General features: G+C 39.8%; 3 protein-coding genes, 1 long non-coding RNA gene and 1 other non-coding gene across 7 annotated transcripts; 2 read left to right on the forward strand and 3 right to left on the reverse strand.

Moving 5' to 3' along the window:
• Positions 1 to 1,644: 1,644 nt before the first annotated feature.
• On the reverse strand, positions 1,645 to 22,611 carry LOC113895484. 2 transcript variants are annotated; one of them, XR_003511848.1, is made up of 3 exons: positions 22,545 to 22,611; positions 3,778 to 3,880; positions 1,645 to 2,073 (listed from the first exon to the last, which is right to left on the reverse strand). It is a non-coding gene; the product is annotated as an uncharacterized LOC113895484 (long non-coding RNA). The 2 variants fall into 2 exon arrangements; XR_003511849.1 differs by lacking the exon at positions 22,545 to 22,611 and adding an exon at positions 20,383 to 20,662.
• Positions 22,612 to 29,105: 6,494 nt separating this feature from the next.
• On the forward strand, positions 29,106 to 30,655 carry LOC113896610 (olfactory receptor 2B11; the record flags this gene model as incomplete). The annotated part of the gene is made up of 2 exons (XM_027548841.1): positions 29,106 to 30,033; positions 30,639 to 30,655. Coding segments are annotated over exons 1-2 (945 nt in total), but the record flags the coding sequence as incomplete, so codon positions are not given.
• A 13,172-nt stretch (positions 30,656 to 43,827) lies between these two features.
• LOC113896308 (olfactory receptor 2H2-like) lies at positions 43,828 to 63,125 on the forward strand. Its single transcript, XM_027548544.1, has 2 exons — positions 43,828 to 43,841; positions 62,165 to 63,125. Exons 1-2 carry the CDS (start codon positions 43,828 to 43,830, stop codon positions 63,123 to 63,125), a joined length of 975 nt encoding a protein of 324 aa, XP_027404345.1.
• An 8,531-nt stretch (positions 63,126 to 71,656) lies between these two features.
• Positions 71,657 to 120,843, reverse strand: NLRP3 (NLR family pyrin domain containing 3). Of its 2 annotated transcripts, XM_027546755.1 has the most exons (11): positions 120,774 to 120,842; positions 118,743 to 118,804; positions 118,255 to 118,557; positions 113,789 to 113,893; positions 111,526 to 113,281; positions 105,748 to 105,915; positions 98,124 to 98,294; positions 96,923 to 97,093; positions 76,273 to 76,443; positions 75,645 to 75,815; positions 71,657 to 72,434 (listed from the first exon to the last, which is right to left on the reverse strand). In XM_027546755.1, exons 3-11 carry the CDS (start codon positions 118,535 to 118,537, stop codon positions 72,335 to 72,337), a joined length of 3,096 nt encoding a protein of 1,031 aa, XP_027402556.1. In that variant the 5' UTR covers positions 118,538 to 118,557; positions 118,743 to 118,804; positions 120,774 to 120,842; the 3' UTR covers positions 71,657 to 72,334. The 2 variants fall into 2 exon arrangements, with proteins under 2 accessions (XP_027402556.1, XP_027402557.1); XM_027546756.1 differs by lacking the exon at positions 96,923 to 97,093 and having other exon boundaries at positions 118,255 to 118,804; positions 120,774 to 120,843.
• A 4,307-nt stretch (positions 120,844 to 125,150) lies between these two features.
• On the reverse strand, positions 125,151 to 125,257 carry LOC113896768. Its single transcript, XR_003512126.1, has one exon. It is a non-coding gene; the product is annotated as a U6 spliceosomal RNA (small nuclear RNA).
• Positions 125,258 to 144,179: the final 18,922 nt, after the last annotated feature.

Consider the following 144,179-nt stretch of genomic DNA (forward strand, 5'->3'; position numbering starts at 1 on the left):
TCATAAATCCTTCAAATGATCAAAGGTACAGAAAAAGATTCATTGCTACAGCAAAGCACATATCAAAATCTTCACTGTTGTTCCTCCCAGAAAGTAGAAGACCTAACAGTCTGTTAGCCCTCCTTACTTTGATTCCAGAGAGTTTTCTCAGGGATAAGGCAGCTAATTCTGGTCCCTTTTAGTTTCTGGATCTTCTGAAGGAAGGAAACTCCAACAAAAACTGATGGGGGATTGAGGACAAAAATAATTTATGCCCCATTAATGCCTTAAAATGAAACTTTAAGTATCACAGCTTGAAAAAGAAATAGTTAACTGTGGGCAAAAGTTATCAGGAATGGCCACAGATAGCATCTCTTCTTAGCTAAATGGATGAGGTGGCGTGGTGCCACATTTCAAATCTGTATGTTTTATCTTACTCCTATATAAACAGGCACCCTAGGATTAAGGAGATAGTAGATGTTCCCCAGGGATGAAGGGAAGCATGCATCACTAAGAGCTTTAATACATATGATGATATTTCACTTGTGCATAATAAGGGGATGGGAGGACAACTTCAATATCATGTCACCTTGGGGATTTGAAATAATCTAGGGGCCTGAAGATAGATATCAGTTTGTTTACAGAGTTAAGACCTTAGGGACTGATGCTCTCATCTAGAGATCAGCTCAGGTCCCCATACATGAAGGCAAAACTCACAAGGGAGGTATCAAGGGAAATTCCCAAGTATGGAAGTCAGATTTTCTTGAAGAGAGGATGATTACTGAGTTTTACATAAAATTTAAGTTAGATCAATTTATTTTGATCCTGGACTCACAAAATTAAAACCATGTAATTGTGGGGAGCCAAGCAACTCCAAAGAGCTGAATCCACACCTTCTAACATGGGAAAAATGGGGTAAGGGAGACCAGATATTATAGAGAGTGGTTTGGTCTCCTGACATATTGAGAAGTCAAGAGAAAAGTCACTTCTTCCTTCTATTCCACCCAATGTGTCTTCATCTTGTATGGATAGTGCCAGAACTTGAGGCTGGTGTTCAGCCAGTCCAATCTAGTTCAAGTGACTAGATAGTGTCTCTGCCCCTCTGCTTTCCACATTTACTGTTCATATGACTTTCCAGGGCCCAAGGCTGCTTTGTCTTGCCTCTTGCAGACCCACCAAACACAAATATGGGATGGGAATATCAGTATTCCACATACTAGTAAAAATAATTTGATTACAATGTTTTATTTTATTTTTTCTTAGGCTTCAAAATCTCTGCAGATGGTGACTGAAGCTATGAGATTAAAAGGCATTTGATCCTTGGAAGTAAAGCTATGACAAACTTAGACATCATATTAAAAAGCAGAGACATTACTTGGCCAACAAAGGTCTATATAGTCAAAGCTATGGCTTTCCATTCTTCATATATGGATGTGATAGCTGAACCATAAAGAAGGCTGAGCGCTAAAAAGTTGATGCTTTTGAAATCTGGTGTTGGAGAAGACTCTTGAGAGTTCCTTGGACTGCAAGGAGATCCAATCAGTCCATCCTAAAGGAAATCAGTCCTGAATATTCTTTGCAAGGACTGATGCTAAAGCTTGTTGGGGATTTTCTCCCCGGGACTCGGAAGCAATGAACCTGAAAGAAGGACACTCGGACAGTCTCTTGCAAGGACTGACAAGTTTATTTCTGCAGTCAAGCCTTTTTTATAGAAGTAGGAACGAAGAGCTTAGAGTATACAGCCAGCAGAGTGCATATGGGGTTAACACCTAGTCAGTAAAAATATTTCAAGGACAGTGCGCTCTAAGTGACCCATGTGCTTATCCCATAACCCGTTTTCTCAAGCAACATCCTTAATATTTATTATTAAATCTTGGCACCAGGCATAACCAAAGGCAGGAGATGTTTTTCTGCCCAAGCACACCAAGCTGGGGTATTTCTGGCCCTTCGCCATTTTCCCAAGGATTTCCTCCAACCGGCTATTTTGTACTGGGCTTCCCAACTATCCTCCTTTTGTTTTTAATTTAAACATGGCAGCTGCTAGTTGGACTCCATCGTGGGAGGCACCGAGTCTTGAGTAGAGACCTCTGAATCCTATAAGCAATGACAGAAAAAGCAGGGTGATTAATACATATATAAAAATGTTGCTTCCTGAAAACCAAGCTCTAGGGTCTAGAGATGACAGGGTTTTGGTTAAAGTATCATAAAATTAAGTGCTGTACAATTCCTTAGGTACCTTAACTTGAAAATTAGCAACTTGTTGTTTCAACAAATTGATGTCTAAACTTGAGTTATCTGTGAGATCCTGCAAATGTGCTTTAACTTTATCCCAAGGATATTCAGTGCTATTATAGGGCATGTTAGTCAGACAAAAAGAAGTAAAATTCCAGTGACAATGTATACGTGTTTGGAAAGTCAGTTGCTGCACTTGATCTCCTAAGTGGATAACCACAGTTTGTAAGTCATTAATTCATGTTTGTAATTGCTGATCTATTTGAGCTTGTCGAGTCCAAAGATCATGAGAGTCTTTGTGCCAAGCAGTGATAAAATCATGATTTTGTATAGAATTATGTAAAGCCATACTGGACAAAGTTCTTACAGTCACAATAAAGATAAGGCTTAAGATGCCTGCAATAATCCACCCAATGATTCACTTAGATCACCTAAGTCCAATTTTCAACAATACAGAAAGAAATACAGAACCAGTCCAAGGCTTAGTTAAGTTTACTGGAAGCCATAACTCAGATCTTTGTTTAACTAGTGCAATGCTAGCATTGTGATATGAAATGGTGTGATTAAGGCAGGTATACAATGCACATGCAGTACAATCGACAATCTTGGCGGATAAGTCAATATCAAAATGCCCTACAATAAACAAGTACGGAAGGTGAACACACGATTGAATATAGCCAGTACTATTGTATAGGAAGGTATAATTAGAAGGACGAAACACACCCACAGTCCCATAAACACTAGCGAAGTGCTGTAAGGCTGCTGGAATTTTCCAAATGTGCCATTGAAGTAATTGTCGAGGATTTTGAATTATCTTTGCTATTTGAAAAAAATCATATGGCATCCAAAGGTCAGCCCATCCTCTGAGAAATTCTATACAGTAAGGAGAATTAGGTCCATATAGAGTGAATGCTTTCTTAAAGCTAGACAACATGCCAAAATCTAGATTAGCCCAAGTATTTTGGTCTTGGTCAGGTTGGTTAAATTGCATTGGGAAAACGAAAGCGCAAGCAGGCATCTCCTGAGGAGGAGCGAAATGATTAGTATGAACAAAGTTAGCAATTGCTGTTACAGGTGGAGCAGAAGGAAAAACCTCAGATTTGGGCTGTCCATTGAATGAAATGACCTCCGTTCTAAGCGGCTTCAGTTTTGACACATCCTGTATATAGGTCTCTAAGTTGTTTTTCTAAGGATTGTGTCTGATTGAGCATAACATCCTTATATTTCAAAGCATCTTGCATATCTTGTTCCTTATGCTCATATTCATGTAAAGCTTGAATAGTTTTTCACTTCCAAATTAACGTTATGCCCTTCAATTTGTTCTATGATAGCCCATATGAGTGACCATGTAACCCTTGCCGATATGCTTGCAAAACATTATTTTTAACCCTTTTCTATATGTCTAGATTGAGTGTCCCCTCTTCTGGGAACCATGAATTGTTCCAATAGTATATGATAGCAGTCATTCAACTGATCTCTGGAAACATTAACACCGTTTTGTTTCAAAAAATGATGCATTATAGAAATGAAAGGAATTTTACTGCTATGTTGTCCCATCCTGCTTACCTCTTTCTGCAGGGCTCGTCGCTTTGTTCAGCCTTCCTTTCAAGCCCCTGTTCGTGGTGCCACTTGTTAAGGATTTTCTCTCCGGGACTTGGAAGCGACGAACCTGAAAGAAGGACACTCGGACAGTCTCTTGCAAGGACTGACAAGTTTATTTCTGCAGTCAAGCCTTTTTTATAGAAGTAGGAACGAAGAGCTTAGAGTATACAGCCAGCAGAGTGCGTAGGGGGTTAACACCTAGTCAGTAAAAATATTTCAAGGACAGCGCGCTCTAAGTGACCCATGTACTTATCCCATAACCCGTTTTCTCAAGCAACATCCTTAATATTTATTATTAAATCTTGGCACCAGGCATAACCAAAGGCAGGAGATGTTTTTCTGCCCGAGCACACCAAGCTGGGGTACTTCTGGCCCTTCGCCATTTTCCCAAGGACTTCCTCCAACTGGCTATTTTGTACTGGGCTTCCCAACAAAGCTGAAACTCTAATACTTTGGCCACCTTATGCAAAGAGCTGACCAATTATAAAAGACCCTGATTCTGGGAAAGATTGAAGGCAGGAGGAAAAGGGGACAATAGAAGACAAAATAATTGGATGGCATCACTGACTCAATGGACATGAGTTTAAGCAAGCTCCAGGAGATGGTCAAGGACAGGGAAGCCTGGTGTGCTGCAGTCCATGGGGTTGCAAAGAATAGAACATGACTCAGTGACTGAACAACAACAACAGCAAAACAGTGTTTTATTTAGCTCTTTAAATTGGTGTTGGCACTACCTCTTGCAATAAGACAAGAATTTCTTTGAGAAGTTGTAGAAAACAGAATATATATGATTTTCTTGGAGCCCAGCTGGTCACACTTCATTAATTTAAAGAATACAATCCTACGTACAGTTTAAATTATTCTAACTTTATATATAAAGAAATTAATTTCCAGACACGTTGTGAACTCAAAGTCAGGTCACTAATGGCCAGTGACTACCAAATAGGACAAGCTCTCAGACCTTCTTAACACACAATATTTCCATGAAATCAGATAAAATGCAATGCTACTCATTGAAGTAAGAGATAATTAGTAATAAGATTCAAACTATGCTGTTAAGGCTACAAGTTTAAGCTCTTGTTTTTGTAGAATAAAAATATGTGCTCACTGCACAGGATTCTGTCTTTTCTTGGACTTTGAAAATAGGAAGGCTTATGGAAAATTGGAGAGAATTTTTATATTTGGGCCTAAATCTAATACCTTTTCTCTTCTGTAGTATGCAGCAAGACATTGAGGATCACTTATCACCTAATACCTGTCAGAATGGCTATCATCAAAAGACCACAAATAAGGACTTCTTTGGTCATATGGTAGTTAAGAATCCTCCTTGAAATGTAGGGGACATACATTTAATTCCTAAGTTGGGGAACTAAAATCCCACATTCCATGGAGCAACTAAGCCCATGCACCACAACTGAGCTCTCATGCTCCAGAGTCTGTGCATTACAACTAGAGAGCCCGCATGCCACAACTAAATAGTCGGTATGCCACGATGAAAGATCCTGCATGACACAATGAAGATCCTACATGACATAATGAAGACCCAATTCAGTCAAAGAAATAAATAATTCTTTAAAAAGAATGCCTTGAAAAAAATACCACAAATGATAAATGTCTGTCAGAATGTGTGGAGAAAAGTGACCCCTTGTACACCATTAGTGGAAAAGTAAATTTGCACAGTCACTGTGGAAAACAGTATGGAGGTTTTTCAAAAACTAAAACTGGTACTGCCATGCTGCTGCTGCTGCTGCTGCTGCTAAATCATTTCCATCATGTCCAACTCTGTGCAGCCCCATAGACAGCAGCCCACCAGGCTCTGCCGTCCCTGGGATTCTCCAGGCAAGAACACTGGGGTGGGTTGCCATTTCCTTCTCCAATGCAGGAAAGTGAAAAGTGAAAGTGAAGTTGCTCAGTCATGCCCAGCTCTTAGTGACCCCATGGACTGCAGCCTACCAGGCTCCTCTGTCCATGGGATTTTCCAGGCAAGATTACTGGAGTGGGTTGCCATTACCTTCTCTGGGTACTGCCATATGACCCAACAATTCCTGGGATTCCTTAAAAAACTGGTAATAGAACTGCCATATGACCTAACAGTCCCACTGCTGGGCATATACCCCTAGGAAAACAGAATTAAAAGAGACACACGCACCCCAATGTTCATTGCAGTACTATTTACAATAGCTAGGACATGGAAGCCACCTAGATGTCTGTTGGCAGATGAATAGATAAGAATGTTGTGGTACATATATACAATGGAATATTATTCAGCTATAAAAGGTAATGCATTTGAGTCAGTTCTAATGAGATGGATGAACCTGGAGCCTATTATACAGAGTGAAGTAAGTCAGAAAAAGAAACACAAATACTGTATATTAACACATATATAGGAATTTAGAAAGATGGTACCGATGATCCCACATGCACGGCAGCAAAGGAGACACAGATGTATAGAACAGACTTTTGAGCTCAGTGGGAAAAGGCAAGGATGGGATGATTTGAAAGAAAAACATTGACACATGTACATTACCATATGTAAAATAGATGACCAGTGCAAGTTTGATGCATGAAGCAAGGCATCTAAAGCTGATGTTCTGGAACAGCCCAGAGGGATAGGGTGGAGAAGGAGGTGGGAGGGGGCTCAGGATGGGGGGACATGTGTATACATGAAGCAAATTCATGTTGATATATGACAAAAACCATCACAAAATTGTAAAGCAATTACCCTCCAATTAAAATAAATTAATTAATTTTTTAAAAATTCCACTCCTGGATATTTATCCAAAAAATATCAAAACACTAATCCAAAAAGATACAATGCACCCCAATGCTATGTTCATAGAAATATTATTTACAGTTGACAAGATATGAAAGCTACCTAAGTGTCCACCAACAGATAAATGGATAAAGAAAAAGAGATGTGTTGTGGGGGGACCTCCAAGATGACAGAGGAGTAAGACATGGTGATTACCTTCCACCCCCACAAATACATCAAAAATATTTGAAACAACTACATAACATCAACTGAAAACTGGCAGAAGACCACAGACTTCCAAAAAGGTCAGTTAATTTCCCCATAATGGAGTAGGACAAAAGAAGTAAGGAAAAAGAAAGAAAGAGAGAAAGGAATCATGATGGGACCTGTGCCTCTGGGAAGAAGCTGTGAAGGAGGAAAATTTTCCATACATTCAGACACCCCCTCACTTGTGGAGACAGTAGGGAGCTTCAGAGCCTCAGAGAAGAGTGCAGCAGCAGGGGTGCAGAGGGAAAAGTATAGAGAATTCCACACAGGGATTGGTACCAACCAGCACCCCCCAACCTGAGATGTTTGTCTGCATGCCTGCTGAGGCAGCTGGAGACTGGGTACTGAGGCTTAGGCTTTGGAGGTCTGACCCCAGGGAGAGGACTGGGGTTGACTGCCATGAAGACAGTCTGTGGGGGCTAATATGACATAGCCAAGGGAATCCAGGGAAAAGCTTCTGCTAGCCAGAGAGGCAAGAGATGCCTGTCATGGGGTATACAAGGAGAAGGGCAGGCCTCCCAAAGACCCTCTAACTCCATAAATCACGGATGGACGGATGGCAGAGCACCAACATCATGAGTTCCAGAGGCAATGCAAGCTGTGGCTTCTATCTCTGACCCCAGATGTGGCCACAACAGCCACCATTGATGCCACTAAGCTGTGAGCAAGTACAGGTCACTGCCCACACCATCCCAGAAGATTGTGCAGCCTGGCAATGCCAAGGGACCCAGAGCCAACTCCCCAAGGAGAATGCATGGCCCCCCTCAGGCTGTAGCAACACCCTCAAGGTCTCTACCACCACAGGTGCATTTCAATTGTAACTGCTGGATTCCTCACTCTGGCCAAACTGAGCAAGTGAAGTTGAACCAAAGTGAAGTCGCTCAGTCGTGTCCAACTCTTTGCGACCCCATAGACTGTAGCGTACCAGGCTCCTCTGTCCATGGGATTTTCCAGGCAATAGTACTGGAGTGGATTGCCATTTCCTTCTCCAGGGGATCTTCCCAACCCAGGGCTCAAACCCGGATCTCCCGCATTGTAGACAGACGCTTTACCATCTGAGCCACCAGGGAAGTCAGACTGAGCAAGTGAGCCCTAATTAACCACTGCTTTTGCCCCCCTTCTGTCTGGGCAGGGAACTGGAGAGAAGCATATAAGCAGAGGTGGGGCCAAAACTAAAACTAAGCACAGTGGCTGTGTGATTAAAGAAGAGGACAACTGTGGACACTGGAAGCAAGTACAAGCTGGAGTAAAGCCAGATTAGAATCTGAACTGGCCCCACAGTGCTCATAGCAGGTCCAAACACCTTCCTAGAAATATTGAATGACTTCCTGAGTAGGCAGATTGGCTGGAGCTCACTGTGGGGAGCATGAACACTGACAGTTGAGGCCACAGGAAAATAGTCTTCTTCCTACTACTCTTTCTATATTTAATTTTCTTCTGTTCTTTTCTGTTTTGTTCTATTGTTATTTTTATTGTTCTTTAATTTTTTATTTTTTACTTACTTTTTAATGCTTTCACTTTTAAATAAATTTATTTTATTTCCTATTTCTACTGCACTCTTTTGTTATATTGCATTTTTCTGGACTTAGAAAAGATCTACCAGAGATCAAATTGCCAACATTCATTGGATCATAGTAAAAGTAAGAGAATTCAAAAAAAAAAACATCTACTTCTGTTTCATTGACTATGCTAAAAACTTTGACTCTGTGGATCACAACAAACTGGAAAATTCTTCAAGAGATGGGAATACCAGATCACCTTACCTGTCTCCTGAAAAATCTATATGCAGGTCAAGAAGCAACAGTTAGAACCGGACATGGAACAAAAAACTGATTTAAAATTGGGAAAGGAGTACTTCAAGACAAAGGTGTCCACTCTCATAATTATCATTCAATAATAAGATTTGGAAGTCCTAGTCACAGCAGTCAGAGAACATAAGGAAATAAAAGGAGTCTAGATTGGAAAAGAAGTAAAACATTCACTGTTTGCAGAAGACATGATGCTATACATCTAAAGAAAACCCTAAAGATGCCACTAGAAAATTACTAGAGCTAGTAAATAAATTTAGTAAAGTCACAGGATATGAAATTAATACACAGAAATCCCTTCCTTTCCTATACACTAGCAAGGAAAAATCAGAAATAGAAATTAAGGAAACAATCCCATTCACCTTTGCAACAAAAAATTAAAATATCTAGGAATAAACCCACCTAGAGAGACAAAAGACCTGTATGTACAAAACTATAAGATACTGATAAAAGCACTCAAAGACAATACAAACAGATGGAGAGATATATCATGTTCTTAGATTGGAAGAATCAGTAGTGTGAAAACTACTATACTACCCAAAGCAATCTATAGATTCAGTGCAATCCCTATCAAATTACCAATGGCATTTTTCACAGAACTAGAACAAAAAATTTCACATTTTGTACAAAAACATAAAAGAGCCCAAATAGCAAAACAAACTTGACAAAGAAAAACTGAGCTGGAGGAATCAACCTGCCTGACTTCAGACTATACTGCAAAGCTACAGTCAACAAGGCAGTACGGTACTGGCACAAAAACAGAAATATAGACCAATGGAACAAGATAGAAAGCCCAAAAATAAACCTATGCACCTATGAGCACTTTACCTTTAACAAAGGAGGCAAGAATATATGATGGAGAAGAGACAGCCTCTTCAATAAGTGCTGCTGGAAAACTGGACAGCTATGTGTAAAAGAATGAAATTAGAACACTTCCTAACACAATACACAAAGATAAACTCAAAATGGATTAAAGACCTAAATGTAAGACCAGAAACTATAAAACTCTTAGAGGAAAACATAGGCAGAACACTCAGTGACATAAATCAGAGCAAGGTCTTCAATGACCCACCTCCTAGAGTAACAGAAATAAAAGCAAAAGTAAACAAGTGGTACCTAATTAAACTTAAAAGTTTTGCACAGCAAAGAAAACTATAAACAAGGTGAAAAGACAGCCCTCAGAATGGGAGAAAATAATAGCAAATGAAACAACTGACAAAGGGTTAAGTCCCAAAATACACAAGTAGCTCATACAACTCAATACCAAAAAAAAACAAACAACCCAGTCAAAAAGTGAAAAAAGACCTAAGCAGACAGTTTTCCAAAGAAGACATACTTAATGGCTACCAAATACAGGAAAAGATGCTCAACATCACTCATTATTAGAGAAATGCAAATCAAAACTACAATGAGATATCACCTCACACTGGTCAGAATGGCCATCATCAAAAAGTCTAAAACAATAAATGCTGGAGAGGATGTGAAGAAAAGGAAACCTCTTGTACTGTTGGTGGGAATGCAAATTGATACAGCCACTAAGAAGTATGGAGTTTCCTTTTAAAAGTAGGAATAAAACCACCATATGACCTACCAATCACACTCCTAGGCATATACACTGAGGAAACCAAAACTGAAAAAGACACATGTACCCCAATGTTCATTGCAGCACTATTGACAATAGCTAGAACATGGAAGCAACTTAGATATCTATTGACAAATGCATGGATAAAGAAGTTTTGGTACATACACACAGTGAAATATTACTCAGCCATAAAAAGGAACACATTTGAGTCAGTTCTAATGAGGTGGATGAACCTAGAATCTGTTATACAGAGTGAAGTAAGTTTGAAAGAGAAAGATAAATATCGTATACTAATGCATATATATGGAATCTAGAAGGATGGTACTGAAGAATTTATTGGCAGGGCAGCAATGGAGAAGGCAATGGCACCCCACTCCAGTACTTTTACCTGGAAAATCCCATGGATGGAGGAGCCTAGTAGGCTGCAGTCCATGGGGTCGCTACGAGTCGGACACGACTGAGCGACTTCACTTTCACTTTTCACTTTCATGTATTGGAGAAGGAAATGGCAACCCACTCCAGTGTTCTTGCCTGGAGAATCCCAGGGACAGGGGATCCAGGTGGGCTGCCGTCTATGGGGTCACACAGAGTCGGACAAGACTGAAGCGACTTAGCAGCAGCAGCAGCAATGGAGAAGTATGGAGACATAGAGAACAGACTTATGGACACAGGGAGAAAGGAGGAGAGGGTGAGATGTATGGCGAGAGTAACATGGAAGCTTATATTACCATATGTAAAATAAATAGCCAACGGGAATTTGCTGTATGTCTCAGGAAACTCAAACAGGGGCTCTGTAACAATCTAGATAGGTGGGATAGGAAGGGACGTGGGAGGGAAGTTCAAGAGGGAGGGCACACATGTATACCTATGGCTGATTTATGTTGAGGTTTGGCAGAAAACAACAAAATTCTATAAAGCAATTATCCTTCAAGAACAAAACCAAGAGCATTAAAAGAAGTAACCAAGAAGGAATCTAGCTTCTCTATTCAGCTTTAAGTAAAGTCACATTTATGACTTCCTTTAAAAAGTCATATAGGACTCTTCTTTCAGGAGAAAAAAGAGTAGTCATCATAATTGTATGTTTGAAAAATTGAAAGATCACTTATTAAATAAAGACCATTTATTTTAAAAAAGAATGAAATTAGAACCCTTCTTAATGCCATACACAAAAATAAATTTTAAATGGATTAAAGACTAAATATAAGGCCAGAAAGTAGAAAACTCTAAGGGGAAAACATAGACAAGAATACACTTTGACCTAAATTGCAGCAAGATTCTCTTCACACTGCCTAGAGTAATGGAAATAAAAGCAAAAATAAACAAATGTGACCTAATTAAACTTAAAAGCTTTTTCACAGCAAAGGAAACTATAACATGATGAAAAGACAATCCTCAGAATAGGAAAAAATATTTGCCAATGAAGCAACTGACAAAGAATTAATTTCCAAAATATGGGCAGAACATGGGAGGGGATATGTGTACACCTACAGCTGATTCATGTTGAGGTTTGACAGAAAATAGCAAAATTCTGTAAAGCAATTATCCTTCAATAAAAAATAAATTAATTTTTTTTAATTTACAAACAATAAATGCCAGAGAGGATGTGGAGCAAAGGGAACCCTTTTGCACTGTTGGTGGGAATGTAAATTGATATGGCCACTATAGAGAACAACGTGGAGATTCCTTAAAAAACTAAAAATAAAACTACCATATGACTCAGCATTACCACTTCTGAGCATATAACCTGAGAAAACTATATTTTAAAAAGATACATGTACCCCAGTGTTCATTTCAGCACTATTTACAATAGGACAACAGTCTATAAAATACTTTTGCTTATACACTGGGGAAAGTAAGTACTTGTCTGCACATTTTCAGCCAACTATTTTTCATTAAACAGTTGCAAGGGAGTATGCTATGGTGCATTATTTACCATCTGCTTGACTTAAACATGTTAATCACACGTTGGATTTGTAGGTTTAGTTTATTAACTCTTTGAAAACGTCTCCCATCTACCTCCATGACCCAGTTGTCAATTTCTAATGAACAAGTCTATTAGATTTATTATTCATCTGAAAAATCTGAAAATAATAAAACTATTTTTATTAAATGTGTCTTTAAAAATACATCCCTGTGACATTGTTGTCAAGTCTGCATTTTAACCTAGAAATAGACATTAATATGGAGATGAGAAACAGAGAAAAAGTAAATTGGCAGAGATAGATCAATTTAGTTAGATGAGAGGGAGAAGGCATGGGACTCATCATATTCATCATCGTGGGAAATGAGGCAATCCTGCCTTCAACATTTCCTACCTAACCTCTCTTGGGCTCTCTGCTATAAGTGATACTCCTTTAAAAGTGATACTTTAAAAAAAAAAAAATCATCCCTTTGTTTTAATTAGCCCCTTGTTTGCAATATAGAGTCATCTACTCAGAAATATTTGGGATGAGTGAAAGAAATACCTGTTCTGCTATATGTGTGTGTGTATGCATGCTAAGTCACTTCAGTCACAAAGTGTCTGACTCTTTGCAACCCTATGGACTGTAGCCCACTAGGCCCCTCTGTCCAAGGGATTCTCTAGGCAAGAATACTGCAGTGGGTTGCCAAACTCTCCTCTAGAGGATCTTCCTGACTCAGGGATCAAACCCACGTCTCTTTACATCTCCTGCATTGGCAGGCAGGCTCTTTATCACTAGTGCCATCTGGGAAGGCCATATGTGGGCTATATGTGGGAGGAGATTAACTGTGTAAAGGAAGATGGGGAAGAAAAACTAGCAGTCAGCTTCTGGATTTTCAGAAAAGCATTTTGGGAGAAAGAACACGTGAAAGTTGAAGCGTACCTCCCATAGTATCTATCAAACATCGTCTTTCAGTTTCTTTGTAATACCTCTCATGAAGCCTTTGTGAATTTCAGAAATTATTTAATTTTATAATGAAAGATTGTACAGGTCAGAAGCTGTTTGGCTCCTCATCCTAGAAATTGTGAAAACAATGTTATCTGGAAGATGAATCTGTACTGAGAAAATCTTCCCGGTGCTGTGTCCTAAATATCTGAAATATTCCCCGAAGCAGAACAAGGAAGAACAAGAAGCTACAGAGGTGTGGCATCACACGGGGACCTCAACATTCAGACTCAGAACTGGAATGGTAGTCTAAACAGAGCCTTAACTAAAACCAGATTACAAGAAGTTACATCATAAGGGTTTGCTGGTAGCTCATTTCTGTGCTATACAGCGGGTCCTTGTTGGTTATCTATTTTAAATATAGAAGTGTGTACACTTTGTCGTACACCTGAAACCAACACAACATTGTTAATCAACTCTACTCCAATATAAAATAAAAAGTTAAAACATAGAAAGGTAGACAATTATATAGGTATGTTTTATACAATGTACATAATTATGTGATTTATATTATATAGTATCAATATAAATATAATATAAATGAGCATGTATTTTAATATGTATATGCTGAGAATTCTGTGGATGCAGACACCTATATTGAAGAACACATCAGCACATTCATGTTGTCAGGGCAATGAAAGACAAAATGTTCTGGAAAGAAAAAGAGTGATGAGCAGAGAGAATGGAAGATAAGTCTGGAAATCTGGATAGCCCCTGATTTTGCTCAGAGCTCTTCCTGCTCCTACTTTTGCCACTGACAGCATCTCTCATTCATTTCCTGCCTCTCGTATCTTGTCAAAGCCACAGCAAGTACATCATAAAAATAAGGTTTCTTATTTTTCTCACCCATCTGGACAATGTTCCTTATTTTAATTTAATTATCCTATTTAATTTGAGTCTAAGCAAGAAACATGGCAGACAGTATGGTCCAGTGGTAATGCATCCTAAAGCTGGTCTGAAAATAATTACCTGTATTTTTCTTCTCCTGGTCTCCCATGAAGCATGTAACTATCTCTGCATAGCCTGTTAGCGGTGCACTCTGATGTATCAGTTGAATAATTACAGCAACTATCTGGAAGCACTTATAAATTAACTATTCCAGAAAAACCTCTAGTAGTCATAAGGCATTAGCAAACATTAAGTTTTAATTCAGGGTTATACTCTCAAATGTCCTGGAAATGATTTTAATAGTATAGTGTTTCAAAAATATAAATTAAAACCTGTCATGTTGTCTGTAACACTGTCTCTCACAAACGGTGCTATTTAATCATTGTTGTTCCTTCTTTATCAGTCTTTCTATTCTCTTTTTTCTCCTAAAAAAATCTTAGTTTTTTTTTTTAATTTTCTTAATTTTATTTGTTTATTTTTCCCAAATATTATAAGTCTTTATTTTTTCCCATTTGGTTTTTCTTATTTGGTTAATCTGAAAATACAGTCCTTATAAACCAAATTTAATTTTTAAACATTTTTCCCACAGAAGCAGTCCTTCATTTTTCTTTCATTAATGGTGGTGGTGGTGGTTTAGTCTCTAAGTCGTGTCTGACTCTTGCGACCCCACGGACTGTAGCCTGCCAGGCTCCTCTGTCCATGGGATTCTCTAAGCAAGAATACTGGAATGGGTTGCCATTTCCTTCTCCAGTGGATCTTCCCAACCCAGGGATCAAACCCAGGTGTCCTGCATTGCAGGCAGATTCTTTACCAGCTGAGTCGTGATTCATACCCACATGACTGAGATAAAGTTGTCTGAAATGGGTTATTAATTTATGTACAACATATGATGACTTTAGTATGCTTAACATAATTTTTATTGTGACACAAATAAAATTTGATGATCTGAAAGGAAATCTTGCTTTTCTTTCTTTTTTTTTTTTTTTTCATTTTAATTGGTTGGAATAGATGCCAAAGAGACCAAATCATGGATGTTAATAAATAATGATCTTATCATCTTCTATTTATTTCTGAGCATGGGTCTTATTCCATATAACTAGTAAAGGTCTTAGCATACCAATCAGTGAGCCATTTGACATGGATACTATGGATGTTGCCTACGGGGGTCCAGCACCGGTGGATCCAGGGAATTCGAAGTGGGGACAGCGTGGACGAGGATCAGGAAACAATTGCTTAATTAAACGTTAATTAAGGATATACAGAGTGGTTAAATAAGGATAGCTCAGTGAGGAAATTCAGTGGAGAAAAGAGGCTGAATAATTCAGCCAGAAGGTGAGAGAAAGAATGACATGGGGAGACCAAGCTTCGGTGAACAAGGCCCGCACTTTATTTTCCAAAGGAGTTTTTATACCTTAAGTTATGCATAGAGGATAATGGAGGAAGGGGTAGAGTCATGCAGTAAGCCAGGCTTTCTTCCTGCAAACTTATCATATGCAAAAGTTTAGGTGATTTGCATCATCTTCTGGCCCAGAGGCCTGTTAACGTTTTAAGACCCTTTCTTCAGAAAACTTATTTTTCTCTAAAGGTGCTTAGTCAGGCACCACCCTCCAAAAGCATTAGATTAAGTTGCATTCCTACAGGGCAAAGGTGTGGTGGGCTATAACAAGAAAAAGAATTAACTTCAAGGGTCCAAGGTTACAAACATTAAAGCTACTACTTACATTTCTATACACCAATCATATCAATCAATACACTGCCAGGGACACAGTAGGTAAGGGATATGGAGACTTAGCAGCAAACATCGGCCCAACAAGTGAAAAACCCTTCACCAATACAATTTCTAATCAATCTTTTAACTGCTCAAAGGAATCTGTATTTAGACAGTTTAGAACATCTCATGCCTCTCACAGTTGGGAGGCTTTGAACAATCACATGTGGCCGGAAAAACCTATTCAGGCGGGCTAGAGGACTTCCAAAGGAGTTTGTAGGTTGAAACACTATCACATCCAGGAACTTTATTAACTGTAGCTGTAAGTTAACTCTTTTTTCAGAGAGAGGTAGTGGGGGACAGTCCCCCATAAAGTCAGAGGTGTAGGTGAGAGCACAAAGCAGTAAAGTAGGCAGACTCTGGTTTTGGGGGTAGATGCTCGAGAATTTCCAGGGGGACTCCTGAGGCTCCATCCCGCCTTTGCGTATGCCAAGCCTCCTTCATCATGACCTTTGCCATGGGTGGAGTTCCTCACGCTGGCTCCCAGCAGTTGCCATTCATTAGGGTAGGTCAAAGGTACTGAAGTACAATAATTACCCATGACTGCATCACATAGATTGCATGTTCTGCTCAGAGACAGATCAATTCCAACATCTTTATGGGTTTAAGACAGATATAACTCAGAAGTGTGATTATGTGTCATCTCAGTCAGTGCTTGCCAATGAACATCCCTGAAGGTCGAAAACCCAGGTCTCCTGAATTGCAGGCAGATTCTTTACAGTCTAAGCCACCAGGGAAACCCAAGAATACTGGAATGGGTAGCCTATCCCTTCTCCAGGGGATCTTCCTGACCCAGGAATTGAACTGGGGTCTCCTGCATGGTAGGCGGATTCTTTACCAGCTGATCTACCAGGGAAGCCCAAGTATAAACTACTATTTATTAAATTATATACCATGAATGCTAAGAAATTTGCATCTGTTATTTCAGTTTTCCTCATAACAACCCAGGGCTCAGATAGTACTATTTCTATTTTACAGATAAATAGACTGGGCCTCAGAAAACTTTTGCAACTCATTCAAGGTCCAATAGTGAATACATGGGTGCTGGGATGAGAATTCAGTTCATTTGATTACAAAAGTCTATTTTTCACCACCAATTTTTACTGATTTCATGTTCAATAAATATTGGTCTGGAGATGTTTCTTGTGGTTATCAGGTACAAATATTTTTCTCCTTTAATTTTAACCATACCTGAAATAACATGAAATTCCAGAAATATAGGCAATCTGTATTATACCCTCCCCCTCCACAAGAGAACCTTCCAGTTCATTCCAAGGAGAAGAAGCATCTCTCTTCTCCACTAACTATAGCCACATTAAGTATTTTTATCACATTTGATCATTAAACTGATCATTCATTTGTTCACTATTAATTCAATTATTAATCTATTTAATCCATATCAAGACAGACTGCTTCAGGTTATATTCTCCCAAAGTTTGGAGGTTGTTGGAAATACTGATATCAATACCTTTTTTATAGCCTATAATATAATAATTTTAAGAAAGAAATTTCAGAAAATCTTGAAACATCTGTCATAATTAGGTTCAGCTTTCTAAAGCATAAAACCAAATTGGTGCTAAAAACAAAGTGGAAGACTCTCTCTCATATCACAGATGCTAGAGGTCAACAGCTCATGGCACTTCCATGATCATCAGGGACCCTGGCTTGTGTGAATGCTCCATCATTCATAGTGTGCAGCTTTCATCTTCAAGTTTGCCTCAAGGAGAAATATGGCTGCTAGAATTCCAGCCATCAAGTCTAAACTGGACCAAAAAAATGGAGAAAAGAGGACTGACAAATATTTCTATGAGATTTCCCAGCATCTCATTCATCTCATTACAGTCTTCTATCAAAGAAAGTGAAAAATATAACTCCTTCACAAGGTTCCTTACAGTCTGGAGTAAAAAGGACTGCCAAAAATAAGAGTGGCACAACAGATATTTGAAGTGTGGAAGTTGATCATTAGTATAAAGAGACTCTGTCTCAGTCCTGACAGTTTCTATGTATACCAGCATTTCCTTATCACCAAACTCTAAATTTCATCTATTTTTTTCCACCTTCACATATATTTAAGCCTCTATACCTTTGGAAATCATCCCATCTGAACATGAAGACGATTCCCAAGAATTCCTACATCCCACATCTGGCTCATCATGAAAGAAAGCACATGTGAAATAAATTGGAATCAGGGAATTGCCCCTCCTTATCAGTGTCAAAGAACGTTCAATCTACTGTATGCTGCTGCTAAGTCGCTTCAGTCGTGTCCAACTCTGTGCGACCCCATAGACAGGAAGCCCATGAGGCTCCCCTGTCCCTGGGATTCTCCACGCAAGAACACTGGAGTGGGTTGCCATTTCCTTCTCACTGTATAGTCATGCTCACTTCACAGGCTAGCAAGGTTATACTCAAAATCCCTCAAGCTAGGCTTCCATAGTACTTGAGCCAAGAACTTCCAGATATAAAATCTGGGTTTTGAAGAGGCAGATCATATAGCCAACATTCACTGGATCATGGAGAAAAGCAAGGAAGTTCCAGAAAAATATCTACTTTGGCTTCATTAACTACACTGAAGCCTTTGACTGTGTGAATCACAGCAAATTGTGGGAAATTGTTAAGGGGATGAGAGTACCAGACCACCTTACTTGTCTCCTGAGAAACCTGTATGCAGGTCAAGAAGCAACAGTTAAAACCAGGCATGGAACAATGGACTGGTTCAAACTTGGGAAAGGAGTACGACAAGGCTATATATTATCACCCTGCTTATTTAACTTATACGAAGAAGACATCATGTGAAACGCCAGTTTGGGTGGAATTACAAGTTGGAATCAAGATTGCAGGGGTAATGTAGGAACTCTTGGGAACTGTCTTATTGTTCAGATGGGATGATTTCCGTTGCTGGGGGAAATGTCAACAACCCCAGATATGCAAATGATATCTCTCTAATGGCAGAAAGTGAAGAGGAACTAAAGAGCCTCTTGATGACTATGAAAGAGGAAAGTGAAAAAGCTAGCTTGAAACTCAACATTCCAAAAACTAAGATCATGTTATCCACTCTCATAACTTCATAGCAAATCAGATCAGATCAGATCAGTCGCTCAGTCGTGTCCAACTCTTTGCGACCCCATGAATCGCAGCATGCCAGGCCTCCCTGTCCATCACAAACTCCCGGAGTTCACTGAGACTCACGTCCATCGAGTCAGTGATGCCATCCAGCCATCTCATCCTCTGTCGTCCCCTTCTCCTCCTGCCCCCAATCCCTCCCAGCATCAGAGTCTTTTACAATGAGTCAACTCTTCGCATGAGGTGGCCAAAGTACTGGAGTTTCAGCTTTAGCATCATTCCTTCCAAAGAAATCCCAGGGCTGATCTCCTTCAGAATGGACTAGATTGGGAAAAAGTAAAAACAGTGACAGATTTACTTTTCTTGGACTCCAAAATCAGTGCAGACAGTGACTGCAGCCATAAAATTAGAAGACACTTGCTTCTTGGAAGAAAAGCTATGACAAAACTAGACAGTGAATTAAAAATGCAGAGACATCACTTTGCCAACAAAGGTCCACATAGTCAAAGTTATAGTTTTTCCAGTAGTCATGTACAGATGTGAGAGTTCAACCATAAAATAGGCTGAGCACCAAAGAATTGATGCTTTTGAATTGTGGTGTGGGAGAGGACTCTTGAGAGTCCCTTGGATTGCAAGGAGATCAAACCAATCAATTGTAAGGGAAATCAGTCTGAATATTCATCAGCAGGACTGATGCTGAAGCTGAAGCTCCAATACTTTGACCACTGGATGCAAAGAGCCGATTCCCTGGAAAAGACCCTGATGCTGGGGAAGACTGAGGTCAGATGGAGAGGAGGGAAACAGAGGATGAGATGGTCAGATGACATCACTGACTCAATGAACAGGAAGTTGAGCTAACTCTGGGAGGTAGCAGAGGATAGAGGAGCCAGGCATGCTGCAGTCCATGGGATCGAAGAGTTGAACATGACTTAGTGGCTGAACAACAAAAACCCACCTCATCACCCAGGCACAATTCACCATCTTTTTTGCAGGCAAGCTTTCTATCCTCATTCTAATCCTAGACAAAACGCTTCCTAAAACCCCAGAGGATAAAAAGAAACCACTGCCATAAACTGATATCATGCCAAATCAAGACATCTAGAACTATAGGCAAAAATAATTAAGTTGAAACATACAGAGTAAAAATAACTCTCCCCAAATGTCACTATCCATCGTGTTTTATGGTACACACTAACTTTTATTTCAGAGAAGGCAATGGCAAGCCACTCCAGTACTCTTGCCTAGAAAATCCCATGGACGGAGGAGCCTGGTAGGCTTCAGTTCATGGGGTCGCCAAGAGTCAGGCACGACTGAGCGACTTCACTTTCACTTTTCACTTTCATGCATTGGAGAAGGAAATGGCAACCCACTCCAGTGTTCTTGCCTGGAGAATCCCAAGGATGGGGTAGCCTGGTGGGCTGCTGTCTACGGGGTCGCACAGAGTCGGACACAACTGAAGCGACTTAGCAGCAGCAGCAGCAGCAGCAGCTTTTATTTACATGAATTAAAACTTGTACCACTTCACACTGGCTGCCTACCAAAAGATGTTTTTATCCATCCTTTCCATGTGACAAATAGAACAGGCAGTTGAAACCATGTGTAGTAGTCTGAAAAAAAAAAAAAAATCCAAAGCTATTACTCTGTGCCAGTCACTGTTCTGAGTGCTTTATGCTTTATAAAAATCAACTCATTTTGCACTTATAATAGACTGAATGATGACATGAGGGTTTCCTGTAGTTTTCTGATCATGAGTGAGGCACACAGAAATTAGGTAACTTGCTCAAAAATACACAGACGGTGACTAGCTGAGTTTGGTGCTGAAGGCTGTTCAATGTCCACTTTCAGGTTGAATTATGTGCTAGACAGATTAATTTTTCACTCTGGTTTTAAAGCATTCTTGAGCTACCCGAAAAAGTTAAAAATACAGAGTTCTCATTCCTCATTATTGGTCCATTTCCTCTGGTCTTCTGGTCTTCTAGGATTTACCATTAATTGCAAGTACTCCAAACTCTCAGACTACATCAATTATCAGATAACCCCTCAGACACTAATTAAACAAAACATCAGGGATAACTTACAAGCCAGAGGAGAACAAGGTTTTTCTCTCAATGTCTGGGAAGAAAGAACAGAGCCATTTTAGAAATAAATGTAGACAAGGAGATCAAATTTCATCTGAGGGATAATTTTGAAGTGAGCATGGAGCATGACATAGGAAGGTTTGTCATCTTAGAGTCTTATCCTCAGAGGTAACCTCCACTACATAAGCACATAAGCTTGCTCCACCAAATCAAAATGTCTGCAGGGACTCTGGAGACCAAGACTATAGCAGATCCATGGAGCTCACCCAGAAGGCACTTAGTCTCCGCACCAGTCGTGTTGTGACGGAAGGCAGTCTTTTCTTCTAGACTAAGAATAACCTCTCCACATGTACTCAGAGGACAAGCTTCAGGTAAGGGTGAAGTCCTAGCAACTTCATGAGAGAAAGCATGTTGTATCTTTCTAGAATATGTTTCCAGTGGCTTCATCCCTAAATGTCTCTGCCCAACAAAAAGCACCACATGCTGCTAATAAAGCCTCCATTCCTTAACCAAGCTCTCTGTATAAGTTAAGAAGTTAGCCCTTAACTCCAGACAAACTAAAGCCGGCACCATGCAGTAGAGGTGGTCAGTCTGTGGTATGAGGAACACTGGACTGCAATGGAGAGCAAGATGATATGGGACAGAGGACAGGCAGATCAATGAAGAGTGGCCAAGCATTAAACAGCTTATACAATACTGTGCACCATAGAAGCTAGAAAAGACATCCAGGAACAGAACGGGCTGCCCCTGCCTCTAGGTAGATGAGCTATTCAATATTCACTGGAAGAGTGGATGTTGCTCCAAGTAAATGAGACTCCAATCTCATTTATGCTGCCTCTGAATATTTTTGACAATGTTGAGTCATAGTCACAAAAACAATATTAAACCTTGCATTGTCATGAAAAAAGATAAACAGAGCAAGTAAAGCCAAATAGTCCCAGAAACAGCAACTTTCCAGATGCATTTTAGCAGGGAAATGAAATATAAAGAGAACATCAAAAGGCAATGGAAATGGGTGGGGGACCAGCTTTATGCAGGAGAGGCCATCCTGTCTCAGTGACATGTGTCTGCTTGCAGAAGCTGGTGCCCCTGCTGTGAGGGTTTGTGTCCCTTCTTTCTGGTCCCAGAGACCCATCACTACTGAGTTCCAGCTCCTTCTTCTTCCTTCCTCCCCACCCCAACCCCACCACCACAAGGAAGACTAACCCATGCAGCTCAGCACTCTACATACCATCTGGAATAAGGAGTTATTCGAAGAATGAGACCTTTGGATTTGTGAACATAATCAGTAATCACTTCATAAATTAATTGCATTACTCATGCTAAGTGCTTTGAATGGCACAATGTGTAAGATTCTCATTTTTAGAGAAATTACAATCTTCCAAAATTAAAAATTAACATATTGGAAATTATTAACAAAAAACAACACTTATAAGATTTTCCTTTACACAAGGTCTTGAATATTTTTCAGAATATTTAACTAAGATTTGTGAATATAAAAGGGAATTGTTCATACTCTGGAGGCAATGATGTCCTGGCTCAGCAGTTATGACATCTGGGGGCTTATGAGGAGGTAACTTACCCTCTGGATGAACCAATATCAATGGACTTAAATATCTTACCCCATGGAGTCATACTGCAGCTTCAGCCTGAATGAGGAAGATGTTCTTAAGCTTTGTGAACTTCTGTTTTCCCAGAGTTATTGAAGTAGGAACTGAAACAGTCCATATATAGTGTCTGGTACACAGACTAAGTAATGACACTCATTCAGTGCTGATTTACTTCCTATCCTTTCTCATGGTTTGCTAGAAAATGTTTGTTTGTCTGTTTTATAATCTCTATAAGTAAAACACCTTGAAAAATCATACCTCAGTCTTCTTGTGAGGATATGGTTACCTATGCTCTTCAAACCTCTCTGTCTATGGGATTTTACTGGGGATGACCCACAGTGAGGATCAGTGAGGATGCTTGATGAAAGAAGTAGAGGTTGAGCTATAATGAAATCAAGCATATGATGTAAAGTAAAACAGCCCAGATTTGCAGTTGAGGTGTGTGTGTGTGTGTGTGTGTGTGTGTGTATGCGCGTGCGCACGCATGGTCATCCAGAAATGCCTGATACACTGAACTGGAAATTACAAAAAAATCTCTTCTCAATTCCCTTACCACTCTCCCTCCTCTGACATTACTTTTCTCTTTCTGGCATTCTTTTCTGTCTTAGTCATTTGCACAAATGCTGTTGCTCTCCCAGTCACTAACTGCTTTTACAAAAGCAAAGTTCTAGAAGAAAAAACAGCAAAAGCAAAACTAAACAAGAGGGATTACATCAAACTAAATTTCTGCATGGCATAGGAAATTACCAGAAAAATGAAAAGGCAACTTACTAAATAAGAGAAAATATTTGTAAATTATAATAACTGATAAGGGGTTAATATCCAAAATATATATATAAATTCATACAACTTAATAATAAAAAACAATCAATTCAATTCCAATGTGCAGAGGGCCTGAGTAGACATTTTATCCAAAGGAAACATTATAAACAGCCAGCAAGAAAAGGTGTTCAACATCACTAATCATCAGAGAAATGCAAGTCCAAACCACAATGAAGTATCACCTCACACCTGTCAGAATGGCTGTCACCAAAAACTCAGCAATTGTTGGTGAGGATATGGAGAAAAAGCCACCCTCATTCACTGTTGGTGGGAATGTAAATTGGTGCAGCCACTATGGTAAGTGGTATGGAAAAAAATAAAAGTGGGACAATTAAATATGATTCAGAAATTCCACTTTTGGGTGTTCATCTGAAGAAACCAAAAACAATCCTGGCATAACTCAGAGATATTGTGGGTTCTGTTTCAGACCACAACAATAAAGCAAATATCGATAAAACAAATGACACATTTTTTTTTTGGTTTCCCAGTGCATATAAAAGTTACTGTATTGTAGTCTATTAAAAGTGTAACAGAAGTATGTTTTTAAAAATGTACATACCCTAATTTTAAAATGCTCTATTGCTGAAAAAAGAAAAAGGCTAACCATTATCTGAGCCTTCAGGGAGTTATAATTGTTTTGCAACAGTAATATCAAAGATCACACCATAGGGAATTCCCTGGAGGTCCAGTGGTTAGGACTCTGCTCTTGCACTGCTGAGGCCCTGAGTTCAGTCCCTGGTCAGGGAACGAAGATCCCACAAGCCATGTGGTGCAGCCAAAAACAAAAAGAGGACAGGATCACTGATCATGAATCACCATAATAAATAAAATAATCATTTAAAAGTTTGCAATATTGTGAAAAGTACTAAAATGTGACACTGAGATGTGAAGTGAGCAGATGCTATTGAAAAAATAATGCCAATAGACTTTTCAGTGCAGGGTTGCCACAAACTTTCAACTTGTAAAAAATATAATAAATGAAAAGGCCAATAAAGTGGCCTCAATAAAACAAGGTATACACATAATTGAAAAAGATATATATACTGAAGCATTATTTGCAATAGTCAAGATATGGAACCAAGCTAAATGACCCATCACCCATCAATGAATGAGTGGATAAAGAAAATGTGGTATATATACACATGAAATACTACAGGACCATAAAAAAATAAAATCTTGCTATTTGTGACAACATTGATGGGCTTTGAGGGCATTATGCTAAGTGAACTAAGTTAGAGAAACAAAAATACCGTATGATTGATTGTACTTATATGTGAACTACTAGGGGAAAAAAAAGCTCATAGACACAGAAAATAGACTGGCAATTGGCAGAGGTGGGAAGATGGACAAAATGGACTAACAGGGTCAAAAGGTATGAACTTTCACTTAGAAATTAAATAGGTAATGGAGATGTAATATACATCATGGTAACTATAATTAATAATACTGCTGCTAAGTCACTTCAGTCATGTCTGACTCTGTGCGACTCCATAGATGGCAGCCCACAAGACTCTCCCATCCCTGGGATTCTCCACGAAAGAACACTGGAGTGGGTTGCCATTTCCTTCTCCAACTCATGAAAGTGAAAATTGAAAGTGAAGTCACTCAGTTGTGTCCGACTCTTAGTGACCCCATGGACTACAGCCCACCAGGCCCTCTGTCTATGGGATTTTCCAGGCAAGAGTACTGGAGTGGGGTGCCATTGCCTTCTAGTATTGCCTTCTATTATTGCCTTAATAATAGTGTATTGTATATTTGAAAGTTGCTAAGGAAGTAAATTGTAAATGTTCTCATAACAAGAAAAAATTGTAACTATATGGAAACAGAATGTCAAATAGAATTACTATGGTAATAATTTTCCAATATATATGAATAGAGAATCATTATATTGTACACCTGAAACTAATATAGTGTTACATGTCGATTAGACCTTAATTTAAAAAATTAAAAAGCAAAGTGCTAGAGAGAATAATGATTAAGATCATAGCTTTCAGTATTGATTATCTCTTGCTGCTACATAAATAATCTAAGGTAAACGAGTTATCTTCCCCAAGTCAGTCTGCTTAGCAGTAAAACAGGAGTGAAAACATCTGCCTTATTGGATTGTTAAAGCCCTAAAGCCACCTCATGCGAAGAGTTGACTCATTGTAAAAGACTCTGATGCTGGGAGGGATTGGGGGCAGGAGGAGAAGGGGACGACAGAGGATGAGATGGCTGGATGGCATCACTGACTCAATGGACGTGAGTCTGAGTGAACTCTGGGAGTTGGTGATGGACAGGGAGGCCTGGCGTGCTGCGATTCATGGAGGTCGCAAAGAATCGGACACGACTGAGCGACTGAACTGAACTGAACTGAACTGAAGATAATCATGTAAAAGTGAAAGCGAAAGGAAAGTGAAGTTGTTCAGTCGTGTCCGACTCTGCAACCCCATGGGCTGTAGCCTACCACGCTTCTGCGTCCATGGGATTTTTCCAGGCAAGACTACTGGAGTGGGTTGCCATTTCCTTCTCCAGGGGATCTTCCCAGCCCAGGGATCGGACCTGGGTCTCCCGAATTGTAGGCAGACGCTTTACCATCTGAGCCACCACGGAAGTCAATCATGTAAAGCTGTTATTAAAGAATCTCACTCACACTGAGTGCTTAATCAAATAAGATAAAAAATAAAGCCAAGCCAAATCTGAAAAAAGAATAATTTGTATTTATTATTACAATAGCCTGTATCTATTTTTCTTTCTTCCTCCATACCTTTAGGATTCCTTGGTGGCTCAGACAGTAAAGAGTCTGCCTGCAATGTGGGAGACCCAGGTTTGATCCCTGAGTCAGAAAGTTCTCATGGAGAAGGAAATGGCAACCCACCCAGTAATCTTGCCTGAAATATCACATGGATGGAGGAGCCTGATGGGTTACAGTCCATAGGGTTGCAAAGAGTCAGACACGACTGAGTGACTTCACTACCCCCATACTTTTATCTTTTTTCAATATCCCTGCAACAGTTCCCTTTCTTGTATATTTTAGGTTCTGAGAGGAAACCTTAGAATCAGAAATTAGGAAAGGAAAGCGACACGATCACTTTTCATTTTAAAAAGGGAGCAAACCCTACTTTGCCCTGCTGCAACTCATGAATCAAAATCTGAGTGCTGATTTCCCATTAGAGATAAAATAATGAAATTCGGTAAGAACTATCCTAGAAGTACTTTTGATAGAATGGGTGGGGGGAGGGGGAGAGAGATGCAGCAACTGGATGTTCCACAAGAATATAGGAAATATTATAATATAGCTTTGAAAAAGCAGAGGAAGAAAGGTAATTTGCATTTATTTATCCATTTCAACCCCAGAGTTTGAATTCTTTTCAAATGTATTAGAGTTCTTTAGAATGTAAGACTGTGGGGGTGGGAGGAAATATGCTTATTACCTCATCTAGACTGAAGAGCAATGGCACCCCACTCCAGTACTCTTGCCTGGAAAATCCCATGGACAGAGGTGCCTGGTGGGCTGCAGTTCATTGGGTCACTGAGAGTCAGACATGACTGAGCAACTTCACTTTCACTTTTCATTTTCATGCATTGGAGAAGGAAATGGCAACCCACTCCAGTGTTCTTGCCTGGAGAATCCCAGGGATGGAGCCTGGTGGGCTGCCATCTACGGGGTCGCACAGAGTTGGACACAACTGAGGTGACTTAGCAGCAGCAGCAGACTGAAGAGATCTCTATGAATTTTAGATTTTATGTATAAAACCAAACATGCAGAGGTAGAGAATGAACATGGGGTTGGGGGGAAGGGAGGGTGGGATAAATTGGAAGAATAGGATTGACACATATATATATATATATATATTACAGTACCATGTGTAAAATAAATAGCTAGAGAGAAGCTGCTGTATACACAGGGAGCTCAACTTGGTGCTCTGTAATGACCTAGAGGGATGGTGGGGAGTGGGGAGGGAAGCTCAAGAGGGAGAGGATATATGTATACATATAGTTTATCCACTTTGTTGTACAACAGAAATTAAAACAACATCTTAAAGCAATTATACTCCAATTAAAAATACAATATAATTGTATTTTAATGCCAGTTGTATAATTGGCATTAAAAATACCAATTTTTAATAAAATTGGAGAAGGGGCAACAGAGGATGAGATGGTTGGATGACATCGCCGACTCAATGGACACGGGTTTGGGTGGATTCCAGGAGTTGGTGATGGACAGGGAGGCCTGGCATGCTGCAGTTCATGGGATCGCAAAGAGTCGGACATGACTGAGCAACCAAACTGAATTTGGTATAAATAATTTTAAAATGAATACTTCATAGGTTACCTGCACACAGGACTCAATTCCCTTTCAATAGTTTCATGGATTATATCATCTCCACCAAGAACTTGAGGGTGTACAGTCCTGTGGAAGGAGTTTGGAAATTGATGCAGTTCAGTAGTAAGACCCCTTGAATCAGCAAATAGCAACCCAGTTGCTTTCTGACAGCAATGGCATCAGTTGTGTCTTTCAACTCCGAGAGGAAACAGCTACTTGGCAAAGAACTTGTAGAGGGAATTCAAATGTCATTCAAACTGTCTGTTTTCTCTAGAGGCAATTGGATCTTTCAGTAGAAAACTTGAGGTGCTATGTTTCTTCCACTGACCAACACTTTTCTCCGTTTGCTCAGAATTCTACGTTCTGGGGTCTCATTTGTTGACATGACTGAGTCAAAGGTGGGCGCGACTTAACTCCTCCACTCAGAAGATGTTGGACTGTGCTTTCTATTTACTGACAAATTGAATAATCGTGCTGCACATGTATGAACTGTCATGGGGGGAGAGACCAGCATGGTACAGAGGGTCAGGGAGGCAATATAAGCCTTAGGAGGTAAGTAGGATGTGTTCTTATCAAGAAACCCCTTATCTGTTTACAAAGCCCTTATTCTTATTTTATACCACCTTTAAGCTCCCTCCCACTACCACCTTCAAAAGGCAAAGCAAGAATGCCTGAGAAAATGACCAATGCCTTATTAATGACTATGTAGAGAGAATTCAAACCTTCTGATAGTGATGGGAGCTATGGCAGACTTCGACCAAACTGGAAGAAAATTGCTTTCACAAACCTAATGTCCCTTTATCATCCTCAAGACTCTGTAGTTGAAGCAGGTACTTTCTCCACACATTACAGATGCAGAAATTAAGTTTCAGAAAAATTAAATGGCATAGTCAAGGTCAAAGACTAGGAAGGAGAGCAAGACATATATGTAACTCTTCTAATTCATGGTTCTGATTTCCCCAATATTTCAGTGTCCCTACAGAGATAAGGCTTCCCTGGTTGCTCAGCTTGTAAAGAATCCTCCTGCAATGCAGGTGACCCCAGTTTGATTCCTGGGTCAAGAAGATCCGCTGGAGAAGGAATAGGCTACTTATTCCAGTGTTCTTGGGTTTCCCTGATAGCTCAGCTGGTAAAGAATCTGCCTGCAATGCGGGAGACCTGGGTTTGATCCCTGGGTTGAGAAGATCCCCTGGAGAAGGGAATGACTACCCACTCAAATATTCTTGCCTGGAAATTTTCATGGACTACATTCCATGGGTCCCGAAGAGTTGGATATGACTGAGTGACTTTCATTTTCACTTTCAAAGAGGTAAGGAAAATCAGATAGGTGGAACTTGTGAAAGCAAGAGCAAGCACAGGAATGAGAAAGACATTTTTCATTTATTTATTTATTTATTTTATGCCAACTTTCTCAATTCATCCCAGGTGCTGGAAAGTGCCTCAGCATGAGAAGTGACAACCAAAGCATTTGGGGGGATCCCCCTAAGGACTTCATCCTTCTGGGTGTTTCTGACAGGCCATGGCTGGAACTCCCTCTCTTTGTGGTCCTCCTAGTGTCCTATGTGCTGGCCATGTTGGGGAACATTTCCATCATCTTGGTGTCCCGCCTGGATCCCCAGCTCCACAGCCCCATGTACATCTTCCTTAGCCACCTCTCCTTCCTGGACCTCTGCTATACCACCACCACTGTTCCTCAGATGCTGGTCAACATGGGCAGCTCCAGCAAGACCATCAGCTACAGTGGATGCACAGTACAGTATGCAATTTTCCACTGGTTGGGATGCACTGAGTGCATCATTTTGGCAGCCATGGCCCTGGACCGCTACGTGGCCATTTGCGAGCCCCTCCGATATACCATTATCATGCACCGCCCTTTATGCCAGCAGCTAGTGGCTGTGGCCTGGCTCAGTGGCTTTGGCAACTCCCTCGTTCAAGTGGTCCTGACAGTGCAGTTGCCTTTCTGTGGGCGACAGGTGCTAAATAACTTCTTCTGTGAAGTGCCAGCCATGATCAAGCTATCATGTACTGACACAGCTGTGAATGACACCACACTGGCGGTGCTGGTGGCCTTCTTTGTGCTGGTCCCCCTGGCTCTCATCCTTCTCTCCTATGGCTTCATTGTCCGTGCAGTGTTCAGAATTCAGTCCTCCAAGGGTCGGCACAAAGCCTTTGGGACCTGTTCTTCCCACCTGGTGGTGGTCTCCCTCTTCTACCTACCTGCCATCTACATGTACCTGCAATCTCCTTCCAGCTACTCCCAAGAGCAGGGCAAATTTATCTCCCTCTTCTATTCCATTATCACCCCCACCCTCAATCCCTTCATCTATACCCTAAGGAACAAGGATGTGAAGGGTGCTTTGAGAAGGCTTCTGGCAAGGATCTGGAGGTTCTGCATAAGGTACAGACCTGAGATGTGGTAGTTTCCATTAGTTAGAGAAAACTAGGCAGGTGTATTGTGTGCTTAGAGTACTTTTCATTAAGGAGTCAATAATGAAACAGTGTACTTGTTTTTGAGAGAGCCCAAAATTCGCTACCCAAAGTATCTCACTTCCTGTGTTCTCACAGTATCTAAAGTCCCACCTTTCCCAGGGATCTTTAATTCTAAGAGGCCATAATTAGGAACCGTTTAAACAGAATTGATGAAAAGATGCTTGCTCCTTGGAATAAAAGCTATGACCAACTAAGACAGCATATTAAAAAGCAGAGACATTACTTTGCCAAGGTCTGTCTAGTCAAGGCTATTGTTTTTCCAGTAGTCATGTATGGATGTGAGAGTTGGACTATAAAGAAAGCTGAGTGCTGAAGAATTGATGCTTTTGAACTGTGGTGTTGGAGAAGACTTGAGAGTCCCAGGGTCTGCAAGGAGATCCAACCAGTCCATCCTAAAGGAAATCAGTCCTGAATATTCACTGGAAGGGCTGATGTTGAATCTAAAATTCCTATATTTTGGCCATCTGATGCGAAGAACTGACTCATTTGAAAAGACCCTGATGCTGGAAAAGATTGAATGCAGGAGGAGAAGGGGGCGACAGATGATGAGATGGTTGGATGGCATCACTGACTCAGCAGACATTAATTTGAATAAACTCCAAGAGGTGGTGATGGACAGGGAGGCCTGACATGCTTCGTCCATGGGGTCACAAAGAGTCGGACACGACTGAGCGACTAAAGTGAACTGAACTGAATTGATGTCCAGTAAGTGTCAAATTATTTAGCTTCTAATTTCCTGATCTTTTCCCCTTTTCATGTTCCTGTTTTTCTTCTGCTTCTCCCATTTGTCTCTTTCTAAACTTTCTTCCTTTTCGCATTACTTCTAAGCATAAATAAGGTGAAACTAAGCAATCTTATACTACTTATAAGAAATTTATGCTCTTCTTCATATATTTAAATCTTCATAAATTATATGTGCTTTTGAAAAAATTCCAAAACTGAAGTAGATTACTTTCTTATTCCTGTCTTAGGTGGTGCTTTTTTCAAGTTAAAGTTTTTTTCTATAGAAAGTTTTTTCCACCATTTACTGAGAACTAGTACAAGCATATGTATTGTGAGTATATAAAACTCTATATTGGTTCTATGAGTACAAAAACAAACAAAAAAAATGGCATAATCTCTTTTCCAAAAAAGGGAATGCATTCTAATTGAGAACACAGGATATAAATACAATCCTAATTAATGACAATAAAAACTTTAAATAACAAGTTCAAGTTTATTGCAATAGCTAGTATTTGTAGCAGACTTCCAAATTGTAAGTACTACATTAAGTGCGTTTACACAGACCATCTTGTTTAATCTGCAGATAACTTTATAGTATAATCACTGTTATGATTCTTCATTGTCATAAAATAAATTAATTATTAGAGAGGTTGCAATAGCTTGGCCAAGGTCCTTCCAGTAAATGAAAGAACTGAGGCCAGAACTAAACCAGAACCGTGTGGGCCACTTCTCTTAGTAGTAAAACAGATGATAATGTTAGAACCTTATATTTGTATTTTGTTTTTTCCTGTTCTAGATTTCTTTAAATTTAATTCATTCATTTTTATCCCCCTGCCATGCATATGCCACATATGCAAGCATAAGAAATAGTGTATAATAATAGTAATATAAATAATGTATAAAAATTAAGAAAAAGCAAAATTGAAGAAGTCCTTCTACAGTAAGGACAAAAAAAGGAATATGAATCAGAAAGCTAAAGCATTTGATTTAAGAGGAGTGAAAAAGTGAAAAAATCATGACTATTCCTGGTACCAAGACGACGAAGGACTTTTCCCCCCTGGGCGACCATATAGCAGCCACTGGGTAGTAGCAAACATACATAATGATGCATGAGAGCTTACTCCTCTCGTTTTTCCTGATGACACAGATCCAATTCAACAAAGCAGTGTGACCTGGAAGAAAGTCAATCCACACATATAGCTATGAAATGAACTGACCTAATTCTAGAACACATGGAGAGTATTAAGTTTCTCAAAAGACATGCTAGATTAAAGATGATCTCAAGGTCTTTTCTATCTTGCAATGAGAAGTGGAGACTAATTTTCTTTTTAAGTGAGGACTGACCTTAGTGACTTGATTGACCATTTGAATGAACTTATGGTTGCTGGGGGAAAGGTAGGGAGGAAGGATAATTAGGGAATTTGGGATGGACACGTACACACTGCTATATTTAAAATGGATAACCAATAAAGACATAATGTATAGCACAGGGAACTCTGTTCAGTGTTATGTGACAGCCTGGATGGGAGGCGAGTTTGGGGCAGAATGGATACATGTATATATTTGGCTGAGTCCCTTTCTTGTTCAGGCCTGAAACTATGGCAACATTGTTAACTGACTATACACAATACAAAATAAAGATTTTTTAAAAATAAATAAATAAAGATATGGTTGTAAGAAAAACCTGGCAGCTTCCAGATAATAATATTCCTTCTGGGTCCCTAAAATCCCTAGGTAAGAAGTCCAGCTATCCTAAGACATCCTTGTTAGGGAAACTGCAGGTAAATTCTACTATACAAAACGAACGAGGCTTCCAGCCAGCTGTGCCATACCTGAGTGGAACCATCCTAGACCTCCCCACTAGTTGAAGACCTTCTAGTGACCTTGGTAGACATAACATGGAGCAGATGAGTCTCCCTCCCAGCTGAGCTCTGCTCAAATTCCTAACCCACAAAATGGTGAGACAGAGAAGCCTGGGGGGCTACAGTCCATAGGATTGCAAAGAATTGGACACAACAGAAGTGACTTAGCAATAAAATAGTTGTCACTCTAGTAATAATAGTTGGAGAAGGCAATGGCAACCCACTCCAGTACTCTTGCCTGGAGAATCCCAGGGATGGTGGAGCCTGGTGGGCTGCCATCTATGGGGTTGCACAGAGTTGGGCACGACTGAAGCAACTTAGCAGCAGCAGCAGTTGTTACTCTAAGCCACTAAATTTCACTCTGGGTGGGACAGCAGAGGGCAGTGGCAGGCAGCCATAGATAACTAGAATACTAGGAACCCCTGGACTATTCAATATTAGTTATATAAAGCCACAGGTAAACATGGTGAATTTTCCAGAAGCATCAATGTTATGCAACATTTTAGGGGAAAATATTTAAATAACTCAACTAATAAATAAATTAAAACATGTTTATATTACAATCAACTGACATGATAGATATAAAAATATAGGTAAATTTTTATAATGAAACACAAGACTCCAAATATTTTATATGCTCTTGGTGCTCTGCTTTGTTTTACAGTAAACTTCTTGAAATTCACTTTCCTCTGCCTTTGTAACTACTTTGTAGAAAAATGAGAAAAACTTATGAAAAGGAAATAATAGAATGTGTGTGTTCTTCATGTACTCTTTCAAAAATATCATTTTTCCCAAGAAAGATTTGGAAATATATTGGTTTGTACTGTGAATATAGAGAGACTCTTTGAGAGGTTCTTGGAAGTAGTTATATGTTGCCAATTAAGAGCAAAGCCATGGTCTTCAATGGTCACATCTTGGATACTTTACTCAAAATGACTCAATGCCTAACTTGGTGTCTCAAGGTGTCTACCCTGAGTAGACACCCTCTTGAAGTGAACATGAAAGTCAGCAGAATATCAAAACCTTCCTCAAGAAAGCTTGGCAATATATATTCTAAAATTTCACTGCCACCTATAGAGGGTCAGCCTTTGATCGATAAAGGTTTTTCACACACTAAATATGGGGTTTGCAAAATATTCAGGTAGTTGTTAGCCATATCACCTTGTGGCAGAATCATTAATTATTGAGATTTGTATAGAAAAAAAGAATGATATTAACTCTAGGGTTTCCATGGCACTTATTTCTTTTTTATTTTTGTTTATTTTTATTGGATTATAGTTGATTTACAATGTCGTGTTAGTTTCTGCTGCACAGTTCAGTGAATCATTTTTAGACTGTTTTCCCATCTAGGCCACTACATAGTTTCGAGTAGTTTCCTGCACTACCCAGTAGGTATATCTATTTTATATGTAATAGTCTGTATATGACAATCCCGATCTGCCCATTTATTCCTTCCTCCCTTACCCTCTGGTAACCATAAAATTATTTTCTGCATCTGTAACTCTCTGTTTTGTAAATAAGTTCATTTGTATCATTTTTTAGATTCCAGATATAAGTGATATCATACGCTATTTCTCCTTCTCTGTCTGATTTACTTCACTCACTATGACAACCTCTAGGTCCATCCATGGTGCTACAAACAGCATTGCTTCATATTTTCTTATGGCTGAGTGATATCCCATTGTATTATATATAGGTACCACATCTCAGTTTATCCATCCCTTGGTCAATGAACCTTTAGGTTACTTCCATGTCCTGGCTATCGTAAATAGTGCTCCGGTGAAGACTGGAGTACATGTATCTTTTTGAATTATGGTTTTGTTGTTGTTTTTCAGTTGCTAAGTTGTGTCTGACTCTGTGATCCCATGAACTGCAGCATGCCAGACTTCACTGTCCTTCACTGTCTCCCGGAGTTTGTTCAAACTCATATCCATTCAGTCTGTGATGCCATCCAATCATCTCATCCTCTGTCACCCTCTTCTCCTCCTGCCCTCAATCTTTGCCAGCATCAGAGTCTTTACCAATGAGTTGGTTCTTCACATTAGTTGGCCAAAGTATTGGAGCTTCAGCTTCAGCATCAGTTCTTCCAATCGGATATTCAGGGTTGATTGCCTTTAGGATTAATTAGTTTTATCTCCTTGCAGTGCAAGAGGCTCTCAAGAGTCTTCTCCAGCACCACAATTAGAAGGCATCAATTCTTTGGTACTCAGCCTTCTTTATGGTCCAGCTCTCACATCCTACTGGATGACTGTAAAAACTATAGCTTTGACTATATGAATCTTTGTTGGCAAAGTGATGTCTCTACTTTTTAATATGCTATCTAGGTTTGTCATAGCTTTTCTTCCAAGGAGCAAGCATCATTTAATTTCATGGCTGCAGTTGCTTTCTGTAGTGATTTTGGGGCCCAAGAAAACAAAATCTGCCACTGTTTCCATTGTTTCCTCATATATTTACCATGAAGTAATGGGACCAGATGCCTTAATCTTAGTTTTTTAATGTTGAGTTTTAAGCCAGCGTATGCATGTCACTTATTTCTGACATTAATCATTTAGCAGACCCAAAGTCTAATCAGGTCACTCTTAGTCCATGAAGATAAAATAAATAAAATAAATGTTTTAATTCTTTATTTCTCTAAAGAATTACTACAATCTTCCATGTTTCCCCCATTAGCAATTATCAGATGTTTTAAAAATCATGTAAGTTAAGCACACAAATTTGACCTTTTTCAAGTGCTTTCACTTTTTTAATGCCTTTGGAACTCATTATATTTCAAGAAAAACCCAAATTTCTAAATAAAACATATGCTTATCCTTGTCCTTTCTCTTAGTTTCATCTCCTATGATGGCTGTCCATCCACCAGGCATTAGTTCTTCCTCTGCTCATCCTTGTCTCCTATATCCATATTGCAGTTGTAAAGACTGATTCAAGGCATAAGGTTCTAATGCAGCATCCTTTTTTCAGTTGATTTTGAAAACTACATTTTCATTCTACATAAATTCCAGCCAAATTCTCCAGCATAAGGATAACCATTTTATGTTATATCACATAAACATGTAAGTCTTGTGCAGTTCAATTCAGTCATTCACTTGTGTCTGACTCTTCACAACCCCATGGACCACAGCATGCCAGGCCTCCCTGCTTCCAGAGTTTACTCAAACTAATCTCCATTGAGTTGGTGATGCCATGCAACCATCTCAACCTCTGTTGTCCCCTTATCCTCCTGCCTTCAATCTTTCCCAGCATCAGGATCTTTTCAAATGAGTCAGCTCTTCACATCAGGTGGCCAAAGTATTGGAGTTTCAGCTTCAACATCAGTCCTTCCAATGAACACCCAGGACTGATCTCCTTTAGGATGGACTGGTTGGATCTCCTTGCAGTCCAAGGGACTCTCAAGAGTCTTCTCCAGCACCACAGTTCAAAAGCATCAATTCTTCGGTGCTCAGCTTTCTTTATAGACCAACTCTCACATCCATACATGACTACTGGAAAAACCATAGCCTTGATGAGATGGACCTTTGTTGGCAAAGTAATGTCTCTGCTTTTTAATATGCTGTTTAGGTTGATCATAACTTGTTACTCTCATTTTATTCTGGGGGTGGAGGTGCAGTTAAGTCATCACAGTGTTTCTCTAAGTGCTTATTTTACTGAAAATGACAGGCCTGGCATTTTATAATACAATTATGGTGCATGGTTTATATTAATATTTTCAAATTCATCACATTTGGCCATCTCTAGAACATAGTAACAACCAATGACCTTGAGAGATGTTGAAAATAGATATTACTGCTGGCACATCTTGACAATTTCTTTTTTCATCCCCTTTTATCCCAAGGATATCTGTTCACTATGTTGCTGAACTCAGGTTTGGCTGCTCGCTTCTCAAAAGTCATGAAAGAGGCCAGGTTGGTGGAAATGAAAACTTGCTTTGTTTCAGAGCCTGGCAACCGGTGGGAGGTGGAGGGAGTGGATGCCTGTCCAAAGGCCAACTCCCCTTGACAGAAACAGCACAGTCAGCTCTGGCAGTCATCTTGAAATTGGTCATTGGTAGTCCAACAAGCATCATCTTAATTCTTTTTGTTTGTTTGTTTGCTTTAACTTTTTATTTTATATTGGGATATAGCTGATTAACAAACAATGCTGTGACAGTCTCAGGTGAACAGTGAAGAACTCAGCCATACATACGCATGTATCCATTCTTCCACAAACTCCCCTCCCTTCCAAGCTGCCACATAACATTGAGCAGAGTTCCATGTACTATACAGTAGGTCCTTGTTGGTTATCCATTTTAAATATAGAAGTGTGTACATGTCTATCTCAAACTCCTTAACTGTCCCTTTCCCCCTTACCTTGATTATTTTAAGTACAGTTGATCTTCGGTTCCAGGGTCAGTTTGTTCCCATTTCCTTGAGGCCAGTTATCAGAATTCTGGCAGGTTATGTCACCACTACAGTCTGGTCATCATGTAATTAACTTGTCCACAGGGTAGATGTTTCAGTATCTATAAGACAGCTCACAGGACATGATTCAGAATATTATCTATAGCCTCTGAGAAGGAAGCAAAGGTCCTTGACTATGCTTAATGACTAAACTATTATTATTTAGTCTCCTTTGTCTGCTTTCCTTTGTTTCTGTATGTTCTCATTTCTCTGATGAAACTTATTATTTGCCTAATGTTTTTCCACAGAGAAAGGCAAGCTGAGAACATGTGGAGGTGGGGCCAAGGACCCTAGGGTCTTGCTGTTTCAACTATATAATGTGTGAAACACACATCATGAAAATTAGAATCATGATCTTACCCCAAGTATATTGAGATTTATCATTTTCTTCCTTTGAACCTCAATATCATCTATTTTATGAAATCTTCCTTGCTGAACTAAAAGAGGCACACCAAAACTTCCCCTAGTCCCATCTCCTCACCCCCAACTCCTGAAACCTCCCTTGGTCATCTCTTGGCACACATACTCAATTCTCATGTTCACTTATTTTTATTCACACTCCATACTAAATAGTACTGTGCTGGCTCTAAAGTTATTGCCTCTCAATGTCAAGTTGACTCCTTTGCATTCCTCTTTGCAGAACTGGGACTCTGAGTAAAAGGCTTCTTACTGGGTGGCTGCTTCCTATAAATTCTTCCATTTAGAAGCATGGTACTCAGGCTAAAAAAGACAGAATTACTATTTCATCCTGCTTTCTTATATGTCTCAAATTCATCTCAGCAACACTGCTTTCCCTCAGCTGCAGCAGCTTATTCCAGAGGCAGTAGCTGCTCCAGTATGCAACACTTGAAGAACCAGACCTTCATATCCCTCTGGAACACCAACATCAACCCAGCAGCTCTCCTTTCTCAGAGGCTGAGATTCAACCCCATGGGACCCTCTTCCAAAGATCCAATAAATCCAACTCACCTGCTAACTGAAGTTGCTTCCCCCATGAAACTTTTGTTTTTCTCTCTCTTGTCAAGTGGACAATCACTAATCTAATCACCTGGTTTCTATCATGACTGTACTCAAAGGGGGCAAAGACAATACAAAGAGTGCATAGGGTCAGTGTAGAAAAAAGTGAAACCAATGTTAGTGGAGTGTAGACTTCATAATATGTCAAGGTTGGACATAGAAGCAAGTCAGTGGAGTAAAAATGAATCCTTGTTAATGCATTTCAGATCATTGCCCGAATGTCCATGAATATAATTCATTGTCATCCTCGTCCATACTCAGTGTCAGCCATGCCACGGGGGAATGTCATCCCCCCACTGTGTCCACCAGGAAAGGCAGTAGTTTGAAGCAGTCTCTCCACCTGGAAAAATATTGCAGTCAACAGTTTACTGCATAACATCCATTTTTTTAAGGATAAAAATCTAAGCTTTAAAAAATCCTCTATAGTGAGAGAAAATGTCAAAGGACTAAATCTTCAGGAAAAACATGTAGCAAAATAACCCTCTGAGATATACTTTTATGTTTAAAGCCAATGGTTTTATTGAGATGTTACTTCATATCACACAATTCATTCATTTATAATGTACAATTCAATATGACACCTAAAGCACAAGCTACAAAATTTTAAAAATAAACAAGTGAAACTGAAAATGTTCTGCACAGCAAAAGAAACCACCAGAGAAATGAAAAGACAACCTAAGGAATAGGAAAAAATATTTGCAAACAATATATCTAATACAGGGTTGATATTCAAAACATATAGAGAACTTGTACAACTTAATAAAAAAAAACCCAATTAAAAATTGGCAAGAACTTGAGTAGAATATATGAAAGGCTAAAATGTACATGGAAAGATATTCGACATCACTAGTCATTAGGGAAATGCAAATCAAAGTTACGGGAAGCTATCACTTCACACCTGTTACAATAGCCATCATCAAAAAGCCAAGGGCTAAACACTGGCATGAATGTGGAGAAAAGGGAAGATTTGTGAACTATTGGTGGGATAGTAAATTTTTTCAGCCACTACTGAGGTTCTTCAAAAACATAAAAATAAAACTACCATATGATCCAGAAACTCCACTTCTGGGATAGGAATGTATCCAAGAAATGAAAACACTAACTCAAAAACATATTTGCAGTTATGTTTATAGCAGCATTAATTACAATAGCTATGACTTCGAAACAGTCTAAGGGTCTATCAATGGAAGAATGGATAAAGAAGTTGTGACATAGATATAAGTATAGATAGAGATAATGAAATATTATTCAGCCATAAATAATGAAAAAGTCCTGCCAATTGTGATCTGAATGGACCTTGAAGGCATTATGCTAAGTGAAATAAATCAGACCAAAAAAGACAAACATTATATAATCTTAGTTTATGTGTAGAATCTAAATAAAAATAAAACCTCATAGAAAAAAGAGGTAAGACGTGTCTGGTGAGGAAGAAGGAGGTGAGAGAGGGAACTGGAGAAAGGAGGCCAAAAGACACAAAGCTCCAGTTATAAGATAAATAAGTAATAAGAATGCAATGTACAGTGGGATGATTTGAGAGAATAGCATTGAAACATGTATATTACCATATGTGAAATAGATCGCCAGTCCAGGTTCAATGCATGGGACAGGGAGCTCCAGGCTGGTGCATTGGGAAGACCCTGAGGGATGGGATGGGGAGGGAAGTAGGAGGGGTTTCAGGATGGGGAACACATGTACACCCATGGCTGATTCATGTCAATGTATGGCAAAACAACACTACAATATTATAATTAGCCTCCAATTTAAATAAATTTTTTTAAAAAAGAATGCAAGGTAGAACATGAAGACTACAGCTAACATAGCTGTATGCTATATAGGAAAGTTGCTAATAAAGTAGACCTTAGAGTTTTCAACACAATGATTTTTTTCCTTCTTATTCCTTCTTTTTTATTGTTTCTATATGAGAAGATGGATATTATTGAATCTATTGTGGTAATCATTTCATACATATATAAATCAAACTATAAAGCTGTACACCTTGAACTTGTATAGTGAAGTATGTCAACTATTTTCAATAAAACTGGAAAAATGGAAAATTCAATGGCTTTTAGTATATCTACAGATTTGTAAACTCAGCACAATTTTGGATTTCTTTTCTTCAGAGAATGCTCACTCTCCTTAGTCATCACACCGCTAAAAGTTCATTCCACCACACCCCTAGTCCTAGGCAACCATCTATTGTCTGTCTCTATAGATTTGCCTATTTAAGACATTCCTCTGAAATATTTGAGGTGCATTTTTTATTCCCAGTGATTACTGGTACCCTAGAGTTTCCCCACTGAGGCTGAAGCATCTGCTGTTTCAGTAGTGTAAAGAAACCATTCTTAACTTTGACATTTATCTTTAAAAACCTAAAGGAAAACAACCCTGAAAATTCATTGGAAGGACTGATGATGAAGCTGAAGCTCCAATACTTTGGCCACCTGATGCAAAGAGCTGACTCACTGGAAAAGACCCTGATGCTGGCCAAGATAGAGGCAAAATGAGAAGAGGGTGGCAGAGGATGAGATAGTTAGATAGCATCACCGACTCAATGGACATGAATTTGAGCAAACTGTGGGAGATAGTGAAAGACAGGGAAGCTTGGAATGCTGCAGGCCATGGGGTCACAAAAAGTCAGACACAACTTAGTGACTGAACAGCAAAATTCAGTTTCTCAACAAAATTTCCTGGAAATTGTTCTAGCCTTTCCATATGGAATAGTTTTGGTACTCTTGTCAAAAATAACTTGACCCTATATGTGTGGTTTTATTTCTACATTCAATATTTTATTTCATTGTTTTATATAACATAATTTCTATATATATGGAATAATTACTTGATAATTATGATCAAAACTTTAAGAACCATAGAGTCTATGTAAAAGAAAAAAAAAAACTAAGTGGAAAATGTGGCCATGATTATTTGAGGGTCAGGAATTTAGGCAGGACTCTACTGAATGGTTCTTCACTGACATCTGCATGGTCCCAAAGAATCAGAGTCAGGAGCTCTGGCTTGGTGTGGTGTTCCATAAGAGCTAATAGGAAAAGGATACACATTCAAACTTTTCAAACTTAAGACTACAGAAGCAGGGACTTCCTGATTATCCAGTGGCTAAGACTCCATGCTCCCAATGCAGGGGAATTACTAAGTTATTAAGATCAAACCTGGGTTTGATCCCTGGTCAAGGAATTAGATACCACATGCTGCAACTAAAGATTCTGCACACCACAGTGAAGATTAAAGATCCCCATGCAGTCAAATAAATTAATTAATTAAAGTAATATATACTTTTTTAAAAAAGGACTACAGAAGCAGAAGTCAAAACTCAACAAGAAATGACCATTTTCCACCTTTTCCCCCCACATATAGTCATGCACTCCCTCATTCTCTTCATTACCTGCAAGGTATTTGTCTTTGTCCTTCTTACTTTCTTCTCAGTCTCCCCATGTAGTTTCCCAACTAAACAACTTCAACCTGAGAAGAGAATGCAACATAACCAAGCACTTTGGTGGCTGTGTTCTAGGATGTTGGTCTCTCTGCTGGTCAAGGTAAAGCTCACCCCCAGCCTTCCTCTCTAATCTACCTCCTAACCCACCCTGTGGCAGGTGGCCTGACAATTTGGTGCATGAGAAGAGTTTTCCCTAGTACTCCAGACCTACATATTTTTACAGAACCAAAGGAAGGAGATGAAAATGGGTAGGCAGCAACCAGAAACAGCTTTGTTGATAACTTCTCAGTTCTTCCAATAGATATATAAACCCTGGTTTCACAATGGTACCAAAATATGCATTCACTATTCAGAGATGTTTTTATTTCAGGCATTGGCATCTGCATTATGTAAGTCATTGTTATTAGTAGTTACTTGATAGTGTAGCCATAACAAAATCTAAGTGGCAAAGGGAAGGTGCAGGCATCCTCTAGTCCAAGGCCACGGTATAAAGGAAGAGGAAATGGAGTGCCCAAAAATAAGGTAATATTCACAGGCTTCTAAATGATAACTAAGTGATAACTGATCTGAGATGGAAACTTAGGAAATATGTTTGTGCTTTTTAGAAACACGGCACTTCCCCTCTAGCATATTGTGGATTTTGGCTTTTGTAAAATTTTTTGTACTTTGTGCCATGAAGTAAGAGAAAGAGAAAACCTACAGATAGATCTTTCCCCCTTGATGTTTTTCAGCCTATCATTTTGTCTCTACCATAGGGAAAAAAGAAGCTTCTCTTCTGTGTAGCTCAGTCGGTAAAGCATCTACCTGCAATGCAGGAAACCTGGGTTCAATTCCTGATCCCCTGGAGAAGGAAATGGCAACCCACTCCAGTATTCTTGCCTGGAGAATCCCATGGACAGAGGAGCCTGGCAGGTTACAGTCAATGGGATCACAAGAGTTGGACACAACTTAGCGCTATCTTTCTTTCTTAGGAAAAAAATATGTATATAGTTGGCTTTGCATTTGTCCTTATGTACATACATAAAACTATGATGGTGACTACTGCAGGAAAACAGAATGGAGTTAGAATGAGAAAGTTTAATGCTTCTTTTTACATAAACTCAGTATACATGAGGGGGCTTCCCAGGTGGCACTATCGGTAAAGAACCCTCCTGCCAATGCAAATGATGTGGGTTCAGTCCCTGGGTCGGGAAGATCCCCTTCTCCCCCTGGGAGAAGGACATGGTAACCCACTCCCATATTCTTGCCTGGAGAATCCCACGAACAGAGGAGCCTGGCAGACTACAGTCCATAGGGTCCCAAGAGTAGGACACAGCTGAAGCAACTTAGCACACATGCACGCAATACGTGAATTTTCTTCTATAAGGACATATATAATTTATTTTGTGCATGTGTTCAACTGCTTTTCACATTTTTCAGTTTCCATATCAAACATTTTAATTTACACTTAAAACAATTTTTGGTTACAAAAAAAAAAATACTTGGTTGGCCAAAAAGTCATTTGAGTTTTTCCTTAACATCTTATAGAAAACCTAGACAAACTTTTTTTTGCCACAGTAGCCCTTTTCAGCTGACAGAATTTTTAAAAATATTTGGATCAGTATTATAAACACAAAGATGACCCACCAGTTGAAGGATACATGTAATTTAGAATATAAATAAATATATATATATATATATATGAAATATTTTCTCCTGAATCCCAAAGTCTTTTCTGAGTATCTTTACATTTTTGTCCATGAGGAAGAAATCACTAGATTCTGAATCCAAACACCAGACTAGGGAAAGCATAAGAATGGGACCCAAACTGAGAAGGCTCCAAGGTCAATAGGATTTATTGAGTTTTCTGCTTACTGAATGGTTTAAAAACAGTAAAATCTAACTTAGATGAACAGAAAGACAGGGCGAAAGTCCCTTAAGGTGGATACCTATAAATTTTCCATCTCTAATAACTAGGAGCAGATATGGTTAGATCCCAAGGTGATGGAGAACTCACCATAGGAGACATTCAGACACAAAGCTGATTTTCTTCTGGGAAGGCAGTCCCAGTTGCCTCATCAGTCTCAGCAAGCTGAGGCTTCTTGAAATAGGCAGGAAATTTCCACAGCACTAGTACTGTCATCTCTTCATGATTCTGTGCCCAGGATGCTAATAAAGACAGGTCTCTAATTTCAACACTTCTTCAATGACCATGGTGTCCTGGAGGTAAGCCATTCATACCCTTGCTAAGGCTATGATCAAACTTGGGCTGATATACTATAAAATGCACATGAGAAGGGAAAAGGAACATGTGATGCCTTTGGGAATGGCTATGATTAGGTACATCGAGGGGAAAAGTAAACCTACTCCATGCACAAAGAACAATATGAGCAAATCACACTGGTAAAAATAAAAATAAGAAAACCAGAACTGTCTTATGAAGTATGAGGATGTGAAGTTCAAACATGATAGGATATTATTGAGTTATGAGAAAGAAGGAAATCCTACCATTTGCAACAACATAGATAGAATATGAGGGCATTATGTTAAATGAAATGTCAAGACAAAAGTAGGTAAATACTATATGATATCACATGTGTGGAATCTAGAAAAACTGAACTCACAGAAACAGAGTAGAGTGGTGGTTGCCATGGGCTGATGGGTGCAGAAATCAGGGAGATGATCAAAAAGTACAAACTTACAGTTAGAAGGTAAATGACATCTTGGAATCTAATTTATAGCACAATTATAGTTAAAAGTATCATATTATGTACTTGTAAGTTACTAAGTCTGTAGATCTTTAATGTTCTCACTAAAACAAAAACAAAAAGTAATTATGTGACATAATGGGCCTATTATTGAGGTTTTGGTGGTAATCATTCTTAATATATAAGCATATCAAATCAACACATTGTGCACTTTAAACTTATACAGTGTTATATGTCAATTAAATCTCAATAAAGCTGGAGAGGCAGGGAAAAGAAGCAACTTCATCTGAAAAAAAATTATGCCCAGAGTACTTGAAGGCGGAACAGTTAGTCAAAGGGTAAAAGCAATATTTCTCTTTCTAAAAGACTAATTAACCTGGATTTAACAGTGGTCAGCTGAATGAGAAGAAGGCAAAGGCACTCCACTCCAGTACTCTTGCCTGGAAAGTCCCATGGGCAGAGGGGCCTGGTGGGCTGCAGTCCATGGGATCGCAAATAGTTGGACACGACTGAGTGACTTCATTTTCACTTTTCACTTTCATGCATTGGAGAAGGAAATGGCAACCCACTCCGGTGTTCTTGCCTGGAGAATCCCAGGGACGGGGGAGCCTGGTGGGCTGCCGTCTATGGGGTCACACAGAGTCGGACACGACTGAAGCGACAGCACCAGCAGCAGCAGCTGAATGAAACCCAATGAGAATGATTACCATTTATTGTGTGTGGAAGATAGCATACAAATATTTGTGGGAATGCTACTTTTTAATTAATATAATTCATTTTCAGAGAAATTTTAGGTTCGCAGCAAAATTGAGGGTAAAAAATTCCCATATATTCACTCCCCCTATACATGAATAATCTCCCCACTATCAACATCCCACACAACAGTGGTACATTTGCTACAACTGTTGAATCTACATTGATAAATCATTATCATCTAAACCCAGAGTTTACCTTGAGATTCACTCTTGGTGTTGTACATTCTATAGATTTTAATAAATGTATAATCATGCATATCCACCATTATAGTACTGTACTATAATTTCACTGCCCTAAATATCCAATATGCTCTGCCTGAGAAAATGGTCTTTGTTTGAAAATTTTGTCAGTGATTTGTCTGTCTTTGCCTGGATTTATAAAGTGAGGAAAACATACAAATCAACATTTTCTGTAATCATTTTGGACATTTTTACTACCAATTAGCTTGTGTTATAACCAAAAGTTTATAACAATAGATACAGTTTATCTGTGCTTCACAACTTTATGATTTTTGTGTAATGCTTTGTATTCATTTTACATTAAATTATTTTCCAAATAAGTAGTAGAGATAGATGTGAATTCACCAAGGATGAGCCCAGTTCCACTCAAACCAATAGATTTTAAGACTGATGCTTTTGCATTGCAGTATTCTGACAATTCTCCTCAGATGATCAGCTCTACTGGTCATGCAGAGTATGTGGTCCAGGATGGGTGAATTTCTCAAAACCAAGAAAGGCTAAGGAGAGTTCATGGAGAATGGCAAAAAGTGGGGCTCCAGACTGCTAGTACATGGCAACTGAGAACCAGAAAGGTGATAAAGTCAATCAACATTTTCCACCTCCTGGGATCTGTTATTGCCCCTCACTCTCTATAATCTCTGCCCCGGTGTACATGCCAGCTTTCAGCATCAATGACGTCATTATGTAATGGGAATACTTTATGGCAAGTGGATCTACATTTGTTCACTCAAGAGTGCTCTGGAAAAAACATAGGTTCTGGTAAGAACAAAACAAGTAAAAGAAGTTTCCACAAATTCTTGGGTCCTCAAGGATTTGTAATAACCAGTGTTGCGAAGATTGACAGGAATAGCTGGAGCTTTGATTAGAAGGGTCACAACATCTGTGAAAATAAAGAGTTTCAGAAGTTTATCACTGATAGACTAAACATTGTATGACTGAAGATTTGCCATTATAGAATAGGATGCTGCAACACAGATAATGGATGATGCTTTCTGAGCTTCAAGTACAAGGACCAGGGTTTCTAGAACAATATAATCCTAGACCTGGAAGTATTATATTTCATTGTTTATAAATTATTAAATTAGAGGCTACAGATAAAGTGAATATATTTCAAATAAACACATAGTAATTAATTGTTACTCGCTCAATCATGTCCAACTCTTTGAGATCCCAGGGACTGTCACCCACCAGCTCCTCTGTCCAGAGGATTTCCCAGGCCAGAATACTGGAGTAGATAGTCATTCCTTTCTCCAGGAGATCTTCCCAACCCAGGGATTGAACCAGGTATCCTGAATTACAGGCAGATTTCTTGACTGTCTGAGCCTCTAGGGAAGCCCCAAAATAAATAAACCACAAATAAACACATCAGTTCAGTTCAGTTCAGTTGCTCAGTCGTGTCCAACTCGTTGCGACCCCATGAATCACAGCACACCAGGTCTCCCTGTCCATCACCAACTCCCGGAGTTCACTCAGACTCGCTTCCATCGAGTCAGTGATGCCATCTAGCCATCTCATCCTCTGTCATCCCCTTCTCCTTCTGCCCCCAATCCCTCCCAGCATCAGAGTCTTTTCCAATGAGTCAACTCTGCATGAGGTGGCCAAAGTACTGGAGTTTCAGCTTCAGCATCATTCCCTCCAAAGAAATCCCAGGGCTGATCTCCTTCAGAATGGACTGGTTGGATCTCCTTGCAGTCCAAGGGACTCTCAAGAGTCTTCTCCAACACCACAGTTCAAAAGCACCAATTCTTCAGCGCTCAGCCTTCTTCACAGTCCAAGTCTCACATCCATACATGACCACAGGAAAAACCATAGCCTTGACTAGACGAACCTTTGTTGGCAAAGTAATGTCTCTGCTTTTGAATATTCATAGTGGTGAACAAAATAAACTCTTCATGGAGCCATTAAGTGATAGCTGAGTACTCCCCTAGAAGATAAAGTAGGATTACCACACAGATCTCATGACACCTAACATTAGAGACTTCCCCTATCAGAAGTGCAGAGCATGTATCAGTAGCATGTTATGTTGGAAAAGAGAAACTTGGAGCTACAAGGGAACAGAGATCATTTAGATGAATATATATATATATACACACACACACACACATATATATAGCTAAGGAGTCAAGGAATATGGTAAACGGAAGGCAGAATTCACCAGAAGGAAACTTAATCTACCTTTGCTACATCCCTACTATAGCATGGCCCAGAAACTACCTCTTCCCTTCATATATTTCCATAGTGCCATGTTAAGCTAGCACATTCCAGATTCAGCTTCCAGCTCCAAGTAGGTATCTCCTACCTGAATCGATCACAGGCTGGAGGGTAATGAGAAAATGAATGAAGCATAAATTCCTCCTTGAAGAAAATTATATTGATACAGAAATGCATCATAAGGACTGTTTTGGGATAAATAATATCAGTTAGAAAGTAAATAAACGTAGTCACAAATATTGAGCAATAATTAATATTGGCATTATTACTGAAAAGTATTAATGAGAAACAGATACTGTTATGATGCCTGCTTTGAAAACCAGTGGTCAGAAATGGCACTGTTGTCCTAAGTGTTAAAAAATGGGCAAAAAGAAAAGAAATGGCACCTTTTTAACTGAAGTTGCAAAGTGATAAATATTTAGTGAGTGCTTTACTTTGAAAGTCCCTTAGAGGGATGCTGAAATGAATTAGGTGAAGTTCTTGTCTCAGGGAAGTGAAAATCTCATAGGCATATATGACAACTTTCTTATTCAAAGGGCTCAAGCTCATTGTGTATATTTCCCCTAATTGAAAGTTCTATGCATTTTTGGAAGCCAGAGAAAGTAATATCTGTGAATAATGAGCAGAGCAATTTGGTATTTACTTGGAGTTTCTGATACCAGAGATTTGTCACAATATGTCAACATTTAGGACTGCTATTTAGAAGAGAACACAATAGATAATTGTCACATGAGAATGAAAATGAATCTAGTATGAAATTAGATGAATAAAAGTATAAATAGATAGGATGCATTTTTTAAAATTATCAACTATTAATGTAAGAGAACTACAGTAGGAGCTTGGGTGATACAAACTGAAATTGTCAGCAATCCAAGTATTTAAGATTTAGACCAGGATAGAAATGTGAATATATTAAAGTCTTTGATAGCAACCAAGATAACATTTTCCTAGATTTCAAGTAGCTGAAATAAAACTAATCTCCATTTGGCCTCAGAGGTGGTAGGCACCATGATGATATGATCATCAGAGTAGCCAGAGGGCATCGGAAAGAAGCTCGCTGCACTTGTACAAGGACAGGTTCAGCACGATGCTAGCTAATGGCAGGGCTGTGGGGAGGTATCAGAAGATGGGAAATAATCAGAGATCCCTAGCAGGGTGAGGAGGGGACCTAGTTATGACTGTTCATCTAATTAATTAAATTTATGCTATGGGAAAGTGAAGGTCCTAAGCAGATGGAGGAGAAGGAGGATGAGAAAACAGCCATTTCCCAGAGGACTGTGTGTGAAGCTCAGGACTTGCTGCAGCATCCTAGCATGAGGGAAGCCGGACCTGCACTGCTAGTAGTGAGTAATGAAGAGGAAAATGCCAGGGAACACTGCCAGTAACACAAGGGAAAGTTTGGGCATGCACTTAGCTTATGTGTTTAGCAGGGAGTGGAAAAGCTTCATTATTTCTCCTATGCCATACTTTATATCATTATATTATATCCGACTCAGAAACACTTTATGATTCCCCAAAATATGCACAAAGTCCAGGTGAGACATTGCCCTTCCGTCAATGACTACCTCTTTTGTTGTTAGTTTTCTCTTTTATGTTTTCCTGGAGTATAGGATCATATACATGGATTCTCTATTCTTCTCCACCACCTGTAACCATGACTTCCTTTAGTTTAGGCCCTGAATGGGGTTTCCATGAATTATCAAGACTAGATAAGTAGAAAGACAGGGGAGGAAAGGCAAGTTAGGGACCAGCATCCTGAGGAGGAACCACAAAGCCGGCACCTCAGGGTTTTGGCGGAGGTTACATCCTAAGTGCAGCCCATTAGACCACCCAGTGCTGGTTAGAGAGGAAAGACCTGCAGTGAAGGGTAGGATGTCCTTACCCTTTTTCTGACCCACCTCTCACAAGCAACACCATCAGTAAAATCAATCCCTCCTAGCATCAGAGTCTTTTCCAATGAGTCAACTCTTCACATGAGGTGGCCAAAGTACTGGAGTTTCAGCTTTAGCATCATTCCTTCCAAAGAAATCCCATGGCTGATCTCCTTCAGAATGGACTGGTTGGATCTCCTTGCAGTCCAAGGGACTCTCAAGAGTCTTCTCCAACATTACAGTTCAAAAGCATCAATTCTTCAGCGCTCAGCTTTCTTCACAGTCCAAATCTCACATCCATACATGACCACAGGAAAAACCATAGCCTTGACTAGACAGACCTTTGTTGCCAAAGTAATGTCTCTGCTTTTGAATATGCTATCTAGGTTGGTCATAACTTTCCTTCTAAGAAATAAGTGTCTTTAAATTTCATGGCTGCACATAGACATGTATTATTAGGAAAAAATCACAGGCAGCTCCATGGAGTTGGGGGTAAAATGGGACAAGCATATCTTATAAGCTAAAATGTTTTGGAAGGAAGATCAATTAGCCAAGGCTTTTCCAGATGTGGGAAGAGAGTATCTAAGAGGCTGCTTGTTGCCAACCTCTGAGCACCTGCACACACACTGACAAAAAGTACATATCAGCTCACAAAATCTTGGTGGCTTCATTACTGCTTGATGGAAATGCCATTCAGTGACACAACATTAGATGTCGAATTCTGCTCACTAGCAAAGAGTAGATATGCCGCAGGATGAGTACAGAAATGGATTGCTTTCGGGGGAGGGGGGTGGTAGAGGGAGTGGGATGGGTGCAGAGTTCCAGTTAGAGTAAACAGATTTCAATCAAAATCACTTACATAGAAGCTAAAGGGCAGCCTTGATTCCAAAGAAGAGATTAGAAGAATCATTTAATGCTACTACCGAAGGATGGCAAGGGTTGAGGTGTTTTGTGGAGGCTTTATTGCAGTTTTACTGAGTTACAGTTAACATACATCACTGCGTAAGTTTAAAGTGTACAGCATAATGGTTTGACAGACATACATTATGAAATGATTACATGCTTCATCTCGTATAGATGGTATAAAAAGAAAAAGGGAGAAAAAAATCCTATCCTTCTGATAAGAACTCTTAGGATCTGTTCTTAGTAACTTTCATGTACATCATAAAGTGAGAGTCTAATTGCTCAGTCATGTCCTACTCTTTGCAACCCTATCGACTATAGCCCACCAGGCTCCTCTGTCCACGGAATTCTCCAGGGAGTGGATAGCCATTCCCTTCTCCAGGGGATCTTCCAGACGCACGAACTGAACCCAGGTCTTTTGCATTACAGGCAGATTCTTTACCATCTAAGCCACCAAGGAAGCCCATTATAAAACAATGTTAACTATACTTATCATGTTGTATTATATCCCTTACTATTCATTTATCTTATACTGGAAGTTGGTACATTTTGACAACCTTATTCCAATTCCTATTCCCCCAACCTCTGCCTCTGGTAACAACAAATCTGATCTCTTTTTATAGGAGTTGTGTTTCGTTCTTTTTGCATTCCACATTTAAATGATATCATACTGTATTTGTCTTTCTCTGTCTGACTTACATTCAGAAAACGAAGATGATGGCATCCGGTCCCATCACTTCATGGGAAATAGATGGGGAAACGGTGGAAACAGTGTCAGACTTTATTTTTCTGGGCTCCAAAATCACTGCAGATGGTGACTGCAGCCATGAAATTAAAAGACGCTTACTCCTTGGAAGGAAAGTTATGACCAACCTAGATAGCATATTCAAAAGCAGAGACATTACTTTGCCAACAAAGGTTCGTCTAGTCAAGGCTATGGTTTTTCCTGTGGTCATGTATGGATGTGAGAGTTGGACTGTGAAGAAGGCTGAACGCTGAAGAATTGGTGCTTTTGAACTGTGGTGTTGAGGAAGACCCTTGAGAGTCCCTTGGACTGCAAGGAGATCCAACCAGTCCATTCTGAAGGAGATCAGCCCTGGGGTTTCTTTGGAAGGAATGATGCTAAAGCTGAAACTCCAGTACTTTGGCCACCTGATGCGAAGAGTTGACTCATTGGAAAAGACTGTGATGCTGGGAGGGATTGGGGGCAGGAGGAGAAGGGGACGACAGAGGATGAGATGGCTGGATGGCATCACTGACTCGATGGACATGAGTCTGAGTGAACTCTGGGAGTTGGTGATGGACAGGGAGGCCTGGCATGCTGCAATTCATGGGGTCACAAAGAGTCGGACATGACTGAGCGACTGATCTGATCTGATCTGATCTGTCTGACTTATTTCACTTAGCATAATGTCCTCAAGATACAATGACATTGCTGCAAATGGTAGGATTTCCTATATATATAGGAAATCCTATATATATATATATATATCCTATATATATATAAATATATATATATATATAGGAAATCCTATATTTAAAAATATAGGTAGGATTTCCTATATATATAGGAAATCCTATATATATATATATATATATATATATATATATCACAGCTGCTTTATCCATTCATTCAACAGACAGGTTGTTTCCAGGTCTTGGCCATCGTAAACTCTGCTACTATTAGCACAGGAGTGTAGATATCTTTTTGAGTTATTGCTTTCATTTCCTTTGGCTCTATTGCCAGAAGTGGATTTGCTGGATCATACGGTAGTTCTAATCTTAATTTTTGGGGGATCTCATATATGTTTTCCATTATGTCTGCACCAGTTTACAATCACACCAACAGTGCACAAAGGTTCCCTTCTCTCTATATCTTTGTCAGCATTTGTTATCACTTGTCTTTTTGTGATGGTCATTCTAGCTGATGTAAGGGGATATATCATTGTAATTTTGATTTACATTTCCCTAATAGCTTGTGATGTTTAGCATTTTCTTGTGTTCCTATGGCTTTTTGTATATCTTCTTTGAAAATATCTATTAAGGTTCATTCAGTTCAGTTCAGTTCAGTCACTCAGTCGTGTCCGACTCTTTGTGACCCCATGAATCGCTGCATGCCAGGCCTCCCTGTCCATCACCAACTCCCAGAGTTCACTCAGACTCATGTCCATCGAGTCAGTGATGCCATCCAGCCATCTCATCCTCTGTCGTCCCCTTCTCCTCCTGCCCCCAGTCCCTCCCAGCATCACAGTCTTTTCCAATGAGTCAACTCTTCGCATCAGATGGCCAAAGTACTGGAGTTTCAGCTTTAGCATCATTCCTTCCAAAGAAACCCCAGGGCTGATCTCCTTCAGAATGGACTGGTTGGATCTCCTTGCAGTCCAAGGGACTCTCAAGGGTCTTCCTCAACACCACAGTTCAAAAGCATCAATTCTTCGGCGTTCAGCCTTCTTCACAGTCCAACTCTCACATCCATACATGACCACAGGAAAAACCATAGCCTTGCCTAGACGAACCTTTGTTGGCAAAGTAATGTCTCTGCTTTTGAATATGCTATCTAGGTTGGTCATAACTTTCCTTCCAAGGAGTAAGCGTCTTTTAATTTCATGGCTGCAGTCACCATCTGCAGTGATTTTGGAGCCCAGAAAAATAAATTTTGTCACTGTTTCCACTGTTTCCCCATCTATTTCCCATGAAGTGATGGGACTGGATGCCATGATCTTCGTTTTCTGAATGTTGAGCTTTAAGCCAACTTTTTCACTCTCCACTTTCACTTTCATCAAGAGGCTTTTGAGTTCCTCTTCACTTTCTGCCATAACGGTGGTATCATCTGCATATCTGAGGCTATTGATATTTCTCCCCGCAATCTTGATTCCAGCTTGTGCTTCTTCCAGCCCAGCGTTTCTCATGATGTACTCTGCATATAAGTTAAATAAGCAGGGTGACAATATACAGCCTTGAGGTACTCCTTTTCCTATTTGGACCCAGTTTGTTGTTCCATGTCCAGTTCTAACTGTTGCTTCCTGACCTGCATACAAATTTCTCAAGAGGCAGGTCAGGTCGTCTGGTATTCCCATCTCTTTCAGAATTTTCCACAGTTTATTGTGATCCACACAGTCAAAGGCTTTGGCATAGTCAAGAAAGCAGAAATAGATGCTTTTCTGGAACTCTCTTGCTTTTTCCATGATCCAGTGGATGTTGGCAATTTGATCTCTGGTTCCTCTGCCTTTTCTAAAACCAGCTTGAACATCAGGAAGTTCATGGTTCACGTATTGCTGAAGCCTGGCTTGGAGAATTTTGAGCATTACTTTACTAGCATGTGAGATGAGTGCAATTGTGCGGTCGTTTGAGCATTCTTTGGCATTGCCTTTCTTTGGGATTGGAATGAAAACTGACCTTTTCCAGTCCTGAGGCCACTGCTGAGTTTTCCAAATTTGCTGGCATATTGAGTGCAGCACTTCCACAGCATCATCTTTCAGGATTTGGAATAGCTCAACTGGAATTCCATCACCTCCACTAGCTTTGTTCGTAGTGATGCTTTCTAAGGCCCACTTGACTTCACATTCCAGGATGTCTGGCTCTAGGTGAGTGATCACAGCATCGTGATTATCTGGGTCGTGAAGATCTTTTTCATACAGTTCTGTGTATTCTTGCCATTTCTTCTTAATATCTTCTGCTTCTGTTGGATCCATACCATTTCTGTCCTTTATTGAGCCCATCTTTGCATGAAATATTCCCCTGGTATCCCTAATTTTCTTGAAGAGATCTCTAGTCTTTCCCATTCTGTTGTTTTCCTCTATTTCTTTGCATTGATCGCTGAAGAAGGCTTTCTTATCTCTTCTTGCTATTCTTTGGAACTCTGCATTCAGATGCTTATATCTTTCCTTTTCTCCTTTGCTTTTCACTTCTCTTCTTTTCACAGCTATTTGTAAGGCCTCCCCAGACAGCCATTTTGCTTTTTTGCATTTCTTTTCCATGGGGATGATCTTGATCCCTGTCTCCTGTACAATGTCACGAACATCCATCCTTAGTTCATCAGGCACTCTATCTATTAGATCTAGGCCCTTAAATCTATTTCAGGTTCATTACCTATTTTTAATTGGATTATTTGGTGTCTTTTTTTTGTTTGTTTGATTGCTTGGTTGGGATTTCGGGCGATGTTTTGCTCTTTTTTTTTTTTTTTTTGCTATTGAGTAGTATGAGTTTTTTATATTTTAGATATTAACCTCTTATCAGATAAAGGATTTGCAAGTCTTTTTTCTCCCATTTTGTTGGTTATCTTTTAATTTTGTTGAACATTTCTTTTTGCTGTGCTGAAGTATTTTAGTTTTATGTAGTCACGTTTATTTTTTATATTGCTATTTATGCTTTAGGTGTCACATTTTTAATATTGCAAAGACCTATGGGGTTTTCTTCCCTATGTTTTCCTCCAGGAGTTTTATGTTTCAAGTCTTACACTTAAATCTTTAATCTATTTTGGATTAAGCTTTGTGAGCTGTATAAAAAAGTTTCATTCTTTTTACATATGAATATTCAATTTTCCTAGCACCATTTATTGAGCTCTCTTATTGTTGGCTCTCTTGGCAAATGTTAGTTAAAAGTATGTACTAAGTTTGTTTCTGGGCTCTGCGTTCTATTCCAATTATTCATTAGTCTGTTTTTTTGCCAGTCTCATACTGTTTAATTTCCTAATTTTATACTATAGCTTGAAATGGAAGTGTGAAACTTCTCACTTTGTTCTTTTTCCTCAAAGTGAAAGTGATAGTTGCTCAGTTGTGTCCGTACATTAACTTTGTATCCTGAAACTTTAATGACTTTGTTAATTTGATTGAATAGTTTTTAGATGGTGCTTTTAGGATTTTCTATACATAAAATTCCCCTTCATGGATCACTGCCTTGTTGTAGCAAAGGGGCTTGCATAACTCAATGAAGCTATGAACCATGCCGTCATGCAGGGCCATCCGAGATGGATGGGTCATAGTGGAGAGTTCTGACAAAATATGATCCACTGGAGGAGGGAATGGTAAACCACTCCAGTATATGTGCCGTGAGAACTCCATGAACTGTATAAAAAGGCAAAAAGATATTGTTGTAGCCAAACACCCCGGGAAACAAACTCACTCAGAAGGACAGTGCAGATAGTGGAGTGCAGTTTATTACACCAGCAGGTCCAGGGCAGAGTTTCCTCTTTAGCCAGGGACCCTGACCATTTTTTGTGTCTGCCTTTTATACCTAGTGTGTATGTACCCAAGCCCACATTCCCAATTTTCTCAAGTCTGCTCTGGAAAATGTTAGAAGGAGATATAATTAAGTTATAGTCATGTTTCACATTCTGAAAGCCAACTAGCTATGCAGTGTAGCCCACATCAGTAAGTACCATTAAGATTACAGAAGGTATTCAATAACATAGTAAGTAATCGTATTCTTCTCCTAAGGAGTCTAGGTATGAGGTCAGCCTGGTCTAGTGTTCATCCATCCAGGAGGCCTGCTCACCCATTGGTATATTATCTCCATGGTTACCAGATGTGTAGTCCAGAGTTCATTAAAGTATAAGGTGGAGTTGGAGACGGCAATGGCACCCCAATCCAGTACTCTTGCTTGGAAAATCCCATGGATGGAGGGCCTGGTGGGCTGTAGTCCATGGGGTCACTAAAAGTTGGACACGATTGAGCGACTTCACTTTCACTTTTCGCTTTCATGCATTGGAGAAGGAAATGGCAACCCACTCCAGTGTTCTTGTCCGGAGAATCCCAGGGACGGGGGAGCCTCGTGGGCTGCCGTCTATGGGGTCGAACAGAGTCAGACATGACTGAAGCGACTTAGCAGAAGCATAAGGTGGAGTTAGTTCAGTCTGGGCGATCTGCTTCTTCCCTTCTTCAATATGATACTGAAAGATGAGCCATCCAGGTCAGAAGATGTCCAATATGCTACTGGGGAAGAACAGAGGACAAATACTGATAGCTCCAGAAAGAAGTGCCTGGGCCAAACTGGAAACGACACTCAGTTGTGGATGTGTCTGGTGATGAAAGTAAAATCCGATGCTGTAAAGAACAGCACTGCAAAGGAACTTGGAATGTTAGGTCTATGAATCAAGGTAAACTGGACCTGGTCCAGCAGGAGATGGCAAGAGTAAAATGACATCTTAGAAATTAGTGAACTAAAATGGATGGGAATGGGTGAATTTACTTCAGATGACCATTATGTCTACTACTGTGAGCACGAATCCCGTAGAAGAAATGGAGTAGCAAGAGTCTGAAATGAAGTGCTTGGGTGCAACCTCAAAAATGACAGAATGATCTTGGTTTTTTCCCCAAGGCAAACCATTCCACATCACAGTAATTAAAGTCTATGCCCAAACCACCGACGCTGAAGAAGCTGAAGTTGATCAGTTCTATGAAGACCTTGGGCTTCCGTGATAGCTCAGTTGGTAAAGAATCCACCTGCAATGCAGGAGACCCTGGTTTGATACCTGGGTAGGGAAGATACACTGGATAGGGGATAGGGGCTCAGCTTGTAAAGAATCTGCCTGCAATGTGGGAGACCTGGGTTCTATCCCTGGATTGGGAAGATCCCCTGGAGAAGGGAAAGGCTTACCCACCCCAGTATTCTGGCCTAGAGAATTCCACGGACTGTATAGTCCATGGGGTTGCAAAGAGTCAGACACGACTGAGTGACTTTCATTTCACTTCATGAAGACCTCCTAGAATTAACAACAAAAAAAATTTCTTATTCATCATAGAGGATTGGAATGAAAAATAAGAAATCAAGAGATACCTGGAGTAACAGGTAAGTGTGGCCTTAGAGTACAAAATTAAGCAGGGCAAAGGCTAACAGAATTCTGCCAAGAGAGTTCACTGGTCATAGTAAACACCATTTTCTGAAAAGAGATGACTTTACACATGGGCATCACCAAATGGTCAGTACCAAAATCAGATCAATTAAATTCTTTGTAGCCGAAGATGGAGAAGCTCTCTATACAGTCAGCAAAAACGAGACCGGGAGCTGACTATGGCTCAGATCATGAACTCCTTATTGCCAAATTAAGACTTAAATTGAAGAAACTAGGGAAAACCACTAGACCATTCAGGTATGACCTAAATCAAATCCCTTACAATTATACAGTGGAAGTGACAAATAGATTCAAGGTATTAGATCTGATAAACAGAGTGCCTGAAGAACTATAGACAGAGGTTCATAATATCGTACAGGAGGCAGTGAACAAAGCCACCCCAAAGAAAAAGAAAGGCAAGAAGGCAAAGTGGTTGTCTGAGGAGTCTTTACAAATAGCTGAAGAAAGAAGAGAAATGAAAAGCAAGGGGAAAGGGGAAAATACACCCAACTAAATGCAGAGTTTCAGAGAACAGCAAGGAGAGACAAGAAGGCCTTCCTCAATGAATAATGCAAAGAAATAGAGGAAAACAGCAGAAGGGGAAAGACCAGAGATCTTTTTAAGAAAACTGGAAATATCGAAGGAATATTTCATCCAATGATGGGCACAATAAAGGACAGAAAAGGTAAAGTCTTAATAGAAGAAGAGATAAAGAAAAGATGGAAAGAATACACAGAAAAACTGTACCAAAAAAAAATCTTAATGAACTGGACAACCACGATGGTCTGGTCACTCACCCAGAACCAGACTTTCTGGAGTGTGAAGTCAAGTGAGCCTTAGGACATGCTGTCAATAAAGTGAATGGAGGTGATGGAATTCCAGCAGAGCTATTTAAAATCCTAAAAGATGGTGCTATCGAAGTGCTGCACTCAATATGTCAACAAATTTGGAAAACCCAGCAGTAGCCACGGAACTGGAAAAGATAAATCCTCATGCCAATTCTCAAGAAGAGCAGTATTAAAGAATATTCAAACCACCGGACAATTGCACTCATCTTCCATGCTAGTAAGGTTATACTCAAAATCCTTCATGCTAAGCTTCAGAATTGCATGAACTGAGAAAACCAGATATTCAAGCTGGGTTTTTTTTTTTTTTTTCACCATATATTTAACGTTTCTTTATTTAAAAACACATAGGGGATGCAAATAAGAAGATATACTTTGAATCTAAGCTTGCAGATTACACCTTTTCTTTAATAGCCTGATTTGCTGAAAAAGTATATGATAAATTGTTGAAAATGAAGGCTGTTTTTTCAGTAGTTACTGAGTTTTAAGGTTTCCTTGGTGATGGTAAATAATCTGCCTGCAATTCAGGAGACCCAGGTTTTATCCCTGGGTGGGGAAAGACTCCATGGAAAAGGAAATGGCTACTCACTCCAGTATTTTTTGTCTGGAGAATTCTATGGACAGAGGAGCCTGGTGGGCTGCCGTCCACAGAGTCGCACAGAGTTGGACATAAATGAGCAACCAACACTTTTACTTTTTCACTCAGTGTTAAATTCTAAGATGGATATTAACACCACATATACATACATACATATATGATATTAAAATAACAATTGATTCAGACTCATCAGATTCATACATACATATATTAAAATAACATTTGATTCAGATATATATATATTTATTAAAATAGCAATTGATCAAAATAACAATAGCTTAGACTCATTAAAACAACTTTCTTGTTAAGTAATAATTATTTTTCTTCCCTCACACAATTCATTTCTCATCTAGATTTTTCCAAAGAAGGCTGTTATTGTCACAGACCCTTCTGTTATTAGAACTTAGGAGGTCATTTCTTATAGAGTAAAATGTCTCATACTTACATGGAGATTTCCAAAGATTTAGCATCTTTATTAGTTCTTAAGATCTACTATGATATCATTGCACAGAAAGTCAACTTCTAGTCAACAATTTTAAAATAATCTGACTCTGGATGTTCAGAACTTTAGTTAGCTCTCAATTGCTGTAACTGTGGATTTTTTTTACTCCTCTCTTGAAAATACATATCAATAAAACCAGAAAGCAACAGTCATTCACTGGCAAGTAAATAGCTGCCACATTGTATATGTTTTATTTAGAGCACCAGTGTTTTGGTCATTAAATGGAGGCAAAATGATTTGTGAATACTAAGTGCCCTGCAAACAGGTATTAGCATCTATGAATTTTGCATGCCACTTGGACTAGGCTGTTAATCAAGCTGGATTTAGAAAAAGCAAAGGAACCAGAGATCAAATTGCCAACATTTGTTGGAACATAGAGAAAGCAAGGGAATTCCAGAAAGACATCTACCTCTCTTTCATTGACTACGCTAAAGCCTTTGTCTGTGTGGATCATAATAAACTGTGGAAAACAAAGAGATAGGAATACCAGAAGATCTTACCTGTCTCCTGAGAAACCTATATATGGGTCAAGAAGCAACAGTTAGAACCTTGTAAGGAGCAACTGACTGGTTCAGAATTAAGAAAGTAGTACGACAATGCTGTTTATTGTCACCCTGTTTATTTAACTTATATGCAGAGTACATCGTGCAAAATGCCAGGATGAATGAAACACAGGACGGAATCAAGATTGCTCAGAGAAATATCAACAACCTCAGATATGCGGATTATACCACTTTAATGTCAGAAAAGGAAAAGGAACTAAAGAACCTCTTGATGAGGATGAAGGAGGAGAGTGAAAAAGCCAGCTTAAAACTGAATATTTAAAAAACCAAGATCATGACTAGAGAAGGAAATGGCAACCCACTCCAGTATTCTTGCCTAGAGAACTCCATGGACAAAAGAGCCTGGTGGGATACAGTCCATGGGGGTCACAAAGAGTTGGACACAGCTGAGCGACTAACACTGAAGATCATGGCATCCAGTCCCATCACTTCATGGCAAATAGAAGGAGAAAGAGTAGAAGCAGTGCCAAATTTCCTCTTCCTGGGCTCTAAAATCACTGTGGATGGTGAGTGTAGCCATGAAATTAAAAGATGATTGATTCTTGGGAAAAAAGCTATGACAAAACTAGACAGTATGTTAAAAGCAAAGACATCATTTTGTCAACAAAGGTCCATATAATCCAGGCAATAGTCTTTCTAGTAGTCATGTATGGATGTGACAGCTGGACCATAAAGAAAGCAGAGCACCAAAGAATTGATGGTTTTGAATTGTGTGTTGGACAAGACTCTTGAGAGTCCCTTGGACAGAAAGGAGAATAAACGAGTCAATCCTAAAAAAAATCAACCCTGAATATTCATCAGAAAGACTGATGCTGAAGCTGAAACTCCAGTACTTTGGCCATGTGATGTGAAAAGCCAACTCTTTGGAAAAGACTCTGATGCTGGGAAAGATTGAAGACAGGAGAAGAGGACAACAGAGGATGAGATGGTTGGACGGCATCACCAATTCAATGGACATGAATTTGAGCAGCCTCCAAGAGATGGTGAGGGACAGGGAAGCTTGGCATGCTGCAGTCCATGGGGTTGTGAAGAGTCAGACATGACTTGGCAAATGAACAGCAACACAGAATTAAATCATCTTCGAATTAAATCATCTGCAAATTGGAATCCTTTCCAATTCTATTGCCTTTTGTATGTCTTTCATGCCTGATTCCTCTGGCTAGGACTTGTAGAACTATGAGTGGTAAGTGAGTGAATCCCCTGTATTATTCCTAATCTTAAAGAAAAAGCTTTCAAACTTTCACCATTGAGTATGATGTTAGCTGTGGACTTGCCATATATGGCCTTTATTATGCTGAAATAGGCTTCCCTGGTAGCTTGCTGGTAACCAATCCACCTGCAATACAGGAAAAGACCCTGGTTCAATCCTTGGGTCAGGAAGATCCCCTGGAAAAGGGATAGGCTACCCACTCCAGTATTCATGGTCTTCTCTGGTAGCACAGATGGTAAAGACTCTGCCTGCAGTGTGGGAGACCTGGGTTCGATCCCTGGGTTGGGAAGACCCCCTGGAGGAGGACCTGGCAACCTACTCCAGTATTCTTGCCTGGAGAATTCCCATGGACAGAGAGGCCTGGAAGGCTACAGTCCATAGGGTTTCAAAGAGTCGGAAATGACTGAGTGACTAAACACAGCACAGCATGCTGAGATACTTTCCTTCTATACCTAATTTGTTAAAAAGTTTTATCATGAACAGATGTTGAATTCTATAAAATGATTTTCTGTATCTATTGAGATTGTCATATGATTTATCATTTCATTTTATTAATGTGTTGTATCACACTGATTGATGTACCTATGTTGAATTATCCTTACATCCCAAAGCCAAATTCCATTTCGTCATGGTGCATGATTCTTTAATGTGCTGCTGAATTTGATTTACCAGCATTTTATTGAGAATTTTTTCACCCATAGGTATCAGGGATATTGGTTTTAGTTTTCTCTTCCAGTAGCATATCTAGAATCTGACTTTGGTATCAGGGTAATGCTGGAATCATAAAGTGAGTATGGGAGTTTTTCTTCACCTTTGATTTTTTGGAAGAGTTTGAGAAGGTTTGGCATTATTTGTTCTTTGGGTATTTGATAAGATTCACCAGGGAAGCTGTCTGATTTTGGGTGTTTCTTAGTTGGGAGAGTTTTGATTATTCATTCAATCTCCTGACTAGTAATTGGTCTATTTTGATTTTCCATTTCTTCCTGATTCAGTCTTGGTTGTTTGTATATTTCTAAGAATTTTTCCATTTCTTGTAGGTTGTCCAGTTTTTAGCATGTAGTTGACTGTAGTGGCAAGGGTTAATTTTGAACATTCACTTACCATATTCTTGGCTTCTAGGAAAATGCTAGAATTATCCAAGTTTGAAGAAATGAACAGATGAAAATATCCAAAAATTAACAGGATGAATAAAAGGTCAGCAAAACATCAGAAAAAATATTAATATAAGATAATAGAGACAGTTTTCTAAAATCACAAATCACTTTTCTCTGCTACCTCTAGGTGATATTCTAATTGATGTCTTGCTTCTTGCAGTCCCAGATGGGCACTAGATGGACATGTCAATGGCACCATCCCAGATGACTTCATCCTTTTGGGTTTTTCAGATAACCCCAGCCTTGAAATGACCCTTTTTGTGACTGTGTCTATCTCTTACATGGTCACCCTAATGGGCAACACCACAATCATACTTCTGTTCCACCTAGACCCCCACCTCCACACCCCCATGTACTTCTTCCTCACCAACCTCTCCCTCCTGGACCTCTGTTTCACCACCAGCTGCATTCCCCAGATGCTAGTCCATCTCAGGGGCCCAGACAAGACCATCAGCTACCTGGGATGTGCAGTCCAGCTCTATATCTTCTTGGGACTGGGAGCTGCTGAGTGTGTGCTGCTGCTGGTCATGGCCTTCGACAGATATGTGGCAGTATGCCGACCCCTACACTATACAGTCATCATGCAGCCTCACGTGTGTCACAAGCTAGCATTTTTGGTCTGGACAAGTGGGATATTTGGCACCTTGGTGCAGTCACCCACCACCATGAAGCTCCCCTTTTGCCATCATCACCGGGTGGATGACTTTGTCTGTGAAGTCCCTGCACTGATCCGTCTGGCCTGTGGGGACACACATTCCAATGAGCTCCAGATTTCTGTTATTGGCTCTGTTTTCCTGATGGTGCCACTCCTGCTCATCCTTATCTCCTATGGTCACATTGCCTGGACAGTGTTGGCCATCCAGTCCCATGAAGGGAGGAGGAAGGCCTTCCAAACCTGTTCCTCTCACCTGGTGGTTGTTTTCCTCTTCTACTGCACAGTCACTGCTGTCTACATCCAGCCCCGAAGCCATTTTTCCCAGAAGGGAGGAAAGTTTCTAACTCTTTTCTACACTGTGGTGACCCCCACTCTCAACCCTCTCATCTATACCTTGAGGAACAAGGACATGAAGGGGGCTCTCAAGAGGCTATTTGGGAAAGACAGAACATCCAATGTGCAGTAAGCAAATCAGCTCAGATTCATGAGCTAATTTGTCAGCCTTTGTCCAGTTCAGTTGCTCACAGCATTAAATATGTGGTATTTCTTTTGTGGGAACTCTCAATTATCAACAAGAATATGAAAGGTCAAAAGCCTTATTTGTCCAGACAGAAGATCCGTCAATACTAAAATCTGATGCACCCTGCAATATTGTTCTTAAATTTAAATGGAAGTGCAACATTGTTCCCATCAGGTTACCAGCACATAATAGACACCATATATTTTATTTTTTTCAGTTTTTATTGGAGTATAGTTGCTTTACAATGTTATGTTAGTTTCTGCCATACAGCAAAGTGAATCAGTTATACATAGACATATATCCCTCATTTTTAGTTTTCCTTCCCATTTAGATCACCACAGAACACTGAGTAGAGTTCCCCGTTCTAGAGTAGCTTCTTATTAGTTATCTGTTTTATATATAGTGGTGTATATATGTCAATCCTGATCTTCCAATTAATCCCATTTCCTTCCTCCTTGGAATCCATAAGTTTGTTCTCTATGTCTGTGTCTCTATTAAAAGAGAGAACTTATTATAAGGAATTATTAACTAGCTATTGAAGGAAGGAAAGGCAAAAGGAAGTAGCTACAACCCCTAGCACTAAGGAAGCACAAGAAAATGAATGAAATTGCTAAATCTGACTATTGAAAAGAGCAACCTCAAGATGCCACCAAGCAACAAGCAAGGTCACCTGGACAGGCTTTTTCTACCTGCAAAGGTTTTCTTTCAATGGAGACCAGTTAGACCAACTCCCGCTCATTGTCAGCACTGTTGGGTTTACCTTCTGTGCTGTTTCTTTTAGTAATACCTGGTTGGAAGACTGCCTTCGAAGGGATAGTATCTATAATAGTAAGTGGAAATCTTGACCAATTTTCACAGCTAATGACATCACCTCAGTTTCAGTTTTGGCCCTAAAAATGGATCTGCTGCTGCTGCTAAGTCACTTCAGTCGTGTCCGACTCTGTGCGACCCCATAGATTGCAGCCCACCAGGCTCCCCCGTCCCTGGGATTCTCCAGGCAAGAACACTGGAGTGGGTTGCCATTTCCTTCTCCAATGCATGAAAGTGAAAAGTGAAAGTGAAGTCGCTCAGTCGTGTCCGACTCTTTGCGACCCCATGGACTGCAGCCTACCAGGCTCCTCCGTCCATGGGATTTTCCAGGCAAGAGTACTAGAGTGGGGTGCCATTGCAGGCTGCATCAATTCTGGCTGATAGGTCTCTGGGCCAGATATTCCAGGACTGGGAACAATTTGAACAACAGGAATGAAGAAGGGAAAAACTTATTAAGTTATGTCACCCAGTTTGGCCACAATATCAGTTCAGAAATTGAAAATGGAATGAAGTACACTGTGTTCAAATTTTCATGGCCTTGCATTTAGGTAATAGAACCCAAAAAGAAGTTAAGGCATGTGTAACTTGGAGGGATAAATCCAGGAAGTACATACAGGACATTTTAATAGACCCTCCCTACAGGACCATGCAGTCAGTATACTTAGTTGGGAATGAGGCCATCCGTGAGGGAAATCCACAATGGAATTACTTGGTGAATTCAATTGATAGAAATAGATGGGACCATATGATTACCCATTTAATAGAAGGTATGAAGAAACTTACAGTAAAACTTGTTAAATATGAAAAGGCAAAAGAGGTCCAATAAGGGTCGGATGAAAATCCTGTAGTATTCCAAAGGAGACAAGTGGAGATTTTTTAAAAGTATGCAAACATAGATTTCTCCTCTCCTGAAGGACAGGCCCTTTTGGATTCCATAGGCCAGTCTTCCCCAGACATCAGGCACAAAATTCAGAAAGTGATTTCTGAATCACTTCAGTGTGAGTTGTTCCAATTAGCTTATTCAGTTTCAATAATAAGCATATGGCCTTAAATGCTGAATGCACCCAGAGAAATATTTTAAAGGCCCAAATGTTGGAAGTAGCTTTTTCTGCTCGGAGAGCCCAAAGGGGAAGCTGGTTTTTCTGATCCAATCTGGCCCTGGCAGACCAGCCGGCTTACAAGTACCCAGGCAGGACTAGTGTACTCCATGCAGATGAAAGGGGCACTGGATGAGGATTGCGATCAAGGAGACCCTGGCAAACAAGCAGCACATTGGAAGAAGGAATGCCCCAGATGCCAGAGAGTGGTGGGTGGCCCCTGGGCCATCGATAGTTTTGCAATCAGAAGACTGAAGGAATCAAAAAGTAGCTCTGACTAAAGATACCATCTGCCTAAGTAATGTAAAGCCTTGGGTGGTCTTTGATGTGATGGACTGCTTGATAGAATTCCCTATAGATTCTTTTTTTTTATTTTATTTTATTTTATTTTTTAACTTTACAATATTGTATTGGTTTTGCCATATATCAAAATGAATCCACCACAGGTATACATGTGTTCCCCATCCTGAACCCTCCTCCCTCCTCCCTCCCCATACCATCTCTCTGGGTCGTCCCAGTGCACCAGCCCCAAGCATCCAGTATCGTGCATCGAACTTAGACTGGCGACTCGTTTCATACATGATATCATACATGTTTCAATGTCATTCTCCCAAATCATCCCACCGTCTCCCTCTCCCACAGAGACCAAAAGACTGTTCTATACATCAGTGTCTCTTTTGCTGTCTCGTATACAGGGTTATTGTTACCATCTTTCTAAATTCCATATATATGCGTTAATATACAGTATTGGTGTTTTTCTTTCTGGCTTACTTCATTCTGTATAATAGGCTCCAGTATCATCCACCTCATTAGAACTGATTCAAATGTATTCTTTTTAATGGCTGAGTAATACTCCATTGTGTATATGTACCACAGCTTTCTTATCCATTCATCTGCTGATGGGCATCTAGGTTGCTTCCATGTCCTGGCTATTATAAACAGTGCTGCGATGAACATTGGGGTACACGTGTCTCTTTCAATTCTGGTTTCCTCAGTGTGTATGCCCAGCAGTGGGATTGCTGGATCATAAGGCAGTTCTATTTCCAGTTTTTTAAGGAATCTCCACACTGTTCTCCATAACTCTTTTGTGACCCTGGGGAATGTAGCCCTCCAGGCTCCTCTGTCTATGGGATTTCCCAGGCAAAAATACTGGGGTGGGTTGCCATTCCTCCTGCAGGGGATCTTCCTGACCCAGAGATCAAACACACCTCTCCTGCACTGGTAGATGGATTCTTTACCACTGCACCATCAGGTAAACCAGTCTTTTCTGTAAATATTAGTAAAAAGATTTAGCCGTCTAGAAAAATGAGTTTGATTTGTTCCATCTGCCAGAAGCCTAATTGCAATCCAACAGTTTGTAGCTGATGAGTTTTATGATATTGTACCTGACTCAAGGCTGAAATTTTGTAATGGGAACTATGAGACCTCTGTGTGTGTGTGATTGTTAAGAATTTGTGTGTTACCGCTGCATGGTATTGCCAAAAATTAATTCAAAAGAGTTCTATTTAATTGGCTTAAAGGAAATTGAGTGCTTATACAAATACTCAGAAATAGAAAATAATCCAGCCAGAATAAATTTCAGGTTCATATCATCTGGAAAATATTCAGTACTAAACTCATATTTAGTACTAAATGTGGCTTAACCTTGTTGAATTAATATATACATGTCTTTAGAGTCATCAGTGTTAAGTACAGAACTTCTGTTGTACCTATATTTACTAGAGATCAAATAAGACCTTATTCTGTTACAAATTTGTTAACAGGAAAGGTGAACTTAATGTGGAAAAAACTTTTAAAGAAAGTAGAATGTGTGTTTTCAGTAAAGAAGATACAAGGAATGAAATTGTATTTTATTAAGGGAGAAGAAAGTAACTCTGTCTTAAAGCTGACCATTTCTGAAGAGAAAAAAATTAAGTGATATATATAGAAAATGATGGGAAGGTTTTTGGAAAGTGGACCCTGAGGAAAGTGTTTTGTGCATTGTCAGGATTGACTGTGTTTAGGATAAATTTAACTGAGTAATGAATTTTAAAAGTAAGCTGATGTAAGACTTGAATGGGCTTCCCTGGTGGCTCAGACAGTAAAGAATCTGCCTGCAAATGCAGACCAGGGTTCAATCCCTGGGTTGTGAAGATCCCCTGGAGAAGGAAATAGCAACCCACTCCAGTATTCTTGAATGTGGCTTTTCTCTCTGTTAAGAAGACAGGAGACCCAGGTTTGATCCCTAGATAAGGAAGATACCCTGGAGAAGGGAATGACTGCCTACTCCAGTATTCTTGCCTGGAGAATTCCATGGACAGAGAAGCCTGGTGGGCTACAGTCCATGAGGTCACAAAGAGTCAGTTAGCAACTGAGCATGCACACATACATACATTGTGAAACAATCATCTCAATCAAGCTAACTAACATATTCATTATCTCACATAGTTGCACTTTTCCTTTTGTGTATACATGTGTATTTGCGTGAGCTGAGAACATTTAAAACCTACCCTCTTAGCAAACTTCAAGGATACAATTCAGTATTGTTAACTATAGTCACATTGTTGTACATATAGCTTTGCTTTTAAAGTTTGTCTTCATTACATTTGTAATTTATTTGTATTATATAAGGCAGAAATATAATGTTTCTATGTACATGGCTGCTTGTCCCAGTCAGGTTCATTGACTAGTCTTTCCTTTTCTCAACATTTTTGGTGTCATAAATCATATTACCATGCATGCCTATGCTTGTGCATGAATTCTATCCTGTTTATATTACATCAGTCAGTTATTAATCTATAGTGTGTCAAGTTCTGCTATGTTGTTGAGTTTCTTCCAGATATGCTTTGATTCTTATTTTTCATATTCATTTAAACATTATCTTGCTCAATTCTGTGGAAATCTCTGTCAGTATGTTAATAACAATTGCATTGAATTTTAGTTTGAGGGGAGGGATAATCAGCAGTGAATGCTGCTGAATCTTCCCATCCATGAATATGATATATCTCTCAATCTCTCCATTCATTCAGGTCTTCTTTTGTATGATTTTTATACAATTTTTAAGACATTTATTCCAGATGAATATTGACTGAAAGAAAAATATACAAGTTAAATTTTATTCAAGATCTTACTGAGGACTTTAGCCCAGGAGACAGCCTCTCAGATACCTCTGAGGAACTGCTCCAAAGAGGTAGGGGAAGAAGCCAGTATACATGAGATAAATCCAAGACAAATTCTTAAAACTGAAGGCCTTAGGGAATGAGTGTAGCTAAGAATACATCTTGGTAAAAGATTATTGCTAGTCACAAAGAAAAAATATCTCAAGTTAATGATTACTGTGCTTTTTTATGTAAGGTAAGATGAAAGAAACTGGGTTTATTAAAATTCTTCCTGAGATACATCTAACTAAGAAAACTGTTTGCCCACAACACAAAGCATCTTGTAGTCATCTTTAATTTCCTCTGTCTGAAGCACAGAGTGCACTGTTGGTCAATGACTACAGTGGATGTAGTAATTCAATTCAATTTAATTTGTAGACTTCAGTTCAGTTCAGTTCAGTCGATCAGTCGTGTCCGACTCTTTGCAGCCCCATGAATCGCAGCACACCAGGCCTCCCTGTCCATCACCAACTCCCAGAGTTCACCCAGACTCATGTCCATCGAGTCAGTGATGCCATCCAGCCATCTCATCCTCTGTCGTCCCCTTCTCCTCCTGCCCCCAATCCCTCCCAGCATCACAGTCTTTTCCAATGAGTCAACTCTTCGCATCAGGTGGCCAAAGTACTGGAGTTTCAGCTTTAGCATCATTCCTTCCAAAGAAATCCCAGGCCTGATCTCCTTCAGAATGGACTGGTTGGATCTCCTTGCAGTCCAAGGGACTCTCAAGAGTCTTCTCCAACACCACAGTTCAAAAGCATCAATTCTTCTGTGCTCAGCCTTCTTCACAGTCCAACTCTCACATCCATACATGACTACAGGAAAAACCATAGCCTTGACTAGACAGACCTTTGTTGGCAAAGTAATGTCTCTGCTTTTGAATATGCTATCTAGGTTGGTCATAACTTTCCTTCCAAGAAGTAAGCATCTTTTAATTTCATGGCTGCAGTCACCATCTGCAGTGATTTTGGAGCCCAGAAAAATAAAGTCTGACACTGTTTCCACCGTTTCCCCATCTATTTCCCATGAAGTGGTAGGACCGGATGCCATGATCTTCGTTTTCTGAATGTTGAGCTTTAAGCCAACTTTTTCACTCTCCACTTTCACTTTCATCAAGACGCTTTTTAGTTCCTCTTCACTTTCTGCCATAATGGTGGTGTCATCTGCATATCTGAGGTTATTGATATTTCTCCCGGCAATCTTGATTCCAGCTTGTGCTTCTTCCAGCCCAGCGTTTCTCATGATGTACTCTGCATATAAGTTAAATAAGCAGGGTGACAATATACAGCCTTGATGTACTCCTTTTCCTATTTGGAACAGTCTGTTGTTCCATGTCCAGTTCTAACTGTTGCTTCCTGACCTGCATACAGGTTTCTCAAGAGGCAGGCCAGGTGGTCTGGTATTCCCATCTCTTTCAGAATTTTCCACAGTTTATTGTGATCCACACAGTCAAAGGCTTTGGCATAGTCAAGAAAGCAGAAATAGATGCTTTTCTGGAACTCTCTTGCTTTTTCCATGATCCAGTGGATGTTGGCAATTTGATCTCTGGTTCCTCTGCCTTTTCTAAAACCAGCTTGAACATCAGGAAGTTCACAGTTCACGTATTGCTGAAGCCTGGCTTGGAGAATTTTGAGCATTACTTTACTAGCAATTGTGCGGTAGTTTGAGCATTCTTTGGCATTGCCTTTCTTTGGGATTGGAATGAAAACTGACCTTTTCCAGTCCTGTGGCCACTGCTGAGTTTTCCAAATTTGCTGGCATATTGAGTGCAGCACTTTCACAGCATCATCTTTTAGGATTTGTAGACTTGGATGGTGACAAAAATTATCTTTGCTTTTCTTTTGCCTGTACACTTAATAACTTTTATTGCTATGATTAATAGGATTTTGTTATATTTTAAGTGGCAGGTGTTTAGAAATAGTATTTCTTTTTAATTATTTAAACTTTTTATTTGGAAATAACATCATATGTACATAAAAGATGCATGAACAAGAACAGTTTAAAGGATAATTTAATAACTCCCCCACCCCAACATCTACCCATTATTAACACTGACATTGACATTCTTGAATATAGTCTCCTTTACCTTTTCATAGAACTTCCTCATTTGGAGTTTGTGTGGTGTTTGCTAATTAAATTTTGGGTTCTCAACCAGAAACACGCAATAATTGATATCAGTTTCTCCTCAAGTCATCTTACCTGAAAGAAGGCGTCCATCTGCCCTCCCTGATATTTTTTATTAGATGGTCAGGGTACTGTCTAGTTTCTGCTTTTTATATAGTTAGTATTTTTCTTTTGCAACTGATTAGCCAATGTAAAAAGATAATTTCAGACTACATAAGAATCCTGCTCATCATTTAAATTTCCTATTAGGTTTTAGCACCCATTGCTGCTTCATGCCTGACTTAATTTTTACTATGATGATTGGAAAGAATGATTTCTTTCCAACTGTTTGTATTGATGTTTGCATATTGATTTTCTATCCATCATCTTTACTTATTTTTTAGCTCTCCTAGTGAGGAAAACTTCATGGATTTTTCCAAGTTAATAGTTATACTGTGGGGTCTTTATTCAGATATTTCTCTTGACCTTTGAGAGGTAAAATCTTAATTCAATTTTGAGAGCCTAGTGCACAGAAGTGTTTCTATCTTTCCAGCTTAACTGTGTGTTTCTAATTATATTTTATCCTGAATGTCAAGGTATTTTTAGCAGAGAGGCAGTCTGCAATACCTCACTTTACTAAGATGCAAAAATACAAATATTGAGACTAGAGTTACTCAAAAGCGCTGGTACTACAGACGACAAAGACAAAGACTTTGCATCAGAATATAAATCACATACTGCTTCCCTATTGAAAGAGTCTTACCATGAAAAAAAGTTAGCTCATCTAAAAAAGCAGTTTTGATCCCTGGGTCTGAAAGATCCCCTGGAGAAGGAAATGGCAACCCACTCCAGTATTGTTGCCTGGAGAATTCCATGGACAGAGGAGCCTTGAGGGCTATACTCCATGGGTTGCAAAGAGTTGGACATGATTGAGTGACTAACTTTCACTCTTTTCAGAAATCCAATGGCTACACTTTGACAAGCAAGGTCTAGATGACTCACTTGAAAAAGGAAATAGTATTTCTATCTTGAACAATTCCATGTGGTTCGAGAGTTTCTCCATGTGTGGAAAAGTAATTAATCAATACATATTAATGAGTTAATGCTGTGTGAAGTGTGATAGATGAAATGCTCTTGTGATGAGATAAATCCAAGACAAATTCTTAAAACTGAAGGCAAAATGCATTTTCTACATAATACTTCTGTTTATGAATATAGGCTCCATCTACTCTAAAATTTTCCTTTGCATGATTTTCAACCTCCTGTCTTACCAGAACTGAAATTTCAACCATCAGAGTTAGAGGGATTTTTTTCCTCATTCATTACAATTGAATCATTTGGCAAAGAGATTTTTTTAATACATGAAGCAATTTAATTTATCTTTAGTAGTTTAGATAAATAAGTAAAAGGCTTTCTAGGCACCCTCTCTTAAAACCAAGGAAAGGAAACAATTTAACTCAATAAATACAATAAAGATTTTTTTCTATTTTCAAAACTTCCAACCAGCTATAATACAATAAAAATCAGTTATTTTATTAGAATATATAACAGTTAAAAAATTAAAAATAAATAAGTTGCTGCCACAAAATTGCAGCATAATATATAGTTAACTCATTCTGTTATGGTCAGTTAAGAGAAAGATGGCAGGAAAGATGATATAGTCAAAGAAAAAAAGTGGGGAGAGGTACAAAGGAAAGGAGAGTTAGAGTAAAAAGAGAAAAAGAAAGAAAAAGTGTTTTCCTGAATGAGTTAGATACATGAGGTCACCAAGAGGAACACATCCTCTGACTGAGCCACTTCGGTAAGAACTGTATCATTTGATGATTTTACTGCACTGGTGTCTTCAACCTAGGGGTAAAGGAGATTCTCACATTCACCAAGCAGAAGGACCATCAGCAAGTTTTCACTCTTCCTCACTGGACCAGAAGAATTGCAGAGAGGTGATCTTAATGCTGAAGGAGGAATGCTCACTACCACTTGTCCACACCTGAATGGCAGAGTGCTTCCACCACTACCGAGAAGGCTCAAAGACAATGGTTAATTCAGGCTTTTCTTCTTGAAGTGTTTCTAGGGCACGTTTTGTGTCATAGTTGAAATACATTTCACACAACCTATAAAAGCAAAAAGAGAGCCTTGGATTACACTCTTCAAATGAACACTTTGAGAGTTTTGGGCTTTAAAAATCTCGTCTCCTCTCTTAACCTCATACTTCTAAGCTTTCCAGTGCTACATATCATGCCTAATGTGATTTCTGTTACATTTTTAACCTTCATGTTTGGAAATGTTTAAAAGTGCAAATATAAAGAGAATAGTATAATTAATCCTGCCATCTAGCTTTGACAGTTAACAACTCATGGCCAGTCTTGTTTCATCTATTACCCACCCAACTCCTCACATCAGTGGATTATTGTAAGCACAGCAGTTCAAGCATCTATAAATATATCAATGTGTGAAATGAAACAACTTTTAAAAGAGAATTACAATGCAATTATCATACCCATAAAGGTTAACAATAACTTTCACATATCAATATATGTCCAACCAGTGTTTCAATTTCCTCAATGGTCTGATAAAATTTTTATATTATGTTAATTTAATCAGGAGCCATATAAAGCCCACACATTGAGAATTCCCTGATGGTCCAGTGGTTAAGATTTGGTGCTTTCACTCCTGTGGTTTAGGTTCAATTCCTTGTCAGGGAAACAAGTTCCCATAAGTCACAGCCCACCCCTCCACTCTGCCAAAAAAACCCCACATATTGTAATTTCTTGGTACACCTATCAATGATATGAGTTCTTCCTCCATCTCTCTCTCTTTTTTTTTTTTTAATCTCCCTTACAACTTAAGTAAGAAATTATGCTATTTGTCCTGTATCATTTCTAGTAATCTTGATTTGGGTATGTTACGGATGCTTTATGTTCCTTCAAAATTCATATGTTAAAGCCTTAACCCTCAATGTGATGGTATTTGGAAATGGAGCCTTCAGGATGTAATGAGGGTTACATGAGTTCATGGGGATGAGTCCTCAAGATGGGATTAGTGCCCTTATAAGAAAAGATACCATAGCATGTACTCTCTATCTCTGTCTCTGTCTGTCTGTCTTTCTCTCTGTACACCACATAAGGGCACAACAAGCCCAGAGGAAAGCTCTCTGCTGCTGCTGCTAAGTCACTTCAGTCGTGTCCAATTCTGTGTGACCCCATAGATGGCAGCCCACCAGGCTCCCCCGTCCCTGGGATTCTCCAGGCAAGAACACTGGAGTGGGTTGCCATTTTCTTCTCCAATGCGTGAAAGTGAAAAGTGAAAGTGAAGTCGCTCAGTCGTGTCTGACTCTTAGCGACCCCACGGACTGCAGCCTACCAGGCTCCTCCGTCCATGCGATTTTCCAGGCAAGAGTACTGGAGTGGGGTGCCATTGCCTTCTCCAGAGGAAAGCTCTCACCAGAAACCAAATCAGCCAGCACCATGATCTTGGATGTTCCACCCTCCAGAACTATGAGAAATGAATGACTATGATTTGTTTAAGGCATATAGACTATTCTGTTTTGTTATGGCAGCCTAAGTTCACAAGGCAGGTTGACTGCATCCATGGATTCCCCAGTCTGTGTTGAGCTTATCCCTCATCTCCAGAGTGTCCTAAAGATACAGATTATAAGTAAACAAGCAAATGATATAGCTTATATGATGGTGTTCAACACAGTGGAGGAAAATAAGCAGAGAAGAGGAAAGGCATTGCTGGGTTGCTATTTTCATTAGGATGGTTATAGTCAGACTCACAGAAAAGACCTCTGAGCAAAGAATTTAAGGATTCACAGGAATAAGACATGTGGACATCAAAGTGTAAGAAGTCCCAGGCAGAAGGAACAGCAAGTGTATAGTGTCAGAGGTGACACTGTTTTTTGAAACAGCAAAGAGAACAGTGTGAATGGAGAAGGAACTAGGGTTAGAAGATGACTGCAGAAATAGCAGGATTATGTGGGGCCTTATACACTGCCATGAGTTTGTGGCTCTTGCTTTGTGAAACAAGCATGCTAGTAGGAGTGATATGCTCTGACTCACATTTTAGCTATACCCTCCATCTGCAGTGGTAGATGCAGAATAGCCTAGTAGAATGCCATCAGGACAGTCCAGACAAGAGGTGACAATGGCTTGAGCCAGAAAAGGACCTGTGAAGCTAGCAAAAAGTGGTCAATGAGTGGGCATGCTGTGAAAACAGAGCTAAAAGGACATGCCAATGGACTGGATAATCACATAAAGAAAAAGTGTCAAAGACAACACAAGGCTTTCTGTACCTGAACAGTTCAGACTGAGTTACCATTGACTGAGATGGGTGAGAAACGGATTTTACACAGAGGGGACAGCACAGGTTTGGGTTTGGACACGTCAAGTTTGGATGGCTTATTAGATATCCAAGCATAAAGGTGAGACAAGCATTTAGACATGGAATTCAGGGAGATATGAACTGGAGGGAGGGGTACAGCACATATGTGGTAAAACCAGAAGACTAGATGATATTAAAAAAAAAAAAAAGCAGAAAGTATAGAGAAGAAAAATTAACTCAGATTGAGTTCTGGGTATTCAGCATGCAAAGGTCAAGATGAGGAAGAGAAACCAGAGGAGACTGAGCAGAAATAGCCAATGTAATAGGAGAAAATTCAGAGTAGAGTATGTCGTCCCTAAAACCAAGTGAAGGAAATGTCTTTCGTGAAGGATGTGATTACCAATGCTAGCAGAAGTTACGAAACTAATTAGGAAGCTCTTACTAGAGAGGTAATCAATGAGTGGCTTAGTGGTATCATTGATGATGGAAGGGAGCGGATGGTCCCAACACCCTGAAGATAGGCCAAATTTTATGAATTTGTGATCTTGATGTTTCTGGAGCACTTTTCAATTAGAAATTCTCAGAAACAAGATGCACAACACCCTACTATGCAAGGACTTTTACAATAGATGGGTCTAATTTTACAAAGTACAATACCTTGTATAGAAATGTAATTCTATTTAGCTACTTTCTTTGCAAATTGTTTCTTTCAAGAATATGGATGGAAAGTCTTTTCACACCCAACTGAAATTTAGTTATTCCAAACATCTGGACGAAGTTGAATATGGAGTTCATGACTCACATACAGTATATAGTAAAAAAAAAAAAAAAAAAATCTGCAATTGAACAAGGCTCAACCTTCAGACTGAGCAACTAAACTGAACTGAACTGAATAACCTTACCCAGAGTGCAAATGAAGCCATCCTGGATTTTGGAAACTGCAAAAATTTTTCTTTAGCACTGTGAGCCCTGCCATACAAATCTCTGCAGGGCACACTTACCTCAGGCTTTTCAGGAGGCAGCCCTGCTGTTTGAGCACTTCACAGAGAAGCATGACCCCCAGATCACCCAAGTCGTTGTTGCCTAGGCACAGCTTTCGCAGGCTCTGGTTAGAAGTTAGAAGTGTAGAAAGATCCCAGCAGCAGTGTGATGTGAGGCTGCAGTTGTCTAACCTGCAAGAAAGAAGGCGACTTTTTAAAAATGTCCCCTTAATTATCCTACACAGGTTTCCCAGATCTTAGCCTGTAATGTTTCAAATGTAGGAAAAGCTCAGGATTAACAAGCTTTGAACTGCTTTATGTGCCAAGAGTTATTCTCTCTTCTTTAAATGAGAATATTTTTTCCAATCTACTGGATTGTGCAGATCAAATTAGTAAGAGCAGTTTGTGAAACAGTTCTTCCCAATTCTGTGCCTCCTCACAAATTTTCCTAAAACAAAAGTGCATACCAACCCCAAGGAACTCTAGTATTCACCTTTACACTATCTAGAAGTACAGCTCCTCCCAGTACCATAATCCTGTAATAATCCAAACCCTAGGAAGACATATCGCTTCTCATCATTCTCCCAAACTACCCCATTCCCTGGGGCCACTATGCATTCCCATCACCATAATAAGCTAAGAGACTTACTCCAACACCTGAAGCTTGCAGTTGCGGTGCAAGAGTCCCTCACAGAGTAGCTTGACCCCCATGTCTCCAAGAGCATTGCCCTGTAGGTAAAGGTGGGTGAGATTCTGATTTGTACTGAGCACTGAGGATAGAGCTGGACAACAACCTGATGTAAGGCCAGAATTCACCAACCTGTGGAAGGAATAAGGAAAAGAAAATTCAATGTGGGGTGGGGAGGATAAATCAGGAGCTTAGGATGAACATACACACACTACTATATATAAGATGATAACCAAAAGGACTATATAACACAAGGAATTCTACTCAATATTCTGTGACAACCTATATAAGAAAATAATCTAAAAAAGAATGAATATAGGTATATGTATAACTGAATCACTTCACTGTACACCTGAAGCTAACACATTGTAAATCAACTGTACTCCAATAAAAGTAAAATAAATTAAAAAAAAAAAAAAAAAGAATCCTCAATGCCCAACCTTTCTTGGACATCACACAGCTGTCTCAACATAGGAATGTCATCTTATCTGAAAAGTTTCATCCCTCAACTTACAGACCAGAAGCCAGCATCTTGAATATAATCTGTAAACAGTATGACTCCTTATCTCTGGCCTCATAAAAGATACAGATGATGTCTAAGCAGATGCTTTCCTGGGGTCAATAGAAGAGACAGAGCAAAAGCAAACTGATTCACATTACCTCCACATTTCTCCTTCTTCCTACATATATTCCCTCTGGCTATACATGTTCCTCACAACCACTTCTTCAAGAAAGACATCCCAGATTATCTCTTACTATTAATACTAATTCTCATTATTTTCATATTAACAGTGCAGAGACTACCTTATTTGATTTTTCTATCAACTGGGCAAGGGGGCAGTGTAGCTCTAACTGTAGAATATTTTTTTACAGATGAGAAAGCTGAAGCTCATCAAATCATGTTCCCCTTAAGGTCAAAGAGAAAGTATTTGGAAGAGAAGGAACCTATACTAACACCTTCTAGAATCATCCCCTGCTCCGTTGCCCCTTCTATCCACCTCATACTATGTTCTGCACTATAAAGGGCCTCTCAGAGCATAAAGCCTAGTTTTGCATTATACTCAGTAAAATTAAGACTGTTGATGTACGACTACTCTTGGGTCAAGTTGAGCATACACCATATATTTGTGAAATGTATACCATATGTTTGTGAAAAAGCATTTCACAAGCTGCTCAACTTTATAACTAGATAATATTATAACATAGCATTATCACCCAACAACATCATGAGGGCTCTGAAATAGAGAGCTGTGTCACTTCTGAAAAGAAGCTCAGAGGGTGGTATAGTATACAGAAAGTCACAATGTGAGACCTTGAACAAAGCCTTTATTTAAGAGTATCTCATGCAGGCACATTCCTTTCTGCCAGAACCCTTAACCATGATATGTTTTTAAATTCTAAGGTGTCTTGGAATCAGGAAAAATAGAAGAAAGTCATTCAAATAGTATAGCATGAACAGATGACCAAAAGGAAACAGAAGTACTTACCCACCCACTGGTCTCCATCTTCATAGTTAAGGATGAATCACAACAAAAAGACTGAGCAAGCAAGACAATGAGGGAAATGAAGCCCGAGATGGGTGAGCAAAAGAAACTGAGTGGTTTATAGCAAGTTTTATCTCCAGCTAAGAAGAATTTTATCAGAGGATCTTTAGTGAATGTGCAAAAGGGCTTTTCAGGACTCCTGGCTGTTAGAATGAACGTTTGTAGTCCCTTACCCCCAAATTTCATATGTTGAAATCTTAACTCCCAATGTGATGGTATTAGAATGTGGGGCCTTTGAGATGTGATTAGGTCTTGAGGGTGGAGTCCTCATCATGGGATTAGCACCCTTATAAAAGAGACCCCAGAGATTTGCTTTGCTCCTATTACAATGTGAAAAAACCAGAGTGGCTGTATGCAAGGCAGGAACAGAGTTCTTATCAGGAACCAGGTGATCTACAGGCCTAACCCTAACCCTAACCTTGGATTTCCAACCACCAGAACAGTGAGAAAGAAATATTTGTTGTTTGAGCCACCCAGGCTGTAGTATTTTTGTTATCACAGTCCAAATGGACTAAGATACTGGTAAAGATGAAGAACACTCCAGAAGTCTAGAGATAGTCATCAAAAAGGAAAGGAAGAATATTTTGAAAGTTACAGAATAGTAATTTTTACCACTGTTTCCAAAAAAGGGTTGGAAGGTATTATACAACAAATGTCTGAGGAGAAGTACAATGAAGTGGCAGCAATTACCAGCAGATAGGGTGGTTTTGTTAAGAATAAGTCACATCAGGCTTACCAAAACCACTGAGATTGACTGAAGGGTACACAGAGCATATAGTGAAATGTTTAGAAAATCAAACTACCAAGCCCTACCAAACAATCTATTAGGTTTGAGGAATGTAACCAACATCCTATATCTTGGTTTCACCCAATCCATTCAACTCAGATCTACATTTACATTTACTGAACATAGATATTTCACCATGTATTATATGGTGATTGATTTTTTAAAAATTATTAATGATTTTGTGATTTATGTCACAAAAATCTCTCACAAAGAAAACTGAGGAAGAAGGTCTAACATCTACTGAGTATCTACTAAGTGCCTGGCTGTGTGATGATACATTTAAATAGGATTATTTCATTGAAGTATTACAAAACCAAGATGCAGGTGTTATTTTTAGCTTTATTTTTAAATAGAAAAACTGAGAATCAGAGAACTTAATTGAATAAGAAGGAGTTTTCTAGATGAATGATGGGAATGGGAGAGTAAGGATAACCCTTCAGGCAAAAGGAAAATGCTACACAAGGGTGAGGAAGGGCGAAAAACTAGCCAGATTCTTAGAATTAAAAATTAATTTAGTATGACTCAAAACAGAGTGAAGGGCCTGGTAGGCAAGAGGGAAGGAGCAGTGATCTAGGGCTGACTTCAAAGAAAAACTTCTGAAAGTTTTTTGAGCAAAAGTCCAATATTAACCAATATGCACTTTAGAAAATTCCCTGCAGTGTTATGTAAAAGAAAGATGAAAGGCAGAGGGGATTGAAAGTAAAAACAAAATAAAAATTATCCTCTGTTTACTTGTCAGCTGCCTGGAAAGTCCCACTATTCAACAACATGGAATAGACAGGGCAAGAAGAGGGCAAAGGAGAGGGATGAGAAATAAGTTACAAGAAATAAAGATTTGCAAATGCTTAGTATGCGGTGCTTGTGTAACACTGTGGAGGGGGCAGGGGCAATATATAGTCAGAAAGAAAGGTCTAAAGTTCAAAATAAGGAAATTTGACTGTTTCTAACAAAATATAAAATGCCTAAGTTTTGCCTTATTAATTCTACTTATAGGTTTCTGTCTCAAAAGAAATATGCTTACATAAAGTATATACAAATATGCATTTTCAGAGTTATTTGTAACAGTAAAAAAGAAACTCATATAATAGTACATCATTCAATGAGCAGCAAACTACATTACTGTAATGAATACTACAGAGCATTACCAAAATCTGTAGATTTGTATATAGCAGCATGGCAATGTGTCCACAATAAATGAAAAAAGCAAATCATGGAAAAGTATCCACATACTGATTCCTGTTTGGACAGACATAGTGTTATGGGTTGAATCATGTCCCCCAAAATTTCATATGTTGAAGTCTTATCCCCTAGTACTTCAGAATGTGACCTTATTTAAAAATATGGTTATTGAAGGTGTAATTAGTTAAGATGAGGTAATTAAAGTAAGCTCTAGTCCAATAAGACTGATGTTATTATAAAAGGGGGACATTCAAACACAGAGACAGACACACATCAGCACAGTTAGAATACCAAGTGCTGAAAAAACTAAGATTGAAGTGATGCACCTACAAGGAATGTCAAAGATTGACAGTAAACAATGAGAAACTGGAAGAGAAGTATGAAACAGATTCTTCCTCACAGCCATCAGAAAAAACCAACCCTGACAACACCTTGATCTTGGCCTTTTAGCTTCTGCTATTGAAATAAAATAAACTTTGGTTGGAACTATTTTAACAGCAGAATACACATTCATCTCAAGAGCACTTGAAATATTTTCTAGGATGGATCATATGTTAGGCCACAAAACAAATCTTAAAAAATTCAATAAGACTGAAATTATGCCAAGTATCTTCTCTGACCACAGTGGTACAAAACTAGAAATCAATAACAGGAGGGTAACTGAGGAAACTCAAATACATGAAAATTTAAACAACACTCTTCTGAACAACCAATGGGTCAAAGAAAAAATGTTACAGGAAATAAAAAATAGCCTGAGTTAAACAAAAATTAAAACACAATATACCAAAACTTATAGGATGCAGCAAAATCATTTCTGATAGGGAAGTTTCTAGGTACAAATGCACACATCAAGAAAATTGAGAGATCTTAATTAAGCAGCTGGACTACCCTGATGGCTCAGAGGTAAAAAATCTACCTGTCAATACAGGAAAAACAGGTTCAATCCCTGGGTCAGGAAGATCTCCTTGGAGAAGGAAATCCCAACCCACTCCAGTATTCTTGCTTGGGAAATCCCATGGACAGAGGAATTTGGCAGGCTATCGTCCATGGGTCCCAAAAGAGTCAGACACAACTTAGCTACTAAACAACAGCAACAATTAAACAACTAACTTTACACCTCAAGGAACTAGAAGAAGGGGAATAAAGTAAGCCCCAAAGTTAACAAAAGGAAGGAAATAAAAAAGATTATAGCAGAAATAAATAAAGAACAGGGAAATAATAAGAAAAATATTAGCCAATTAAGTAGGCCCTTAGACAATTTACAAACGTTTAGCTAGGAAAAAAAATAATAATAATAATAAAGAGAGAGAGAACCCAAATCAATAAAATTATAAAAAAAGGTGAGACATTAAAACTGATACCACAGAAATACAAAAGATCATAAGAAGTGCTATAAACAACTATAACCACCTGGACAATCTACAAAATCTGAAAAATTCTTAGAAACATGCTAAATACCATTGACTCAGAAATAGAAAATCTAAACAGACTAATCACTAATAAAGAGAATGAAGTAGTACTCAAAAAAACTCACAACAAAGAAAAGCCCAGGACCAGATGACTTCACTGATGAGTTTTAGTAAACATTTAAAGAAAAATTAATGCCAATTCTTCTCAAATTCTTCCAAAAATTAAAAAAAAAGGAAAAATCACTAACTCATTTTATGAGGCCAGTTACCTTGATACCAAAAAGGACACTCTAAGAAAAGAAAACTAGAGGCCAATCTCTTTGATGAATATAAATTCTCAACAAAACACTAGTAAATTAAATTCAGCAACACATTATTAGGATCATGCACCATAATCAAGTGGAATTTATCTTCAGATGCAAGGACTGCTCAACATATGCAAATCAATCAATGTGGTATATCACATTGCTGCTTCTGCTGCTAAGCTGCTTCAGTCTTCTGTGACTCTTTGCGTCCCTATGGACCATAGCCCTCCAGGTTCCTCTGTCTGTGGGATTCTTCAGGCAAGAATACTGGAGTGGATTGCCTTGCCCTCCTCCAGGGGATCTTCCCCACCCAGGGATTGAACCCATCTTCCCCACCCAGGGACTGAACCCATTTTCCCCACCCAGGGATTGAACCCACATCTCTTGGGTTTCCTTGCACTGGCAGGCAGGTCTTTACCACTAGCACCACCTAGGAAGCCTGATGTATCACATTAATGAAATAAAATTTAAAAATTAAAACAGACTTATGGACATGGTATAGGGGAGAAAGGAGGGGGTGGGGTGTACGGAGAGAGTAACATGGAAAACATACAATACATATGTAAAATAGATAGCCAACAGGAATTTTTGCTAGCCAATGGGAATTTGCTGTGTGACTCAGGGAACTCAAACTGGGGATCTGTAACAACCTAGAGGGTGTGATAGGGAGGGAGGTGGCAGAAAAGTTCAAGAGGGAGGGGTCATAGGTATACCTAATGCTGATTCAAAAAGTTTCATTCTTTTACATGTGAATATTCAATTTTCCTAGCACCAGTTATTGACAGACTGTCTCTTCTTCTTGAGTATTATTGGTTCTCTTGGCAAATGTTAGTTGAAAGTGTATACTAACTTATTTCTGGGCTCTATATTCTGTTCCAATTATTCACTTGTCTGTTTTTGTTGCCAGTGTCATACTGTTTAATTTCCCTAATTTTATACTATAGTTTGAAATGGAAGTGTAACACCTCTCACTTTGTTCTTTTTTCTCAGGCTGAAAGTGTACATGAAAGTTGCTCACTCATGTCTGACTCCTTGTGACTCCATGGACTATACAGTCTATGGAATTCTCCAGTTCAGAATACTGGAGAGGGTAGCCATTCCCTTCTCCAGGGGATCAAAGTATATTATAAAATCATAGTAATCAAAACAGTATGGCAGTGACATAAAAACAGACAATAGGTCAATGTAACAGGATCAAGACCCAAGAAATAAATCCATAAATATGCAGTCAACAGATATTTGACAAAGGAGCCAAGAATATTCAATGCTGAAGATAATCTCGTCAATAAATGGTGCCGGAGAAATAAGACATTCATAATAAAGGGAATGAAGCTAGATCCCTGTCACACACTACTCCCCAAAATCAACTCAAAATGGATTAAATACTTAAATGTAGGGGTGTCCCTGGACTCAGTGGTAAAGAATCCGCCTGCCAATGAAGGACACAGTGTTTTGATCCCTGACCTAGGAAGACCCCACATAACATGGAGCAACTAAATCTGTGTGTCACAACTATTGAGCTTGTGCTATAGAACCCAGGAGCCACAGCTAGGGAAGCCCACATGCCCTAGAACCCGAGCTCCACCACAAGAGAAACTACCACAGTGAGAGGCCCATACACCACGACTAGAGAGTAGCCCCCACTCACAGCAACTGGAGAAAGCCCACACTCAGCAACAAAGATCCAGCACAGCCATAAATAAATAAAATTTAAAAAAAAAAAGATTGAGAGGGACACAGGAGGGAGTTTTTTTTAAAAAAAAAAGACTTAAATGTATGAAAGCATAGAACTCTTGAAAGAAAATATAGGAAACAAAACTCCTTGACGTGGAATTAGTGATCATTTTCTTTAATATGACACGTAAAGCATTAGCAACAAAATTTAAAATAAACAAATGGGACCACGTAAAACTAAAAGCTTTCACTTATCAAAAGAGACAATTAACAGTGAAAAGACAACTTATAGAATGGGAGGAAATATTTGCAAATCATGTATCTGATAAGAGGTTAATAGTTATATCCAAAATGTATAAAGAACTCATACAACTGAATAGACAAAAACAAAACAATCCAATTTAAATATGGGCAAAGGACCAGAATAGATATTTTCCCAAATATATTCAAATAGCCAATGGGTACACGCAAAGTCATCTGGAGAAGGGAATGGCAACCCACTCCAGTATTCTTGCCTAGAAAATTCCATGGACAGAGCAGCCTGGAGGGCTACAGTCTATGGGGCCCTAAAGAGTTGGACTGGAGGAGGAAATGGCAACCCACTCCAGTATTCTTGCCTGGAAAATTCCATGGACAGAGGAGCCTGGCAGGCTACAGTCTACAGGGTCGCAAGAGTCAGACATGACTGAGCGACTAAGCACACACATACAATGCAAAGTCATACTGAGATATGACTACTCACCAGGGATATGTAAATTAAACCACAATGAGATATTACCTCATGCCTGTCAAAATGACCATCATCAAATGTGTGTGTGTGTGTGAAGCCACTCCAGTCATGTCCGACTCTTTGTGACCCCATGGACTGTTGCCTGCCAGGCTCTTCTGTCCATGGAATTTTCCAAGCAAGAATACTGGAGTGAATTTCCATGCCCTCCTCCAGGCAATCTTCCACATCTCTTATGTGTCCTTCATTGGCAGGTGGGTTCTTTACCACTAATGCCATCTGGGAAGCCCATCATCAAAGATGAGTGATAACAAATGCAAGGATGAATGTGCAGAAAGGGAACTCTTGTACACTGTTGATGGGATTGTAAATTGGTATAGCCACTATAAAAAACAGTATGGAAGATCCTAAAAAACTTAAAAATAGGACTACCATATGATCCAGCAATTTTACTTCTGAGCATATATCCAAAGGAAATGAAACCACTATCTCTAAGGACTTGAAATTAGTATGTCAAAGAGATATGATAAAAGTATAGATATCTACAATGGAATACTCATCAGCCATAAAGAAGAAAAAATGGTCACAATTTGCAACAATGTGGATGGATCTTGAGGCATCATGCTAAGTAAAATAAGTCAGACAGAGGAAGACAAATACTGTATGACCTCATTTAAAACAGAATATTTTAGAATTTAAAACAGAAACGGAAACAAAAAACTCAAACTAAATTCATAGAAAAACAGATCAGATTTGTGATTACCAGAGGCAGGGGAATGCAGGAGGTGGGGAGGTGTAAGATAAATGAGTACTAGGGATATAATGTACACCCTGATGACTAAAGGCAACGTATCTGTATGGTATATTTCAAAGTTGCTAAGAGAGTGATTCTAAAACATTTTTGTAGCTGAGGTGATAGATATTATCTATGGTAATCATTTTGTAATATATGTATATCAAGTCATTATGCTACACATCTTAAACTTACAGTGCTGTGCATCAACTATATATCAAAAAAATTGAAAGAAAAAAAGTGAAAACAGAGACTTCCCTGACAGTCCAGTGGTTAAAACTCCACACTTCCCCTACAGGGGCTCGGGTTTGATCCCTGATTGGGGAACTAAGATCCCACATGCCACGCAGCACAGCCAAAAAAAACCAGTTTGTTAATTTTAAAAAGAGAATTTAAAAAACGATGTCTGTTGTTTAAGTCACTCCCTTTATCATACTTTGTTACAGTAGCCCTAGAAATCTAACACCCACAATATATTAAAATAGGTGGGTAGATGGACAGATAAATGGATGGATAATTGCTCATTCATAACAAAATGTCTGGAAGTTTGCTCATCAGCCTGTTGCAAATAGTTCTCTCAGGAAGTGAGCTGAAAAGGAGCTTTCACTTCTTACTTCACATATCTTTATTATTTAATATTTTACACTAAGCATGTATTACTTTTGTAATTAAAAACTTCACAAGCAGGACTTCCAGTTTCCAGACCAGCATGTAGAAAGCTTAGAAGTTGCTGTTCCATCCTAACAATAAGTTAAAAGCTGAATAAGTTGACAAATCAATTCTTCTTAAATCCACAAGAGAAATGTGGTCACAGCACAACCCACTGACCCTAAAATGACACACAGGCAAATACAAAGAATCACAACTTCCTGGATCAGAAACCGATGAGCTTAAACCTCCATGGGAATGACTGGCCAGGTAAGAAAACCTGGTGGCTCAGTCAGTAAAGAATCCGCTTGTAATGTGGGAAACCTGGGTTTGATTCCTGGCTCAAGAAGATCTCCTGAAGAAGGGAATAGCTACCCACTCCAGTGCTCTTGTCTAGAGAATTCCGTGGACAGAGGAACCTGGCAGGCTAGTGCGCATGGACTCACAAAGAGTCAGATACAACTGAACAACTAACACTTTCACTTTACTTCAAAGGCTAGTTGTGGACAAGTCTAAGAGATTAAAAACATTAGGAGGACTCAGTCATAGAGGGATCTACATACTTCTGTGAGTTTTATTTCCAGGGGTGCTCAACCAGGTTTTCACACTAAATATAAGAGAAAAATCCCTCTGTGCTTCCAGCTGGGGAAGGAGTAAAGAACTACTTTATTTTATTTTGCCTTGCTTTGTTCTACTTTGTTTTATTTTTTAGAGAATGCCCAGTTTATTATTGGAAGGGAGTAGGGGAGAAGGACATGCACATGAGAACCATTTGTGGCTCAGACCTGGGACTCTGGGGGTGGACAGAGTTGTTCAAGGGTCTGTAGTCCTGAGTGTCCTCCTGAGTTTGGTCTTGCAGGCAAGACACTATGGTTCCAAGAATAAAAAGAATGGAGGAGAGAAGCCAGGTGCCCAGTCATAACCAATACGTAGAGCTGAGTGACAGGCACTGAAGGGCTTGGGATGGACTAGAAGCAGTACCCTTAAGACAAATTCCTCCAACTTATTTTTCCTTTTTGGCTATGCCACGTGGCATGTAGGATATTAGTTCCCCAACCAGGGATCACACCTGCACCCCCTGCAGTGGAAGCACAGTATCTTAACCACTAGACAGTCAAAGAAGTCCCAGGAACCATTTATAAATACAAAAATACTTCAGAGATACTGTGAGTTCAGTTCCAGACTACCATAATAAAGGAAATATCTCAAAAAAGTGAGTCACATGAATTTTTTGGTTTCCCAATCAGGAAGATCCCCTGGAGGAGGAAATGACAACCTGCTCCAGTATTATTGCCTAGGAAATCCCACAGGCAGAGGAACCTGCCAGGCTACAGTCTATGGGGCCGCAAAGAGTGGAACATGACTGAGCAACTGAGCACAACAGTAAGCACATATAAAAGTTACTTTTACACTATTCTATAATTAAGTCTGAAATAGCATTATGTCCAAAAAAACGTGAATACTTTAATTAAAAAATACTTTATTACTGAAAAATGCTAACCATCATCTGAGCCTTCAGTGAGTCATAATCTTAGTTGGTAGGAGGCCTTGACCTACTGTTGATGGCTGCTGACTGATCAGGGTAGTGGTTGCTGTGGGTTAGGGTGGCTGTGGCAATTTCCTGAAATAAGACAACAGTGAACAACAAGGTCCTACTGTATAGCACAGGAAACTATATTCAGTATTCTGTGATAAGCCATAATGGTAAAGAATATGAAAAAGAATGCATATATATGTATAACTGAGTCAGGTAGCTGTATGGCAGAAATTAAGACAATATTGTAAATTAATTATACTTCAATAAAATTTTTATAAAGAGACAACAATGAGGTTTGCCACATCAATTGATTCTTTCTCTCACATGAACACTTAGAAGAACTGTATGGTTATTAATTGACCTATTTCAATATTGTGTCTCAGGCCCATTGACAGGGAGAGACATGGAAACAACCAGTTAGTAGAGCAGTCAGAACACATACATTTATTGATTAAGTTCACTGACTTATACAGATGTAGTCTGTGGTGCCCCCAAAACATTTCTAACAGAAACATCAAAAATTGCTGATCACAGATCACTGTAACAAATATAACAATCAAAAAGTCTGAAATACTGAGAGAATTTCCAAAATGTGACACAGAGACACAAAGTGAGGAAATGCTATTGAAAAATGGTATGAATAAGACTTACTCAATACAGGGTTGCCGCAAACCTTCAATCTGTAAAAAATGCAATGTCTGTGAAGCATAATAAAGCGGAGATAAAAAAAATATAGGCATGTCTATATACCAGAGTACTCTGTTCCTTTCACCTATACTTGTCCTCAGGAGAAACTAATTACCCAAAGCCTAACCTGCTGGGATAGTATTAGTCTAATTGATCTCAAGGAAGAGAAATATTCAGCTTCGGCCCTCTCTGGCCATCTTGTTCTGCTGAGAAGGGAGAAAAGAACTGAGATGCAGTTGAAAACCACTGAAAAGTCACAGTCCAGAGGTATAAATTCACTAAAACTGAGACCTAATCACAGGACTGCTTCCTCTCTCCTCAGCCTGTATTACCACATTATTGAAGTTCTATTTACAGTAGTTCCCTTTACCAGTACAACATGTTCAGTCTTCAAGAATAAGTTACAGGACATTTTAAAAGGCGAAAAAATAAAGTTTGACGAGACAGAGAAAACATCAGAACCAGAGTCTAAGATGGCAGGAATGTGAAATTATCAGACCAGGTATTTAAAATCATTATGATTAATACCCTAAGAGCTTTAATGGATTAAGTAGACAGTGTGGAAGAACAAACTGGCAAAGTAAGAAGAAAGATGGAAATTCCAAGAAGAAAACAAAAGGAAATACTAGTGATAAAATAGTAAATTATTTTTTATAATAATAATAAATAATACTATTTACTATAATAATAGTAAATAGTAAATTACTATTTACAAATAGTAAATTTTAAAAAACTGTAATAGAAAAAAGAATGTCTTTAATGGGATTGTTAGTAGTAGTAGACTGGACATAGCTGAGAAAAAAATCTCTGAGTTTGAAGATATCTCAAGAAACACCTCCAAAACTGAAAAGTACACAGGGAGAAAAAAAAAACACAGAATATCCAAGAACTGTGAAATAACTATAAAAGATGTCATATGAGTATAAGATACACATAATGGGAATACTAGAAGAAGACAAGAAAGGAACAGAAGACTTACAGGGAAGGAGTATGACCAAGAATTTCCCCCAAATCACAGATCCAGGAAGTTCAGAGACACCAAGTAAGATAAATACCAAAAAAAAGGGGGGAGGGGGGTGGAATCCTACAGATTGGCATATCGTTTTCAGAACACAGAAGATCAAAGGTAAAGGAAAAATCCAGAAAGAAGCCAGAGTAGGGGGAAGTACTTTATCTGTTTAGGAGCAAAGATAAGAATTACAACTGATTTATTATCAGGAACTATGTAAACAAGAAAAGAGTGGACTGAAATATTTAGTGTTCAGGGAAAAAAAATTCTAGAATTCTGTACCCTTTGAAATTAGCCATCAAAAATAAAAGAGAAATAGTTTCTCAGACAAACAAAAATTGAGTGAATTTGTTGCCAATAGAACACCTCACAAGAAATGAAATTTTCATAAGTTTTTAGAGAGAAGAAAACAATATACAATAGATGTGCAAAAAAAAAAAAAGAAGAGCACCAAAGAAGAAACAAGTGAAAGTGAAATAAAAATTTACTTTTCTTATTTTTAATTGATCAAACAGATAGCATCATGTTCAAAATAATAGCAATAATGTATTCAATTATTTATATTTATGTGTATGTATACACTCATAAATTGACTGAATGACAGTAATTATATAAGGATAGAAGGAAGGAATTAAAATTACTTTGTTATTATAAAATAGTTACATTGTAAATGTCATTTAGGGTCATTTGAAAGTAGATTAGTTGTAAATATGTACTGCAAACTCTGGAGCAACCAGTAAGAAAAGTTTCTTAAAAGTAGGATGGAGGGAATTTCCTGGCCTTCCAGTGATTAGGAAGGTGCTTTCACTGCCGTGGGCCAACTTCAATCCCTAGTTAGGGAACTAAGATCCCACAAGCTGGACAGCAAGGCCAAAAAAAAAAAAAGAGGCAAAATGGAATTATAGTAAAGGTTTAATTAAAGTCACAAAAGGCAGAAAAGGAGATGAAAACAACAATAAGATCAAAGAACAAGAGCAACAAATGGAAAACAGGAACGAATATGAGATATTAGTTCAATTAAGTCGATAATTAACTTGATTATCAATGATCTAAATGAATCAATTAAAAAGCATGTATCGGAGAGCAAACAAAAAAGTAAGACACAACTGTATATTGTCTATAAGAAATCTACTTTAAAAATAAACACATACAGTTTAAAAGCATAGGAACAGAAAATATAAAAAATAAAATAAGTGTAAAGGGATAGAGAAGGATATACCATGCTAACACTAACCAAAAGAAAGCAGGGGGAACAAAGGAAGCGGAAACTACGTGGTGTATATACACATATATATGCAATGTAATATTATTCAGCCTTAAAAAGGAAGAGAATCCTGCCATTTGTGACAACATGAATGAACCCAGAGGATATTATGCTAAGTGATAAAAGCCAAAGATCTTAAAAAAAAAAGTCAGACTCACAGTAAACAGAGTAGAATAGAGAATGGGGGGATAGGGGGAAAAGGAAGATACTGATCAAAGGGTACAAACTTTCAGTCCTAAGATGAGTGCATGCTGGAGACAATGTACAGCATGGTGACTGTAGTTAATATGTTGTGTGTTTTATATTTGCCAAGAATAGATTCAGACTGGGCTTCAGACCCAGGCTGTCCAACTTCAGAGCCCACAGTCATAACCACTCTTATTCCAGAGTAAGGGGAGGGTCATCCTTCTAGCCGTAATTTAACAATCCTGAATACTCATTGGAGGGACTGAAGCTGAAGTTGCAATACTTTAGCCACCTGATGCAAAGAGCCAGCTCATTGGAAAAGACCTTGGGAAAGATTGAGGGCAGGAGGAGAAGAGGGAAGCAGAGGATGAGATGGTTAGATAGCATCACCAACTCAATGGACGTGACTTTGAGCAAGCTCTGGGAGATAGTGAAGGACAGGAAAGCCTAGTGTGCTGCAGTCTTTGAGGTTACAAAGAGTTGGACATGACAGAGTGACTGAACAACAGCAATGGACTTCTTCATCCAACAACAGAGGAATACACATTCTCTTCAGGTTCACACATAACATTTACCAAGACAGGCCACATTCTGGGTTATAAAATGTATCTTAACAAGCTTAAAAAACAGAAATCACACTGCAATCAAATGAAACTAGAAACAAATAACAGAAAAATAGCTGGAAAATTCCAAAATATGTGGACACTAAACAACACACTTTTAAATAATGTTTTAAATACTCAACACAACATACAAAACAAAGAGTGAGCCTTAATGTAAACTATGAACTTTGGGTGATTATGATGTGTCAATGTAGGTTCATTAGTTGTATCAAACAGCCACTCTGGTGGGACATGTCAGTAATGGGGGAAATTAAGCACATGTGGTATGGGGGCATATGGGAAATCTCTGCATCTTCCTCTAAATTTTGCTGTGAATCTTAGTTGACTCTAAAAAAAAAAAAATGCCTATTTAAAAAGAAAAAAGCACAAGAGCAATATCTAAGTTTGACGAGCCACCTGTATACAGGTTGTTTTCAAAGCTGAGGATCATAGGAGAATTCCCAAGGAGTGTGGAAACATTTAGTGAAAAAGAAAACCAACGGTGAAATCCCCAGATGACAGGAAGAGAAGTCAATGCAAACCCTGAGAAGCAGAAGCTATAAAATTAGTAGGAAAGACTGCTGCTGCTGCTCAGTCAATTCAGTTGTGTTTGACTCTTTGTGGCCCCATAGACCACAACCCACAAGACTCCTCCGTCCGTGGGATTTTCCCAGCAAGAATACTGGACTGCAAGTTCGATGCATGAAACGGGGCACTCAAAGCCGATGCACTGGGACAACCCCAAGGGATGGGATGGGGAGGAAGGTGGCAAGGGGGTTCAGGATGGCGGACACATGTACACCCATGGCTGATTCATGTCAATGTATGGCAAAAATCGCCACAATATTATAAAGTAATTAGCTTCCAATTGAAATAAATTAACTAATTAAAAAAAAAAAGAATACTGGACTGGATTGCCATGCCCCCCACTCCAGGGGATCTTCCCGACCCAGGGATCAAACCCACATCTCCACAATGGAAATTCTAGGAACTTCCTAAAAATAAGAGAAAAGGATTTCAAGGAGGAGATAAACAGAATTAAAGGCAGCAGGTTTCAACTAGGATTAGGATTGAGAAGGATCTACAAGAGTCAGAAATAGGATCATTGAAGGTCAACTGAGAGTTTATGCTCTGAGCCTCTTTGCTTTGTATGGAGTGTTTTCCCCTGGCTTCTTCACGGATCCCATGTCACCTGCATGAGAGGCATTTACTGAACACCTGGACAAGGATGTAGCTCTCTCTGCCACTCCAGTTTTTATTATACTATATATATATATATATATATATATTATATATATATATAATTTTACTTGTCTATTGTCTAGCATCTATCATCATTCCATATGAGAATGTTTGTGAAAACAAGGTCTTGGTTTGTTTTAGTCACTGCTGCTGTCAGCACCCATGACTGAGCCCCCAGAGTACCTAGAAAATAAAGTGACCAAATCATACCTGTTGGACAAACCAAGAGTGGCAAAAGCCAAATTGTTGTGGCAGAGCAATAATATAAGGGAAGGAAATGAAGGCATTGAATATAGCCTTTTTTACTAAATTGATGTGGCAATATCTGAAGAAGAGCAATGGGGAGAGGCTCAGGGAGGTAACAGGGCTTTGTTTTTATAGATTTTGATTATGGACTAACAGATTATTCCTCAGCAAAGACCCTTTCTGCTCCACTTAGTAATGATCTAGTTGGTATTTATGTCAGTAATGTGAATGAAGACATTTACAGTTTGCTTGTTATATGTCTGGGTAATACTGACAGGATCGTGATTCAAAAATGCCTAGACAATGAGTCAAAAGAAAGAGAAGATGAAAATTAACAGAGCTAAATGTGAGAACCCATATAGTTGGATAGAGCAGGATGTAGAAGCCCTTTAGACAGCCTATTGCTGCTGCTGCTGCTGCTAAGTTGCTTCAGTCATGTCCGACACTGTGCGACCCCATAGACGGCAGCCCACCAGGCTCCTCCGCCCATGGGATTTTCCAGGCAAGAGTACTGGAGTGGGGTGCCATTGCCTTCTCCAGAGAGCCTATTAGCCAACTCATTATGAGGTTTTTCTGGAGTTAAGGGAGGGTTTGGTGGGTCACACTGGACTCTGTCTGCATTGGGTTCCACTGCCTTTTATCTGGGTGTCCTTGGACAAAGGTTTTAAACTCTTTGAGCCTCATTTTATCCTCTTTAAATTAGAGATACCAATATCTACTTGTCAGTTTTTATGAGGCCAATGGAGAATAAACCATGCAAAAAACACAGAAGGGCAGTGTTACATGGTCAAGTGCATGTAACAGAGGGTATTTCTGTGGTATAATAAGAAATATATTTGGTCTTTGTCCCTCATTCCTATCTCAGAGGTCCTAAAACCTTGGAATTTCCTGGGGGCTTCCCTGATAGCTCAGTTGGTAAAGGATCTGCCTGCAATGCGGGAGACCACGGTTCAATTCCTGGATCAGGAAGATCCACTGGAGAAGGGATAGGCTACCCTCTCCAATATTCTTGGGCTTCCCTTGTGGCTCAGCTGGTAAAGAATCTGCTTGCAATGCAGGAGACCTGGGTCGATCCCTGGGTTGGAAAGAGCTCCTGGAGAAGGGAAGGGCTACCCATTCCAGTATTCTGGCCTGGAGAATTTCATGGACTCTATAGTCCATGGGGTCACAAAGAGTCAGACACAACCGAGTAACTTTCACTTTCAAGAGTGTCTATTGCTAATCAAAGGAGCCTCTTTTGATCACATTTGAGTTTATGTTAATGGGGTGACTTAAAGTGGGGCCCTTAGATTGGCTCAGGATAGGGCTAATCATCAGAAAGGCCAAGTGGTTAGAAAGTTGGAACTTTCAGCCCCACCCACTAACCTCCAGCAAGGAGAAGGAAGGAAGGCTGGAGATTAGGCTCTATAAAATCTCTTGAACAATGAGTTTTGGAGATCTTCTGGGTCAGTGAATCTAACCAACCTGGCATCTACATACCAGGAGGATGGAGCACCCCAACTCCATGGAGAGAGAAGCCCCTGGGCTCCAGACTCTTCTCTACCTCATCCTATGTGTCTCTTCATCTGTTTGTATACCTTATAACATCTTTTATTTAAAACTGTAAACATAAGTATCTCCCTGATTTCTGTGAGTCAATCTAGCAAAGTTTCACACCTGAATAGGGGGCTGTGGGAATCCCCAATTTGTAACCAAGTCAGATAGAAGTGTGAGTAATCTTGGGACTCACTACTAAAAATTGATGTCTGGCATTGGCAGGGCTAGGGAGGCAATCTTGTAGGACTGAGCCCTTAGCTATGGGGTTAGTGTCGAAATCTAACTGACTTGCAAGACACCCAATTGGTGCCTGCAGAGAATTGGCTATTGGTATTACAAAACATCCAAAGTTGTGTGTTACTATTTCCCACAGACTTCCAATAGAACTCATGATCTGGTGTGACTGCCAAAAATATAAGGAAACCTCAGTCCTCACCACTGACAACATAGTGCCCTACCATAAGAGGTGAAAGTTCCACCACACATCGTTAGGAGTGTCATGTTCAGGTCTGAGTACTGCACTTCAAATAGGGACATTAAAAGACCAACTCTTACCTAGGAGAGCATAACTAAATAGGTGAAAGTACTAAACCATGTCCTAGTTAAATATTTAGAGACATCCAAGTAAAAGATGAGAAGAACTAGAGTGTGAGTGCTGCCTCTAAGGAATCAAGATCAGCATCTCTTAGCAGACTCTGAGGAGCAGAACAAGGGCCAATGCACAAAACAATAGAAGGGGCTATATGGAAATAAGAACTGCAGGCATTGCAGCAATGACTAGCATGCTTAGAAGTTTTCACACATAAAATGGGTGAATGTCTTAGAAGCAAGTGTTCGTTCAATGATGAACTGGACTGTACAATTCCTAGGGTTTCTTTCGACTCTGAGAGTCTCCAGACTCTATATGTAATAGGAAAGAACAAATCTGACTCCATATTAGACCTAGTTCTTTCATTTTAACCTTGGGCCCTGTTGACTGTGCTTAGTCATGCTGGCTCTGCACCCTTGTAAAAGAATGTTCCTGGGTTTCCCTGGGTGGCCTAGTGGTTAAGAATCTGCCTGGCAGTGCAGGGGACAGGGGTTTGATCCCTGGGCCAGGAAGATCTCACATGCCTCAGATCAACTACTGAAGCCTGAGGATCTAGAGCCCATGCTCTGCAACAAGAGAAGCCACCACAGTGAGAAGTCCATGCAACCACAGTGAAGTGTAGCTTCTGCTCACCAAAAGTAGAGAAAGTGCTCACAACAACGAAGACCTAACACAACCAAAACAAACGAAAATTAATTAATTTTAGCCATTTGCAGCAACATGGATGGACCTAGAGAGTGTCATACCGATTGAAGTCAGATAGAGAAGGAAAATATCACATGATATCCCTCATATGTGGAATCTAAAAAGAAATGATGCAAATGAACTTACTTACAAAATAGAAAGAGACTCACAGACTTAGAAAACAAACTTATGGCTGCCGGGGGAAGGAGAAGTTAGGGACTTTGGGAAGGTCATGTACACACTGCTGATGCTGCTGCTAAGTAGCTTCAGTCGTGTCCAGCTCTGTGCGACCCCACAGACGGCAGCCCACCAGGCTCCCCCGTCCTTGGGATTCTCCAGGCAAGAATACTGGAGTGGGTTGCCATTTCCTTCTCCAATGCAGGAAAGTGAAAAGTGAAAGTGAAATCACGCAGTCGTGTCCAACTCTTAGCGACTCCATGGACTGCAGCCTACCAGGCTCCTCCATCCATGGGATTTTCCAGGCAAGAGTACTGGAGTAGGTTGCCATTGCCTTCTCTGCATGTACACACTACTGTATTTAAAATGGGTAACCAGTAAGGACCCATTGTATAGCACATAGAACTCTGCTCAATGTTATGTGCCAGAATGAATGGAAGAGGGGTTTGGGGGAGAATGGATACATGTATCTGTATGGCTGAGTCCCTTCACTGTTCATCTAAAACTACCCCAACATTGTTAATCGATTATACCTTAATACAAAATAAAAAGTTTAAAAAATAATAATAAATTAATTTTTAAAAATTATTGTTAAAAAATGTTCCTATTGCCTAAAATATACAGAATAGCCTATTCTCAAGGCTCTGATCTTTAAGAGTCATTTGGACATAAAGAGTTGCAGAACAGAGAATAACATTTATCTTGGAGGTTTACAAGAACAGCTTTACCTGCCCTACATGGACAACTGCAAGAACAGAGGATTCCAACACTAAGGAGTTTGCAACAACCAACCGCATCCCTCCCTCAACTTGCCTTTAAAAGTGCTTTGCTGAAACCCTTAATGGAGTGCAAGGTTTTGAAGTGCAAGAGCCACCGATCTCCTTCATGGCCCTGCAATAAATCTTTCTCTGTTCCAAACTCCAACATTTCGATTTGTTTGGCCTCACTGTGCTTTGGGCATAGGAACTTGCATTCAGTAACATGTAGACATAACAATTTTGGGGGGACCCAAAATCATTGCAGATGGTGACTGCAGCCATAAAATTAAAAGACACTTGCTCCTTGGAAGAAAAGTTATGACCAACCTAGAGAGCATATTAAAAAGCAAAGACATTACTTTGACATTACAAAGACATTACAAAGGTCTGTCTAGTCAAGGCTATGGTTTTTCCAGTTGTCATGGATGTGAGAGCTGGACCATAAAGAAAGCTGAGAGCCAAAGAAGTGATGCTTTTGAACTGTGGTATTAGAGAAGACTCTTGAGAGAACATTGGACTGCAAGGAGATCCAACCAGTCAATCCTAAAGGAAATTAGTCCTGAATATTCATTGGAAGGACTGATGCTGAAGCTGAAACTCCAATACTTTGGCCACCTGATGAGAAGAACTGACTCATTTGAAAAGATCCTGATTCTGGGAAAGATTGAAGGCAGGAGGAGAAGGGGACAACAGAGGATAAGATGGTTGGATGGCATCACTGACTCAACGGACATGAGTTTGAGTATACTCCAGGAGTTGGTGATGGACAGGGAGGCCTGGCATGCTGCAGTCCATGGGGTTGCAAAGAGTCAGACATGACTGAGTGACTGAACTGAACTGAGACATAACAAACTTATTAGCAGTAGGTAGTATCTAGTACTTCAAACTACTTCAGATATTGTCTCTTCCATTCTCTACCCTCAACTCCATCTGATTAATCCTTTTTAGAGTAACCCCATTCATAGTTTCCAAATAATGTATCACTGAAAAGAAGTTGCTTTATTGCCGAGACGTTCATGAAGACTTACCCCAGTTTTTGCAAGTTACAGTGTGGATTCTTTACTTTTTCACACAAAATCCCAACTCCTGAGTCTCCCAGAGCATTTTCCCCCAAGTAGAGTCTGGTCAGGGAATGGTTGGTGCTCAGGACAGATGCAAGGTCCTCACAGCTTGCCGATGTGAGACAGCAACTGACCAACCTTTCAGAGAGATGGCAGATGGTCACAACACCTCTCTCAGCCCAGTCCACGCACTGCTGTGAGTCAAGACAGCACTTGTCCTGTCCTTGCCTATAGTCCAGTCCGCACATGAGAAGAGTATATCCAAGCTCTTTACCAACTTTTTGTTTCTTTTTCTGTTTGGTGAATTAGCAAGAAAACACCCTCAAAGCCCATGCAATGTTACATCTTCCTAGATCTCTACCTTTATTTTTATTGAAGCAAAATATGTATAGCATAAACTGTACCATTGTAAACATGTGTTCATTTATAAGTGTTACAATTTAGTAGCACTTAAGTATATTCACATAACTGTGCAACTATCACCAGAACTCTTTTCCATATTCCCAAACTGAAATTCTATACTCATTAAACAATAACTCCAAATTCCCTTCCCCCAAAACCCTGGAAACCACCATTCTACCTTTTGTCTCTATGAATTTGACTATTCTAGGTATTACATATAAATGGAATCATACAATATTTTCCCTTTTGCTTCTGGCTTATTTTACTGAATATATAGCCCTGTTGTGTTTTGCTTTTTTATAATAGCCACCCTAACAAGTATAAATTGGCCCTACCATTTTCAAGTGATTTTTTGTCTTCTTCAAAATTCAAGTCTCCCACAGGCATTCAGAGAAGAGCTACATAGACTGTCAAGCAACTGCATTGCTTTAGCCCCATTTTTCCTATTTAACGTGAACCAGGGCCTTATCATCAAGTCCCAAAACTCTTCTAAAGCAAAATACATTGGTTTTATTTTCTTAGCTAGGTTGTAAATACCTTAAAGGCAAGCATAATATTTCTGATTTTTTTAAGTTCCCCTCCAGGTCTGACTATGTGACTTTTCCCACAAAAAATGCTAACTAAATTAATTATTGACAAACATGCAGAGATAAACACAAGGAATCCTCTAAGTAGCCCAAAGCCATTTTCACATTAAAATTCTAACACATCATGGCTCATTAAAGCCACAGCTATTACTTCATGAGGGAAATTAGTTCAGCCTCACCAGAGCTTCTTCAGATTGCAGAATAGATGCCTCAGTCCCACACACAGAAGTCTGATCCCGAAGTCTCCCAGGGCATTGTGGCTCAGGTCCAACTCCACCAGCTTCTGGTTGTTGCTCAAGACTGAGGAGATGTTGAAGCAGCACTGATGGGAAAGGCAGCACTGTCCCAACCTTCATGACAAGCACAGAAACAGAAAAATCTCAGAGCATAGGCCGCTTTTCTGTCACTGCCTTCTGGCCTCTGCTGGGTTTTAGCACCAGGCAAGGGCACTGTGTTCACATGTTACAAAGAGAATTAAACTCAATTTATAATTAAATTTTCATGAAGGAAAGTATCATCTTGGGACTTCCCTTGTGGTCCTGTGGGTAAGGGTCTGTGGTCCCAATGCTGGGGGTCTGGGTTTGATCACTGGTCAGGAACTAGATCCCACACTCCACTCTGAATATCAAAGATCCTGAGTGCTGTAACTAAGACCCAATGAGGTCAAATGTAAAAATAAATATTTTTTTAAAAAAAGGAAAGTATCATTTCATCAGAAAATCCTGACTACAGCTCAAGACATATTGGGAAAACAAATTCGACTCAGTTCTAGTGAAGTGGATGAACCTAGAGATTGTCATACGGAGTGAAGTAAGTCAGAAACAGAAAAACAAGTATTGTATATTAACACATATATATATGGAATCTAGAAAAATGGTATTGTTAAACCTATTTGCAGGGAAGGGATGGAGACACAGGCATAGACAGCGGACTTGTGGACACAGTGGGGGAAAGAGAGGGTGGGATGAATGGAGAAATAGCATTGACATATACACACTCTGTTAAAGTAAATAGCTGGTGGGAAGTTGCTATGCAACACAAGGAGCCCAGACTGGTACTCTGTGATGACCTAGAGGGGTGGGTTGAGGGGAGGAGAGGGAGGCTCAAGACGGAAGTGATATATGCATAATTATGAGTGATTTACTTTGTAATATGGCAGAAACCAATACATTATAAAGCAATTTTCCTTCAATTAAAAAATAAGTAAAAAAAAAAAGGCATATTGGGAAGATAGTTCTCAGGCTCTGTGGCTCACAATCTGTGACCATAGCTGCCAGGGAGCACCCTCTAAATAATGGGCAATTCTCAAGTATTTAAATGGCATGTTTCTGTTTCATAAATGAAAACAATGGTTAGCCGATGAGCTCCACGTCTTTACCACATGTTCCTAACAGCTGAAACTCCCTCAGATGGATACTGCTCTCTCTAGGGCTGTATGCATCTTCCTTTTCCCTTGGACAGTCTTGTCCCTGCTGTTTTGTTTGATGTTTTAATCCCAGCCCTCCATCTACACTGAAGGAGTGAGCATCTCTAATTCTTGATTTGCTTTCCACAGACACACACCATCACCATCATCACCACTATCAGCACCACCACCAAAACAATTATTGCTCTCCGAGAAGCAAGAACAGTATTCCAGCTCATTTCAAATGTCCTAGGAGCTTGTGGGACTACCTTTTCTGTCTCCATTTCCACACCAACTAGAAGCAAATAGATAACTAAATCTTTATCTGCAGAACATCTCATGCTCACACATGTCTCCCTGTTTGTGTCTCACTTTCTAGAATCACAGAGGGGCATCTCATCCACAGGGTGATGGAGAGAGCGGCATGGTATAAAGGTAGGGAGGAATGTTAAATGTTAAAATCAGCCAGAACCTCGAAGGCAAAAAGAACACTTTATAATTTACCAAAACAGGTAAGAAAAAGCTCTTAAGCAAGGAACTGCCATGATCAAAGCATAATCTTTTAAATATTAAGTAACCCTCTGTCTTCTGTACAGAGAATGAATGGTGGGTGGCGAAAGTAGATGCAGGGACACCAAACAGACAACATTCATCTGATACGTATTTTTGAGCACAAACAAATGGTAAGAGCTTGTCCAGACATTATGGAGACAATTGCAGGACAAACATGAATCGTGTCATGAGAAGTTAATGGTCTTGGAGGGCATTGCAATATCTAAGCAAATAATTGTGGTTGTTGGATCTGGGCTGCTGGAGTTGAGACAGGCTGGGACCTGGGACCCTTTACTGCAGTGCTTGCACCTGGATGAAAGTCTCCTCGGGCAATAGAATACAAAAGAAACTATAAGGGAGGAATTCCCTGGTGGTTCAGTAGTTAGGATTCCACAATTCATATGTAGGGGAAGGGGCCTGGCCACAAGAAGGTAGCGCAAGAAAAGGGATATTAAAAAAAAGGAAAGAAACTATAAGGGACTAAAAATAACTGCATGCACGCATAGTTGAGGCAAATTATGAATAAAAAGATACAAAAAGGCCCAAATCCCGACTGCCATTTCTGAAGTACCAGGAGCAAAAGTACGGTAACTGCACACAGTACTGCTGAGGGGGTGAGCAAACCACCTAAGCCATCCCTCCGGTCCAACCCACTGATCTGCCCCTACCCTCACTGCATTTAACAAACCAACTCACCCCACCTCAGAGAGCCAGCAAGGGTACCTTTTCTTGTTTTCACTCCCTCATGCTGCAACACTACCCCCAGTAAAGCCATGGCTTTACTTCCTTATTTACTTAAAGTTTCTTATCCGGCATTTTACTGATTTTTGTTGATTAAAGAGTCTATGGGGGGATTTCCCTGGCAGTCCAGTGATTGAGATTCTGCACTTTTAATGCAGGGAACATGGGTTCAATTCCTGGTCAGGGAACTAAAATCCCACATGCCCAGTGGTGTAGCCAAACAAAAGGCAAAAAGAGTCTAAGGGACTTGCCTGGTGATTCAGTGGTTAAGACTCCGCTTCTACCACAGAGGACATGGGCTCAATCCCTCATCAGGGAACTAAGACCCCATATACTGTGTGGCACAGTCAAAAAAGAAGTCTAAGGACCCTGGATGGATGGTAACAAAATAAGAATGAGGAAAAGTGGAAAATGGCTTGTACAAGGGTGAAATTAAGAAGACTGGTGATAGGGTGGTTATTAAGAGTAACACAGAAAGGTATGAAAATGTCCTGAGGTGGTGGGCTTTAAAACTGGCTGTGAAGTCCAGATTTGTGATGCAGGAGGGTTGCAGAGATGGCCCCTACAACTATGTACTTGATTCAGGGCATGTGAGTCTAATTCACAGTGTGGGCTCATCACTTCAGTCACTCAGTCGTGTCCAACTCTTTGCTTCCCCAAGGACTGCAGCACACCAGGCCTCCCTGTCCATCACCAACTCCCGGAGTTTATTCCAACTCACGTCCGTTGAGTGGTGATGCCATCTAACCAATCTCATACTCTGTTGTCCCCTTCTCCTCCCGCCTCCCACCTTTCCCATCATCAGGGGTCTTTTCCAATGAGTCAGTTCTTCACATCAGGTGGACAAAGTATTGAAGTTTCAGCTTCAGCATCAGTCCTTCCAATGAATATTCAGGACTGATTTCCTTTAGGATGGATTGGTTGGATCTCCTTGTGGTTCAAGGGACACTCAAGAGCCATTAAAAAGAATACATTTGAATCAGTTCTAATGAGGTGGATGAAACTGGAGTCTATTATACAGAGTGAAGTAAGCCAGAAAGAAAAACACCAATACAGTATACTAATGCATATATATGGAATTTAGAAAGATGGTAACAATAACCCTGTATGCAAGACAGGAAAAGAGACACAGATGTATAGAACAGTCTTTTGGACTCTGTGGGAGAGGGACGGGGCGGGGGGGGATGATTTGGGAGAATGGCATTGAAGCATGTATAATATCATATAAGAAACAAATCGCTAGTCCAGGTTCGATGCAGAATACAGAATGCTTGGGGCTGGTGCACTGGGATGACCCAGAGGGATGGTACGGGGAGGGAGGTGGGAGGGGGGTTCAGGATTGGGAACACATGCACACCCGTGGTGGATTCATGTTGATGTATGGCAAAACCAATACAATATTGTAAAGTAATTAGCCTCTAATTAAAATAAATAAATTTAAATTAAAAAGAACACTGAAACTGATTATAATTTGATCAGCTAATGAGTTATAATAAATGCAATCCAACTGAAAAAAAAAAAAAAAAGAGTTTCCTCCAACACCACAGTTCAAAAGCATTAATTTTTTGGCACTCAGCTTTCTTTATAGTCCAACTCTCATATCCATACATGACTACTGGAAAAACCATAGCTTGGACTACACGAACCTATGTCACAAAGTAATGTCTCTGCTTTTTAATACCCTGTACCTGGGATTTCTTTGGAGGGAATGATGCTGAAGCTGAAACTCTAGTACTTTGGCCACCTCATGCGAAGAGTTGACTCATTGGAAAAGACTCTGATGCTGGGAGGGGTTGGGGGCAGGAGGAGAAGGGGACGACAGAGGATGAGATGGCTGGATGGCATCGCTGACTCAATGGACGTGAGTCTGAGTGAACTCCGGGAGTTGGTGATGGACAGGGAGGCCTGGCGTGCTGCGATTCATGGGGTCGCAAAGAGTCGGACAACTGAGTGACAGAACTGAACTGAACTGAACCGGTTGGTCATAACTTTTCTTCCAAGGAGCAAGCATCTTTTAATTTCATGGCTGCAGTACCATCTGCATTGATCTTGGAGCCCAAGAAAATAAAGTCTGTCATATTTCAAGTTTCCCCATCTATTTGCCATGAAGTGATGGGACCGGATGCCATGATCTTCAGTTTTTGAATGTTGAGTTTTAAACCAACTTTTTCACTGTCCTCTTTCACTTTCATCAAGAGATTCTTAAGCTCTTCTTTGCTTTCTGCCATAAGGGTGGTGTCATCTGTATATCTGGGGTAATGATATTTCTTCAAACACTCTTGATTCCAGCTTGTGCTTCCTCCAACCCAGCATTTCACATGATGTACTGTGCATAGAAGTTAAATAAGCAGGGTGACAATATACAGCTTTGACTTACTCCTTTCTCAATTTGGAACCAGTCTGTTGTTCCATGTCTGGTTCTAACTAATGCTTCTTGACTTACATACAGATTTCTCAGGAGGTAGGTAAGGTGGTCTGGTATTCCCATCTCTTTAAGAATTTTCCACAGTTTGTTGTGATCCACACAAAGACTTTGGCATAGTCAATAGAACAGATGTTTTTCTGGAACTCTCTTGCTTTTTCTATGATCCAACAGATGTTGGCAATTTGATCTCTGGTTCCTCTATCTTTTCTAAATCCAGCTTGAACATCTGGAAGTTCACAGTTTACATACGGTTGAAGCCTGACTTGGAGAATTTTGAGGATTATTTTGCTAGCATGTGAAATGAGTGCAGTTGTGCAGTAATTTGAACATTCATTGGCATTGCTTTTCTTTGGGATTGGAGTGAAAATTGACCTTTTCCAGTCCTGTGGCCACTGCTGAGTTTTCCTGATGTACTGAGCACAGCACTTTAACAGCATCATCCTTTAGGGTTTGAAATACCTCAATTGCAATTCCATCACCTCCACTAGCTTTGTTTGTAGTGATGCTTCCTAAGGCCCACTTGCCTTTGCATTCCAAGATGTCTGGCTCTAGGTGAGTGATCACAGCATCATGGCTATCTGGATTATTAAGATCTTTATTGTATAGTTTTTCTCTGTATTCTTACCACCTCCTCTTAATATCTTCTGCTTCTGTTAGGTCCATACCATTTCTGTCCTTTATTGTGCCCATCTTTCCATGAAATGTTCCCTTGGTATCTCTAATTTTCTTGAAGAGATCGCTAGTCTTTCTTGTTTTACTGTTTTCCTCTATTTCTTTTTTTATGATTTTTTTAATTTTATTTTTTAACTGTACAATATTGTATTGGTTTTGCCATATATTAACATGAATCCACCACAGGTATACACGTGTTCCCCATCCTGAACCCTCCTCCCTCCTTCCTCTCCGTACCATCCCTCTGGGTCATCCCAGTGCACCAGCCCCAAGCATCCTGTATCCTGCATCAAACCTGGACTGGTGACTCGTTTCATATATGATATTATACATGTTTCAATGCAATTCTCCCAAATCATCCCACCCTCTTCCTCTCCTACAGAGTCCAAAAAGACTGTTCTATATATCAGTGTCTCTTTTGCTGTCTCATATACAGAGTTATTGTTACCATCTTTCTAAATTCCATATATATGTGTTAGTATACTGTATCAGTGTTTTTCTTTCTGGCTTACTTCATTCTGTATAATAGGCTCCAGTTTCATCCACCTATTAGAACTGATTCAAACGTATTCTTTTTAATGGCTGAGTAATACTCCATCGCAGCCCTGTTTATAATAGCCACAACATGGAAGCAACCTAGATGTCCATCAGCAGATGAATGGATAAGAAAGCTGTGGTACATATACACGATGGAGTATTACTTAGCCATTAAAAAGAATACATTTGAATCCTCTACTTCTTTGCATTGATCACTGGAGAAGGATTTCTTATCTCTCCTTGTTATTCTTTGGAACTCTGCATTCAAATGGGTATATCTTTCCTTTTCTCCTTTGCCTTTAGCTTCTCTTCTTTTCTCAGCTATTTGTAAGGCCTCCTCAGACAACCATTTTGCCTTTTTGTGTTTCTTTTTCTTGGGGATGGTCTTGATCCCAGACTCCTGTACAATGTCACAAACCTCTGTCCATAGTTCTTCAGGCACTCTGTCTATCAGACCTAATCCCTTGAATATATTTCTCCCTTCCACTGTATAATCATAACAGATTTGATTTAGGTCACACCTGAATGGTCTAGTAGTTTTCCCTACTTTCTTCAATTTAAGTCTGAATTTGGCAATAAGGAGTTCATGATCTGAGCCACAGTCAGCTCCTGGTCTTGTTTTTGCTAACTGTATAGAGTCTCTCCATCTGCGGCTACAAAGAATATAATCGATCTGATTTCAGTACGGCCATCTGGTGATGTCCATGTGTAGAGTCATTTCTTGTGTTGTTAGAAGAGGGTGTTTGTCACAGTGTGGGCTCATAGCAAGCACTTTATTATAGACCCACAAGATATGCCCTGTGACAATTTAATCCACGCAAAATATTTTAATGGGTTCCAGGTCAGGTAGCCATTTCTGTATCTGAGGAAACTCTTCTATTCTCATCTATAAGCATGACTAATGAAGAAATGGAAGACACTAAAAGTCATGCCCTTTCCTTCAACAAATGACTTATTTTCAGTTCCCCTTTATTCTTCCCCATCTGAAACTTCTCAAATAACTGTCCTCCAAACCATTTGGCCTTCCCATTTGTAATAGGCTGAGCTGCGTCCCCCCAGAAAAGTTCATGTTGAAGTCTCAACCCTTAGCACGTTAGAATATAACTAATTGGATTTTTAAAAGGTAATTAAGTTAAAATGAGGTCATTAGGGCAGGCCCTAACCCATCATGACTGGTGTCCTTGTATGAAGAAGAGATCAGACACACACAGAGACCATGTAAAGACACAGGGAGAGGACAGTGATCTACAGCCAAGGAGAGAAGCAGCAGAAGAAACCAACACTTCTGACAACTTCATCTTGGACTTGCAGCTCCCAGGATTGTGAGAAAGTTAATTTCTATTATTTAAGTCTCGCACTCTGTGGTACTTGGTTATGCCAGCCTTAGAAAATTAATAAACTGCTAAAATGGTCCTTCTCCCTTTCTCTCTTTCTCACATACACATACACACATATACACACAGATTCTTACCACAATCTACGAATGTTACAGCCAGGTTGTTGGAGTGTTTCACATAACACGTTCATGCCTGGGTCTCCCAGGGTATTGCCACTGAGGTTCAATTCAGTGAGATTCCAGTTATTGCTCAGGACTGAGAAGATGCCCCTGCAAATGCTGGAGGTCAGATAGTTCACCAATCTAGAAATTGGAAGGAAGGAAGAAGAGAAAACAAAGTGAATCTCTAAGAATAGCAAACTGAAGTTGGAGCCAGGAGTGGATGACACTAGTGCGAAGGCATCCTAGGAATTAAGAAATGTGTCACAGAACCAAAGACTGGGCTCTGAGGAATGCAAAAGGCCAGAGGAGTCCTGGTAAGGCTATTCTGCACATTTTATGATTAAAAGAGTCTGTGATGCACCAAGGAAACCAGAATTGAAAAAGACACGTGTACACCAATGTTCATAGCAGCACTGTTTACAAAAGCCAGGATATGGAAGCAACCTAGCTGCCCATAGGCAGACCAATGCATAAGAAAGCTGTGGTACATATACACAATGGAATATTACTCAGCCATTAAAAATAATGCATTTGAATCCGTTCTAACGAGGTGGATGAAACTGGAGCCTATTATACAGAATGAAGTAAGTCAGAAAGAAAAACAACAATACAGTATACTAACGCATGTATATGAAATTTAGAAAGATGGTAACGATGACCCTATATGTGAGACAGCAAAAGAGACACAGATGTAAAGAACAGTCTTTTGGATTCTGTGGGAGAAGGCAAGGGTGGATGATTTGAGAGGGTAGCAGTGAAACATGTATATTATCATATGTGAAGCGCATCACTGGTTCAGGTTCGATACATGAGACAGAGTGTTCAGGGCTGGTGCACTGGGATGACCCTGGGGGATGGGATGGGGAGGGAGGTGGGAGGGGGGTTCTGGCTGGGGAACACATGTGCACCCATGGCTGATTCATGTCGATGTATGGCAAAAACCACTACAATATTGTAAAGTAATTAGCCTCCAATTAAAATAAATTAATTAATTTTAAAAAGGAAAAGAGCCTGTGATGAATAGATAAAAAAGGTGTGATATATACATACACAAACACAAACACACAACAGAATACTACTCAGCCATGGAGACTCAGACACAGAGAATGGACTTGTGGACACAGCAGGAGGAGAGGGTAGGACAAGTTGAGAAAGTAGCATTGACATATCAGTTCAGTTCAGTTCAATTGCTTAGTCAGTCATGTCCGACTCTTTATGACCCCATGGACTGCAGCACACCAGGCTTTCCTGTCCATCACCAACTCCCAGAGCTTGCTTTGACATATATACACTAACACATGTCAAATAAATAACCAGTGGGAAATTGCTATCTAACACAGGAAACCCAGCCTGGCACTCTGTGACAACCTAAAGGGTAGGATGGGAGTGAGGAGGCTCAAGAGAAAAGGGATATATATAGAGAGAAAGAGGCAGGATTGATTCATGTTGATGTATGGCAGAAACCAACACAACATTGTAAAGCAATTATTTTCCAATTGAAAAATACAAAAATAATGAAAATTTGTCATTTGCAACAACTTGGATGGATTTAGAGGGTATTATAGTATATGATATCACTTATATGTGGAATCTAAAAACTAATACAAATAAACTTATTTGCAAAACAGAAAAAGACTCACAGACATAGAAAACAAAATTACAGTTATCAAAGGGGAAGGGGGAGGAGGGATAAATTAGGAGGTTGGGATTAACATACACATACTACTATATATAGCTTCCCAGGTGGCTCAGTGGTAAAGAAGGCCCCTGTCAAGCAGGAGACATGCGTTCGATCCCTGGGTCGGGAAGATCTCCTGAAGAAGGAACTGCCAACCCACTCCAGTATTCTTGCCTGGAAAATCCCATGGACAGAGGAGCCTGGTGGGCTAAAGTCCATGGAGTCACAAAGATTCAGACACGACAGTAACTAAACCACCACCACTACTATATATAAAATTGATAACCAACAAGGATCTACTGTATAGCACAGGTATACAGTATTGTTACAACAATAACTTGTAACAACCTATTAGGAAAATAATCTGAAAAAGTATATGTATATATACATATATATAAAACACACACACACACACATATATATATATATATATAACTGAATCACTGTGCTATAGATTTAAAAATATGACATTTCAAATCAACTATACTTCAGTTTAAAAAACTAAAATGGGAAAAGATGAGGGGAGGGAATCATTTGGGAGTTTGAAATGGACATATACACACTGTTATATTTAAAATGGATAACCAAGAAGGATCTACTTGCATGGCACATGAAACTCTGCTCAATGCTGTATGAAAGCCTAGATGGGAGGGGAGTTTGGGAGAAAATGGACACATGTATATATATGGCTGAGTCCCTTCTCTTTTCACCTGAAACTATCACAGCATTGTTTGTTAATTAGCTATATCTCAATACAAAACAAAAAGTTAAAAAAAGGAGTACACATTACTATGTGTAAAATAAATAAAATACAAGAATAAGTTGTACAACACAAGGAATATCACCAATAGCTATAAACGGAATGCAACCTTTAAAAATTGTGAATCACCATATGTAAAATAGGTAGCCAATGGGTATTTGCCGTATTACTCAAGGAAATCACACTGGGGGCTCTGTGACAACCTAGAGGGGTGGGATGGGAAGGGAGGTGAGAGGGAGGTTCAAGAGGGAGAGGACACATGTATACCTGTGGCTGATTCGTGTTGATGTATGGCAGAAACCAACACAATATTATAAAGCAATTTTCCTTCAATTTAAAAAAATTTTTAATTTAAAAAAAACAATTTTTTAAAAATTATGAATCACTGTGTTATACACTGGAAACATTGTATATCAACTATATCTCAATGAAAAATAATAATAATATTTTTTAAATTACAAAACAGCCTGTGACTTTGGCTGACTGTGAAGAGCCTCTGGTTCCTCCCTCAGGAATCCTTCTCCTCCTTCATCAACTGGCTACCCTGCCCATGGCCCTGGACACTGCTAAATGACCCAGAGGCTGGTTCTTACGTTAGCTGCATAATAGCGTCAGTACTGGTCACAAAAATCCCTATGCCAGGCCATGTCATAGGAATAAAGCCAGAATCTCTGAGGTAGAACCAAGCATACTGATATTTTTAAGACTTCCAGGTGATTCCAAAGTGCTACTCCTGTTAAAATGAAGATCCCATGGGTCTAGGATCAGACCTGCGGTCCTTCACTTCTAACAGGCACCAGGTGGGTGCTCATGCTGCTAGTCCTTCGAAGGCTCTACAACACACTAGGCAAGCTCCTGTCTGCAGAAGAAGGTAGCTGTCATCTACCATGATGGGCATCAGGCTTTTTCTTCAAGGTTTTAGTCTGAGTTTCTGCCAGCCTTCTTCACAATCCTGTGATCGTAGGTGTCTTGTTTTCTGAGCCTCATTTTTAGTGCCCTAGTGAGATCTTATCTCAAAATATGGTAGCAGATGGGGCTGTATAGTTTGAAAAAAAAATCAATATGTAAAAAAGCTAGAAGTCTGGGACCTTGAGGAATTCAGACTGCTCATGTCCAGGTTGTCTTCAGAACTGAGCCCTTGGTGGCACAGTACCAAATCTACCAAATCTTCTTTCTCTCGACAGGTATCAACTGGTATGCTTCTAAGAATGAGATACTGCCAGAAAGCCTTCACATTCAGTTGCATTAACTGAGAGCACTGAAAGGCCATCTCTTGTAATAAGTGACAAGTGGAACATCTACAGAGATTTTATTTATAAGACTGAACAAACTAAGCAAAAATCTTTCTTGCAGTCATAATATGCATGCTTATTTCTAAAGACTGAAAATGAAAGTTCACAGGATTTGCAAACTATATTAGGCTCTTTCAGAGGTGCTGTAGTCCCCCCTGTTCTCGCTCTCTCCCTCTTCCATCTTCTTTCTAGCTATTCTGAACTATTTGCCATTGTTAAAATGTACCCTGCTTTCCCATCCCATCTTTGAACCCACCATCCCCTTGGTCTAGGCTGCCCCTTGCACATTCTTGGCTCTTTCATACTCCATGCTTCAGGATCCAGCTGGTCAAGGGCTCCCCCTGTGTGCTTCAGATGCACTCCACCAATATTCTTACCAAAGCCCGCCCCCTCTACCAACAGCCCTGGTTTCCTTCCTGGCCCCACAACCCAACTGTAAGTTGTTGTGAACAGGACCTGGGTCTTAGCCACTACTGAAGCCTCAGCAGGTAGTCCTTGATGACCAAAAAATAAATAGAAAAGTCATCCTGGTAGCGATGCCAAGGAAAAGAGAGGGAGCTAAAAGCTTATTGCTGCCAGTGAAAGGGCCAGCTTCTTTTCTCCTTAATTTTGTCCCACGTCAAGTGTCCTCTATAGAGGTCAAACCCAAGCATTCACAGAGCAGACAGCTCCCCACAGCCACTGAAGCTGTAGTAGTTTCTGCCCAAAGATTTAGAAGTCAAGGAACTCAACCCTTTCAATGAACACACACAACTGATTTCCACCCCTCTAGCAACTGAGTAAACAGACCTTGAAGTGGGTGCTGTTGACAAACGACAGTGTTAGTTCTTCAGTCATGTATAACTCTTTGTGATCCCATGGACTGTAGGTCACCAGGCTCCTCTGTCCACTCTCCTGGCAAGAATAGTGGAGTGGGTTGCCATACCCTTCTTCCAGGGGTCTTTCTGACCCAGGGAACAAACCAGGGTCTCCTGCTTTGCAGACAGATTTTTTGCCATCTGAGCCACCAGGGAAGCCCTAGCTGTTGACAAATGCCTGGTTGCAAGCACAAAGTGAGGGCCTTGGAGCACTCTATCCTTTCCAGCCCTATTTCCCTTCATTGCTTGTTCCAGTGAAGCCATGTCCCTCCCCATTTTCTCCTACGTAAATGCTCTTCCTCAGACCATATCCATGTCTCCTTCATATAAGACCCCACTGCCAGGACTTTTCTGGTGATCCAGTGGTTAAGAATCTGCCTGCCCATGCAGGTGACATGAGTTCAATCCCTCTTCCTGAAAGATTCCATCTGTACAAGCCAATTAAGCCCACGTGCCACAACTACTGAAGCCTGCATGCCTAGAGCCTGTGCTCTGTAACAAGAGAAGCCACCCCAGTGAGAAGCCTGTGCACCACCACTAGAGACTGGCCTCTACTTGCAGCAGCTAGAGAAACCCCACACACAGCAAGACCTAGCATAGCCAAAAATAAATTTTTTTTTTAAGAGATTGTCTAGGTAATAAAAATTTCCTTTTCCATCTCTGCCACCCACCTACATTCTCTCAATCTTTCAAGGCAAGCTCAAACTTCACTCCTCCAAGAAATCTCCCCCAAGCATCCCACACTGAGGTCCTCTGTCCTCTGTGTTCCTGGGCAGAATCATACTGGTTGTTCTGCCCCTTAGGTGACAGGCTATTAAGCAATAAAGTCCCAAGTAAATTACAAGCAATTTGAGTTTATGAACATTTTCTTCCATTATTTTTTTCACATAACACATTGTGCTAAATTGGCATCCACCAAACATTTGCTTATTGTTTCATTGGCTTTTTTCTCATGTCATTTGTCCACCTACTCTTCCTCTGCTAGTCAATATCTGCCAATGAAGGGGTCTGGTAGAAATAAGTAATGCTGGCATTGTTTTGTAGCTATGGAAACTGCATTTGCAAGACTGTTGAAAACAAAGGAAAGAGAGCAAGTGCCAAGAATCAGATGACTAGAAAGTAGAAGACATATAGTACCAATTGCCTGAAGCAAGATCTCCTTACCCCTGAGAATATGCCACCTCAAAATCAGAGAGAACAGAACGGTCCATATGAGAGTGTCTAACTTCCTCCTCTTCTTCCTCCTCCTTGGGTGAGTTATGGAGCAACCTCAAGGAAAGGGATTCCACATGGCGACAGTTCTCAATACAAAAAGAAGAAACCACATGGTCCATTCTGGTGGACAGCTTGATCTCAATTTTGGGGAAATGGCTCATGGCCCTTTGCACAAAGTCCTCCTCCTGCATCTCATACAAACAATAGAACAATTCCAGCTGGCTGGGCTCAATCTGTAGTGTCTTGGCATTGGCTTTTGCTTCAATCCATTTCAGCAGCTCCAGCCTGATTTTCTGAGAGATCTTACAACTCAGTTTTTTCTCTAAGTAGGAGGTTCTCTCCTGGTTTATAAGGCCAAAGAGGAAACGGACAACAAAAATCAGATATCCCTTTTCGAATTTGCCGTAGTTTTCGAGAAGGACCTTCACATCTCGGTTGGGAAGCTTTGAACAAGCCTGAGGCGTGTTCCTCATCTCCCCATGATTATCTTCTTCCAGCAGGTAGTACATGGCAGCAAAGAACTCCTGGAAAGTCATGTGGATGAAGCTGTAGAATTTCTCGCAGTCCACTTCCTTTTGGAACAGGTTCATCCTCAAGAAAGCAGACACATCTGCCTTCTGCAGGCCATGATTTCTGAGATCACACTCCTGAAATAGGATTTTCTGGTTCCAGATTCCATCTGCAGCCAGTGAGCAGAGACCCCAGAGGGTAGCAGAGTTGTGGTTCTCCTGGCTCCCTCCCTGAGATTGCAACAAACTGGAGAGGAAGAAGATATACACTGCAGTGGTGGTCTTGGATGTCCGAGCAAGACTCTTACCACTATCCATCTGCTGTTTCAGCCCAGTGCACACAATCCAGCAGACCAGAGGAATAAAGCACATGGTGAAGAGGATCTCATTCTCCTGAATCAGTCTGAAGGCTTCCCTTGCTTGCTGCTCATCTGAGAAATACTTTAAGAAATATTCCTTCCTCCTGGCCTCTGAGAAACCCAGGATCTCCACATGACGAGCCTGGCCCAGCAAGTGCTGAAGTTTCTCCAGGGCCACGGGTCTTGTGGTGATGAGGAGGGAGGCCTCAGGAAGCAGTCTTTTTCTGATGAGGCTGCTCAGGAGAATGTCTCCCCGCTCCACCTTCCGCCAGTTTGTGCAGAGTGCTTCTGTGTGCTCATCAAAGGCACCTTGCAGCTCATCAAAGCCGTCCATGAGGAAGAGGATCCTGGAAGGCTTGCTTACAATCTTGCCTATGGGTGGGTTTGGGCCAGGGCAGCAGCTGGCGATCAGGTCCCCCAGACTCCTCTGCGTCCCAAGGCTCACCTCCCGGCAGTGAATGTAAAACAAATAGTCAAATCTATCCTGGTAAAGTTTCTCTGATGCCCAGTCCAACATGATCTTCCTAGCCAGTATTGTTTTCCCAATGCCCGCTGCTCCCTGGAATACCACTGTGTGCACAGGCTCAGAGTGCTGGTCCTCAGGATCAAACAGCAATTCCAAGTTCACAGAACTCACAGGGCTATCCTGTATCTTGGCCCAGGTCCTACCAATGGCCAGGAGCTCATGCTCCCTCTCCTGTTGGCTCCTGTGTTCCTTGATGAGACGCAGCCTGGTGAAGCGTTTGTTGAGGTTCACGCTCTCACCCAGACGGGCATTCCTGTCTTTAATACACTGGAATTTGCTTCTCACATATTTTCTGTACTTCTTACAGTAATCTGTGTCAGAGACAGAAAGTTAGACTTCAGAAGAAGCTTGATCACATCCACCAGAGACAAGCTATCAACAGGGGCTGGTGGTCTCTAAGGAATGGAAACTGATATTGAAGAATGGGAGTTGCAATTTCTCGCCACTGCCTGGGGTATGGATAGCCCCAGAAAATGTAGGGTGTCGAAATCTTCCTAGACACAGTTGAACAGAAGAACAACAAAGTGCCATATGCATTGGCCCTGGCCAGAAAGTCTTTCTTCATTCAATCTTACTCCTTTACATAGTCTGCAGCTCATGCCCTATAAAACCTGAAACATTCAGTTGCCCACCCACGGTTCTGGGACTGCAAGGAGGGAAACATGCATCTATTTCTTAAGCTAAAGTGGATTTCCTAAGACAGACCTTTTCACCCCAAGGAACATGTTAGGATCACCAAGTTATCCACCTTCTGAGCTTCAAGTACCTACAGAACCAGGTCTCTAAACCCAATCAGAAATACCAACTACATTGCTTACCTTTTTTTTTCCTACAAATAGAGATTCTGGAAAGGTATCCCAGTAAACCCATCCATTCTTCTTCAAGGCTTTCCTCCTGACTTAGCACAGAAATATTTGCATTCTCTGAGAAATAAAGGAAGAAAATACAAAGTGTCAAAAACCAGGACTCCTGATTAAGGTGATGTCATTGAAACCTAATGACAAAGGTCCATCTAGTCAAAGCTATGGTTTTTCCAGTAGTCATGTATGGATGTGAGAGTTGGACCATAAAGAAGGCTGAGCACCAAAGAATTGATGCTCTCAAACTGTGGTGTTGGAGAAGACCCTTGAGAGTCTTGTGGACTGCAAGAAGTTCAAACCAGTCAATCCTAAAGGAAATTAACCCTGAATATTCAATGGAAGGACTGATTCTGAAGCTGAAACTCCAATACTTTGACCACCTGATGCAAAGAGCCAACTCATTAGAAAAGACTCTGATGCTGGGAAAGATCGAAGGCAGGAGGAGAACGGGATGACAGAGGACAAGATGATTGGATGGTATCACGGACTCAATGGACATGAGATTGAGCAAGCTCCAGAAGATGGTGAAGGACAGGGAAGCCTGGCGTGCTACAGTCCATGGGGTCTCAGAGTCAGACACAACTGAGTGACTGAATAGCAAAAACAATTGAAATCCAATAGCCAGCACCTGGCACAGGTCAAAGCCACCTGCCGTGAACATCTCCCAAACCAAAATACAGCTCAGTTGAATGTCCAGTTGGAGGCATTCCTGTACTCCTAATTTCAAAGCAATGGATACCAACTAATATTGTGTCCTCATTGTATCCAGGCTTGGAATCTATCTCCCAAGCTTGGAAATCAGAAGGCAAACATATGAGGCATCAAAGTTTCTCATCCTTATTTAGCTTTGGCAGACTCCCTCCCTTGTGCTCTGGTTTTGAGACCATCCCCACACTCTCAGGTATCCCCAGGATGGCCAAAGGCCAGCAGTATCATCTATCCTTGAGCCCAAATGCCTGGAATTCATCTGACCCATATTTGGAATCTTCAAGAGCAAGAATAACCCATCTGACTTATATCTAATTCAGAATTCTTCAAGAGCAAGAGTAACCCATCTGACTTATATCTAATTCAGAATTTTGACTAACTTTAGATTCACTTAGAAAGTTTTAAAAGTATTGATTCTAGGACTCTACTCCTAATGATCCTTCTTCAGTTCTCTGAGGTGGAGCCCAGGCACCATTATATTTATCTATTTTTAAAATAATTTTTACTGGAGTACAGTTGATTTACAATGTTGTGTTAGTTTTCTGCTGTACAGAAAAGTGAATCACACTTTTATATATATATATATATATATATATATATACACATACACACTCGGTTTTAGATTCTACTCCCATATAGGTCATTACAGAGTATCAAGTAGAAGGCACCTTTTTATTTTAAAAGCCCCACATGCATCCACAGTTGAGAATTACAGACCTAAACAATCAATAAATTACACATCCAAAAGAAGTATCTTATAGGAGAAATTAGACACAGCAGAACAAGAGATAGGTACCAGGGCAAATGCATGGGACAGGTAAATTTAGGTGGGCAGGAACTCCAGAGCTATATAAAAGATTCCTGAGGTGTCTACTTATTCTGAATGCAAATGCTCTTAACCCCCCACACACAAAATCACAAAATAAAATCTAAACATTAACTCAAACCAAGAGCAAAACTTAATTTTTACCTAAAATATAACACTAGCCAGCCCCCTGAAACAAAAAACAAAAACTTCTAACCCTAGGTATAATTCTTTCACCCCCAAAACCTATGCCAAATGGTATAATGGTTATTCGACCAAAGAGACTCTTGGCATTGAATCCAGGCTTGGCTCTGGTTAGAACAGAGCTATGGACAACTATAACTTTTTCCAGGCTCATTTCACATGGTTTTGCAACCATTCTCCAGAATTATTTTTCATCTGGTGAAAATGAAATTCTTTATATCCATTAAACAACAGTTCTTCATTCCCTATTCATTGCAGCCCCTAGAAACCATCACTTTGTCTCTATGAATTTGTCTACTCTAGGTACTTCTTATAATGGAATCACAGAATATTTGTCTTTTTGTGATTGGCTTATTTCACTTAGTATAATGAAATTGAAAACTTATTTGAAAAAGCACAGGGTTATTGTGAGGAATAAATAAAATCCATAAAATCTGCTTAGTGAACTACTTCTGCAACCACGATTGCAAGTGAAAGTCTCAGTCCCTCAGTCTTGTCTGACTCTTTGTGACCCCATGAACTGTAGCCTGCCATGCTCCTCTGTCCATGGAATTCTCCAAGCAAGAATACTGGAGTCGGTTGCCATTCCCTTCTCCAAAGGGTTTTCCCAACCCAGGGATCGAACTCAGGTCTCCCACATTGCAAGAAGATTCTTTACCATCTGAGCCACCAGAGAAGCAACCTTGACTATTACACTTTAAAATGGTTATTGAGAATGTCAATACTGACACAATTATAATTAAGCCATTATACACAATTTGTTTATAACATCACACTGATAAACACACCTGCCTTCATGCACCTATTTTTTATCTCCCTCATTAGATCCATATTTCTTCCCCACCTCACTCTGCTTGTGATCCGCTGATCTATTTTATATTTGCCAGTATAAATACTTTTTAATTAACTTTAGATATGCCAACATGGACAAAACAAGGTTAGAAGAAAAAACAGGGTAATCCGAAAATAATTCATTAGAAAACAGAAGTTTAAGTCTATAAAACTGACTTCAAATGGCATAGATGTACTACATATACACCACCATTTTTGTCTGTTTCAGAAACACTGATTCATTTTTATTACTCTTTTTTACTAGCTCAACATCATCATCTTGTGATTTTCTAGGTTCCTCTGAGCCCTTTCTTGTACCCTTCCCTTGCTCAGAACACCAAGCCAGAAGGAAGAACCTCACCATATGTCCACAGAGATGAAGAGGATTTCTTTCACTAATTCCAACGCCCAAATTAATGGCCATAGGAAGAGCTTTTCTGCAGAAATTACATACTTCTATAAGCTGAGAGATTGCCCCCAAGCCATGGGAAACAGAGATCCAAGTCTGTTGACCATGCAGGTAGATACTTAGATGCTAGATGAAGACTTGGAGAAAGTCCAGGCCCAGGAGAGATGTGAATCAAGTGTAACTAATTAAAGAAGGTTCTTATGGGTATGTGAGCCCTGACAGGTTTTTAAAGGAGTTAGAAAAAAGAAAACTGCTTTCCTCCATCTTCTCATAGCACTATCATGAGAAGAAAAAATAGATGATAAAGCCAAGATAATAAGTGATTAAAAAACAAACATATCAGCTTTGATTTGTCAAAGGATACCATCAACAGAGTGAAAAGACAACCCTCAGAATGGGAGAAAATATTTCCAAATCATATATTTGATAAGAGGTTAATATCCAGGATATATATATATATATATAAATGAAATGAAAATGAAGTCACTCAGTCATGTCCAACTCTTTGCGAGCCCATGGACTGTAGCCCACCAGGCTCCTCGGTCCATGGGATTTTCCAGGCAAGAATACTGGAGTGGCTTGCCATTTCCTTCTCCATATATATATATAAAGGACTCCTAAAGGTCAACAGCAAAAGACAAACAACCCATTTAAAACATGGGAAAGGAATTGTATAGACATTTCTCCAAAGATAAGCAAATGACTAACAAGCACATGAGAAGAGGTTCAATATCACTAGTCAATAGGGAAATACAAATGAGATACCATCTCATGCCCATTAGGACGGCTACTATTAAAAAAAGAAAACATAAATGTTAGTAAGGATTTGAAGAAATTAGAACCCTTGTGCACTGTTAGTGGGAATGTAAAATGGTGCATCTACTGTGGAAAACATTATGGCAATTCCTCAAAAAATTAAACTAGAATTTACCATATAAGCCAGTAATTCCACTTCTGGAAATAAACCCAAAAGAATTGAAAGCAAGATCTCAAAGAGATTTGTACAACCATGTTCATAGAAGCATTATTCACAATAGTCAAAAGCTAAAAGCAATTAGAAAGTCCATTGATGGATGAATGAATGAACAAACTGTGGTATACACATATCACAAAATATTATTCCACCTTAAAAAAGAATGAAATCCTGACATATGAGACAATGTGAGTGAAGCTTGAGGAAGTTTATGCTGCTACACAAAAAGACAAATAATCTATGGTTTCACTTATAAAAGGTACTAGAATAGTCAAATTCGTAGAGACAGAAAGTGGTTGTCAGGGGCTGAGGGGAGGGTAGAATTGTTTCATGGGTACAGAGTTTTGCAAGATGAAAAAGAGTTCTGGAGATTGAACAACTGTGTGAATGAGCTTACCACCACTGCATCATACACTAAAAATGGCTGATAGTAAATTTTATCTTATGTATATTTTATCATGATTTAAAAAAAGTACTGTCTTCATTCCACTCACCCCATTCTGGCTCTTCCCTCTTAGCTTTCTCATAAAGGTCTCTCCTGTTGATTGCAGCAAAAATCCACTTGGCCATGGCCCATGCCTTCTCTTCCCCGTTGAAATCAATCATCAGAGTGGCTAGATCCACGTGATCTGCTTTTTCTGTCTGACCCCGAGGAATTGAGGTGCAGCCCTTCTGACTGGGATAGTCTTCTAAATGCATCTTGAATTTCTTAAAGTCTATGTCTTCCAGGTCCTCCAGGTAACGAGCCAGCTTGCAGCGGACACTTACCATTCTCATCTGCACACCCGGTCAGAGTCCTTGGGCATAAATCCACACTTGGAAGTTAGGTGGTGCAAATAGCATATGGTTAAGAAGTCTTTTCAGAAATTTACCCTCAGAGAGAATTAAAGTATCAAAAACCCAGAATATTGAAAGGAAAAAAATATCACTGGATTCGAACAAGTTGCCATCTTTAGCTTTTAAAAATGAGTCAAATTCTTACCAGAAAGTCTTTCTATTGGCTCAACCCAGGTGTGTGTCCTGAGCCATGGAAGAAAGGTGCCCCTATGGAGAGAAACAAAATCACCAACACAATCACATTAACAGTGCAACGTAGTCTTAAAGCGCTTCCTGATGCCGTCTTGATGTATCACCAAGAGAACTTTGATCCCACTGATTACTGGCTATGTATGACCCTGGGCAATCTCTCCACTATTTTTCAACTTCAGTTTCCTCATCTATAAAATGGCAGAGTGGAAAAGATTTTTTTACCTTCCTCCCAACTGAAAGACTCTGGTTTCTTGTTTCTGTTTCGAACCAAGGAAAGATGAATAAGGGACAAGAGAAGAAAGGATACTAGGAATGAGTAATTATGGTGATAACAGAACAGCATATGTCTAGAGAGAAGGAAAGAGAACATAGAAGCATGCAGAGGAAGGCATAATCTGCAACAAACCCTTTATCAACACATTGATTGATTAAAACTGAAATGGGATGGAACTTGGGGTAATAAGGAAGAATGATAAATATATACATTTCTTTAATGTCTCCTTGCAAAATTCACAATTATAATAATTATTAGAACTCACATTTATTGAGAGCTTCCCATGAGTTAGGTGCTATACTGATGTACAAAACTGAAAAATTATATTCCTAGTTCCATGGTATGGAAGTAGAAACTGAGTCTTAGGCTAACTGACTTGCCCAGAGTTTCACAGCCAGGAGGGACAAAGCCAGGATTTACACTAGGGTCACTGATTTCTGAGTCATGCCCCTAACATTGCATTTTTCTCTGCATAAAAAGTGTGAGACCATTTCTTCCACCATTTAGGTAGGTATCTCAGTCACATAGCAGGAAAAAATGGTTGAAGATGATAACAAAATATAGATGAAAGTGAAAGTGTTAGTTGCTCAGTTGTGTCCGACTCTTTGTAACCCCGTGGACTGTAGCCCACCAGGCTCCTTTAAAATTCTCCAGGTAAGAATACTGGAGTGGTTTGCAATTTCCTTCTCCAGGGGATCTTCCTGACCCAGAGATCGAACCCATCCTGCATTGCAGGCAGATTCTTAACCGTCTGAGCCACCAAGGAAAACCAAAAATCAGATTGTTAAAAAACAAAAGCACTTTCCCAGGTTTTATCACACAATCTCATTGTAATGTTCAATGTCTCGGTTTCCTAACTAGACTTCAAGTTCCACAAAGACTTGAAATCAGCGGCTATATCTCTTGATCATACACAATTTCTAGATTTTGGATGGATGAGCACATTGGCTTTGTTTGGAATTGAACTCTTCATATTATTGAACTTAGAAAAGAATTATAGGAAGGGAGAAGCCCTATGAGCCCAGGTCTCCTGCATTGCAGGAAGATTCTTTGCCATCTGAGCCACCAGGGAAAGCTTATGAAGCTTTCAAACTCTCCAAACTGGAATTCGTAAAAGCCCAGTTTTAATGTTCAAGACATTTTAAACATGTTCAACACTCCTTCTGTCTCCATTCCTGCCTCTCCACTCCTTGCATCATGCATCGCCCACCCCTCACTGCCCCTGTCAAGTCCATCCCCTATGCATTTGGCAGGTGGCAGGAGGAGAGGGGTTACTCCAGACAGATCCACCAGCTCTGCCAACCCTCTCAGGTCCCATTGCATCAGTCTTTCCATCCACATCAGGACTCTGCCTCTCCTCTGTGCTACCGTATCCCTAACCTTAGTGCACCCCCACCCTGACCCTTACCTTCTCTGTCCCTTGGTTTCTAAATATGCTCATTTCCTTATATGCATCCCATCTATCCACTTCCTAGGGGAATGAGTGTGAGCCATGGTCACTGTTCCTGACCCCCACTCCCCACACACATGCACTGGCACACATAGCGACCAAATATTGATAAACGTAAAAGAAACATTCCAGAAACATTGTTGAAGGATAGACTTGAAGGCTGGCAGAAGGAACCTCTAGTCAAATTCTGCCCCTTGAAACAATTTCCCCACTCTTCCCCAGGCTATTTCAGCCACCCGGCTCCACAGAGCTGGACTCACCCAGATGTCAGCCTCGGGAACAGCCGGAGAAGAAACTAGATGAATTTATAGCAGTCACAACCCAGCAGGAAGGATGTGGTCTCAGTTTGGAGCAAACAGGCTTGCATCACAGGCAAAAGCAGAGACTAACGGTTACTCACATCACTGGATTTTCCAAACTGAAGCTCTCAAAGCTGAGCCTGCTTGCAGCCAGAGATACCTGGCCTCCCCTCAATGGCCACTGGGGTAGAAAAGGGGAGGAAATTCAACTGCTGCTCAATGAATGTTCCCTCTGACTCTGACAGCAGCCATGTGAGTGTTTTGATGACACAGAGGGGGCTGTGATGGGGAATACCATAGCAGCATAAACAGACAATTAAAAGCATAACCTGGCTATCAAACTGCAGATCCCATCCACTTTCAAGCTGTCACATGGAGGAGGTCAGTAGACAATATAGTAACCACTGACTGTTATTTTTCTTCACCACTTAATTGAGGTAAGTATATACCTGTGAAACCACCACCACCATCAAGGCTATAAGCATATTTATCACCTCCCAAAGTTTCTCCCCACCCTATTATATGGGGAAAACTGACTCTGTGTGTGTGGTGAGAACACAATATAAGATCTACCATAAACAAATATTAAGTACACAATTTAGTATTATTAGCTACAGGCTCTATGCTATAGAGCAGATCTCCGGGACTTATCCAACTTGCATAATAGAAACTGCCCACTTTCTGACTAACATTTTCCTCTTTCTGTCCCTCCCCAGCCCCTGGAAACTGTCATTCTACTCTATTTCAATGAGTTTGACTATTTTAGATCCTACATGAGTGATTTCATTTGGTATTCATCTTTCCTCTCATTTATTTCATTTTGTCATCAAAATCCATTCATGTTGTTGCAAATAGTAGGATTTCCTTATCTATCATGGTTGAATAACATTCCATTGTGATATTTTTCATATATGTATATGCTAATATACATATGAAATATTCATATGAATATATGAAATATTCCATATATATAGAATATATATAGTTCAACATATATTCCAATAAATATTCCAACATTCTAAATCTATATTTATGTATGTATATATATATCACATCTTCTTTATTCATTCATCTACTGATGGATGCTTTGGTTGTCTTTATTCATTCTTCTGATTATGAACACTTATGCTGTTTCTGTGTCTTGGATATTGTGAATAAAGCCACAGTGAGCATGGAAGCACATATCTCTTCAAGATCAGATCCTGATTTCAATTCTTTTGGATAGGCACAAACTCTACTCTCCCACTCACTGACTTATTTGTTCAACTAAAATTTATGGAGTACCTAGTGTGTGTCAAGCATGAACACAAAGCTGAATAGCAGCTTGCCTTACCCAAGAAGAGCTAGAGAAGATAGATACACCCAGACCTGCTTTTCTAATTGTTACCATGTCTGCAGGACCACAGTCCAATAATAGCATGAGTTCCATGGAACGTGGTAAGTGAGAGGCACTCAGCACCCCAGGGGATGCAGGAAACTTGGAGCAAGAAGAAAAAGCATTCAAGTCTAACCTAAGGGTACAGAGGCATTGGTGGATAACTTTGTCTCCCTGTGTCTCAGTTTCCTCATCTGTAAAATGGGGATAACAATAGCACCAATCAGAGATGGTTGTCATAAAAATGAAGCAAATGGGTAAATGTGAGGCCTTTGGAACAAAGCCTGAATCACAGAAACTGGTATCAGTGGTTAGCTCCTCCTCCTACTGTTGTTACAGAATGGTGTGCAAAATGCCCTTGAGAGAGTCAGTTCCTAGGCAGGTTGATAAGAAGTCCGGGGTCCCCTAGGAGGAGAGAGGGGTCTGGGGCTCCCAAAGAGTAGATAGGGATCTGGAGTTCCCAGGGAGGAGAAAAGGACATTTTTTCTACATTCCTTAGTCACATAAAATGTTTTTTTCTTTACGCCCAGAGCTGATGATTACACAATAAAACAGCTCAGCTTAAACTCTGTACTAAGGATTATATAACAACAATATGTCCAGCTTGAGGACAGTTTCTCCTACTTGAAAACCTTCTGACTAATCCTGTTATCCTAAAATGTATATTATGCGAGTGAGTCTGGTAAGATCTTTCTATTGTTAGTTCTAATTCTGTCATCTTAAAATGTAAATTGTGAGAGTGGGTCTAGTAAGACTCTTAAAAGCTTGATACATTCTTCTGATTTACTGTAATAATCAATTTAAAAAGTATATAACTCCCTTGCTAAGACTAGGGAGGGGGCATTCTCCATCCCTCTTCTGATGTCTATTTCAGAAGCTTTCTCTGTCCCTTTTTATACTTTAATAAAACTCTGCTATACAAAAGCTCTTGAGTGATCAAGGCTGGTCCCTGGTCCTGAAGCTAAATTTTCTCTGGAGATCACAAATCCGACATCGTTCACAGTAAGCTATCACTCTGAGAGATGAAAGAGAGACATCTACTCCCACTGAAGCAAGGGCAGGATAGCAGACCTGAGTCTCAAGCTCTGCACGTTGTTAAAGGCCAGGGTGCATGCAGGAGCTGTGAGAACTCCAGATGCTGAGGCTACAGAGAGAGACAGCAGATCAATCAACCAATAACTGAGAGGGAAATGCAAAGTAGAAAGCAGAGTTCAAATGTCATTCCAGAATTTTGAAACAATAATCATGTATAAAAAGTAATCAAGAAAAAGAAAAAAAAAAAAAAAACCACCATGCTTTGCCTGCCTGTTATTCTGCATTCTGAAAACATTGTTTCAGATATGGGATTATCAAAATCAATACAAATAATAAACAAAGAACGCCATAAAAATAAAATACAACAATTCTCTTCCTATCTATTCATCACTCCCTTCTAAAACCTTGGTGAATAACAATGAAATATTGTGTACCAAAGAAAAACAAGTATACCCACGAAACACCTGCAACTCACTTCTGTAAAGCAGAGTTGATTGGAGTTCTGGGTATTGCCAAATTTGCCACAAACTCTTTCTAATTGAATAATCTACAGGAAACCAAACCAAAATGAAAGTAAATCCACATGTTGCCCCAACCCACTTCCAAGTACATATGAGCCATCCCTGATTGTACAGGTGGGAGCAAAATGAGGAAATGAGATAGGGGTTTTTTTCAACAACAACAACAACAAATCCAGACATGAGACATAAAAGTATAGGCATGGTGACAAAGATCTAAAACATATAAAGTCAAGATTCTATTGAAAAGTCCAAAGCAAAACAGCAATAACAGTGAGAAAAGGGAAAGCGAAGTTGCTCAGTTGTGTCCGAGTCTGCAACCACATGGGCTGTAGCCTACCATGCTCCTCCATCCATGGAATTTTCCAGGCAAGAGTACTGGAGTGGGTTGCCATTTCAAGTTACCCTAAATACTGCATGTGTCTCTGGGCCTGAATGCTTCCAAATCCTCACCCATCTTGCCCTTCCCTCGACCTCCACACAGTTAACGTGATATGCTAATTGCCCTTCCTGAGCCTGTGGGGAAAGTAGTTTCAGTTCTACAGAAGCCGGAAGGCACATTGCTTTCCTGGCAAAGATACTCTTTTTTTTTTTTTTTTTTTTTTAAACTTTAAAATATTTTATTAGTTTTGCCAAATATTGAAATGAATCCGCCACAGGTATACCCGCGTTCCCCATCCTGAACCCTCCTCCTTCCTCCCTCCCCTACCCTCCCTCTGGGTCGTCCCAGTGCACCAACCCCAAGCATCCAGTACCGTGCATCAAACCTGGACTGGCGACTCGTTTCATACATGATATTATACATGTTTCAATGCTATTCTCCCAAATCTCCCCACCCTCTCCCTCTCCCACAGAGTCCATAAGACTGATCTATACATCAGTGTCTCTTTTGCTGTCTCGTACACAGGGTTATTGTTACCATCTTTCTAAATTCCATATATATGCGTTAGTATACTGTATTGGTGTTTTTCTTTCTGGCTTACTTCACTCTGTATAATAGGTTCCAGTTTCATCCATCTCATTAGAACTGATTCAAATGTATTCTTTTTAATGGCTGAGTAATACTCCATTGTGTATATGTACCACAGCTTTCTTATCCATTCATCTGCTGATGGGCATCTAGGTTGCTTCCATGTCCTGGCTATTATAAACAGTGCTGCGATGAACATTGGGGTACACGTGTCTCTTTCCCTTCTGGTTTCCTCAGTGTGTATGCCCAGCAGTGGGATTGCTGGATCATAAGGCAGTTCTATTTCCAGTTTTTTAAGGAATCTCCACACTGTTCTCCATAGTGGCTGTACTAGTTTGCATTCCCACCAACAGTGTAAGAGAGTTCCCTTTTCTCCACACCCTCTCCAGCATTTATTGCTTGTAGACTTATGGATTGCAGCCATTCTGACTGGTGTGAAAAAAAATATGGAATGCTTCACGAATTTGCGTGTCATCCTTGTGCAGGGGCCATGCTAATCTTCTCTGTATGGTTCCAATTTTAGTATATGTGCTGCCGAAGCGAGCACCAAAGATATTCTTTTAGGCTGTAGGCATTGCAGTCACTTTCCAATCATCAACACTGCACTAACCAATAGAGTAGCTACTAGTCTAGTCACACATGGCTACTGAAATGTAAACTTAATTAAAATTAATGATTCAGGGGGGCTTCCTTGGTGGTCCACTGGCTAAGACTCCACACCCCCAAAGCAGGGGGTTTGCTCCTTGATCAGAGAGAACTGATTTGGGAACTAGATCCCAAATGCCACAGCTAAGAGTTTGCATGAGGCTTCCCTGGTGACTCAAAAAGAATCCACCTGCTGATACAGGAGACACAGGTCTAATCCTTGATGAGGGAAAATCCCACAAGCTGTGGAAATACTAAGCCCATACTCCACGACTATTGAGTCTGTGCTCCAGAGACCAGGAGGCACAACTACTGAGCACACGTGCTGCAACTACTGAAGCCTGTGCTCTACAAGAGAAGCCACAGCAACGGGAAGCTGGTGTCCTGCAGCTAGAGAAACACACGCGGCAATGCCAGCTGGCAAAGCGTCTGCCTGCAATGAGGGAGACCCAGGTTCAGTCCCTGGGTCAGGAAGATCCCCTGGAGAAGGAAATGGCAACCCACTCCAGTACTCTTGCCTGGAAAATTCCATGGATGGAGGAGCCTGAGAGGCTATAGTCCGGAGTGACTTCACTAATGAACATCCAGCACCATCAAAAATCAATCAATAAATCAACATTTTTAAAAAAGAGTTTGAATGCTTGAGTCCTAACGGGGAGGCTAACTAAAAACTGAACATGCTGCAATTAAGACCTGGCACAGACAAATACATAAATAAATATTTTTTAAAAATCAATTCAGTTCTGGCTGCACTGGTGGCATAATAAGGGCTCAGTAGCCACATGTGGGGATGGTACAAAAGAGTACACGTATATCACAACTGAGTTTTAATGGTCAGCCTTGGTCTGACTCGAAGGCTAGAAGGGCATCCTTGAGCTTAATTCCTAATGCTTGGAAATCTTAAATTATTTCCTGCTGAATATTATTCTATCAGACATTACATTGTTGAAGATATATATAAATATATATATGATTACTTATTTTTTAAATATATATATATATGCACTTAGCACTTATTAATACATGGTATAGACAAATTTGGAAGACCTGTATCTGAAACTACAAACATGAAGTTAGAACACAGAGAGAATTTTTATTTTTTGCTTTAATACAGAGGACTTTCATTGAGTATGTTGTACAATATACATTTCTTCATTGACTGGCTTTTTCCCAACAAGCATATGTAACTTTGCAATTAAAATAGGAAAAAAAAAGAATGCTACCTAGCACAGCTATCAAGTTGGTGGGTTTTGATGGCCTTGAAATAGGATAGCAGTGACAGTTGGGCTTCCCTGCTTTTCCAGCCTCCATCAGTACCCCAGTCCTCTAACTGATAACACTCCTTTTATTGCTTCTCCCCTATTAGGTGCTGATTCTTTCTCCTATGCCTTCTAATCCACGTCAAGACATGAACTGCAAAAGGCTAAACATGCTGTGATGAGTGTAGAATTTCACAGAAGTGAAGCAGATGCTATAGATGGTCAGACCACTATCCAGTGGCCACCTTCTTTCTTGCTCAAAGGAACTCAATTTTGCGCAAGAATTCACCTCTTCCTCACAGAACTTGGGAAAATTTAACTCTCCTCCAATTTAAGGGGTGTATTCTGGTTTATATAACTCAATCACTAGATCCTGCTCTCCTAGTAATTATTGTTTAAGGAGTGGGCTGGTAAGTTCTGATTAAAAGACCCAGACTCCACAGAAAAAAGTCTGCTCTAAAGATTCTCCATATTTGCTGCCAGTAGATGTGGTCACATTGGGATATGATGCTCCAAACTGCATGAGGGAGCACATAACACACTAAGGATGGCACGGCTGGAGATGGAAGGAACATGTCCGCTGAAGCAACCAGCCCAACAGTGCAAGGCCCGTTTAATATGAGTCTTCTGCTCCTTAGATCCAAAGGCAACTTACACTTACATGCCTTTGTTGAGGCATGATTGAGTTCTCTGTGAGTTTTGATTTCCCTGAAGTCAACACTGAACTAATACTCACTACTTACAGACATAGCATGGCTGAAAACCTGTGCATGGGCTCACAGGTGGGCATCAGTGCCCTAAGAACTGTTAAATTGTTCTAAAAATAACACAGTTGCCAGCCACTACCGTTTCCTCACCATTTGCTACTCAATTGAAAAAAAGTAACGAAGTCATTTATATTTTATTATATTGATAAAATACAAACACTTTTACATATAAAAGGGTAAATCCAATCTGTCCTAGAATTTTTTTTTCTTTTTGCATAATTTTGGTGCCTTTTTCCATTTTATCTCCTTTAAAATAAGTTTGTTTTTTTTTTTTTTTGGCCATGCTATCCAGCTTGCAGAATCTTAGTTCCTCAACCAGGAATCAAACCCATGTCCCTTGCAGTGGAAGCACTGGAGTCCTAATCACTGAACCACCAGGAAATTCCCTAAAATGAATGTTTAATTAGTTCTTCCTTAGGAAAAGAAGGCAAATCCTTAGCTGTGAGGGTTAGAGGCAAAACTTTTAGCCTCACAGGATATTTACATTTTAAAACTGGTTGCCAACAAACAAAATCAGAGGTTTTCCATAAAACAGATGTCAGCTTTGTGTCTAAAACTTGGAATTCTAGAACCAATCCAAGCAGCACTCCTTCAATATGGAACCAGGAGCTGGAAAAGGAAGCCACACTGAGCTAACTTCAGTTTTCTGCAGTCTCTGTCACTCCCTCCAACCTCTTAGATTCAGCCCATACCTCCTTTTATATTTGCTTGCTTGGAACTTGAATTTGAATTCCTAATTCCTCAGTCATATCTTCCCCACCCCCACCCCCAGATTTATTGAGATATAATTGACGAATAACACTGTGCACGTTTAAAGTGTAGAACATGATTTGGTACACATTATATATTGTGAAATGATTACCATAAGATTAGTTAACACATCCATCACTTAACATAGTTACCTTTGTGTGTTTGTGTTGAGAATTGTGTGTGTTGTGTGTGTGTTGAGAATATTTAAGATTACTCTCAACAATCAAGTATAAATACATATTATTAACTCTTAGTCATCATGCTATATATGAGGTCCCCATAAGTTAACTCATCTTATAACTGAATGTCTTATCTTTAAACAAAGAAAATAAACATTTCAAGTTTTTTCATCAGAAAGAAGGGATATTTGGTAAGATTCAGTTATATGTATTTTAAAAGTCATTTTAATATACCTGTGTTTACAGCCAAAGGTGGAAGCAACCCAAGTGTTATCAACTAGTGAATGCATTAACAAAATATATTATATATATACCATGGAATATTATACAGCCTTAAAAAGGAAATTCTGACATATATTACAACATGAACCATGCTGACATTATGCTAAGTGAAATAAGACAGTTACATAAAAACACATGCTGCTGCTGCTGCTGCTAAGTCACTTCAGTCATGTCCGACTCTGTGCGACCCCATAGACAGCAGCCCACCACTTAATATAAGATTCTTAGAATAGTCACATTCACAGAAACAGAAAGAATGGTGGCTGGAAGGGATCCAAGGCGAGGGGTGGGTGGTGGGGAGGGGGAAATAGGGATGCATTTAATGGTGACAAAGTTTCAGTTTTGCAAGATGAAGAATTCTTGGAATTCCCTGGTGGTCCAATGATTAGGACTCTGTGCTTTCATTGCCAAGGGCCTGGGTTCAGTCCTTGGTTGGGGACCTGAGATCCCACAGGCGGCATGATAAGGCCACATAAAAAAAAATGATGAAATGTTCTGGAGATGGGTGATGTTAATGGCTGCACGATGATGTGAATGTATATCACACTGCTGGACTGCACACTTAAAAATCATTAAAATGGAAAATTGTGTGTTATATATATTTTCTACAATAAAAAAGAATATCAATTATGTTACACATTTCCACTCCTCATTTTCTTTCTCTCTCGTTTAACCCAGAAGAATAAAGAAGTACAAACGCTACTCCTAGCACTCAGTTAAAAATAAGCAATTATATTTCGCTATACCAGCTACCTCTCTAGCTGGTATATTGCAATTGTGGATCAATTGCAATACTTAAAATGTTTATATAGAGACAGAGAAAAGATGAAAACAGACACACACCACATTTTTGCTTCCCCCAAAAGGTTATTGTGTGGGAAGAAGAAGACATTCTCCTTCGTGCAGTTCTATATTGTCTCTATCATAATGAAGCCCCCATCGACCGAGGAGCCTGGCAGGCTACAGCCCATGGGGTCACAGAGTTGGACAGGACTGAGCAACTGAGCACGTTGTCCATAGAAGGCAAGGACATGATGAACCTTAGAAACCTTTTAAAAGTTATGGGAAAAAGCTAAAAAGATTTCCTATTAAAGAGAGAAGGAAGAGAAACCTCTAACCCTTGTGTCTCCTCTGAAATTAATCCAGAACAACAGAGAAGAAAAAAAAAAGAACTTCCACTTCTATGAAGTCACCAATCATGAGAGGGCCCAGGGCTCTTGAAGCCTAGAACTGGAGTGAGAAGGGACATAATGAGAGAGACCATCTTCAGGAAAATAAAGAGAATCCAGAGTTTTCCAGAGTAGGGAACACACACTAGTGGGAAACAGCAACCCCAGTCCCACCCTCCTTGCAATTTCAAGGTCTGAGTGTTTGGGCAAATCACCAAACATTTTTGAACCCTGTGGACCACAGTAGTGGCAGGATGTTGGGATATTACGGGGACATACATTTTCAAGAGTGAGTGATTATGTGCTACTAGTGTGGGGAGAAACTGTGAGTGAACCAATAGAAGACTGATTCTTTTTTTTTTTTTTTTAATTTTATTTTATTTTTAAACTTTAGAAGACTGATTCTTGCTGACACTGGTCAGCTAAGGAGAAATCCAAGCTAAATCACCCAAAATCTGTGATGTGCAGAGTTTTGACACATGTCAAGGAACTTCCTGTTTTTTGGAAGGGGCCCACACCCAGCTGAGAGGAACAGCAAGAATGGGACAAAAGGCAGGAATGTTGTACTCATGCTGCAAGCCTGCTGATGTGCATGGGTCCCTTCTCAGAAGAATATATTCAAATGCATAAAATAAAGCACATAAGATCACAAAGGAAGACGTTGAAATAGAGGTACCAAAATACTTTTAAGTTTGTGGTATTTATGCCCAATAATTCATAATTTGAAAGAAATGATGAGAGTAACTGGTATGTCAGCCTTTCTGTAAAGTGATATGAAAATAACTCTAATTTCCACTGGTGACAAATGTGTAGGATACATGGGCTGTGTTGCCTGCATTAGAGAAAAATCAAGATCAAAATTTTTCCCATCCAAAAAAAAAAAAATTTTTTTCCCATCCAAGTTAACAGACCCCACCAGACGACATCCACAGAAGCCTCGGGGATATACGCTACCTCTTCCTCCAATTGAAGTGAAGTGAAGTGAAAGTCGCTCAGTCATGTCCAACTTTTTGAGACCCCATGGACTGTAGTCCATGGAATTCTCTAGGCCAGAATACTGGAGTGGATAGTCTTTCCTTTCTCCAGGAGATCTTCCCAACCCAGGGATCAAACTCAGGTCTCCTGCATTGCAGGCAGATTCAGTTTTTCCAAAAAAGCTGTTCAGGAAAAACTCCATTATTTTAAAGAAAAGTGATATTTTTTTAAAAAAGAATGATCATGAAAACTATATAAAGATAACGCAGGAGGAAAAAACAAAAGAAGTAAAGGCATCTGGCAAATAAAAGATAATGACAAACACTTGAATATAGTAGCATGGTGGAAGTTAGTAGCATTCCAAAGCAAGGAAGGGGAAGTTAGTGGGGCAGGCACAATAATGCACTCCCTCCCAGCTTATCCACATGCTAATCCCCATAAATCATGAGTATATAACCTTATATGACAAAGGGGAATTAAGGCAGCAAATAAATCAAGTTTGCTAATGAGGTGACAAAATTGAGGAGAGTATCCTTGATCATCCAGGTAGGACTAATATCATCACAAGGGTCCTTATAAGTGGAAGAGGAGTGAAGAAAAATTCAAAGTGATCTGATGCAAGGACACAGGGAAAAAGAGACATCTGCTGCTGCTGCTGCTGCTGCTAAGTCGCTTCAGTCATGTCCGACTCTGTGCAACCCCATAGACAGCAGCCCACCAGGCTCCCCCGTCCCTGGGATTCTCCAGGCAAGAACACTGGAGTGGGTTGCCATTTCCTTCTTCAATGCCTGAAAGTGAAAAGTGAAAGTGAAGTTGCTCAGTCGTGTCTGACTCTTAGCGACCCCATGGACTGCAGCCTACCAGGCTCCTCTGTCCACGGGATTTTCCAGGCAAGAGTACTGGAGTGGGGTGCCATTGCCTTCTCCGAAAGAGACATCTAGAAGCTGGAAAAGGCAAAGAAACAGATTCTTCCCTAGAATCTCTAGAAAGGAAGGCAGCCTTGCTGACACCATGATTTTAACACTGCGAGACCCATATTTGAATTCAGACCTGCAGAACAGTAAGATAATCATTTTTTATTGTTACAAGCCAATAAGTTTGTGCCAAGTTGTTATGGCAGCCACAGAAAATGAATACAATTAAGAACCCCTACTTCTGGGACTTCCCTGGTGGTACAGTGGATAAGATTCCACCTGCCAATGCAGAAGACACACAGGTTTGAACCCTGGTTAGGGAAGATTCCACATCATGGGAAACAATTAAGCCCCTGCACCACAACTATTGAGCCCTCAATCTAGAACCCATATAACACAACTGCTGGAGCCTGTGTGCTCTAGGGCCTGTGCTCCCCAACAAGAGAAGCCACCATGATGAGAAGCCCGTGTAACACAATGAAGAGTAATCCCCACTCACTGCAACTAGAGAAAGCCCGTGTGCAGCAATGAAGACCCAGCACAGCCAAAAATAAATAAAGAAATAGATAACCCCTAGTTCTCCCAGAATAGAGAAATAAACCCACATACCAATTACTCACATATCACATATAAATAAACCCACATATCAATTAATCTTTGGGGACTTCCCTGGTGGTTCAGTGACTAAGACTCCAGGCTCTCAATGCAGGGGGCTTGGGTTCGATCCCTGGCCAGGGAACTAGATTCTACATGCTGCAACTAAGACCCGGTGCAGTCAAATAAATAAAATTTTTAAATTAATTAACTAATTAATTTTAAAAATTCATCTTCAGCAAAGGAGGTAAGAATATACAGTGGAGAAAAGAGTCACTTCAGCAAGCAGAATGGGAAAAATGGACAACTGCATGTAAATCAATGACGTTAGAACACTTCGTCACATCATATAAAAAATAAACTCAAAACAGCCTAAAGTCTCAAATATAAGACATGGTATTGAGCTTCTCTGGTGGCTCAGTGGTAAAGAATCCATCTGCCAATGCACGAGACAGAAGTTCAGTCCCTGGTCTGAGCAGATCCCACATGTCACAGAGCAACTAAGCCCATATGTCACAACTATTGAGCCTGTGCTCTACAGCCTAGGAACTGCAACTGCTGAGCCCACTCACCCTAGAACCATACTCTGCAACAAGAGAAGCCACCACAATAAGCTTTTCGCTTTGGTTCAGCCTCTTCATTCCTTCTGGAGTTATTTCTCTATTTTTCTCCAGTAGCATATTGGACACCTACCAACCTGGGGGGGTTCATCTTTCAGTGTCCTAACTCTTTGCCTTTTCATACTGTTCATTGGGTTCTCAAGGCAAGTATGCTAAAGTGGTTTGTCAATTCCTTCTATAATGGACTATGTTTTGTCAGAACTCTCCACCATAACCTGTCTGACTTGGGGGCCCTATATGGCATGGCTCAGAGTTTCATTGAGCCATGAAAGGCTCCTGGGTTTCCTTATCACCTCCTACATATCCAGGAAGGGCACTAAAGACTCCTGTGATGAAACTCAGTTCATCCTCCCCAAAATGTAGTACCTTGGTATATTGAATATTTTGAGCTGAAGAAATTTAGAAATGGGATGTGCAGGAAGGACTTTCTGACCTTTCCTCAAAGCACGTCATGAAATCCTCAGGTAAGAGGACCTTCCCTATACCTGGTAGAAAGGCAAATCCTCATCCTAAAGGGATACAAAGAGGAATCAATGAACAGGCCTTGCTAAGTTCCCCCTAGTTTACTGCACTTAGCTCATACCCTTTTTCTGTCTGATCACATCTTTCCATGACTTTCCACTTTTCAATAAATCTATCATAATGTTTATGTTTAATTGCCTTTTCAGGTCTTCATTTCCTTATGAAGGCTCTTATGTCATGTAAAATGTTAGTCATTCAGTCATGTCCAACTCTTTGCAGCCCCATGGACTGTAGCCCACCAGGCTTCTCTGTCCATGGAATTCTCCAGACAGGAATACTGGAGTGGGTAGCCATTCCCTTCTCCAGTGGATCTTCCCAACCCAAGGATCATTGCAGGCAGACTCTACCATCTGAGTGCCAAGGAAGTAAAATTTGCATTAAATAAATCCATACACTTTTCTTGCGTTAACCTATCTTTAGTTACAGGGGTCCCAATCGAGAATTTAAAAAGTTGGAGGAAAAAGTGTTTTTACTCCCCAACATCTCCAACCCAGAACCACCAAGAGCAAAGATAAAAAATGTTGCAAGAAAATAAAATTGCTAGAGGCAGAAAAGGATGGTTAGTTCAGTTCAGTCTATCAGTCGTGTCTGACTCTTTGCAACCCCATGGACTGCAGCAGGCCAGGCCTCCCTGTCCATCACCAACTCCCAGAGTTTACTCAAACTCATGTCCATTGAGTCAGTGATCCCATCCAACCATCTCATCCTCTGTTGTCCCCTTCTCCTCCAGCCTTCAATCTTTCCCAGCATCAGGGTCTTTTCAAGTGAGTTAGCTGTTCACATTAGGTGGCCAAAGTATTGGAGTTTCAGCTTCAACATAGTCCTCCAATAAATATTCAGGACTGATTTCCTTTAGGATGGACTGATTGGATCTCCTTGCAGTCCAAGGGACTCTCAAGAGTCTTCTCCAACACCACAGTTCAAAAGCATCAATTCTTCAGCTCTCAGCTTTCTTTATAGTCTAACTCTCACATCCATACATGATTATTGGAAAAACGATAGCTTTAACATCCCCTGGAGAAGGGAATGGCAAACTACTTTAGTATTCTTGCCTGGGAAATCCCAAGAACAGAGGAGCCTGGCTGACTACAGTGGGGTCGCAAAGAGTCAGATATGACTGAGCAACTAACACACACAAGGTGATAAAAGGACTGAACACCAAAATCAACTAATTGGATTCAGTTGACATATATAGACCACTCTACCTAAAAACAGTAGAAAACGAATTTTTTTCAGGGGAACACTGGAACATTTATCAAAGTATACCATGCCCTGCACCACTGAGGGAAAAAAAAACAAACCCTCAATGTATGATTTAAATTCTTTGAATTACATTGAGTTTTTTTTTTTTTTTTCCTCAGTGGTTCAGGGCATGGTGAAGTGAAGTGAGTGACTGTCATAAGTGAAGTGAGTCACTCACTTCACTTCACCATGCCCTGAACCACTGAGGAAAAAAAAAAAAAAAAAAAAAACCCTGAATGCAATTCAAAGAATTTAAATCATACAGAGCATGTTCTCTTGTAATAATGGATTAAACCTAGACAACAGGAAAGTTGTAAGACAATGGGAAAATCTCCATGCTCTTTTCACTAGCATGAACCCAAATGACATCTACAAATGTCAGTAGAAGAGAAACAACAGGGCCTCATGCAGGCCAGCCCCACATCCCACACGCTCCATATGAGTAGGCAAAACAGGAATATTGGTAAATATCCATTTAAAAAGAGCAAAATCCCCAGGAAGAGATTCAAACAGGATGTAGTAAACCATATGTTAAGAACTGAAAGTACATTTCTTGTTAGTAACCTGAGAATAAAGCCAGTTAGATACTATATATGCTTTAAATTTTTGTAAAATATTAATAATAAATTGTAGACAAGTAAGAAATACCATCTAATACACAATATTGCAAAAGAGATTGAAGCTTCCTAAAATATGTGAAAATGTCACTTGTACAATTTTGGAGCAAATGTAATTAAACATTGGGCAAACCAGTGTTAGATGAACTGACTTTGGGGCAACTGATTTGCTTCCAAAAGCAGGGGCACTAGGGAAGAGTCCCAGGCTTCTCAGTTCACATGCAGAATTGTCTGTTCACAAAACAAATCATTTTACGTCTTGGAAAAAATGTAGAGGCTTAAATTTACTTTACTTAGGTGGCCATCAGCACCACCTCTGAGGACAGATGTTGGTAAAGAGGAGGGCAGGGTTTTGAGTTTGGAAGAAGAATCAAGGTGAATAGAGAGAGTTAGAAAGAAGTGTACACTAAAAGCACCTCCTTGGCCCCTATTGTCATGTCACCCACGATTAGCCTTGATGAGGGGCAGAGACAGGTCTCAGAGATGGAGAAGAACATACATGGAATTATTATATTTTTCAATATATAAATGTATCAAAGCAACATGTATATTTTAAACTTCCACAGTGTTATATGTCAATTATATCTCAATAAAGCTACAAAAAATAAAGCATTCAAATATATAATTTGAACTATATTTGATATACATAGAGATGTCTGTGTATGTATACCTCACTCATTCTCCAAAGAACTCAACAAGGAATTCCCTGGCAGGGCTATTATGATAGTTCTAAATAAAGTCTCCCTTACCATTTTGACAAATGTCAGAACAACTATTTAACAACAGCTATTGCTCACGTTCCTAATAGTATAACGTAATCCACTTTGCCTAGAGTCCCAAAGTGAGATCTTTGTGCTAAAAAGAAAAATTTCAAAATTTTACATCAGGTCAAATATTTCCTTCATTCTTTTTGTGCACAAAATAAACCTGTCATAAGACATTTGCAAATGACATATCCAGTAAGGGGTTGATATACAAACTATTAATATAAAACTCAATATCAAAATTTTTTAAAGCATTAAAAAACAGGCAGAGGATCTGAACGCTTTTCCAAAGACATACAGGTGGCCAGTAGGCACATGAAAAATACTCAATATCACCAATTGTCAGGGAAATGCAAATCAAAACCACAATGAAATTTCACTGCCAAGGGTGCAGATTTGATCCTTGGTCTGGGAACTAAGATCCCACCAGTCACATGGTGTGGCCAAAAAATAAATAAATTTAAAAAGAATTTAGCTACAATGAGTTATCACTTCATGCTTGGCTACTATCAAAAAGACAAAAACAACAATTGTTGGTGAGGATGTGGAGAAAAGGGAACCCTCATGCACCACTGGTGGGAATGAAAACTGATGCAGCCACTGCGAAAAATAGTATAGAAAAATTAAAAATAGAATTACCATACAATCCAACAATTCTACTTCTGGGTACCTATTCAAAGAAAACAAAGACACTGATCCAAAAAGATATGCATCCTTATATTCATTGTAAATTCCAAGATATGGAAGGAACTATCAACAGATGAATGGATAAAGAAGATATGGTTCACATATACAATGGAATATTATTCACCAACAAAAAGGAACAAATTTTAGTCACTTCTAGTGAAGTAACTTCGGAGAAGGCAATGGCACCCCACTCCAGTACTCTTGCCTGAAGAATCCCATGGACGGAGGAGCCTGGTGGGCTGCAGCCCATGGGGTTGCTAAGAGTCGGACCCGACTGAGCGACTTCACTTTCACTTTTCCCTTTCATGCATTGGAGAAGGAAATGGCAACCCACTCCAGTGTTCTTGCCTGGAGAATCCCAGGGATGGGGGAGCCTGGTGGGCCACCGTCTATGGGGTCGCACAGAGTCAGACACGACTGAAGTGACTTAGCAGCAGCAGCAGCAGGGAGATAACATAGATCCTCTCATACATTAATGCACATATATGGCATCTAGAAAAATGATACAGATGAACCTAATGCAGGGCAACTATAAAGATGCAGATGTAGAGAACAGACTTGTGGACACAGCGGGGAAGGAGAGAGTGTGATGGATTGAGAGAGTAGCATTGAAGCACAATGCATTACCATATGTGTAGTAAAGAACCAGTGGGAATTTGCTGTATGACACAGGGAGCTCAACCTGGTGCTCTGTGACAACCTTGAGGGGTGGGATGGAGTGGGAGATGGGAGGGAGGGGTTCAAGGTGGAGGGGATATATGTAAATCTATGGCTGATTCATGTTTATGTATGGCAGAAACAGCCACAGCATTGTAAAGCAATTATCCTCCAAATAAAAATAAATTAATTTTTAAAAAGAAGATATGGTATATATACATATTACTCAGTCATAAAAAAATAAAATAAAATCTTACCATTTGTGACAATATGGATGGACCCACCAAGAGGTGAAATGTCACACAGAGAAAAATAAACACCATATTTCACTTACGTGTGGAATCTAAAAACAAGAATAGATTCATAGACACAGAAAAAACTGGTAGTTGCAGGGGAAAGTGAAATAGGTGCAGGTGATTAGGAAGAACAAGTTTTCAGTTATAAAATTAATAAATCAAAGGGTGTATTATTCAGGATAGAAAATACAGTCAATAATATAATAACTTTAATAGTAACAAATGGTAACTGGACTTAGTGTGGCAATTACTTCATAATGTATAAAAATATTAAACCACTATGTTGCACATATGAAACTAATATAACAGTATATGTCAAACATAACTTAGTCCTTTTAATGAAAAAGTGAAAGTGGAAGTCACTCAGTCGTGTCCGACTGTTTGCGACCCCATGAATTATACAGTTCATGAAATTCTCCAGGCCAGAATACTGGAGTGGGTAGCCTTTCCCTTCTCCAGGGGATCTTCCCAACCCAGGGATTGAATCCAGGTCTCCTGCATCACAGGCAGATTCTTTACCAACTGAGCCACAAGGGAAGTCTTTTTAATAAATAACTAATATTTTTAAAAATTTTTAAATAAAAAGAACCTATCATTGCACTGGACCTTCAGTTTTCTGTAAATGGGAGGTTTATTCAAGGTAAATATTTAAAACACACCACAGTTTCGTAACCCTGCTTTGTCACTTCTTCTTTTTTTAATTTACAAGGATTCTCAAAACAAAAAAGGAAAGGAAAAAAAAAAAATGGAAGTGGCCTGGAACTGCTGTCACAACGCTTTTCCTGCCCACATTCTGGGCACTTCTCCTTTCCAGAACCTGGCTCCAGCTGCGTCCTGGACAGGGGTGAAGGGGTCTCAACACTTCTTAGGTTTAGCCTCTGCTCTCCTCTTTAGGGTTTTAAACAAAACCGGCCACCTGGCCTGGCGTAGCCAGGTCTACAGTGGGAACAGCTAACCTCATTGCTTAACTAGAGTGGGAAAAGCCTAGTAAGTTTGCTTCTGCTATTCTCTGCTACCCTCTGCTGGTTATGATTGTTAGTAGCACTAACCCTTCCACCTTCCTCCTCCTTAGCTAAGGAAACTAAGATCAGAGAGTGCAGCAAGGATCACAGAGTGCAGAGAACAAGAGAAGGGAGAAAGCTAGTCACGGAAGGAAAGATTGTGCAAGGTATTGGAATTTCCAGGAGAGAGGTGAATGATAGGATACTGGAGAAAGATGTTATTTTTCTAGATGAACATAATATAGTTACTTAAAGGGACTTTCCAGGAGGTCCATGGATTAAGACTCCGTGCTTCTATTGAAGGGGTCAAGGGTTCATTCCCAAGACAGGGGAGTTCCGTGTGCTGTGTAGTAGACAAAAAAAAAAAAAGTTACTTATAGGAAGTAGGGGAGAAATCCCCCTTGTTGTAACCAAGAGCCCCACATGGTAAAGCATTCACCATAATGGGGCATCTCCCTCCTCCCCTCTTGCTTAGGGTGACCAAATGCCCTTCTGTGCATCCTTCATCAAAACCTTTTCACAAGAAAAGCTCTTGTGAACAGGCAGGAAAGCCTTTTTCAATTGTTTAGAAATAAAAAGATACTAGAAATCATCCAGTCTAATACTCTTACTTTATAAAAGGAGACACCAAGACTTAGAAAGATCAGCTTGCTCAAGCTTTAAAACATTCTCAAGCCTACAGCAGCAGTTCTCAAAAGAGAACCACTAAAGACCCCTTTACACTCTCAAAAATAAGAATCCCAGGGAACATTTATGGAAGGAGCGTATATATTGGTATTTACTGTGCTGTGTGCTGTGCTTAGTTGCTCAGTCATGTCTGACTCTTTGCGACCCCATAGACTGTAGCCCACCAGGCTCCTCTGTCCATGGGATTTCCTGGGCAAGAATACTGGAGTGGGTTGTCATGCCCTCCTCCAAGGGATCCTCCCAACCCAAGGATGGAACCAGCTCTCTCACATTGCAGGTGGATACTTTACCATCCGAGCCACCAGGGAAGCCCGGTATTTACTGTATCAGAAATTAAAACAGAGAAAAATATGTTCAATAATCAGTAATTTATTGAAAGTCGCAATAATAAACCTATTTTAATAATAAAACTATTTTTCATAAAAATGACTATGTCCTAAAACTAAAAAATGTCTAATGAGAGAAGTAACATTGTTTTATACTTTGCACATTTCATTGCTGTCTGATTTAGTACAGAAGAGCGGAATTCTCAAATCCACTTCTGCATTCAGTCTGGTACAATATTATACATCATGTTACCTGCCAAAAATTCCACTGTACCCTTATGAGAGTGAAAATAATAATGTCTCAACATTATTATGAGCATGGTTTTGACCTTGTATATCCTCTGAAAGGATGCCAGGGTTCCACAAGGATTCCCTGACCACATTTTGAGAACTGTAGGTGAACACCTGTAGTCAATGTCTCTCAACTCTCCATCTGCTACCTTTACATCCTAGGACACTATTATAATTATGTTGCTGCTAAGTCACTTCAGTCGTGTCCGACTCTGTATGACCCCATAGATGGCAGCCCACCAGGCTCCACCGTCTCTGGGATTCTCCAGGCAAGAACACTGGAGTGGGTTGCCATTTCCTTCTCCAATGCAGGAAAGTGAAAGTGAAGTCGCTCAGTCGTGTCTGACACTTTGAAACCCCATGGACTGCAGCCTACCAGGCTCCTCTGTCCATGGGATTTTCCAGGCAAGAGTACTGGAGTGGGTTGCCATTGCCTTCTCAGATAATTATGTTATCCTTTACCAATTAAAAAAAAGTGAAAATTTCTGTTAGAGCATTATAGAAAACTCTGAAGACTACATTAGGGATGTCAGACTTGTAAAAAGAAGTTGCATGAGTCACTTCAAAAGGTCAGTTTTCTCTTCAGGGAAGCTGAACTAAAATTATGAAACATATAGGCAAATGTTGCTGTGGGTAGTGAAAACAAGCAGTGGTTTCTAGCACTTGGCAATCCAGATAGGAGCTATTATTTGGCACTGAACTGTTTTTCGCTAGGAAACTATATATGACCCAATATAGGGTGAAAAACAGTAGTGCTGCAATTAATTTAACAATAGTTTATAGCTTAAGTCATAAAGTTTAGGACAATAAGTGAGTTTAAGACTTTTAAAGTCTTCATCCCATGATTAGGAAGACAACAAAGGTTACTGTGTGGAGGAAAGTTTCAGTCCTAAGACCTACAGAATGAAGAAAAGGCTCTGCAAAGCCAGGTATCTGCCTGTCTCCTGCTTCTTCATAGCTCTCAGCTCTGTTTAGCTCTGCTTGGCTCCACACTCTCCTACCTATGCCCTCTGTTTCATGACCCCAAGAAAGGTATCCTTTTTTCCAGATTTAATCCAGACAAGGCCCCAGGTTCCGAGCACAGCAGGGTGGGAGGTCCCAAAGCACTGCACGCACCCCTCAGGGCAGCCAGACTCGCTGGACCTGGACAATGAGCTGCAGAGAAAGAGGAGAGGAAATGCGGGGCCAGAACTCTGCTGGAGGCAGGCCATGGGGGTGGCAGATCGACCCCAGGGCATCCAGAAGCAGCAAGGCCAGGAAGCCAGGCATCCTAGAGTGTGAAATCAAGTGGGCCATAGAAAGCATTCCTAGGGATGAAGCCAGTTGAGGTGATGGAATTCTAGCTGAGCTATTCCAAACTCTAAAAGATGATGCTCTTAAAGTGCTGCACCCAATATGCCAGCAAATTTGGAAAACTCAGCAGTGGCCATAGGACTGGAAAAGGTCAGTTTTCATCCCAATCCCAAAGAAAGCAATGCCAAAGAATGTTCAAACTAATGTACAATTGCACTCATTTTACATGCCAGCAAAATTACATTCAAAATCCCCCAAGCAAGGTTTCAGCAGTACATGAACTGAAAACTTGCAGATGTACAAGCTGGATTTAGAAAAGGCAGAGGGACCGAAGATCAAATTGCCAACATATGCTGGATCACAGAAAAAGCAAGGGAATTCCAAAAAAACATATACTTCTGTTTCACTGACTATGCTAAAGCCTTTAATTGTGTGGATCACAACAAACTGGAAAATTCTTAGAGATGGGAATACCAGACCACCTTATCTGTCAAACCTGTATGCAGGTCAAGAAGCAACAGTTAGAACTGGACATGGAACAACAGAATGATTCCAAATTGGGAAAGGAGTACCTCAAGGCTGTATGCGTCACCCTGCTTATTTAACTTATATGCAGAATACATCATGTGAAACGTCAGGCTGGATGACTCACAAACTAGAATCAAGATTGCCAGGAGAAAGCTAGAGCACTTTCTAACACCATACACAAAAATAAACTCAAAATGGATTAAAGACCTAAATGTAAGACAAGAAACTATAAAACTCTTAGAGGAAAACATAGGCAGCATACTCGCTGACATAAATCACAGCAAGATCTTCTATGATCCACCTCCTGGAGTAATGGAAATAAAAACAATAATAAATAAATGGGACCTAATTAAACTTAAAAGCTTTTGCACAACAAAGAAAGCCATAAGCAAGGTGAAAAGACAACCCTCAGAATAGGAGAAAATTACAGCAAATTAAACAACTGAGAAAGAATTAATCTCCAAAATATACAAGTAGTTCATGCAGCTCAATACTAGAAAACAAACAGCCCAATTAAAAAGTGGGCAAAGACCTAAACAGACACTTCTCCAAAGAAGGCATACAAATGGCTAATAAACACATGAAGAGACGCTCAACATCACTCATTATTAGAGAAATGCAAATCAAAACCACAATGAGATATCATCTCACACCAGTCAGAATGGCTGCTATCAAAAAGTCTATACAATAAACACTGGAGATGGTGTGGAGAAAAAGGAACCCTCTTATACTGTTAGTGGAAATGCAAACTGGTACAGCCACTATGGAGAATAGTGTGGAGATTCCTTAAAAAAACAGAATAGAATTGCCATATAATCCAGAAATCCCACTGCTGGGCATATACCCCAAGGAAACTAAAATTTAAAGAGACACATGTACCCCACTGTTCACTGAAGCACTATTTACAATTGCTAGGACATGGAAGCAACCTAGATGTCCATCAGCAGATGAATGGATAAGGAAGTTGTGGCACATATACAAAATGGAATATTACTCAGCTATAAAAAGAATGCATATTTGAGTCAGTTCTAATGAAGTAAATGAACCTAGAGCCTATTATACAGAGTGAAGTAACTCAGAAAGAGAAATACAAGTACTGTATATTAGCACATTAAATGGAATTTAAAAAGATGGTACCAATGATCCTACTTGTAGGGCAGCAAAGGAGACATAGACATAAAGAATAGACTTTTGGACTCAATGGGAGAAGGATATGGTGGGATGATCTGAGAGAATAGCATTTAAACATATACATTACTATATGTAAAAAGATGACCAGTGAAAGTTCTGTGCATAAAGCAGAGCACCCAAAGCCAGTGCCCGGGGATAACTTAGATGGATAGGGTTGGGAGGGAGTTGGGAGGCGGATTCAGGGATGGAGGACACATGTGTACCTGTGGCCAATTCATGTTGATGTATGGCAAAACCATCAAAATATTGTAATTATCCTTTAATTAAAATAAATGAATTAATTTTTAAAAAAGAAAAGAAAGATTGCTGGGAGAAATATCAACAACCTCAGATATACAGATGATACTACTTTAATGGCAGAAAGTAAAGAGGAACTAAAGAGCCCTTTAATGAAATTCAAAGAGGACAGTGAAAAAAGCTGGCTTAAAACTCAACATTCAGAAAACTAAGATCATAGCATCCAGTCCCATCACTTCATGGCAAAAAGATGGGGGAAAAGTGAAAATAGTGACAGATTTTATTTTCTTGGGCTCCAAAATCACTGTGGACAGTGACTGTAGTCATGAAATTAAAAGACACTTGTTCCTTGGAAGAAAAATTATGACAAACCTAAACAGCATATTAAAAACCAGAGACATTACTTTGCTGACAAAGATCCATATAGTCAAAGCTATGGTTTTTCCGGTAGTCATGTACAGACAAGAGTTGGACCATAACGAAGGCTGAATGTTGAAGAATTGATGCTTTTCAATTATGGTGCTGGAGAAGACTCTTGAGTGTCCCTTGGACAGCTAGGAGGATCAAACAAGTCAATCCTAAAGGAAACAAACCCTGAATATTCACTGGAAGGACTTATGCTAAAGCTGAAGCTCCAATACTTTGGTCACTTGATGCAAAAAAAAGCAAACTCACTAAAAAAGATCCTGATGCTGAGAAACGTTGAGGGCAAGAGATTGAGGGCAACAGAGGATAAGATAGTTGAATGGCATCATTGACTCAATGTATGTGAATTTGAGCGAACTTGGGGAGATAGTGAAGGACAGGGAAACCTGTGTGCTGCAGTCCACGGGGTCGCAAAGAGTCAGATACAACTGAATGACTGAACAACAATCCAGACACTGGAATATAGTTGCAAAGCTACTAAGAAAACACACATACCCAGATCCAGTAACATATCAAAAGAGTGCAGTGAACTGTGGTGGATGAAGTGGCC

Source organism: Bos indicus x Bos taurus, chromosome 7, assembly GCF_003369695.1.
Source record: "Bos indicus x Bos taurus breed Angus x Brahman F1 hybrid chromosome 7, Bos_hybrid_MaternalHap_v2.0, whole genome shotgun sequence".
NCBI classification, from domain to species: Eukaryota; Metazoa; Chordata; class Mammalia; order Artiodactyla; family Bovidae; genus Bos; species Bos indicus x Bos taurus.

Excerpts from the sequence above, each read along its gene's own strand:
- NLRP3 (XM_027546755.1), bottom strand. The coding sequence starts at position 118,537 with ATGAGAATGGTAAGTGTCCGCTGCAAGCTGGCTCGTTACCTGGAGGAC. Across the intron at positions 113,894-118,254 it reads GAGGGAAGAGCCAGAATGGG|AGAATGCAAATATTTCTGTG; the intron begins GTGAGTGGAATG and ends TTTATTTCTCAG. Across the intron at positions 75,816-76,272 it reads TGCAAGCTTCAGGTGTTGGA|GTTAGACAACTGCAGCCTCA; the intron begins GTAAGTCTCTTA and ends TCTTTCTTGCAG.